Source organism: Cupressus sempervirens, chromosome 1 (assembly GCF_028749045.1).
Source record: "Cupressus sempervirens isolate cs-2001-9-10 chromosome 1, ASM2874904v1, whole genome shotgun sequence".
Classification (NCBI taxonomy): Eukaryota; Viridiplantae; Streptophyta; class Pinopsida; order Cupressales; family Cupressaceae; genus Cupressus; species Cupressus sempervirens.
Window position 1 is genome coordinate 770,863,376 of NC_143118.1, and position 144,179 is coordinate 771,007,554.

Here is a 144,179-nt window from a genome sequence, read left to right on the forward strand (position 1 = left end):
CCATGCATATAGGAATAAAAGTCAATAAAATTGGCCTCTACCTCCATAGGACCCCCTTCTCCACCGGGTCACAAATGCCTCAAAACCAACTACAACAAACAATTAACTACCCAAAAAGAATCCATAGTCCATGCATATAGGAATGCAAAATCAAAATGAAATAACCTCAGCCTCTACAAGAACCATGGAAGAAGAAGAAGCAAACCAATAGTGCTAGGAAGGGTCATGCCCCCTTCCTGGCAAGTTGAACAGTCCCCTTCATTGGGTCAGGAATAGCCCCAAACTAGCTACAACAAACAACTGGACACCAAAGCAAACAAAACCAATGTACATGCATACATGAATGAAAAGTCCAAACAAAATGTCATCTACCTCTATAGGAGCCATGGAAGAAGAAGCAAACCAATTTTACCATACCTCCTCTTGGCAAGTTGAACACTCCCCTTCTCCACCAAGTTAGTCATAGCCCCCAAACCATTCATAAAAAGCCTCAAAAAGGATGACAAGAATAGTTGTCAAACTACTAAAACTACCCCATACAAGTTGTAAGTAGCCTACCAATTAATCACAATTTCAACTCTACATAAGAGTAAGAAGAAACCACATTCATTTCCAACAATCATGCCATAACTCGCCACACTTCCAATTACCAAGGAAAAACTCAAAAATAAACAAAGCCCCAATTAACATAAGGCTTCCGCCACTCCCTCACAAGAGGGACACCAACACCTTGAACCTACACAAGAAAAGAACCCCTACTACTAACATGAACATGCCATATCTGCCCAATCAGAAAACAAAGTGACATGAAATACAACACCATTCAACATATTCCAAACATCCCAAGTAACAAAGAGACATTGTTGACCACAAGAAGGCACAAGTAGATTAGGGTCTACAGCCTAAACAATCTTCCAAAAAAATGCCCAAACTATTAGGTTGTGCACAAACCATATACTATGCAAACCTCAAACATATATGAAACATGTAATACCACCATTAGCATCCCCTCCAAAGACAAATACAAGAAGCCCTCAACCAAAGTCCAGTGAAAGCGGGGAGAACCTATATTGGAGAACGTCGCCATGAGGATAGTTGGACTGCAACCACGATCAACAATGCCAAGCATGGGCACAATAATATCCATGAACATGAGAAATAGATCATCAAATAAATGTGTAACACCCATGCTTAAGAAGGCACAACACAAACCCTTCTTTATACATTGTAGGCTCCCCATCATTGGGACATAGTCCAACACGAGTAGAAACAAGCAAACCACAAAAAGAGAAGATGAACACCCCAACTGGGATTTGGCAACAAAAGTGACCTTCAATCAAGAGAACCAACTTCCTTAACATGCTCATGCTATGTAGAAAGCCCAAAACACCAACAAAAGTAGTTCCATCACCAAACTTTTGAAAATAAAAATCAATAAAAAAGCAAATAGGAGCAACAATACTCGGAAAACCAATTGTCTTCACAACAAACAACTAACAAAAGTCTGCAAATCATGGTCAATAAACAAAACAAAACAAAACAATAGGGGCCAAAAACACCCAACACACTCTACATGCATCCATAACTAGAGGCAACACCAATGAAACATCGACCAACCTAGAAGCGTCTAGATCATCCTCATCATTTGCAGCCTCCCCTCCCTCAAGCTCATAATTGAATTTCTTCCCACTCATTTCTACCCACTCATCATTGTCAATCGTAAAAATACAAACTCCAACATTTGAATTTCCTCCAACTCATTGTTGCCAAAATTTGAATTTCCTCCCCTCATCATTGTCAATCGAGAATATTAATCTAATACAACCTCAAGCATTTGAATTTCCTCCTTGCTCATCATTATCAATCATGAATATTGATCTAATATAAGCTCAAGCATTTTGATCATTGCAAACTTTTGTCGAAAATGAAAAGTATTTTCTATAAATTATAGAGAAAATTAAGTGAAAGGCATACCAATGTTGATCGTGTTAAGTGATATGTTATATATCATCATACAACTTTCAAAAAAAACTATAGAAGATAGTGTAGTTGGGGCTTTGTGTTTGCTCCATATCTCGAGGTTGAGCAAAAAACTATACAAGATAGTGTAGTTGGGGCTTTGTGTTTGCTCCATATCTCAAGGTTGATCCTCTTCTGCTCGATAGGTTTATTGAGCCATTTATAGGAGGGGGACTCACCTTGTCTTGAGGTGTGGAGTGGATTTCCCCTCTAAAAATATATATTTCAAAAGGAAAAGAACTTTTTTAAATTTAAAAAAAAAATACACTATAAGGAGTGAGAAATCCACGCATGATAACTTTTTTAAGAAAACATTTCAAATTTTCACTTTACGCAAGAGAAGAAATTAAGTATGGTCACTTGACTACATTTGATGCTTCAGCCGTATGAACTTTCGTAGGGTGATCTTGTATCCCCCGGCTCTTTTTTGTGAATTGTAACGTAGTATATTATTTATTAATATAAAAGAACTATTCATCAAAAAAAATAAGAAACCAAATAAGAAACCAAACCCTAACGGGTATGAGATTAATCTCCCCAATTAACATAGAGTAAAAACATGCTTCCTCTACACATATCTTAGAAAACTCATTTAAGTAAACATAATCACCGTAAATATCAATATGATAGCCCAATTATGCTTTGAAGGAACACAGAAATGTTCCCAAAATATATGATAAAATAACAGTACTTTGTATCCAATTTTTGATTTCACTATGATAGACTTCACCGATTAATTTGCTATTGTCTCCTAGCCCTTGATGGCTGAAATCCACATTTTTCTCGTCACATGAATGATTTATACTCCATAAAAACTTCTCCAGATAATTCTGCTACTCGTAAAAATAAATCCTTAGTTCCCCTAACATTGGAAGTAAATCAACTAAGATACTCAGCTTAGCCTATGCTTGAAGGAAATTAAAATTTTAGGTTCGCTTTTGCAAGTGAATGGCAACTTGAATCTATTAGTCCAATCCTTCGCATAAAACTTCTGAATATAAATACAAAATTAAAACCCCAAAGGACTTAGTACGAATAGGCATGATGTTTAAGGCACATGAACTCTGTGAACTCCATAGAATAGAATAAGCAAAATGGGGGTTTGTGTCTTGTTAAGCAATAAATAAGATTATTAAGAAAGCAATCTTCTTATAGACTCAAGAGACTTTCAAAATGAAAGTCGCATAAACCCAAATGGGTGTCGGTGCCTCCCTTCGTGCTCGACTAAAAATGACGAAAGGCTTCGTGGGCTAAATTGTAGAGTTACTCTTCCAGTTAAAAATAAAATCCAGTTGCTTCTTGATAAGGCTTTCAAAATTAGGGTCTCATAAATCAAATTGATGTCTCCCATGGTTCTAATCCAAGGAAACCATCCTTACCTTCCAATTTGGTATTTCCCTTGGTGCTGACCCAAAAAACTCCTTTAAAGAAAAATCAACTTGAGCTCTATTGCAGACTTTTCTATTTCATTGGATTAAATGTTTTTTGATTGAAATAAAATCCAACAAATTCAAATTCATAAACTGAAGATGCCACTAAATCTAGAAGACATCTATTGAGAACCGAAACCTATATGCATAATCCATATATATGCACACAAGATCTTTACAAAACGGAGACAATACTCAGAGAAACAATGTTTTCTATCTCTATACATGGAGCACTCTCCATCTATATTTACTATACATTATTTTCATCACATCGGTTCACTGCTTGCTTTTTGTTTACTGAATCGTACTTTCTACCTAGTTTATTCTTGCTTTGAAGATTTGGCAAAGATCTTGAAGTACTTAAATTAACGCCCTTTTTCTCTGTTGCTGCTTGATACAACACTTTAACCACATTCTGAAATCGACGCCGAAAAGTTGGCATTCTTGAAAGAGAAGTAGCAATTCCCTGCAACCTGTAGTCCCACAAAGAAGCCAGTCTCAGAAATTGAATCACGATTACGAAGCTTAAAAACAACCCATATGAAATTTATACTGAAATTGGCAAGGTGAATCGTTGCAAAAATGCTTTGGTTTGAAGTACTTTTGAAGAGTGTAACTTGAATGGAGTAGAAATTCTTCTAAGCTGCCATTACATAGCAGTATTTGGCACAATGGCACACACATTTTAAAATCATAACTTCGTCAATAAGATCTTAAACAAAAAAATATCATTTAAAAAACTGAGAACTTACTCTTATTATACAGTCGTAGATCTTGTAAACAAGTAAAAACACTTTTGATAAGGCTTGCAAACATTTTGGCCTAAGGATGTTAAAATCATCTCATCTCATAAATCATGAGATAGTGCAAGAAGTTGTATTCGAATTCTCTGTTATAAGAACTCGTATTCAAATTCTCTGTTATAAGAACGTACAGAGATTTCTTCGATCCGGATTCACTGCCATTAAGTTCTTTTAATTATACGTTGCATTTTACCCTGTTGTTTTTATCCCATTTCACCAATTAATAAATTAAGAAAAAAATAAACCGCTAAAATATATATATTTAATATACTAATGGTCAACAAAAGCAATAAACCTTCTAAAATTCACAACTAATTAATAATGAAAGATTCCAGATAATAATAATATTTTTATTTAAAGTTCACAAATTGGAAATCATTACTTGACGTTCTGAACATTTTTTGTCTATAAGTAATATCTTCAATTAATTGGTATCTGGTGGAGTGTAAGTGGATATGTGATTTTTCTATGGTAATTTTCCAGGGATATGCAGCAAGATTCGGTTATTTGGAGTAGATTTGAACTTTATACAGCTATGAATAGTTTTCATAACTTTGCTTTTTGTTTTTGGGCAGTCATGCTATTATCCTTTTGTTATGCTTAGTCGTTGTAGCTTATTTCTTCGCAGTCTTCCTAACTGCCCCTTATCTTTTGCAATTTTGCTCTGTTCAATACCAAAAAAAGTTTTTTTTAAAAAACCTTCAGTTAAATCTGCCCTATCCATAGGATCAGTCGAGAGAAAAAATTAATAGAAAAGAGAGATCTAAGGCTCCAGTAAATCAGTTTAAATTTAATTTTGATGAAGCGTAGAAGGCAATCCGGGAGTGGCGGGAGAAAGCTTGGTCATCGGGGCAATGTGAGGTGCTAATATGATAGGTGGATCCATGCATATAGGCTCTAAAACCAATAATGAAGCAGAGTGGGAGGTTCTCCTCGCACACATTAAAGCAACATTTGTGACAGAGTTAAAGAAGCCTGGGAGGAGATTCTAAAATTGTATTAGTGCAGTTAAGAGAAGACTCAGCCTGAATTGTAGATTCTGATCATACATTGAGTTAGTTAGGACAATGAAATTTAGTTTTATTATTGTATTCAAGAATAAAATGCTGTGACAATACTGTTTAGTGAATCAAGAGGTTTTCTAAAATGTTTTTACATCTATAGAAATGTAAACACCGCTACTCTTTCATTTTATTTTATTTTAATTCAATTCATGGCAACTACCAACTCAATCAATCAAGCGTCTCCGATCTAGCTTAGAAAGTGCCGACTTTGTAACTTCTCTGATCATTTTAATGTGACCACTCAAATGTTTACTCTAGAAAGTGGTAAGCTCCCAATATCAGGGTCAAGGTCGTCCCTAGACCCAATCCTAAACCTCACGGGTTCATCACTAATGATAAGCTCCCAGTATCAGGGTTGAGATCATCCCTAGACCCAAACCTAAACCTCAAGGCTTGCATATCCCCTTTTATCTCAAAGAATTCCAGCCTCCCTTCCTAAGAGCTACAAGCATATACAGGAATGTTTAACAAACAATTCATGAACTATGCGAAGAAACAAAAAGGAATATGGGACAAGTTTATCTTCATTTACATAACCCAATAATACAACAGAATCAACGAAAACCCAACAAAGGTCCGAAGTCAACTACCGCTGAAAGTGCTTGAGCCTCTGAAACGCTCACATTGCCGTCCCAGGATATAATCCTAGTTCTTAACAACTCATGAAGCTACTTTGAGAATTCTTCACACTTTGTGTAAACCCCTTCTCTTCCTCTAAGAAACAATGTGCAATACGCAGAGCTAATGCTCAAGCAAACCCCAACTTACTAGAGCAAAGATGAGACACTACAAAAGTTGGTGCTCCAGAACTGAGACACCCAAGATAAACTTAGAACTGGATATATTCATAGCTTCAAGGCAATCTCAACTTAAAAGTGTTTTTACTTCTAGCCCTTAGGCATGCTCCCATTATATAGACCTGAGTTTCATCCACCTTGCCATTTATTCTAGTTAACCTATGCTCAACCAAATCTGAGTCCATTTTACTCATAATCTGCAGTTATCTTGTTTTATTTTCCAGACCTGCTCCTTCAATTCTTTGATTTCAAAAAACATTGCCTCTCTATCTGATGGAAAACAATAAAGCTTGAAGGGCTTGCAATTACTGGTACAGGGGAACTAGAGGATGCCAACTATTTTCTTCTCATACTCCCTAAGTTTTGCTAAAACTTGGATGTATTTTTGTTGCAACTTATTATGATCATTTTGCAATTGTTTATTGTCGCCTCACTTCATAGAGCAGCGTTGGAAACTAGGGATAAACCGTCACAGACAGGAATCTCTGATATTTCTTTATTTCCACATCTCCCTTAAGTTTTTCAATGCTATTGACAACATTTGGCTTGCATGTATTGAGAGTCAAGGTCCAAAGGGTCTTGTTTACTCCCTGCGGGATTTATTGTTTTACACAGAAAGTAAACATGTATATTCAAACAAGAACATAAATAACATAATACTTACGAAAAACACAATGTGCATAGTATTGGCAGAATAATATACTTTTATTCCATGTCATGTTGTACCATAACGTAACATACTCTGTGTCAGTTTACATGTATAAAGCACCCCAACAGTTGGTTGACCATACTAACTATCAGCTCCAATAAATACCCAAGAACCAATCATAATTACATCACCATGACTATTCCTACTAACTAAACTGCGGCTAACATCAGCACACCACCAACACCCACCCCCACCCTATCCTGCCCCCCCAAAAAAAGGTCGTCTTCCACACCAAAAAATAAAAATGTTTCATTGTTACATGAAGCAAATCTACAATCAAGAAGGGTGAGAGGCCGTCCCTGGAGTGGTGGAGGACGTTGGGGACTGGAGATCTCGATCTGCTAGTGTGTTTTTCCCGTGCTACCTTTATCAACATGAGCGCATTCATCAAATCCTTCTTTGTGCTCTCCAGTGCCATTGAGTTAGCTACCAGCTGCTCCTTCCTCACCAGGGTTAACTTATCCTAAGCTAGCTCTTTTCCAACTCACCAACTCTCGCCTACAAAGCCATCTCTCATCCATGTGGCAAAGTATTCTCCTCTTTTGGCTTCCGGGTGACCAAGGTGGCCCATTAGAGCTGAAGGAATATATACCAAAATGTATGCTCCATGTTGTAGAGAACGTCCATCATACCTACCTACCCATCTCAAATTTGTGGTCTATCCCATTCCCCCAACATCTTGTAGTCTCCATGTGGGGCCATCCATGAGCTATGAGGTGCTCTATGAAATACCTCTCACAATCCTCCTATGATAGGGCCTATGTCCAACTACCAGTGAGGTCTGCTACGCCATGTATTGTTGCAGCCATCCCCTCAAACTCTATCAGGAATAGTTGGATGGATACAAATGCATCTTGACTGTCATGTCTAAACACCCAAATGAGATCTTCCTCGTAAATGGCCTCTAGCACAATGTCTCTTGTCACCCTTGCCTCTTGTAGGGAGGTGTTAACCTACTAAGTGCTCCCTTCCTCGATCCCAATCATCTCTCCCTATACTACCAATGGTTCCTCCTTTGTTTGTCTTTGCTCATCACTATGTCACACCATCAACAATGTCAGTGACGGTGGTGGGATGTCACTGACCCCCAACCCAAACCTCTCCAAGAGATTGTCCATCTCAGTCTCATTGTTCATCCCCTCAGGCATTTGTACTATGTCCCTACCCAACATGTATCCCCCCTCTAGATCTCTTGCATCCTTGTGTAACATGGAGGTTTCCTCCTCTCCTCTTTGTCTACTCCTTTGGTCTTCATACCTAGACCTTCCGTTGTAGGTCTACCAGAGTGGCATTCTCAATGCCTCATGAGGTCACAAAGTGAAGGGTGGTGGGCCCCACTCTCCATTCCCTCAAATCGACCTCCCTGTGCATGAAATGTGCTTGACGTCCCCACTCTTCGTTCCCTCAAATCGACCTCCCTATGCATGAAATGTGTTTGACTGTTAGCCGACTGGATGGTTTCGGCGGTATTTTGTATTCTGTAGCCCACGGTCCGGCGATGTTTCTGTAGCCAACAGTCCGGCGGTGTTCCTGTAGCCGACGGTCTGCCGATGTTCTGTAGCCAACGGTCTGGCGGTGTTCTTGTAGCCGACGGTCCGGCGGTAAATAGTTTTTAACGGATAGAATAATTGTGGCCGACGGACTCCTTCGGGAAGGTTCGGCAATAGTATTTATATCCCGTTTGGGATCATTGTAAAGAATCATTAATCTACTATTGCGAATATAATTCTGCTATTCTGCTATTATTGTCTGTATGTGTTGACTTCTTTACCTGTACGGTAAACATTTGGCGCCGTTGCCTTATGAATCTGGAAGGTGGGAGGAATGAAGATTAATGCCAAATCAGCTTAACAAGGATCGGAATAAGGTGAAGGGAAAAGATGGAATCCGTATTGCGCAAGAGAATTTAATTCTAGCACAGCAAGCCGAACGCCGACGAAGATTTCAAAGGATTGCCAACGGAAACCGAAGTGCGGAGGAATTGTTGGAGGAGACTCGGCAGCGGGTGGAATTGGTGGAAGAAGCACGGGAGGAGTTCTTGAATTTGTGTTCGCCGAGGGAAGAAAATTCAGACGGGAGAGCATCAACTCGCACGGCTCGCGGTGCCGACGGAGCACGAGCGTGGAGTGACCTCTTCGTCCAGGATAGACTTCCGCGAGAAACAATTTCGGAGGATCCTCCGTCTTCACCAAGGGTTGCAGCTGTCGACACCTCCGGTGTGGGAGTGCAGACTGCCGGTGTGGGAGTACAGACTGCCGGTGTGGGAGTACAGACTGCCGGTGTGGGAGTGCCGACCACTGTAGGAGTGCAAACCTCCAGAGTTATGGCGGGACCCAAAGAAAAATTACCAAAATTTGAGGGCGATGGTACAGTCGACCCCCTCCGACATTGTAAGACATGTGAGACGATCTGGCGGGCAAATGGAATCACAGATGCCGACGAATGGGCCAGGCAATTTCCGGCAACCCTACGGGGTGTCGCGATTGATTGGTTTTCGGATATGGATCCGCAGAAGCTGGATACATGGGATAACATTAAAAAGGAGTTTTTGGCGGAATTTAAACTCTTACGGGATGATAATGAAATCGTAGCAAAAATTTTCAATACCAAGCAAGGGAAGCACGAAACTGTCCGTGTCTACGCCAGGAGATTGAAAGACTTAATAAACAAAATGGAAAGCAAGCCAGCGGACGGGTTGCAGAAAAGGTGGTTTGTGGACGGCCTACGCTCGAAGTTGCGGAGGAAAATGAAAATTGTGCCACCGTCATCATATGTGGACGCATATAACAGAGCACTGGACCTTGAAAGTGAGCAGAAGACAAAGAAGAAGAAAACTAGCTCCTCTGATTCTGATGACGACGAGCCTGTCGGAGATGATAGTAGCGACGACGAAGGCAGCAACAAGAAGGTTCGTGCCCTACAGAAGGATATGGTTCGCATGATGAAGGAATTTAAAAACATGCAGAAGGAGCCCAAAGGCAGTGAGCTGTGGTGCACAGAGTGTAAGACAGACGGCCATACTAAAGGATCGTGTCCAAAGAACCAATTCTGTGACATTTGTTAGATCATGGGCCATTCGACAAAGGAGTGCCCCTTTAACATGAAGACAAGAGGACCTCCGTAGGTGTTTCACACACAGGAGGCTTCCCCGTCGGGTAGTAGCGGAAACACGAATACCGCCGGTGCTACATCTGGAGGATACAGGAATAATAGCAGAGGGCAAAATAACAACAATGCAACCAATAACAATAATGGAAGCCGAAGTCGAACCCAGTATGATGCAAACGGACGGCCGATCGTTCAATGCCAAGCATGTAATTTGTGGGGTCATTTTGCATGGGATTGTACAGCGGCAAACACACCGAAATTATTATGCAGATGGTGCGGACCCGACGATCACGAAGATTCCAAGTGTCCAAAGGCTGGAGTAAACTTGATCGCTGTTGGCACGGATATAGAGGAGGTTCTGGGAATTACACGGAGGCAAACAGAGGCAAAGAGAAAAGTGGGGGAAGCGCAGGCGGAAATTGCAAAGGCATCGTCGGCGGGGACATCTCAGTTGAAGGATATTACCGGCACCTTGGCAAGGAACTTTGCAGAACAAAACATTGTACGACAGATCCTACAAACGGAGATACCGGTCAAGATAAGTGACCTCTTTCTCACAATGCCCCAGTTACGAACGGCCATTCTGAATCATACACCGTTTTCGAAAGCAACGGAGGACACAGGAAGGGACAGTAGGGAAGCGACGGCAACAGACCCAATGCTGCTGGCACTCACCTCCGGACGGCATCCAGCGATCGTCGAGATGGGGATTTTGGGAAATGTTTTGACAGAGACAATTGTTGACGGAGGGTCCGGCATGAATGTGTTGCCGGAGGATACTTGGAAGAAGTTGGGAAAGCCGACGCTGTGGCCACCTGCATTCCATTTGCTCACGGCAAACCAACATGGAATCAAACCATTGGGAATTCTGAAAGTGCAACCGGTAACAATTGGTACGCAACCATTTTTATTGGATTTTGTGGTCATTCCATTAAAAAGAAAAGGCTATGATGCTATTCTGGGACGGGATTGGTTGGTGCAAAAAAAAGTACAACATGATTGGAAACGCAATACCCTATCAATGGAGCGCGGAGGCAAAAGATTCATAATTGACCTGCATACGCAAATGGTCGGCGAGGAGGCAGCATTGTCAGATTCTAACAGTGAAGGCGAAAGTGATGACGAAGGACAGAGGAGAATGGAACCGGATGAAGGAGGAGTATTGAGACTTGACGGAGGATCGAATGACGATGACCTGGACTCGGTTAATGGCCTTTACCACTGGCAGATAGAAGACTACGAACTCTTTCCGAGTTGCAATATGCTAAGGGTCGACGAAGATGAGAAAAAGGAGGAAAATGAATGTCCGAAGGAATGCAGGGAAGTCGAAGAACGAAAAGTTGCCATGGCTGAAGCTGAGGGGAAGAACATCCAGTCTGAACACAGAAAAACGAAAAATTCCACTGTCCGGTACCTGGTGAATGGACCGCGCGAAAAGAAAAGGTTACACCGCAACGTAAAATTAGTGGAAGGGCACCGAAAGCAAGGAAATAATCCAGTTGCGCGACGACCGCAGGCACAGTGGGCGACGAGGTTGGCACAGAACAAATGTAAGGCGTACGACAGTCAAAATGAAATCAAAGTGGAAAAGTTTAAGGGCAGTTGGATTGGACCATATCAGATTCGAAAGGTCGGCGACAATGGAGCAATCAGATTATCAACTTTGGACGGGCAGAAAGTACCTCCGTCAGTCAACAAATCCAAATTTAAAATATATGGTGCCGAGAAGACTCCGTCGCTGTCACAAGATGGCCAGCTGACTCCGTCATCGTTGCAAAATGGCGACGCCGGGAGACAAAACGGAGGTACCTTTGTTATTTGATTTCTTTTAGGAAAAAAAATAAAAAAATTAAAAAAAACATTTCAAAATGAAAAAAATAAAAAATAAAAAAATTTGAAAAAAAAAATTGAAAAAAAAAAAAAAAGAAAATAAATAAATAAATTGAAAGGCCCCGCGGGAAAGTCAGACCCCGCGGGCAGCACCTGCCGGAGGCCCCGTGGGCAAGTCAGATCCCGCGGGCAACACCTACCGGAGGTCCCGCGGACACACCAAACGAAGGCCCGGACAAACCAAACGGAGGCCCCGCGGGTGGACAAATGCCCCGCGGGCAGAGTCTGTCCACGGGTGGACCAAAGCCCCTCGGGCAATCTGTCCACGGGCTTCAAATTTCCTTGTCCGCGGAGTTCGGAATGTAGCACGTGAATAAAACGAAGGCAGAACAGGAGGAGAATGAAGTTTAGTTTGCACGGATGTAAAAGACTCTATCCGCGGAAGCAGCTTAAGCTGCGGAGTTCCTTTCCTGACCGCGGGTTTGGCTTTGCGACATTTTTCTTTTCCCATAACACCAAGGAAGCTGATCGACAAGGTTGGAAATCCTGCAGTTCCTTGATGCATAGTTTCCGCTACCACTTGCTGCTCCGTTTTCACTATATTGCATATTCTTTTCCTCCCCCGCGGGGTGAGACCTTTTGTAACGGGCAGAGGAGGCAAAACTATAATTAAAAAAAACAAAAAAAAAATGACAAAATCAAGTTGTTCAGAATGAGTGACAGATGATGCCAAAGGGAAGGGGACACATCCGTGGTTGCCAGAAAGAGTGCAGAATTGGCAGATAATGACAGAAATGGTGTGTTCCGTGCATTTTTTTGTGGGTTTCAAAGTGCTAATTTGGTCTTGGCGGCAAGGGGCGCTGCCCCAGGACCCCGCGGGGGCGCTACCCCTCGACCCCGCCGGGGGCGTTGCCCCCTAGACCCCCAGTCGTGGCGGATATCAGTCGTGGGAGTTTGACCAGTTGAGAAGAGTTGAAGTTGCTGCAGGCATGGACTTTCTGTGTACCAGAGGCAGTGGGAGCAGGTGTTGGCTGTAAGGCTGTCTTGGTGGATGCGTAGAGAGCTCGGGAGGAGCTGATCATCCAATTGGAGGCAGTGCAGCGACACTTGGCTCAGGGTACCAAGGAATTGAAAACAGAGAAAGTAGCACAGGTGGCTATCAAGGTCAGCTTGAGGAGATAGTGTTGTGTTAGCAGAGGCTATAGGCACGGGACGAAGGTGACAGTGATGTGTGGGAAGCAGATTTCTCTTGTTGTAGTCACTCTGTAAATGTATTTTTTGCTAATTTATTGTCAGTCGTCAGGAGACGACTTTTCTTTTTGGGGGGGATGGTGTTAGCCGACTGGATGGTTTCGGCGATATTTTGTATTCTATAGCCCACGGTCCGGCGATGTTTCTGTAGCCAACGGTCCAGCGGTGTTCCTGTAGCAGACGGTCCGCCGATGTTCTGTAGCCGACGGTCTGGCGGTGTTCTTGTAGCCGACGGTCCGGCGGTAAATAGTTTGTAACGGATAGAATAATTGTGGCCAACGGACTCCTTCGGGAAGGTTCAGCAGTAGTATTTATATCCCGTTTGGGATCATTGTAAAGAATCATTAATCTACTATTGCGAATATAATTCTGCTATTCTGCTATTATTGTCTGTATGTGTTGACTTCTTTCCCTGTACGGTAAACATTGACATTCCCCCTTTGTTGGGACGAAGTGTGCCATGAGTGGAAGTTGTGCTTGAGTGAGCACAAATTTGGATAGTATAATGTCACACACTCTTTTGTGCCCTACTCTGCCACCACTGCATGAGCCTCCCTAGTATTAGCACAGCTCTCTCTAGTACTAGTACAAACCTCTCTCGTACTGTGTTGATGAAAGTTTTGTATCACTTACATAACATATTAGTAATTAAATATTTGATACGAAATATCAAACATACAATTCCTCTCTTGAAAAGTTATTGCTCATGGGATATGAGAATAACTCCAATGTTCATTACTCTTGTGGATACTTGCTCAGTTTTATCAATGTGATTTGTTGATAATCACGTAGGCGGCCTTACGCTATTCATTCAAGGATAACTTGGGTTTTGGTGGGATGATGGAGATGATGGTTCAGTGTGAATGCTAGATGTTGATGATGGTGATAGTGATGGTGGTGGAGGGTGAGTGGTTCTTACGACAGGTATCTAACTTTCTTTTCCTAAATTCTAAGTCCTAAATTACTTTCTATCCTACGCCTCCTCCTATGGATGGAAGACTAGCAAATGGGACTAGGACCGAACCTAATGAAAGTTAACCAGTGGCCTCACTTCCACAAGTGCAATAATTTAAAGGAAAAATAAACTAGTTTGCCACACAAGGCTTCCCAACAAGCCACTAGGATGCTAGTGGTCTAGTATTGATCCCTATCAAACATCTATTACTGCTACCATACTAGTATCCATCTACTTCACTCCTACTTAGCAACTTGAAATGAAATTTTGCTTCAAACAACTTGAAAAGAAATCTACTCTAACTTTTTGGAAGTAGAAACCATGCAATAATACCAAAGGCCCTTACTCACCATGGAAGTCACAAAAATGAGAAAGGAATAGCGAATTTTGGTATTATCTTATGCAACAATTTTCTCTGACCCCTTACAAATGAGAGCAAATGGCCTTTTTATAAATGCCAAAATTACAACCGACAGTAGAGATCAAAAGCAAAACCGACGATCCAGATTGAATTCTAGAAACCTTAATTAGGGTTGCCACCCCATCAGCCAATAAGAAGACGCCACCTCGTCAATGGACCAATGAAAAAAGTGCAATAGTAGCAACCAATGAGAAGGCACCAAAATGGCGGCCAATCAAAAATAAACACTTGTCCTATTCTAGAAGAAATAAAAATTGCCACTTGGGCTTACATTAAATGATCTTCTAATATGACTCTCCCCTTTTCTTTCATTCTTTCAGCCAAGGCAATGAACCTAGCTAGCCTTTCATTGACTTCTTCTATAGGAGGACAAGGTGTGTGCTTTATCTTGAGCTCTGCCGATTTCATCATATTGTTTGCTGCTTGTAGTGTCTTCTCATGATCTTTCTCATACTCCTTTGCGAATCCAATGAAAGCATTTAAGGAGGAAAGGGTGTTCAAATGTTTCTTCTTGATAGCAACCTTTCTAGCTCATCTAGTCTTGATCCGAGTCTCATCTCATTGATATCCTCTTCTCTGATGCCTTCAAAATCAAGTGCCACCCCAACTTCGCTCATCATGGTTGAAATAGAAGTGTCGATGCTTGGGCTGTGATGTTCAACTGCCTTCTGTATCTTCTTTGCCAAGGGCAATTGTCCTCCCTTTAGTCTGTCCTTTACCCATATCAAGTCTACTATACTGATATTGTTGTCGGTTATTAGCTTCATTTTCGAGAAGAAAGGTGTTTTGAGCATCATATCCTCTTTGTCTTTCTTAGTGTTTGTCCCCTTAGGATTCTTGCTTGTACTAACATCCTCCATCTCGTCGCCCTATTATGGGATGGTAAAGTGGTGGACAATTAGACAAGCAGAACCAAAGGAGGCAATCCTTAGACTAGAACCCCTTTCAACTCTAAATGATTAAAAGTCACCTCTACAAATAGCCGGATCTTGACTCTTCTGGAATTTAGGATAAGACTTGAGAATTTCAAATCCTTTTGCAAATCAAAAATTTAAACACTTGAAACTGTCCACCATTTGTCCACAAAAATCAGACTTTCCTCATGTATCTCCTCCCAAATAAAGTCGCCTAAGTCTAATGTGAAAAATACAGTCCCCAAATGGAGAAAATCATACCTCCATCATAAATTGCCTAGGGCATATGAATCAGATCTGCCCTAAGAAAATGGCAAGAATGTAAAATTCTGCCCTCAACCTAATTCGTCCAAGCAAGAAGGTGCTCTCTTAACAAAAAAATCGCCATATATGGGAGAAATCAGTCTGCCCTAGCAGAAATCGCCTAACAACGGAGGAGAAGTCTGCTCTCTCAAAATCTTCTAACAATGAAGATTCTGTCCCAAGAGGAAAATCACCAAAGGAAGGAGAAAATCTGCCTTGCAAAATTGCCAAAACAAGAAGAAAATCTGCCCTTGCAAAATCACTCACACCATGGAGAGGAAAAAAATGAAAAGTGAGGAGAAAAGAGGAAAGGGGTTTCCTCTTATACCCAACTTGCCACTCCCTCCTAGCTGGCCGACTAGGACCTTGGGAGCAAGAAAAATAATAATTAATGCACAATTATGGCCCCCAATTAAATGCTTAGCTAAATATTAACTTTGCCAAAATGAAAATTGCCTTTTAAATTTGCCAATTAGATCTAAATTGCAAAAAGAAATTAAATAATGCCTTGGAGATGTTAAATACTTCCATTTAATGAGGATTTAGTAATTAATATATCATTAAAATCGGATTTTGGCTAGCCAAAAGCCATTTCTCAATATTAAATTACTAATTTTATTAAAGGCTAAAAGGTTTTCAAGGTGATTTTAATCCATTAAAGGCAATTTGTGCAATTTTTTATCCAAATCGATTTTGCTATGCCATTTAAATTTTTTTGACAAAAATAAAATCATTTCTAGAACCTAAAACCGATTTTGCAATTTGACTTCGTCTCCCCAAAATTAATTTTTTCACCAAAGAAAAATTTAAGATTTTCCAAAACTCAAGCCTAACAAAATTTCCCTTTTGAAAATAATCTAAGTTCACACAGTTTTCAAAAGAAATCGTTTAAGTACAATTTTGCAATTTTATCCTACTTAGTGTTGCCTCTTGAAATTTTGTCCAGCCTAAGGATGAAATTGGTTGCTCTAGAAAATCTAGTTGAAACTGGGTGAAAATAAACCTAGCCCTCTCCCCATCTAGCCTGAAGGTGTCTAAGACTCAAAATTCTCAAAAATTCAAAATTGTTGGACAATCCAAAAATTTGCTAAGGCAATTAAAAAAAGGGGGGTCCCCAAAAATTTTTGGGGCGATGGTGTGAGAACCTCACAACATACTGGTATGGTCACCCTAGTACTCATACAATCCTCTCTGGTATTGGTGCAGTCTTCTCTGGTACCAATACAAAACTATCTAGTACAGTCCTCCTCGGTATTGGTATAGAACTAGTGTAGTTCTCTCTAGTACTAGTATATGTTGGCAATTTGGCTAAGTAGATAAGTTGGAGTTGTCATTTATGGCAACATATATCTAGTATTAAGAAGGTTGATCTTGAAGATAAAGATTCACTAGTTAGACTTAGAAAATTCTCTAAGTATCAGTTAGTTTCTCCGACACAATAGATACAATTTTGATATGCACAATTGACAAAGGCATTATTGGCACATGCACAGTTAGGTAACAGTACAAAGTGTTAGGATGATGTATGTCAAAGCGCAAGTCAATACGGTCAATATGAAAGAAGATATAATAGTTTTACTAGTTGTGGCAGTATACAGACAAAACAGAGCATGACAAGAAATGGTTAATTGGGAGTTAAGGAATTATTTTGTTTACGAAATAATTACTTGACCAATTAGGAACACCACCCTATTGTGACGTAAGGAATTATTTTGATTAGAAAATAATTACTTGACCAATTAGGGACGTCATTCTAAATGTTAACCCTACCAGGGCAAGAATTAATTTTGTATTTTGCCAAGTGTGTGAAAGCTTGAAGGCCGACTAAACAATGTTTTGTCAATTACAAAGGTATAAAAGAAGATTGCAATATGCAAAGTTAGGTGTGCTTCTAAGGAAGACTATGCGATCTTTATGTAATGCGAATTCTAATGTATGATCAGAGGATTGCGAGTTTTGTGAAGAGCAACAAGTGTTATATCAGATATTGAAGATATCAACAGCAAGCAAAAAGATTTTTGTATCAAGGAATTACATTGTATATTGCATATTAGAGCAGTGGGCTCTTCTTGCATACATTCTATATTTTTATATAACAACTCCTAATAGGGTTGAGACTTCTAACAAGGCCCAAGTCCTCTAACAAGGACCGAGACACTATAGGCATGCAGTAGACTCCTAATAGGGTCAATATCTTTAGCCAGCTACTTTTGATTAGTGGATCATTTTGTGAGTACCATCCCCACAGGGATTTTCCCTTGGCCAGGGTTTCCCTAATTAACAAAATATGGTGTTATGAGTTCTCTTATTGCATGGTTATGCTTATTGTTCAATATAATTAGTTTTCTTTCATATGCAAGTTATAAAGCAATTAATAATATCCAATTTTGGCCATAAGTTCGTAGAATAGTGACCCCCTCTCAATATTCCCTATTTCTAACAATTGATATCAGAGCACATTTACTTAGAAGAGGCTTAACAGCTTGAGTAAGATCCCTATGGATATGAATCAGCTATAGAAGAACCTAGAAGAAGCACTTGAGTAAATTGATATTCTCACTGAAGAAAGAGATAACTTGAAAGAAAGACACAAAGATGCAAAAGACTACATTGGGAAATTGAAATATAAGATTGATCATCTCAAATCCAAAAAGGAACCTAAAGATCCAATAAAAGATGTTGATGAAGTATCAAGATTGATGAAAGGAAATGAGATTCTGAAACATGAGTTGAAGATCACTAACTAAATATATATTTGAAGAAAGATAATAGCAAAATTGAGTTAGATCTGAAATCTAAAAATACAGGTTGATACCATCTTACAAAAGTGACATTTGAACTTGAATCCATCAAGTTAGAACATGCAAACTTGAGAAATACAACACTATTGTGAAAGGAGAGTTAACACAAACTAAGCAACAATTAGAGAAGCTATATTCCAGTAGTGAGAAATTTGATGAGCAACTATATTTTTAGAGACCCTCCTATGATAAGACTGGTCTTGGATATTTTATTGCAGAAAAGTCAACCAAGAAATCTAAAACAAGAAAGGAACCAAATCCGGTTGTTGAGCATCTTGAACATAAGAAAGATAACCAGAATAAGATTGAATCAAGTCAATCTAAAGTTGCATCAAAAGAAGTCGAGCGAGAAAATCAACTTGAGAAAATTGATGAACCTAAGCAAGCTGAATCACCCAAGGAAGTGAGGTATGAATTAAAAGGTAGATGTTTTGCATGTAATGAAATTGGACATATGAAAAGGGACTGTACAGGTAAGTCATTAAAACCTATTTCTATTTTCTATTGTTACAATTGTCATGGTTTAGGTCATAAAGCAATTGATTGTAAGAAACCTAAATTTGATAGTAATAGTAGCAATAGTTGAATGTTTAGAAGTACAAACCCTGGAGGAGAAAGAAGGAAATAATGGACCAAGGAGCAGCATTTTGTGTTACAAATGTAACAACTTTGGACATATTGCCATAAATTGCAGAGCACCTGTTAACCAATCTGGACCTAATCAAAGAAACTGTGCACCAATATGTCATCTATGCAATAATTTTGGTCATATAGCAAGATTTTGCAAAATGGATATGAGGAACATCAATAGGAATCTGAATTTTAGAAGGAACAACAACAGAAATAACAAGAGAAATGATAGCAGCAATAACAGTCAGAAGGATGAGTTAAGAGAGCATGTGAAAGAATTCAAAGAAGTATTCATTAAAGCAAAAGATCCATCAAGCTCGCATATAGTATTGAAAGAACAGTCATTTGATGTACCTGAAGGAAGACTGAAGTCAGCAATTATTTGTGATCCATTCTATTTGAATTGACCATCTTTTATAATTGAATTAGCACCAGGTGTTTATTATTGAAGGCATGGAGATTAAAACTACAAGCGAATTGTCCTTTGTAATTATTTTTTGGAATTTTGTATACAATTTAAATGTCAAATAAGTGGACACGGTCATTTAGCATTTTAAATTTGATCATTGCAGATATTGTGAAATATTAAATCATTTCCGTATCTGTGTCCAGTTTGTCTCCCTAAAAGAGGAGTTAAAGCTCAATCTGGACTAATTTAAGATTGCATAATATTTGGTCTGTCGCATCTTGATTATTTAATTGTTGGCAATATAAGTGCTTAAGAACTTTATGAAGTACATAAAAATTCACTGAAGTTGACTCTATTGCCCAAATGAACAGAGGCACTGGTCTTTTTATTATTGAAGTCAGAAATTCTATAACTTCCTTCCTACAAGCATCAAATCAATTATTTACAAATATCTTACAATCCATTCAATTCAAACACTCAACATCCAATTTTGATTGAGTTCGAGGACCTTGCCAGCCAAAGAACTCCAAAGCTTTAATTCGCTTTAGAAAAACTTTGAACCAAGTGATCAAGTTCGAGGAGGTCTACCTGCCTAGGTGTAGTTGTTTACCGTATGGGGTAAATCGAATTAATGCATACAGACAATGAAACAAGAATATGTAACAGTAGTACTCCTTTTATTATTCACATATGCCAAAGACATTACATTATGCTCATGATGATGATTACAATGATCCCAGAGGGTGTCTATATACTTTCCAAAGAACCTTCCCGAAGGCCCGTCAGCTACATAACAAGAACCTTCTCGAAGGGCCCGTCGGCTACATGACAATTACCGACGAAAATGTTTTCCTTCTCTCTCAACAAACAAGGTGTCATGTTGTAGTCTTTATGAAATGTTCAACCTTGAAAGTCCAACAATAGACACAAGAAGGAATTTTCAAATGTAAACAATCCATTAATATCCAACAGCTTCAAAAACCAGATTGCAACTCTTGAACATTGTAGAAGGGATTCAAATGACCTTGTTAGGGCTCCCACAGATGAAGAAAATGCTCATACTTCATTCAATGTTTTGAAGCATCTTTATGTAAGGTTCATTTCTCAATTTTCTGATTTTGTTGGCAACACACGTGATTGACTTGCAAAGGTGTCTAGTCATGCCTCATTTGATCACTTAAATCTGATTTGATAGGCCTAGTTGTCTTCACATGACTAGATGGCATGAAGACGAGGCTTCCCATGTGCCCTTTCTCCTTATAACACCTAAGGATGAAGAAAAAAGGGGTCAAGTCTCACTTGTATCTATCAAAACAAAGACAAGAGAAAGCAAATGCAGAGCTAGCAAAGAACAAGTATTCATGGGAAGTGTTAAGGTTTCTAATTTTGATTATAAGTAGAGGTATTTTAATACTGTAATGATTGGGTGTCTTCCAAATATGTAATAAATGCTTGTAACTATTGTAATCTGTTTGATTAATGAAAAATCGAGCCCTAGTTGAATGCCTCCTTGAATTTTTTGTTGCATTTCTCATGAATGTTGTCCAACATCTTGATCTTGGCCTGATGTTTGTAAAATCCTTGCAATTATATTATTATTAGAGTAGATTATATGGTATCCTTTTAACATACTAAGTAAATCCATTATAATGCCCAAGGATATTAGACAAATGTAAAATCCCTGCAATGATATTATATGTCATCCTTTCAACATACCAAGGAAATCCATTTGGACTCTCAAGGATTACTATGTAGATTCACTTGATACTCAACAAATATATGTTAATTTTTTTAATGTTTATGCAGAGCCTAGCTTGCATATGCCTTACCAATGGTATTGTCTTATGTAATCTTAATTGAGGTATCATCTTGGTTGTTGAATATTTATGTAGATCCCCTATGCATTTCCACTCGTATTGTCTTATGTAGTATCTTGATTAAGGTGTCATCTTGTTTTTAGTTATTATATGTTTTGAGTGACTTCAAAGACTCTATTGCCCAACAAGATATAGCCACCAAGTCCGTCCCTTGTTTTCTCTCCCTTTCATAGACCTCAACACAAAATACAAATCAAATTAACGTCTTTTTAATTCCTTTAGTTCAATACATTATGCTACCATATTTGAATACAAATAACATCATAAGGGGTTATTATAGAATGCATCCTTAGAAACTTATCTATTTATAAGATGCTTAACCTTACACTTACAAACTAGCTCATAGGTGTACTGACCCCAATACTGGGATACATTGTGCATTGTGTATATTTTGAATTAAGTTAGTTTTCACATTTTGGGTTATCAAACCAACATCTTAGGAAATTCCCCCTTAGTCTTGCAGAGGAAGAAGTGTCTTTAATGGGGTTGCCAATGGGGTTTCAAGTAGAATGTCTTGAAGAAGTTGCTTGCAAACGGGGTTGCAAGCAAAGTGGGTTTAACCATGGAGGAAACTCTGTAGTTAAGCACGCTCAAGCTGGAGTGGTAATGGGATGGGTGACATTCAGGAAGTCTGGTGCTTCACCTCTATGAGCACCACCTAGATCCAATGAGTGCTAAGTGTTCCATTTATTCTCATGAGAGATGGATTCATGTGTGAATCACTACTCATGAAACATAGGTCAATGAAATTGACTCAAAAACTACACAGTTAAATCCTGATAGCAATGTCACAATAAGTGTCCTACCCACTTTAAGCATTGGTCTTTAGCTTCCCAACTTGAATACAGGTTTGTGGTGATCTTCTTGGGTTTCACGTTTCACGCCCTTGGCACCATTGCCAAAGTTATGAGTTTGTAAGTTTATCTTGAGAACCTTGGAAACCTATACAGGTTTGCAGTTGTTTATTTTCTTTGGGTACGTTTGGCACCCCATCAACTTACGCGGACAAATTGGCATTGTTGTTGGGGATATTAATTTGTAAGATTATCATGAGAACCTCGGCACCTTAGAAAAGTTCATAGCTATTTATTTCTTTGAGGTAATTTTGGCACCTTGTCAAACTTCAGCTTACTAATTAGTGTTGTTCTCGAGGATATGAACTTGTAAGCTTATTGTGAGAACCTCGGTGACTTTAAAAATTTGTAGCTATCTATTTTTTTAATGTTTGGCACCACCATCAACTTACGCGAACAAATTCGTGTTGTTACCAAGGAGAAAACACATACTTGTTTGATATATGATGTGTTTTCTGCTAGAAAGTATCACTGTCTCTTCCAAGTGAATAGAGGTGACTCTGTTTCATCCAACCAAGAAATCAGCGAATAAGTCCAAAGTCTCTATGATGGACGAAAGGAAGCCCATGTGCCAGCAAGAAAATGAAGCTTCGACAAAAGATATCCATCAGATGAAGCTCAAAATAAAATGGTAAGTCATTCAACTCTACGATTAGTTCTACAATTAGAAATTATTTGTGTATGGATGTTAGAAATCAAAACCTGTACAGTTTTGGTGATTCAAGTAGCATAAAATCAGAAAATATTGATTACCAATCTACCCCTTCTTCCACCATTTCCTATGATGATAATGATGAAGTACATAAATTGTTAGATCAGCTTAGGAAGCGCTAAAACAAATGGCAATTGTTGAGAAAAGAGGGTGTGTGAAAGTGAATATGCTTCTTAATAAGAGAAATATGGACTTACACTATACTAGACAAAATGTTGGTGTGAGTTATCTAGATAAAGCCACATATGACACCAGTCAATACCCCTTTCCTTTCATGAAATCAATCAATGAACATAACAAATTTTTGTGTCACTCTAAGAACAACTACTTCTTGAAAATATTAGGTTGTAAGAAGGCCTAACTTTGTCCTCAAGAATCCAAAAACTCTCTTATTAAATCGAGATGAGGATCTTCCTTATCAGGAAGATTGTTCTCAGTATTATAAAAAAGGAAATGATCAGTATATTGCAGAAAGATGTGGCTCCTTGTGTGGAGAAAGTGAATACAGTGAGTATGATGCAGCTGATTTGGATTCTCAAGATTTGAATAGTGCTGATGAAGAATAGTATGAGTTGGAAGCTCATTGCATGGAAAATTTTAATTAACTCACCTAAAAATCCTGCATTCAATGATATCATTTGAAGATGGAATCAAGGAAGTACAGTCCATTGTCACTTGTTCTGCTAAAAAGATTGGGATAATCCCTATCATTTCTTTAAACACACTTTACAAACAAAAGATCATGTGTTCAGTTGATTATGAAATATTCACAACAGCCACGGTCAAAAGTCAAATGCACAAACTTGATGGATACACTATCCATTAACGGGATGCACATGTTGAGGCATTTTCAATTTGGAGATGGGGACATGGTGAGATCTTTTGTTAAGTCCTATAAGAGAGCAAGCATGTGATCTAATAGTTTTTTTTAGCATAACTATAATGACTACAAGTACCCTTCCCTTCACCAAATACAAACCTTTCCTAAATATGGGACAAAAATTTCCACTTGCCTTTAATGATGGATGAATTCACTGTATTTCTAAGTAAAAGTAATAGTCGAACATTAATCAGATACCCTATAGATGTTATGAAGAGCATTGTTTCTTCTTGGGACCATCTTGTGGCTGCATCTGAAGAAGAGTTTGCATTGCATGATGACCCTGTTGTTGCTTGGTGGACAAAGATGAATCAACTTAGGTAGTTGATTACGCACAACACATATGGATGGATGAATTCAATTGTGAACAAAGATTTGCCTCGTTGTTTGATATTTTGTCTATCGTCCCATTTCCTGATTTTGCAGTTGTTGGCTGTTTGCATGACGACAGTGCAGGTGCAGCTGTTCATGACAAAGAAAAAGAAAGAAAAAAAAGTATAGGTACAGTTGGTGATATTCATTATAAGGATTTTGCATTCGATGCAATGGAGAGCCTCTTCTTTTCGTGTGCAACTTGCAATCTTCCTAATGCATAGTGCACTTCAAAAGGGCCATTTGAGATTGTTGTTTATCGGTTGGATATGGAAGGATTCAAGGATACATGTGTTTTTATAGATCTGATTTTGTGCAGCACAACAGATTCCAAGGGTGAATATGAAACAGAGATATAATTTGAAGTGTAGTTCTTCACAAAATGTGTCTCATAATTCGGATGATTGTACCAATGAAGGTTGCATCAGCATAGCTGACTCGAAAGCATGTCAACTCTTTGTTGTCCCTGTGGTAAGTGGAATTGAATATGAGGCTCTTCTTTCACATGAAGATGTAGCTTCTTCTTGTGGTGGGGACAATAGTGTGCCTGAGTTTTTCACTTGGCCGCGACATATAGTTCATAGTATAGACATGCAACAACATGTGTTTCATAAGGAAGATCAACATTTTGCTCAGCTTGATAGTGTGCCAAATTTTGAGTTCGATTATTTTGGGAAAGATTTTCCTCAATCTAATCAACAATGTAATCAGGCACATTGTATTCGATATGAATTGGAGACATTCTCTTTTAGTCTCAAGTCACTCATGGAGATCAGAAAATATGGTAACAATGTGCTCATGTGTGAGGAGAATTCATATTTTAAATTTTATTTTCCATGTAAAAATTGGAGACATTCTCTTTTTGTTTTAATTCACCTATTGAGGTCAGAAAATATGGTAACAATGTGTTCATGTGTAAGGGGGAGGGATTCACTTTCTCCAAGGAGTGTCCTTTCTCTAGGTGTTGACCCGCTTCACAAATTTTTGCGCCCGCTACTAGACACATACTTGGTATGTTGTAAAATACATCCAACACCTACTACTTATGGTTGCTCTGCAATGTTCATGCTATATATGCATTTTTTTCTTCAATGTGTACAAGGGATTCATAAGTTGCCATATGCATACATGGCCTCATTTGATCCAGCTAGGTAAGAATGATGGTATTGGTTTAAGGCAGATCAGGTACAGTCTTGTCTTTGATAGAGGCAATCATATACAACAATTTGTTCATGGCCATGTGCCATGGGTAGATTGTAGGGTCTGACTTGCAATAAAAAGCTAAGTCTTGTTTGCAGCCATACCATCAAAGTTAAAGGCCCTCATGTCATTGGTTGTAGGGTGTTTATCCTTGCAAGTATTGTGTATTGTCTTGTCCTTATAGTCTTGGTGTCTTTTGTACACTCCCTTTTTCCAGGATGGTATTGGTTTAAAGCAGATCAGGTACAGGCTTGTCTTTGATAGAGGCAAACATATACAACAATTTGTTCATGGCCATGTGCCATGGGTAGATTGTAGGGTCCGACTTGCAATAAAGTGCTAAGTCTTGTTTGCAGCCATACCATCAAAGTTAAAGGGCCTCATGTCATTGGTTGTAGGATGTTTATCCTTGCAAGTATTGTGTATTGTCGTGTACTTATAGTCTTGGTGTCTTTTGTACACTCCCTTTTTCCAAATTTTGGTTTCCTCGGCCCTTGTGTCATTGGTTGTAGGGTGCTTCTCCTTGCTAGTATTGTCTTGTCTTGTACTTGTAGTCTTGTTGTCTTTTGTGAGATAGTTCCACTCCCTTTTTCCAATTTTTGGTTTTCTCCCAAAGCTCTAGGTTCTCGCTATGCTTCCAAGAGACACGTCCCCAACTAGAGCCAATGTTTGCACTTCAAATTTTGTATGTCTAGTCGTCCTAATTTTGTGCTTCATAAGTAATCCACCTTTTAAAATATCCCGTGATTTTGCTCCCACGTTTCTACCCATAACAGAGGCTTGTGTTCGTTTGTGTCTCTTGCCTATCACTCCTGGCAGGTGCTAGACTAAGTCGCTCTCCCTCACTGTTGTTGTGCTCAAGCCTCTCTGTGTCGCATTGTTGTTTGTGTTTGTGTTCTTGTTTTTCCCTCACCACATCTCCTTTGCACGGCAGTTGCTTCCTACCCACACTTTTGTCTTCTTTGTAGAGTGTGGGTTTCTTGGTTGCTCAAGCTCTTCTGTCTTTTGCTCATTGGTGATTGTATGGTCTTTTATTGTTGCAGCTATGGAGTGGTGTGTTTCTGTTGGTGTCTTCCAGTTATTTGTTCGGCTCTAGTGTGCTCTCTTCAGTGTGCATTGCTCACCTACCCACTCGGGTCTATTCCTTTGTCTGATGTGTGTGTGGTGCTACTCTCATTGTTTGTTACTCTCGTTGTTTCCTTTGTAGCCAAATTTTTGTGCTTGCTTCTGGTCGCACATTGCTCAAGGTTGGAGCCATGTTTATTGAAGCAAGCAAGATTCTCTACGGCCGATCTTGGTACATAATTCCTCTCTCGTGCCCAAGATTTTGTTACAACAATTACGGCCTAGTGTATAACTGTCTAGTGTCACCATCTCCTGTGTTGACACCAGCATTTGTGACTTTTGCAGCTGCTTTGCTATTGTTGATGTTCATTGATTTTTCCTTCGGCTTTCTAGTTTACTTGCGTTGGTTCTCTGTTGTTGAGCTAACAGGTGTCTATAGCTACATTAAACTCTCTGTAGTAAGGTCTACAACAGTATGTGTAACTCTCTATGGTGGTCTCACCATGGCTTTGAACCTTCCAAGCACACCGGTTACTTACCAACAACTGGTGGACCAGATTGTTAGACTTGAAGCAGAAAATTCACAACTAAACGACACAGTCCTCTCCTTGTCCACTACTGTTGCAGACTTGAAACATCAATTTGGAGGCTTCTCCTCCACTATCGACAACACCTCGGTCGATCTTAGTTGTTGATTGCCACTAGTAAAGAGCAAGTTCAGGACTTTCGAGACCAACATGTTGAACTTGTGGGCAAACAATCCTCCTTGGATTTCAAAACCGAAGAACAATTAATATCTTGGCCATCCATTTGCAAAAATCCAATTTTTGTTCCACTTTCTAGTGTCGAGAAGTTTGTTCAAACCAAAATGGCCGACAAAAGGGTTAGGTGTTCTCACGTCCTCTCTTTAGTCTCTCTAGTAGAGTTATGCGAGTTATCCTATCAGGGGAGTCTCGTAGGGTAGCAATTGTGGATAGAGACTCGTACAAGATATTTAGTTATCGGGCTTGGCTTTACAGGCAGTTGGGAGCCAGTTGGGTGCAGTTCCTTGATTTTAGGAGGTATCCCTACATTTTAGGAGGATGTGGCAGTTTCAAGATGTGAGGTTCCATGAGACCATTCCATGGTTTTAGTTTCAGAATGACAGGGTGTGTTTCCTAGTTTCTAGGAGCATCCCTAGATTATAGGGAAGGGACTACCAGTTGACCCATCTCGTCCAGTATTAGTCATAGACAGGTCACATGGTCACTTTCACGTTTATTTGGTTAGTTTGTGCTTTCAGAGGCAAAATGGGGAATAATTTAATATATATAACTATTTCCTAAGTTAGCATATAAATTATTTATAATAAGGCTATTTATATAGCCATTTTGGAATAATAAGGGGACATGGCTTCATTTGGTCAGATGTTCCCTTGTGTTATAGCTCGTTGGAAAGGTCTTGAATTATTATAAACTATTTTCACTATTTGGAGACATTTTGGCACTTTGAGTTATGACATTTTAATAAAGTAATGTTTTTCCTATAGCCAAAATGCCTTTATTCGGGAAAATGTTATTTTATTATAAAGTGCAAAGTGTAATTCTCATTTAGGGTTCAATTTGTACTTGGAAGGACTTATAAGTAAATAAAAACCTAATTGTTGATCATCTTTTGACATTTGAAACTTGTGAGATTGGAAATTACTCTAGTGGAGCGATTCAGAGGCTTGGAACGAAAACCCTAAGTCCAGAGTGTTGGGACGCAAACCTCAACAAGGATTTGGTGATTCAGTATTGAAGTTGGAATGTACTATTATATATGGCAAGGATCGACATTCTCAATAGCACCATTTATCAGAAGGAAACATCACATTCAGCTAGGCGACCAACCTATTCCAGCTTGGGCATTTCTTGTAGAGGCAGCTCAAGCTTGTATTGTGGGTGCCATTCCTTATTAGCAGCCATGTTTTGCAGTTTGAAGATCATACAAGGGTTTCTGACGAAAAACTCTCCATCTTTTGTGATTGTAAAATCCTTCTATAGCCGGTGTTAGGTTCATTGTAGACAATAGCAAATTTATTTGATATATTTATTTCTTTGAATGCAAAAATCTGAATATTATGCCTGGTCCGATTTGAATCATTTCCAAATTGTTAAGTGTTTTCAATATATGAATGTTGCTCATCATTCTTAGTTCGAAGTTATTTGTTATTTTTCATTTACTTGCATATATCTTCAAAAACACCTAAAAACTTCAAAACGAGAAAAATCCAAAAAGAAATCAGAATTCTTTCAAGTCTATTTAGATGTACAAAATACTAGTCAAAGTCCCAAATTTTGAAACGAACATCAATTTCCAAGGTCGCCGAGATTGTGGATCTTTCAGTGGTATCAAAGCTTTGAACTTGCTAGCCTGTGAATTTTATTGGCACTTCTATGCATCTGGGTAGAGCTGAGATGAACAAATTTTACACACACAGGAGAGCTCAATTCGAGCAAGGGTTTGGAATTGAACAAGAAACTATTATTGCAGATGAATAGAGAGGTGCCAAACAGAACCAAACTGAGGAGGAAGAGAGAGAGTTGAGGCAAACTCTTGTCACTACACAACCAGGATAGTCGAGACACTCGGAAGGATACACGATAAATTTGAGCAAATGGAGTTAGATAAACAAGGAGGCAGACAGGGATGGAATAGATCCATTTTAGTTGCAGGGAATCAACATAGTCATAGATCCCATGTATCAGTCAAGAGCTCCCTTCATTCCCCTAGGTGAGAAAACACCATATACCTACCATGGATAGACCTTTGCTTCCATAGTTTTTACCAGGTGAACGGACAGCACGAGTAGATCCACCCAACGTGGGATTCTAGGAGTCAATTATGGCAGCTACAGCTAAGTGGAGAGCTTTACCCCAGAGGTTAGGGATATTTTTCCTCTTGCCCAGTATTGTGCACAACACAGAGATATTGCCAACTTCAAAGGAGAAAAGGGCTATAGACCAAAGTAGAACAATGATCTCAGTAGAGCTATTGAGAAGATTACATTGGCTACTTATGATGGCACTAATGGTTCGGGTGCAAAAGATGAACATTTATTTATCCTTGAGGCCCATGCCTGAGAGAGAGGCTATATAGTTTGTTGTCTTGCATTTAGGCAAGGTTGCTTATGACTGGTGGCACCATGGATTAGTTACCCAGGATCACGCCATGGTCCATTCCTATGCAAATTTCACCACACGTCTCATTACAAGATTTGATTGCAAAGATATAGAGCTAAACTATAGGGAGCTAGCACATCTTAGACAATCAGGGCATGTAGAGACTTATAGTAATGAGTTCCAACGTATTGTAGTCATGGTACCTGATATGCCAAAGAGGCATAGTGATGCTTTTTAAAGAGGGATTGTAGGACAGGCTTAAGGGGTTCCTACAAGCATTCAGGCCAGATAAGAAGCCATTAAGGGATTCTAGGACAACACAGAAGGCCAACACTTCCCAAGGTAGAGGTGGACCACCACCTCAACCTCCGAGGATGGACCAAGAGACAAGGAATGATTTGAGAAGGAAAAAGCTATCCTTCTCCTGTAAGGAGTCATGGCAGCCTAGACACTGTTGCCTTGGAAAAGGAAAAGTTCACTTGATTGAGCTGACATCCGAGATGGGAGATGAGGAGATTCTTGACACTGACATTGAGGATAGTTCAAAAGAGATTGAGCAGGAACATCTGTAGTTAGAGTTAGACACTTTTGAGCCCTTCGCATCAGCTAATGGCTACTCTATCCAGTTATCCCAAATTTCATGCCTTTCATTTGAAAGGAACACTTTAGGGCCAGCAGGTTATGAGCTTGGTAGACACAGGCGCCGAACACAATTTTATTAATCAGAAATTAGTGGGTAGGCATGGCTTGTAGTATGAGGTGTTTGCTAGTTTTGAGGTGAAGCTTGCAGATGTCACAGTATTCGGCTGTACTAGGAGGATTCCTCAGCTTAGCATTCAGATGGGGGATTATACCTTGACAAATGATTTCTATGTACTTCCACTGGAGGATTATGATGTGGTTTTGGGTATGCAGTGGTTACAGAGTATTGGATGGTACATTATTGACCACCGCCATATGCAATTAGAGTTCCTTTCAAGAGGGAAGAAGACTATCTTGAGGGCAACATAAGATGGACATAGGGAGGTGTCTTCTCACAGGATGGAGACTATCATTAAAAATGATGACGCGATTTGGGCTACACATTGTTATGTGAAGCCCAAGACACCTACACCTCGGGATGGCAGGGCATTTCATGTTGATATACAGTCAGTGATGGATCGGCATGGTCGAGTGTTTGGTGATATACCCTCGGTTGTACCTCCTAATAGAGGATTTGAGCATGGGATAGAGATGGAGGATGGAGCTAAGCCAATAATCACCACTCCATATCGTCATCCTAGAGCATACAAGGATGAGACTGAGAAGACCATTCATGAGTTGTTAGATATGGAAATAATTTACCCTAGCTCTAGTCCTTTTGCTTCTTCTATGGTACTGGTTAAGAAGAAAGATGGGACTATGCGAATGTGTATAGATTATAGGGCCTTGAACAAGAAGATGATAAGAAATAGATATCCCATTCCACGCATTGATAAGTTGTTGGATGAGCTTCATAGAGCTATCTACTTCTCTAAGATTGATCTTCATTCAAGCTATCATCAGATACATGTGAAGGATGAGGATGTACATAAGACTGCATTTCATTTTCATTATGGGCATTATGAGTTCTTGGTGATGCCTTTTGGTCTCACAAATACAATGGCCACTTTCCAATCCTGTATGAACCACATCTTCAACAAGCAGTTGTGGAAATCGTTTCTAGTGTTTTTCGATGATATCTTGATTTATAGTTGTACTTGGGAGGATCATCTCAGACACCTAGAAGAGGTACTTAGCATCATGGAGAGTCAGTCTCTATTTGCTAAGCTGTCCAAATGTGAGTTTGGACTCAGTGAGATTTTATTTTTGGGCCATGTGATCAGTACTGATGGAGTGAAGGTGCATGACGAGAAAATCCAAGCAATTCAGGATTGGCCTTATCTCAAGAACATTATTGAGTTACGTGGATTCCTTAGTTTATGTGCATATTATTGAAGATTCGTGAGGGGATTCTCTGAGTTAGCAGCACCCTTGACGTATCTCAAGAAGGGAGCCTTTAGGTGGACAGAGCAAGAACAGGAAGTCTTTGACAGACTCAAGGAAGTTATGAGTACATGTTTGGTTTTAGTACTCCATAATTTCTAGCAATCTTTTGTACTTGAGTGTGATGCTTTAGATGAGGGTATAGGGGTTGATTTGATGCAAAATAGACATCCCATTGCCTATGAGTGTCGGAAGCTACGTGATAATGAGAGGTTGTATTCTACGTATGATAAGGAAATGTTGGCTATTGTGCACACATTAGTCAAATTCAAAGAGTATCACGTTGGCAACAAATTCATGGTAAGAACTGACAAAAATAGTTTGAAATATTTCCTTGATCAAAAAGAGCTCAATGATTGTCAACAAAAGTGGGTAAGCAAGGTTCAAGCCTATGATTTTGACATAGAATTTATAAAGGGGAGAAGAATACAGTTCCTGATGTACTTTCTAGGAAACAATCACTTGCTGCCCTATGTTCATTGAGTGAAACTTCAGCAGATTGGAAGGCTCAACTTTTAGTTGAGTATTCCAAAAAATCAGCATGCTTGTGAGATCATGGATGGATTGATACAGGATAATAAATAAAGAGTGATTGATGATGTAATCTACTACAAAAACAGAGTCTACCTTGTTCTTGAATCATAGTTAAAGAGATAGATTTTGCATGTCCTCCATGATACTCCTATAGTAGGGCACCCTGGTTATGATAAGACATAGAGCGTTACAGGAGAGATTCTCTTGAAAGAGTCTCAAGGATGATGTCTTGCGCCATGTTCATGAATCCGTGACTTGCCAATAGAAAAAGACAAAGCATACTTTCCCAGTTGGCTTACTGCAGCCCTTGCCTATATCGGAACAGAATTGGATGGGACTCTCTATGGACTTCATTACAGCACAACATCCCAAGTAGTTGAGCTATTATTCAGGGAGGTTTTTAGACGACCATAGTGAGTGATAGGGAGAACAGATTCTTGAATTCCTTTTGGCAAGAACTTTTCAAGCTCGCGGGTATAGAGTTGACACCTAGTACCAGCGACCACCATCAGAGGGATGGGCAGACAGAAATAGTTAATAAGTGAATTGAGGGGTATCTGCATAACTAAATGTGACCGCAGCAGAAGGCATGGGTGTGTTGGTTGTATTTGGGCAAATATTGTTATAATACTGTGCACCACATGTCCATCTATATGTCTTCTTTCACAGCTCTTTATGGCTACGATGCATTATCTTTTGTTGATCTAGTTTTGAGTGACAGCAAAACTCCTTTGGCACAAGATTGGTTACATAAGAACCAAGATATCATGAGTACTCTCAAGGAGAATTTACAACATGCACAGAATCAACAGAAGATGTACATTGATTGGCATAAGACCAAGAGGGTATTTGAGGTGGATGACATGGTTTTCCTACACTTACAGCCCTACCGACATAACACCCTTAATGGGGGAGAACTGAGAAGCTCAAACCTCACTTCTAAGGACCTTATAGAGTTCTCAGGCAAGTTGAGGTTGAGTTACCACGTGATAGTAGCATTCATAATGTGTTTCATGTATCATGCCTGAAGAAGGCACTAGGGCAGCATAATATAGCATCACCCGATTTACCTCCCTTGGATGAGTAAGGTAAGTTGACTTTGGTTCCTTAGGAGATTCTTGAGGTGAGGGAACGATAGTTGAGAAGCAGGGTGATTTGAGAGCATTTGGTACGATGGAGAGCTCTACCCATAAAGGATACCACTTGGGAAGGTGAATCCATTTTGCAGCACCCAGCATTATAGTTGCTTGTGGGTAAGCATCTCAAAGAAGGGAGGACTGTCATGTCCCCTCTTTAGTCTGACTAGCAAAGTTATGTGAGTTAGCCTATCATGGGGGTCTCGTAGGCTAGAAGTTGTGGATAGAGACTCATACAAGATATTCAGTGACCGGACTTGGCTTTACAGGCAGTTGAGAGCCAATTGGGTGTAGTTCCTTGATTTTAAGGGGTATCCCTATATTTTAGGAGGATGTAGCAGTTTCCAGATGTGAGGTTCCACAGGACCATTCCATGTTTTTAGTTTCAGGATGACATGGTGTGTTCCCTAGTTTCTAGAAGCATCCATAGATTATAGGGAAGGGATTACCAGTTCACCCATCTCATCCAAAATCAGTCATCGATAGGTCACATGGTCATTTTCATGTTTATTTGGTTGGTTTGGGCTTTTAGAGGCAAAATGGGGAATATTTCAAATATTTCCTAAGTTAGCATTTAAATAATTTATAATAAAGCTAGTTATATAGCCATCTCAAAAATAAGGGGAAGAAGGCTTCATTTGGTCAGATGTGCCCTCGTATTATAACTTGTTGGACAAGTCTTGAATTATTATAAACTATTTTCACTATCTGGAGACTTTTTGGCACTTTGAGTTATGACATTTTAATAACGTAATGTTTTTCCTATAGCCAAGACACCTTTATTTGGGAAAATGTTATTTTATTATAAAGTGCAAAGTGTAATTCTCATTTAGGGTTTGATTTGCACTTGGGAGGAGTTGTAAGGAGATGAAGACCTAATTGCTGATCATCTTTTGACAGTTGAAATTTGTGAGATTGGATCTAGTAGAGCGATTCAAAAGCTTGGGATGAAAACCTGAAGTCTAGAGTGTTGGAACACAAACCTCAACAAGGATTTGGTGATTCAGTATTGGAGTTGGAAAGTACTATTCTCTATGGCAAGTATTGACATTCTTCATAGCACCATTTATCAGAAAGAAACATCACATTCAGCTAGGCGGCCAGCCTATTCCAGCTTGAGCATTTCTTCCTGAGGCAACTCGGGCTTGTGTTGTGGGCGTCGTTCCTTATTAGCAACCACATTTTGCAATTTGGAGATCATATAGGGGTTGGTGACAACAAGCTCTCCATCTTTTGTGATTGTTAAACCCTTCTATAGCTGGCATCAAGTTCATTGTAGACAGCAAAAAATCCATTTGATATATTTATTTCTTTGAATGCAAAAATCCAAATACTACGCCTTGCATGATTTGAATCATTTCCAAATTGTTAAGTGTTTTCAATATATGAATGTTGATTTGAATCATTTCCAAATTGTTAAATGTTTTCAATATATGAATGTTGCTCATCATTCTTAGTTCGAAGTTATTTGTTATTTGTCATTTACTTGCATATATCTTCAAAAACACCTAAAAACTTGAAAACGAGAAAAAACCAAAAAGAAATCAGAATTCTATAAAGTTTATTCAAAAGTACAAAATGCCTGTCAAAGTCTCGAATTTTGAAACAAACATCAATTTCTAAGTGCAGGTGTGCCCATGAGCTGAACTTGTGTGTTAGTGGCCTCCCTCCTTTCTCCTCTAGCCCTCTTCCAGTTGGCTATTCTTTCATCAGTGACCAACTAGGTATTACGAATATTACTCTCAATAGGGCATGGCTAGGACAAGATGGCACTCTCTCCCTCAGGTTTCTCACACTGCCTAACTGGTTGCGAGTTCTTTGGGTGAGGAAGTTTTTCCCTCTTCCCACTAAGATCTACCTTGATGAGGGTCTCACTAGATCCCAGGTTGCAGTGTTGAGGCATTCTCGAGGGCTTATAGTAAAGGCTAGGTGCAAGGGGAAGTGGGCAATTATCAGGGATCTCAAAGCAGTTATTAGGGACACCTCCCTTGGGTGGGATTCGAGGGTGGCCGCCAAGGCCAAACAATGGTCTCAGTAGTAGTTGGGCATGGAAAAACCACACAACGGTTCCCTCAATGTCAACTATTGGAATGGAAACGAATCTTTATGGTCCATGTCAAGCTTTTTTGAGGATGCTCTTAGCTAAGAAGACATTCTCCTTGTTACAAAGACTCATGAAAACCCTATTCATCTGTCATGTCCCTTTATTTATAAGATTTAATAATAAATAAATAAATAATAATAAATTATGATATTATATAATATGAATATATTGGAAAAATAGAATAAATTAATAATCAATTAAAATATATTAATTATTGAAATATAAATAAGCTATATTCTATAAAGCTCAAGATTGAATAGATTTAAAGAAATATTCTATAGTCAACTATAAATAAATAAATGGTCATGTATTCATATGATCATATATGATAAAGTATTAATATTATAATTTAAATAAAATATGCGTATCAAAGCATAATAAGAACAAATACATATTAAAAGAACTAAAGTGTCTGGCCGAGTAGAGTCATGATTCATCAGTCACAAAAATACATATAAGAAAATCATCACAGCAAACATTGCCGGGGATCAAAAACAAAAACTTCACGACCACCAGTACCATCGAGCAAAATACATAAGGAAGCCATCTGCGATAAGAATTGCTAGCACCAACACATGGAAGAAGGAAGGCATCGAATAGAAAAGGAAGCATGATATGAAGGTCTTATAATATAAGACTTCATACCAAATGATTAATTCCAGAAATGGGTGATACTACAGTCAACGCAAGAACTATTAATGCTGTGTCAGGATAATAGGCAGTCATCAAATATAGAAGATCATAGAAAAATAGAACAGTGATATAAGACATAAAGGGAGTTTGCAATAATAAGTTTATTATGTTGGAATGAATAGAAATAAGCAGGACACATAGTAGCATATAAACAATCCATCTTTGACAGAAATGATGAGCATATTTTCAAGAGCAATGCCAACAGTATATGGTCTGCACCAGGTAATAGACAAGGAATATAAATTCAACCAGTGATAAAGAAGCACTTACACCGATAGAAAGATTTATTACAAGAATCGAATGCAATCTCCTGGACTGAGAAGTCTGCAGTCATATGCATGTAGACTGGGACATCCAATCACCATTTTCGTATTCACAGTGGCATCATAGACAATCTTGGCAAATATCTGAGATAACAGATCAGGCAAAACCATGACCAAGGTATTATCTATCACATGTACCGATAGACTAAAGGAAGCTCTATGTAAGTCACGTCATAACTGATCCTTTGATAGGAAGCATCAAAGAATAGGAATTAAATCATAAGTAAAATATTATATGTGAGACTATGCGATATTCAAGATAATCAATAATGCTAATCTTGTATTAAGGGAAGAGAAATGAAAGATTTTTACTAGCAAATGATCAATTATACCAAGAATGACCAACGAATAAAAGAGCTATTATAACTACCACACCAGCCAGTGAATAATATAACAGGTGCAACATTGATATAACAATATGGAGAATCATTCGAATAAGATGAGATCAGATATAAAGAAGTGAAATATTGGAATATTTATATATCCAAACATATGAGCACATATGGATAATATTTAATGCTCTACAAAAAGGGATCATAGACAATTATTATAATTGGTACAAATCTTATAGAAAATTAAAGTTACTGTCAATCACAGTAGACAACAGATGATATTATTTTCAATTAAGAGCACTAGTAAAATATATTATATAGAGAGAGGATGGTAATCATTACATAGATTGCAACAACAGAAATCTAAAGATGAACTCAGCATTTTCCTAATTCAGAACAATATTAATAGTCATTTCTAAGGGCACACTATTACCATGATTGGAAATTTCAGAGAAATGGGACAGATCTCATATGGGACATTACATCATCCTCTCCTAGGTATTTTTGCGTACCAGTGCTTGTCAACTTTTCATGATGAGGACAGCTGCTTTGGTAGGGTCAGGAGTTCTAGTGGTGTTTCTTGCCTAATCAATGATCGCCAACATTGGTAGCCCATTTTGACATTTCTGCCAGATTCACGCAGATACGAATTTGTTTAGGGACGTCATGCCTTAGGGGCATCTACATGATTGTTTGCTACTTCCCACCAGCCTCCTTGTACTACACAGTTTATAGCACAAACAATGGAAATTTGTTTGAGGATCTACAAGAGAACATCACTAGATTCTATGCCATGGAAGATATCATTTGGGAATTTTAATGCACGAACCAGTAATCTTCAGACACCCCTCTACAATTGCAAGTTGGACTTCGATTGTACTACTAAGTCTGATCTAGACACACTGGATTTGCATGGTTTTTCGAGGGACAATCAGGGACCTCTTACCAAATACGAGCATCGTCTGCTATAGTTATGTGAGTCTTCGGACTTAGTGATCCTACAAATACTTTCTTGCTGTTTGAGGCTCTGACCTCTTCACCTATTGGCCCCACTGCAGCAGCATGAGAGTAGTTGACTACGCAATCTCTTGTGTCCCCCTTATCCTCCTCGTAGCCACTTCACCATCTCCCATCACCCTTTGGCCAATCATGCTCTCCTCAGCCTCACCCTTCACGCCTCTTCCCTCACGCTTTTGCCCCCCTACTCCTCTACTCTATGCTCTTTCACTAGCCTCCTCTCCCACCCATACCTCCTTTCGCTTCAATGAGGGTGATAGTGACCTCTTTCTCCTTCACCCAAGGCGTCTCCTCCCCCAGGACCTCTTCACTATTGATGCCCCCCACATGTTTGATTCGCTTACTACTGCCTTATGGGAGTTGGAGCTTCTCTCCATCCCCTGTGCACCTCCCCCCTCTCTTGTTGCCCTTCATGTAGGCACCCGTGCCCCATTAACCAGTGGTTTGACAAGTACTGCAAGTCCTTCCACCACTTGGTTTGCTCTGCCTTCTCTGCTTGCTCCCCCTCCTTTGCTCGGCTGAGACTTAATTGTCATCACTTTCTTTGCCACAAGATACGGTTTTTTTACCCTGTTGCACTGTAGATCCCTCTACACCTTGTTTCCATAATCCCTGAAGATTTTCTAGCATACCATGTCCCCTCGGCATCCCCCCCACCCTCAACCATTGTTCCCTCATCTCCCACACCTCCACCCTTTAAAAGATCCCTAGACAGGCCCCCTCCATCTCAATCCCCTGCCTCACTATTACCTTTTCACGTTCACCAACATTTGTGGGGCAATCAGATACATGAACAATAGCAAGACCACAAATGAGGAAGGGTTCTAGAGGTCCTATCTTATGGTGTTTTTAATAGAGTGGTTTGCAATAGGTTTCCTAATTCTTGGTCGTGGCATTCATCTATCCAATACATAAGACTGGGTCAATCTCTGACCATTAGGCATACGTTTTCCAAGTTGTACGCCACCATGTTGAACAATATCTTACATAGTTACATTGGCCTAGAGGACGTAGGGACGAGAGAACAAGTTTCTGGGACAAGGGGACAAAGGGGCCTCGATTTGGGGACAAGACCACTATTGCTAGTTTAGTTTTACATTGCATTGAACATTAAACAATGAGAAATAAAAGAGATCTAACTTCTAACTTCTATCAAATAAATTAAATAATCAAAGATTGAAGATTCAAATTCAAAAGTCATATATATCTACTATCAATTTAGCAAAAGTATTAGTATCATTATCTCATCAATCATTCAATGGCATCATAAAGTTAATTACATCAAGTAGCATCATCCATGATATGATCACAATGTTCAATGTTTCAAACTTTACATATCCAAATCTCAATATAAAATCAAGTACAAAATACAAAATCAAAAGACAAAATGTCAAGTACTAAAGGCCCAAGGGCCACCAAAATGTACTAGAGGCTGCCTAGAGGCCTCTAATCATCCATGTCAAGCTGAGGCTCAAGGTCAACAAACTCATCATCCGAACTCTTAGCCTCTTCAAGGGTAAGAGCAGCAAGAGGAACACCAACCAACCCTACATCAGAAGTATCTGCACCGTCATCAACTTGTAATGGCTCCTCTGACTCTACATCCCATTGTGTTGTAGGACTCTCCTTGTACACACATGTCTTGTTCTCTTTGATACACAAGGCACAATGTACAACCACTAGCTTCTCTGCTTTCTCAAAGGTAAGTTTGTTCCTCTTAAGAGAGTGGATGAGTCTATAAGTACAACAGTTCCTCTCAGAAGCTAAATGAACTAGATACCTAAGATAGCAATCAAATGACTAGTATAAGAATCAAAAAATTAAAATTCATAACTAAAAGTAAAAGTGAAATTGAAGCTAAACAGTAAAACATTCTAAAGTTGAAGAACAAGAAACCAAAGACAGGAGACGGATCGCTGGTGTGGTAGTTGTTGATTTGGGCCCATAATTATTCCACCACAAAATAGGATCCTCTTGGACCATTGTTTTAATGTTGGCCTTTGCTCTAGCTGGATAGCCCCTAAGAGTAGCAAATTTGGTCCACTCAATGCGAACCTTCCCTGTTGTTGCAATGTCATACATCCTACCAATGCACTTGAAGAATCTTTCCTTCACTTGAAATTCAGATTTTAAAATCAGTAAATTAAAAAATTGAATATCCATAAGTACAAGTGTACTAACTTCTAACTTTCAAGTGCAAGTGTACTAAATTGATAATAGATTACCTCATCATTATTCAGTGGTGTAACCCTCCCAGACCTGGGCATGTTCCACTTCGGATTCAATGCATAAGTAGCCATGTGTAAGGGAGTGTTGAGGTTGTCTCGTGTACGCTATATAAGAGGCCAAATGTGCTCAGTGTAAAATGCTAAACTGGGGTCCCTCTCTTGCACAACTGCCCTCATCTAGCCAAAAATAGCATCAATGCACTCATACAACTCTCCAAGGGTAGCTTCATCCCCATCCCCATATTTGATGACTTGGAAAACTAGAGTGATGATAGAGACAATATATTTTGCATCACTCCAAAATACATCTCTTTACTATATCCTTCACCCTTATCCCTTGCTTTGTCCTGAACCCATCCCATCTATTCCACTCATTCGTCATAACCATGAGTTGCAATGGCTCCTGCACCTCATTCATTCTCTCCAAAAGAATGAAGTAGAATGCATATCAAGTCTTAATTGGTTTCAGGAACTTGTTCCTTGAAAAGCTCTTGAAAAAGGCATATGATGTGTGGTGATTGCAAATAAGCATCTGCACATCTCTAGCATCACTCACTACTCCCTTAATCTAGGCAATTTTCCCCATGTCCTTTAGTACAATGTTCATGGCATGCACACAACATGGAGTCCACCAAGTATGTTTGTAAGTTGCCTCAATAAATTTCCCTGCAACTCTACACATAGGTATTGCATTTGTCACTACTTGGACAACATTTTGTGGACCACATTTGTCACTACTTCGACCACAGTTCCTAATGTTCGTCCACCCATCCATGATGATAATGCAACCATACTCCACCGAAACTAGTCTTAAGTTCTCCTTCTCTATAGCAATCTTGGCATATTCTTTGTCCAAGACTGTACTCCGCAATTTGTGCTCACCTGGTGGCACAAATGATGGTCCTCCTCCCCTTGCCACTAGCTACATCATCTCCTTATAATAAGGAGATCGTGTCACATGAAAAGGTATGCCATTGAAAGAAAAAAATCTACCAATGGCATCTTCTATCTCCTCTCTCAAGCGGGCATTTAAAAAATCAGCGATGGGGTTACTTTCAGATGACACCTTTCTTTTCCCCTTGTTGGATTGTGCTTCAGTCATAGCACTAGATGCAGAAGGACCCGAGGCTGCCCCTCCAAATGATGTAGCTCACTGTTGTGGTCTAGGAGTAGAAAAACATAGATACCCCTGCTCATAAGCCTAATGAAGACTTTGAACTTGTTGCCTACCAATCAAGGTGGTAGGTACCTCAACTCCTAAGTCATTTGGAACCATAGTAACGAGAATCACCCAAAAATCGCGTGAATCGCCGATTTGGTGATTCGATTTGGGCTTCCAATTTTTGTTTAATCATTGAACCAAATCAGCGATTTCATCGCCATGAATCACACGAATCGTTGATTTCACAATTCATCCAAAAAAATTGCCTACATGAATCACAGAAAATTGGCCTAGACACCTTGATAAAAAGTCAAGTCATCTTTTTTAATGTTTTTTTGCCTTTCCTCTTTGTTTTAACCCTAAAGGGCCTTCTAATTGTTTAGCATGAATAGAAGAGAGGGAAAGTGACAGAGAAGAAGAGAAAAGAAAAACCACAGGTTCAAAAACCAGCAAGAAGGAATAGCACCAAAGAGCTCAAAAATCCATTTGGGGAGGCCATAAGATTGCATTGGGAGCTCAGTATGTAGGACTGCAAGAGAAGTATGCCAATATTAGGGAGATCATTGATAGGAGATGGAAGAATCAGCTCCACCGACCCATCCATGCAGCAGCTTATTATCTGAATCCAACATTTTGTTTCCGTCCTAACTTCAAGGCGAATGTGGAGATTCTGACTGGCCTATATACAGTGATCCATAAGTTGAGTAGTGATGAGGATAGTGTAGCTGCAACCATCGAGCTAGACAAATTCAATAATAAAGAAAGGCCAATTTTCTCTAGCAGGATAGCCATAGATGCTCAGACAATAATATAGCTAGGTCAAAAAATATATATTCTTGAATCTTCAATTTATGGCTTATAAGTTGTGCATTTCAATTTTTTATTTTGTAATTTTAAAGTTGTAAATGAGACTAATTATTTTTGTTCTCTCATTTTAGATAGATGGTGGCAAATGTTTGGGCCCACAACCCCTACACTTTAGAATATTGTCATTTGTATTCTGAGTCAACCAAGCAATGCTTCTGAATGTGAGCGTAGTTGATCCATGTTTGAGCATATCCACTCGAAGAGGAGAAATAGGTTGTTTGTGCAGAGGTTGAATGATCTTGTCTTTGTTACTTACAACCTCCATCTTAGGATCAAAGAGATTTTGGGCATTGACTCCTCTCCAATCAGCATTGACTCCTCTCCAATCATTATGGAGGAGATTGATCCTAAATCAGAGTGGCTCACTGAGGCTGTGGCTCCAGTCTTCATTGAGGCAAACCATGAGTGGGTTGGCCAAGTAGATAGAGAGGTTGAGGCTATGGTCATGGCAGAGGAGGAGGCTAGAGCACGTTCAGGCACTGGTAGATACACGCGCGCATGCACAGACACGGGCCATAGTGATGGTGTTCGTGAGCCCATCTTACATGCAAGGGCTATGGCTCAGCAGTCCTCTTGGACCCACCTTAGACGCCTTTGTAGAAGGCAGGCATGATACTCACAGGTTGAGGCTGAGGCTACGGCCAAGGTTGAGGATGATGACGAGAATGATGATAAGGCTTGAGCTAGAGCCTTGTTTTTAAATTTTGTTTACAAATATTGTTAGACATATGTTTCATGAATCTTCATCTTACATACATTTATGATTTGATGTCTTATGGATCTTTATCATACATACATTCTATGATTTGACTCATTATGATCCTATGATTTCTATTTACTTCAACTGCAATTCACATTTTATGTGTAATGTATGTGATGGATTTATCATTTATGTTCCTTGTCTATGTATGTGAGATTCTTTATGATGATGTTATAGTGTGTTTAAGTTATATTCAATAAAGGGTGCATAAAAGAAGTTTTCAATTGTTAAAATCTCTAAATTTCAAGGGTTTTTTAAATTTGTCGATTCGTGGCTGATTTGATTTGGTTTCATGGCCAATTCACGCTTTGATTTGACCTTGCCAATTTTGATCCGATTGTGATTCCCGTTACTTTGTCTGGAACACCTCGAAGCTTGGTGAACTCAAATTTGTAATGCAAATTTTTCGCTTTCATCAAGAACTTGCATACACCTACACCTTTTCCTATCCAAAAGAGGAAATGTACAATCACTCTAGTGATGCTCCCAAACCATTTTGTCCCACGAATGTTGTTGTTCAAATTCCTTGTACCACCACCTATAGTTGTTTGTACAATTATCCTTTTTGCAAATTGTGCAAGAGGAGATTAAGGTCATAGTTACTGAAAGATCCCTAATCCTAGTGACCTTGGAAATTGATGTTTGTTTCAAAATTCAAGACTTTGACTAGAATTTTGCACCTCTGAATAGACTTTATAAAATGTGTGATTTCTTTTTGGTTTTTCCTCATCTTCAAGTTTTTAGGTGTTTTTGAAGATATATGCAAGTAAATGACAAATAACAAATAACTTCAAACTAAGAATGATGAGCAACATTCAAATATTGGAAACACTTAACAATTTGGAAAATGATTCAAATCGTACCTAGCATAATATTCAGATTTTTGCAGTCAAAGAAATAAATATATCAAATGGATTGGTGTTATCTACAATAAACCTAATGCCAATTGTAGACGGGTTTTACAATCACAAAAGATGGAGAGCTTGTTGTCACAAACACCTATATGGTCTCCAAACTACACAACGTGGCTGCAAATAAGGAATGACGCCCACAATACAAGTCAGAGCTGCCTCTGAAAGCAACGCCCACGCTGGAATAGGCTAGCCGCCTAGCTAAATGTGATGTTCCTTCTAATAAATGGTGCTATGAAGAATGTCAATCCTTGCACAGAGAATAGTACTTTCCAACTCCAATACTGAATCACCAAATCCTTGTTGAGGCTTGCATACCAACACTCCAAACTTGGGGTTTTCATCCCAAGCCTCTAAATCACTCCATTAGAGCAATTTCCAATATCACAAGTTTTAAATGTCAAAAGATGATCAACAATTAGGTCTTCATCTCTTTATAACTCCTCCCAAGTGCAAATCGAACCCTAAATGAGAATTACAATTTCTACTTTATAATAAAATAACATTTTCTGAAATAAAGGCGTCCAAGCTATAGGAAAAACATTACTTTATTAAAATGTCATTACTCAAAGTGCCAAAAAGTCCCTAGATAGTGAAAATAGTTTACAATAATTCATGACCTTTCCAATGAGCTACAACACAAGGGTACATCTGACCAATCGAAGCCATATTCCCCTTATTACTCCAAAATGGCTATTTAAATAGCCTCATTATAAAAAAATTAAATGCTAACTTAGAAAATATTTAAATATATTGAAATATTCCCCATTTTGCCTCTGAAAGCGCAAACCAACCAAATAAATGTGAAACTGGCCATGTCACCTATCTATGACTGATATCGGACAAGATGAGTCAACTGGCAGTCCCTTCCCTATAATCTAGGAATGCTCCTAGAAACTAGGGAAAACACCATGTTATCCTAAAATTGAAACCATGGAATGGTCCCATGGAACCTCACATCTAGAAACTGCCACATCCTCCTAAAATGTAGGGATACCCCCTAAAATCAAGGAACTGCACCCAATTGGCTCCCAATTGCCAGTAAAGCCACACCCGATCGTTAAATATCTTGTATGAGTCTCTATCCACAACTGCTAGCCTATGAGACCCCCATGATACGCTAACTCACATAACTTTTCTAGTCAGACTAAAGAGGCGGCATGATAGTTCTCCCTTTTCGAAGATGCTTGCCCACAAGCAACTATAATGTTGGGTGCTACAAAATGTATTCACCCTCCCAAGTGGTATCCTCTATGGGTAGACCTCTCTAGCGTACCAAATACTACTGAATCACCTTGCTTCTCAATCGTCATTCCCTCACCTCAAGAATCTCCTCAGGAACCAAAGTCAACTTATCTTCCTCATCCAAGGGAGGTAAATCGGGTGATGCTATAATATGCTGCCCTAGTGCCTTCTTTAGGCACCTTATGTGGAACACATTATGAATCCTAATATCATGTGGTAACTCAACCTCATAAGAAACCTCTCCACCTCGCCTAAGAACTTTGTAAGGTCTGTAAAAATGAGGTTTGAGTTTCTCAACTCCCCCTCCCCATTTAAGGGTGCTCTGTCGGTAGGGTTGTAACCGTAGGAAAATCATGTCATCCACCTCAAATACCCTCTTGGTCCTATGTCGATCAGCATACATCTTCAGCTGATTATGTGCATGTTGTAAGTTCTCCCTGAGAGAACTCATGATATCCTAGTTCTCCTGTAACCAATCCTGTGCCAAAGGAACTTTATTGCCACTCAAAGCCAGATCAACAAAAGATAATGCATCGTAGCCATAAAGAGCTATGAAAGGAGACGTATCAATGGACATGTGGTGCATAGTATTATAACAATACTCGCCCTAATACAACCAACACACTCATGCCTTCTGCTGCCCCGACACAGTGTGACGTAGATACCCCTCAGTCCACTTATTATCTTTGTTTGCCCATCCGTCTGAGGATGGTTGCTAGTACTAGGTGTCAACTCCATGCCCGCAAGCCTAAAAATTTCTTGCTAAAAGGAACTCAAGATTCTGTTGTCCCTATCACTCACTATGGTCTTAGAGAGACCATAGAGTTTGAACACCTCCCTGAAGAATAGCTTGGCTACTTGGGATGTTGTAAAATCAACTGCAATCAGAAAGAAGTGGGTATATCTAGTCAACCTATCCACCAGAACGTAAATACAATCTTTCCCCTACACTGGAGGAAGGCTTGTAATAAAGTCCATAAAGAGTCCCGTCCACTTCTGTTCTGGTATAGGCAAGGGCTGCAGCAAACTAGCTAGGAAAGTATGCTCTATCTTGTTCTGCTGGCAAGTCATACATTCACGAACATGGCGTAAGACATCATCATTGAGACCCTTCCAAGAGAATCTCTCCCAAACCGCTCTATATGTCTCAACATAACCAAGGTGTCCTGTTGTAGGAGTATCATGGAGGACATTCAAAATTTGTCCTTTTAACTATGATTCAAGAACAACGTACTATGTTTTTGTAGTAGATGACATCATCAATCACCCTGTATTTATGATCATATACCAATCCATCCATACAAGCATGCTGATTTTTGGAAAACTCAACCAAAAGTTGAACCTTCCAATCTGTTGAACTCTCACTCAATGAACATAGGGCAGCAAGTGATGGTTTCCTAAAAAATGCATCAACGACAGTATTCTTCTTCCCCTTAATAAATTTATGTCAAAATCATAGGCTTGAATCTTGCTTACCCACTTTTTCTAATGATCATTGAGCTCTTTTTGATAAAGTAAATATTTCAGACTATTGTGGTCAGTTCCTACCACAAATTTGTTGCCAATAAGCTATTGTTTGAATTTGACTAATGCATGCATAATAGTCAACATTTTCTTATCATAAGTAGAATACAAGCTCTCATTATCACACAGCTTCCTACTATCATAGGCAATGGGATGTTTGTTTAGCATGAAAACAACCCTTATACCCTCACCTTAAGCATCACACTCAAGTACAAAAGGCTGTGAAAAATTAGGGAGTGCTAAAATTGGACATGCACTCATAACCTCCTCGAGTCTGTCAAAGACTCCCTATGCCTGCTTTGTCCATCTAAAGGCTCGCTTCTTAGTGAGATCTGTCAAGGGTGTTGTTAACTAAGAGAATCCCCTAGTGAACCTCCGATAATACGCACATAAAACTAAGGAATCCATGTAACTCACTAATGTTCCTGAGATAAGGCCAATCACGAATTATCTAGATTTTCTCCTCATGCACCTTCAATCCATCAGTATTGATCACATGGTCCGAATATAAAATCTCACTGAGTCGAAACTCAAATTTGGGCAGTTTAGCAAATAGTATTGACCCTCCATGATGCTAAGTTCCTCCTCTAGGTGTCTAAGATGATCCTCCCAAGTACAACTATAAATCAAGATATCATTGAAAAACACTAGAACCGGTTTCCTCAACTGCTTGTTGAAGATATGGTTCATACAGGACTGGAAAGTGGCCAGTGCATTTGTGAGACCAAAAGACATCACCAAGAACTCATAATGCCCATAGTGACAGCGGAATGCATTCTTATGTACTTCATCATCCCGCAAACATATCTTATGATAGCCTAAATGAAGATCAATCTTAGAGAAGTAGATAGCTCTATGAAACTCATCCAACAACTCATCAATGCATGGAATGGAATATCTATTTTTTATCGTCTTCTTGTTCAAGGCCCTATAATCTATACACATCCGCAGAGTCCCATCCTTCTTCTTAACCAATATCACATAAGAAGCAAAAGGACAAGAGCTAGGGTGAATGAACCCCATGTCTAACAACTCATGAATGTTCTTCTCAATCTCATCCTTGCATGCTCTAGGATGACGATGTAGAGTGGTGATTATTGGCTTAGCTCCATCGTCCATCTCTATCATATGCTCAAATCCTCTATAAAAGGGTACACCTGAGGGTATATCACCAAACACTCGACCATGTTGATCCATCACTAACTGTATACCAACATGAAATGCCATGCCATCCTGAGGTGTAGGTGTCATGGGCTTCACATAACAATATGTAGCCCAAATCACGTCATCATGTCTAATGATAGTCTACATCCTACAAGAAGACACCTCCTTGGGTCCACCATCTGATGCCGGCCTAAAGATAGTCCTCTTCCCTTCGAAAAGGAACTCTAACTGCATACGACAGTGGTCAATAATGTACCGTCCAATACCCTATAACCACTGCATGCCCAAAACCACATCATAATCCTCCAACGGAAGTACATAGAAATCATCTATCAAGGTATAATCCCCAATCTAAATGCTAAGCTAAGGAATCCTCCTAGTACAGCCCAATACTGCACCATCTGCAACCTTCATCCCAAAACCAACAAACGTCATACTGCAAGCCACGCCTATCCACTAATTTCTTATCAATAAAATTGTGCATGTCGCCTGTGTCTACCAAGCTCATAACCCACTGGCCCTAAAGTGTTCCTTTCAAACAAAAGGCGTAAAATCTGAGATAACTAGATAGAGTAGCCATAGTCACTTTAACTGATGCCATGGGCTCATAAGTATCTAACTCCAACTGCGGATACTCCTGCTCAATCTCCACCGGACTATCCTCAATATCAGTGTCAAGAATCCCCTCATCTCCCATCTCGGATGTCACCTCAATCAAGTAAACTTTGCCTTTACCAAGGTAACGATGTCCGAACTTCCATGGGTCCTTATAGGAGAAGCATAGATTTCTCATCTCCTAGTCCATCCTGGGAGGTTGAGGTGATGGTCCACGTCTACCCTGGGAAGTGTTGGCCTTTTGTGAATGCCGAGAATCCCTGAATGGCTTCTTATCTGTCTGATAAGTAGGGGTAGTGTCCAGTCTCAATGTAACATCAATGGCATCCTTAAAAGTGGTCAGCTTGAAAGCACGTCCCAATTCCTTAAGCCTATCTTGCAGTCCGTCAATAAATAATATTACGCTACACTTTGAGGCATATCAGGTACCATAACAGCAATACGCTAGAACTCATTACATATGCCTCCGCAAGTCCAGTCTGTCTAAGTTGCGCCAACTCCCTATAGTAGAGTTTTGTGTCCTTATGGTTAAACCGGTTAATGAGACGCTCAGTGAACTCTACATAGAAGTGAACCATGGCGTGATCTTGAGTGACCAATCCATGGTGCCACCAATCATATGCAATCTTGTCTAAATGCAAGACCACAAACTAAATAGCATCACGCTTAGGTATGGGCCTCAAAGGTAGATATATGTCCAACTTGTGCACCCAAGCTCATGCACTCATGCCACTAGTACCATCATATGTATCCAATGTGATCTTCCCAGTAGCTCTACTACAGTCTTTGTTATGTTGTGGCTTATGGCCCCTATGTCCCCTAAACCTGACAACTTCTCTTTGTTGTGCACAATACTAGAAAAGAGGAAAAGCGTCTGTAATGTCCTCTTCTAATTGTATTTTGAAGATTAGGGGACAATTGGATTGGATACTTAATATTTGCAATGTTTGATACCACTTTTAGCTTATTGTGCCAATATGATATAAATAATGATGATATTTAGAATATTGTATATATATATATATATTTATTTATTTATTTATCTATTTATTTATTTATTTATTTATATGGATTATATCAATGTATCGAATATTTGTTCCAGATCAATTGTGCAAGTTGATGGGAGTATGGTGAGGGCTAATACTTTATATGTTCTCAAACACCATTATTGGTTCATATCTATTCCTACAGCTGAATATATTAAAGTATTCAAACCCTGACACTGATTTTACTGCATTCAATCTCTGTTGTTGCTGAGGCGGATTTTCGTGACATTTTGAAAAATTTTGTTTGATGTTTGTCCTTCCTATATTATTGAATCTATTCCCCAATACGTAGCAAGAAATGATTATATTATATGTTTCAATATTCCTCTTGTGTATTTGATAACCAAAAGGGTGCGATGCAATATTCCTCGTATGCGACTAATACCATAGAGGATGTCTACCCAAGAAAATTAGAAGAATTGTTCGATGTCTTTGCCCTGAGATGTTCTGTCTGCGAGAGGTTATTTGATCCCTATCTTGCTTGTAATTACTATTCTTCCTCGTGCCTTCTCAGTTTTTAATGATTCCTTCCAACACTCATGGTAGGTAGATTGAATCTCCAACTATTGACAACTTGGACGCAACTCCTTGTTATTGCAATTTATGTCTTCTATAATGGATGTGGCCTCCAATACTTCCACGCAGGCCTGAAACTCTTCACACCCCCTTTTTGCAGTAAATTCAATCGTTCCCATTTTTATACGTCTTGTCCATTCAAAATATTGAGAGGCATTACAAGAGTCAGCTTACTTGTATCTATTAATCACATCATTTTGTATTTAGTGCTTTTAGACAATATTAAGAATGCATTGCCTTGAATGACCGATGGAAGTAATATGGTATATATAATTGTTTAATTCAAATCATTGGTTATTTGGTATATACTTTTCACTTTGCTATTTATCTTTCAAATAATGTCGTTATCATCTTATAATTATTATGATATTAACTATATCATATTCATAATAGATTTATTTCGGTTTAAATTAATATTTATTATTATTTAATTAGTTAATCTATAGATTTACTCATTTATTTATTTAATTATAATTACTATATTATTATATTAATAATAAAGTTTATTTTATATTATTAACATGGCTTGAATTACATTTAATTTAATTTAAATTCTATTTAATTTTATTTAACTTTACTAATTACTTATTTAATAATATTTTATTATTTTATTATTATTGGAAATGGGGACATGACAATCCGCCCTTCCTCAAATTGCTTGTCCTCAAGCAATGCATTTATTTATTTATTTATTTTTAAAATTATTTTTTTATTATTTTATTTTATTTTTTTATTTTAAGTTTTTTGTGATTTGATCATAATCCTATGACAACAATTTCAATTTTTGGATTAGATAGTTATAATATAAATTCAAAGATCTCAAAATTCAATTTAAGAATTACTAAGAACGAGAAAGAACTTATCTTTATGTATCGAAGCATTATTAGTTGCTTGCTCCATGATGACTCCTAATGAATAATCCATATAAACCGTGGGAAAGACTTTATCTCTTCCGAGGTCTCTAGGGATATTTCTTTCAGATTGCCCCTCTCTATTTAATCCTTCGGAGAGACTTTATCTCTTCCTAAGGCCTCTTATGGATATTCCTTTAGGATTATCCCTCTCTACAATCCTTAGGAGAGACTTTATCTCACCCTAAGGTCTCAACAGGTATCCCTTTAGGAATACCCCTCTTTATAATACTTAGGTGAGACTTTATCTCATACCAAGATCTCTATAACTATTTCTTTGTAATGGGGTGCCTTAGCAATTCTCCCATAACCACAGTGTAGTAGGGTGCCCTGCTAGCAATTCTCCATTTACTATCACTATGATAGGGTGCCCTTAATGGTTCTCCCTCAACTAATTCTGCAATAGGGTGCTCTAGTGGTTCTCCCTGAATTACAGAGCAATAGGGTGTCCTTACCATAGTTCTCCCTAACATACCACTGCAATAGGGTTCCCTAGCTATTCTCCCTTAATTGCACTCTTAGGAAGGTGCTAACAACAAGGTGTCACGAGCAGTTCTCCCTTAATTTCCACTCTTTCCTTTTATTTAAATTGAATTTTAAAGTTCTATTAATAATCATAAAAATATGTACATATATGTATTGTTTGATATTTACATTTCCTAAGTTGAACCTCCTCAAAGCTTCAATGATTTGATATTTCCATATCCTCTCTTGATCACCGTTTGTACTTTTGTTTGAAGTCTCTTCATTAATTATTTCATGCGTTGCTTCAAAATTTTATGGAGTTGACTTTTCTTATCACACTTATGTCCAAGTTCCCAAGGGCCTCTACATCTAAAACATATGCCTTTCTTCAATGTATCCTCTGTTTGCTTTTGGGCTTCCTTGCTCAGGCATTGGTGTCCTCTGCTCCATTTCACTTTGCAGAAATAACATTCTTTCTCTTTTTGGTCTTTGCTTGAGTCTTCATTTCTATGTTCTGCCTTTGTCGGGAAATTCTTAGATCTTTCCTTTGATGAATTTGATTCTACCATTTTTGCTTTTCTAATGGCTTCTTCCAGGTTTTGTGGTTCATGCGGTTTGACAAAATGCCTTGTGGAGTCTATTAATCCTTCTATAAATATATGAGTAAGTCTCTTTTGGGAAACGTCTGGAACCATAACTGACAACTCTTGAAATTTGTGAGCATCATTTTCCACTGTTTCAGTTTGTTTGAGTTGAGTTAGTTCTTGGAAATACCATTTGATGTCCTTATCATCAAATCTATTCATGACCTTTTGGGAGCATTCTTCATAGGATTTTACATCTTTATGTCCCAATGAGATACATGGGTCCACCAATCATGTGCTGCTCCCTCTAGATGCACTATAGCAAATTGCAATGCATCTTCTTCCGTCATGGGATTTAGAATTAAAAATGTGTTTAATTTTTCTAACCATTAGCACGGTGTCATCTTTTCTGAGCCATCAAAATGTGGAAGCTTTATTTTGTTAATTTTATGTTTGATTTCTTCATTTACAGCCCTTCTAGACGTTTCCCTTTGTTTATCATCACAAAATTCTCTTAAAGATATCACTTCTCTAATGTTAGGTTCTAGAGCAGCATATGCCCTCACAATATTTTTTGTACTAGTTAGGGGTTGCTCGACTCCTTCCTCCTTTCTTAGATTCACTCTCCTAGGTAGGAATGTAGGTTGAGGCAGGTTGGAGCTTGAAGTTACATTGTTATTTTCAGAATGGACTGAATTAGTTTCTCTCCTTATGTTAGGTTGAGTTCTCAAATTATTGATCGAGTTTCCCATGTTTTGTAATGCTTGCAAGAGGGCCTAGTTTGACTTCTCCATTTGATTCAATACAGTTTGGTTGGTTTGGAGGGTTTGCTCCATATATGTTCTCACTTCATTTGCTAAGTCGTTCATTGTAGTTTTATTTGTTCTCCTTTCATAAGTTTCCATAAGCCTTAACTCACAGGATAGCAGGATTATGCTCTAATACCACTATAATGTCCTCTTCTAATAGTATTTTTAAGATTATGGGACAATTGGATTGGATACTTAATACTTGCAATATTTGATACCACTTTTAGCTTATATATATATATTCACCCTTTTGGTTATTAGATACACAAGAGGAATATTGAAACATATAATATAATCGTTTCTTGCTACGTATTGGGGAATAGATTCAATAATATAGGAAGGACAAACATCAAACAAAAATTTTCAAAATTTCATGATAATCTGCCTCACCAACAATAGAGATTGAATGTAGTAAAATCAGAGTCAGGATTTGAATACTTTAATATATATAGCTGTAGGAATAGATATGAACCAATAATGGTGTTTGAGAACATATAAAGTATTGGCCCTCACCATACTCCCATCAACTTGCACAATTGATCCTGAACAAATATTCCATACATTGATATAATCCATATATCTATATATATACTCCCATCAACGTCCACAATTGATCCTGAAGAAATATTCCATACAATGTACATTGATATAATCCATATATATACTTCCATCAACTTGCACAATTGATCCTGAACAAATATTCCATCTCTATATAGATATATGGATTATATCAATGTATGGAATATTGGTTCAGGATTAATTGTGCAAGTTGATGGGAGTATGGTGAGATATGGAATATTTGTTCAGGATCAATTGTGCAAGTTGATGGGAGTATGGTGAGGGCCAATACTTTATATGTTCTCAAACATCATTACTGGTTCATATCTATTCCTACAGCTATATATATTAAAGTATTCAAATCCTGACACTGATTTTACTACATTCAATCTCTGTTGTTGGTGAGGCAGATTATTGTGACATTTTGAAAAATTTTGTTTGATGTTTGTCCTTCCTATATTATTGAATCTATTCCCCAATACGTAGCAAGAAATGATTATATTATATGTTTCAATATTCCTCTTGTGTATCTGATAACCAAAAGGGCGTGCTGCAATATTGCTCGTATGCGACTAGTACCATAGAGGATGTCTGCTCAAGAAAATCAGAAGAATTGTTCAATGTCTTTGCCCTGAAACGTTTTGTCCGCCACAGGTTATTTGATCCCTATCTTGCTTGTAATTACTATTCTTCCTCGTGCCTTCTCAATTTTTAATGATTCCTTCCTCCCAACACTCATGGTAGATAGATTGAATCTCCAGCTATTGACAACTTGGACACAGCTCCTTGTAATTGCAATTTATGTCTTCTATAATGGATGTGGCCTCCAATACTTCCACGCAGCCCTGAAACTCTTCACGCCCCCTTTTTTCTGTAAATCAATCGCTTCCATTTTTATGTCTTCTCCATTTGAAATATTGAGAAGCATTACAAGAGTCGCATTAGTTGTATCTATTAATCGCATCATTTTGTATTTAGTGCTTTTGGACAATATTAAGAATGCATTGCCTTGAATGATCGATGGAAGTAATATGGTATTTAAAAATTGTTTAATTCAAATCATTGGTTATTTGGTGTATACTTTTCACTTTGCTATTTATCTTTCAAATAATGTTGTTATTATCTTATAATTATTATGATATTAACTATATCATATTCATAATAGATTTATTTCGATTTGAATTAATATTTATTATTATTTACTTATTTAGTCTATAGATTTACTCATTTATTTATTTAATTATAATTACTATATTATTATATTAATAGTATAGTTAATTTTATATTATTAACATGGCTTGAATTACATTTAATTTAATTAAAATTCTATTTAATTTTATTTAACTTTACTCTTATTACTGATTTAATAATATTTTCTTATTTAATTATTATTGGAAATGGGGACATGACAGCGTCCCTAACCTCTAGAGGCAGGGCTCTCCACTCATCTATGGTTGCCACAACTGAATCTTGGAATCCCACCTCGGATGGTTCTACCTGTGTCAGTTTCTCACTTGATACAAACTGCAGAAATAGGGGTCTATCCCTAACTGGTGTACAAGGACATGCCTAATTGTTGGAATAAACTAAGCTCCCAACTGATGTGTGGAATCTATGACTATGCTAACTTCATGCGACTGAAGCTGATCTGCTCCGCCTCTGTCTCTCATGCCTGCCTCCATGTCTATCCAACTCCATCCGTCCCAAGGTACCATGTAACCTTTCCAAGGTCTGAACTATCCCAGGCTGTGTAGTGATGAGATTTTGCATTATCTCCCTCTCTTCCTCCTCCATTTAGTTTTGTCTGGCACCTCTCTGTTCATCTACCATAATAGTTTCTTGTTCAATTTCAAACCATTGCTCGACTTGAGCTCTCTTGTGTGTGTAAAATTTGTTTATCTCAGCTCTACCTGGATGCATAGAAGTATCGATAAAATTCACAGGCTGACAAGATCAAAGCTCTGATATCATTGAAAGATCCCCAATCCCGGTGACCTTGGAAATTGATGTTTGTTTCAAAATTCGAGACTTTGACCAGAATTTTGTACCTCTGAATAGACTTTATAGAATTCTAATTTCTTTTTGGTTTTTCCTCGTTTTCAAGTTTTTAGGTTATGAAAGTAAATGACAAATAACAAATAACTTCGAACTAGGAATGATGAGCAACATTCATATGTTGAAACACTTAACAATTTGGAAATGATTCAAATCGTACCAAGCATAATATTCAGATTTTTCCATTCAAAGAAATAAATATATCAAATGGATTTGTTGTTGTCTGCAATAAACCTAACGCCAATTGTAGAAGGGTTTTACAATCACAAAAGATGGAGAGCTCATTGTCACAAACCCCTGCATGATCTCCAAACTCCAAAACATGGCTGCTAATAAGGAATGGCACCCACAATACAAGTTCGAGTTGTCTCTCGAAGAAACGCACAAGTTGGAATAGGCTGGCCGCCTAGCTAAATGTGATGTTCCTTCTAATAAATGGTGCTATGAAGAAGGTCGATCCTTGCCACAAAGAATAGTACCTTCCAACTCCAATACTGAATCACCAAATTCTTGTTGAGGTTTGCGTCCCAATACTCCAGACTTAGGATTTTCATCCCAATCCTCTGAATCACTCCACTAGAGTAATTTCCAATCTCACAAGTTTCAAATGTCAAAAGATAGTCCACAATTAGGTCGTCATGTCCTTATAACTCCTACCAAGTACAAATCGAACGCTAAATGAGAATTACATTTGCACTTTATAATAAAATAACATTTTCCCAAATAAAGGCATCCAAGCTATAGGAAACATTACTTTATTAAAATGTCATAACTCAAAGCACCAAAAAGTCTCCGAATAGTGAAAATAGTTTATTATATTCAAGACCTTTCCACTGAGCTATAACAAAAGGGCACATCTGACCAAACGAAGCCATGTTCCCCTTATTACTCTGAAATGGCTATATAAATAGCCTTATTATAAATTATTTAAATGCCAACTTATGAAATATTTAAATATATTAGAAATATTCCCCATTTTGCCTCTAAAATCCCAAACCAACCAAATAAACATGAAACTGACCATGTCACATGTCTGTAACTGATACCGGACGAGATGGGTCAACTGGCAATCCCTTCCCTATAATTTAGGGATGCTCCTAGAAACTAGGGAACACACCCTATCATCCTGAAACTAAAACTATGGAATGGTCCCATGGAACCTCAAATCTGGAAACTGCCACATCCTCCTAAAATGTAGGGATACCCCCTAAAGTCAAGGAACTGCACACAACTGGCTCCCAACTACCTATAAAGTCAAGCCTGGTCACTAAATATCCTATATGGATCTCTATCGACAACTACTAGCCTATGAGACCCCATGATAGGCTAACTCACATAACTTTGCTAGTCAAACTAAAGTGGGGACATGACAGTTACCCCTAGCCCACTTTGCGAACTGAGTGGAGGGGAAATTTGTAGCCAGTGGACCAGGTGGCCAATTATTTGTTGATTGTGAATCTGTTTCCTCATTCTCTTCATCACGTTCAGCCTCAAGGTTATAATCTTCTTGGCTACTATGAGAATGGGCCTCTAAATCCATCTCATCATCACTATGATTTGACCCACTTGAGTCATGATCTTGGGAACTCATTTTCACACTGCATTTCACAAAATGAAAAAAATATATATATAAAATAAATATATGCTTTCAGCTATGCCCTTCAAAAACACAATTTCTTTAATTAAATTTAAACAACAAAAATTTGGAAATGAAAAATCTCTTAAACAAGCTGAAAAATCTTCCTTCTCCTCTTCTTCTTGCTCTTTCTTACTCCTCTTTGCCTTCCACACACTCTCTTCACTCAAATAATCACACCCTTCTATGAGCTTTTCACTCTGCTTGATGCTGTTGCAAAATTTGGAAAACCATGAAATGAATAGAAAATTGAAAAAACAAGAGATTTAATGGGATTTCAACCCCCAAATGGGCCCCACATACCCTAGGGTTAGCAAACAATAAAAACAATATAATAAAACCTTTTGAAATAAATAAAAATTGCACTTTTTAATGTTCCCATCCCCGTCCCCCTATCTTTAGTGGGGACGCGGGGATGTCCCCCTGCCGATGGCGAATTGGTGGCATCGTTGGGGATGTGAGAACACCATCCCCTATCCTCGATGTGTGCCCATCTCAAGTGCGGCGGGCAAAGATGTTGAGGGCGTGTCCCCATGTTACTATGATATCTTGATAGCTCAACCGCCAACATTGTAGGGCCAAATGGCAGGCTGGTTTCCGAGCAAAGTACCAGACCATGGATCACATTCTCACTTCACAGACTAATATTTAGAAGGCTCAACACTACTCAATGAAATCCTACTACTAGTTTTAGACTTCCACAAAGCATTTGATTCTATGCCTAGGACGCGCCTCTTCTAGAGGCTTAGGAAGATCGGGATTTTGGAGGTCCTTCTAACGATTATTATGAGATTATATGTGTGGTGGGAAGATTTAGAACCCCTGAGGGGTTTTCAGACAACATTTGGAGCACCATCAAGGTGAAGCGGGGATGTCCTCACTCCCCCCCTCTTTTTGGTATCTACATTAATGAGTAAGAGACCTTCTTCATGACTTCTTGCTCCTCAGTGATGGTTGTCTTTTACACCAAGTTCTAATCTATATGGTCCACTTAGCATCCTCCCCTGAAGGACTCTAGCGGCTCCTTAATGGTTGGCTTCCTTTTGTGCTTCGTGGCAGTTAGTCGTGAACTTGGGCAAGACCCGCGATATGATCTTCAATTGTTTGAAGACCTCACATCCCCACTCCTACTTTCAAGGGGAGAAGATTGAGATCACTTCCTCCTATTCTTGGGGGTTAAGTTATCAGGGCCCTGCTTCAGCCCAAGACCTTCTATGAACCCTATGTGAACAAGAGGCTCTCCCTTGCCATATTAGAGAGACGGTGATTCAGACATCACTTTCAGGATACCACGACCAAGATGTCTCTCTTGGACTCTTTGGTCAGATCGACTGTCCTCTATGGCTCCATTGTGTGGGGGTCTTCTTTCCTTGAGTCGGGTTGGGCTTCGATCGAGCAGGTTCCAACCCTTCTTCTTTGACATATTATTAGGTGTCACCAATCCACCCCCCTCAATATCATCTTAGCCAAGTTTGGGGCCCATCCCTTTAGGCTTCGCACCATCTTTGATCTGGTCTGGTTTCTCCACTAGTTGCATGCTTTTGCTGACTCCTCTGAGGGCCACTATAGATTTCCTACTTGGCCTACTGCTCTTCCGAGATGATTGCAAGCTCCAACTCTACGAGTAGGGCTCACAATTTGTTCGCACAGACTTCTGCTCTTCTGGGTTCAATTGGGATCTCGATGCTCTTCTGGGTTCGGTTGGGATCTCGATGGACTATCTTCCCCCCTTTTAGTTCTCTCTGGATGCCCCTGCTCACCTCTTGCCCTCTCCGTGGGAATTGAACAAGAGGGCATCAAGACTAACATCTATAGACAATATATTATCACAACTTGGAGCAACCCTTTGGGGTGTCTTCGGCCAAGGATGGATTTCTATGCGAAACACTTTATGGATATCCAAGATTGGATCATTGCATGCCCTTGGTACATCACTTGTCGCTGAACTAATGCCCTCCACATCTTACTAGGCTCTTAGAGTAGGCTCCCATCAACTACAGATTCAGACCGACCATCAGATTGACAAGGAGGAGAGGGTTTATCATCTCTGTCAGCTTGGGGAGGTGGAAATTGAGATCCACTTTATTTTCCACTGCCCTATCTTTTATGAGATCAAAGGGAGGTTCTACTGCATTTTCAGAGAGTGCACATCCCTGTCCTCCTTTTTCAGGTCTACGAATCAACATTGTTTGGAACTTTATCTTCAAGAGACCCTACCACTTCAAAATCACATCTTGCAACCTCAGTCTTCTTCAGTGTAGTCTACCGACCAGCTCATCACCTCTATTTTTCGTTCCCGATACCCTGTCCTAGGGTACAAAGCAACCCCACTGCTACTCTTTGATTCACACCAAGACTGCTACTCTTTGATTCACACCAAGTCTGTGAGACCTCGCAAAGGCTATACCTGACAACATCACCTAACCCTAACTCCCAGTGGTTCTTCGAGGCGGCTCGGGCCCATTCTCGTTCTAGGCAGCACCCCTGAGTTCTTCACTACTTCTTAACTGTGAGGAGTAGTGGTAGTTAGGTGGTTTGTCCTTCTTGATTGTTGCTCTTTTTCCTTCTTGTCTTGTCTTCATTCAGGCACTATTTGGTGCTCCTACTACTAGCGGTTTCTTCTCTATGTACTTTCCAGTCCCTTAGAACCTCGTGGTCTCTTGTTGGACATTAATAGGTTTATCTTATTTTATCTTATCTGCTTGTGGTTCATCAATGATAATCAATCCGAGAAATCTTATATGGACTACCTTGTACATGATATGTCTTGTTCCTTGCTTTGGCTCTGTTTCCATGCCCTTATGAAAGACCCCTAGTTGCAAAAATCTCAAAACAATTGGCTTAGGATTTTACATTTTCTTCATATGTCACCTACCTTCCTCAATAACCACTATTTTACATTTTGGAATTTAACTACGTCCAATTGTTTCATTCTCGGCCATTTGAGGTTCTTTCATTTTTAGCACTCGCATGTAGCCTTCATTTCTCCCTCTCAAATCCTGAAGCACAGTTCCTCCCCTTCAACAAGAAGGAAAATGAAACCACCTAAGTATTCAATGAAGGGATAGGTTCATGAACTACTAAGTTCACTGGAAGACTATGCATACATGTTGAAGTGCACCTAGAGAAAACCTACTTAGGACTTGGTAAACAAAATAGCCTATAACCCATACTTCCTACCTGTACTATGAAATTTATGAAATGGTAAGCAGAGTTGAGTAGGGGAAGAGGTTTTCCATCATTCTTTTTTTCTGTAAGTTGAGGCATGAAAAAGCATCTTTAATATCTGAAAAAAAGGCAAGTTAAGATTAATTTATATAGATCGTCTTTTACGTCGTAGGCGATTACCAAACTAGAATTTTCAATTACTTGACTTATTTTTCAAATTTTGTACTCTATAGTTTCACCTCATGATAATGAGGTAGAACAAACCAAGCATTGCCTATCCACTGATGCCCAAAGTATTTACCAAGAGAAGGCATATATTTAGAAACAAATGAACAAAAGAATGGCATGAGGCATTGCAAAGGACAAAAGAATGACATGATACATTGTAAAGGACAAAAGAATGGCATGATACATTGTGAAGGACAAAAGAATGACTAGAAAGGAAAATTTAAAATCAGCCAGAAAAAGAATCACTCCAGCACAACTCGCTAGACCTCATTCAAACTTGGCTCCAATCCACGAACATAAAAGGTGTCAAAAATAACCCAGAGAAGGATTACAGTATGTTTAAAAGAGTGTGCCATTGTGAGGGAATCAAAACATTCCATCAAATGAGAACCCCAAGTCACCCATTCATTACATTGCAACATAAAAATATAACATATAAAACTATAAATCAAGAGCTTCTCTACAAAACTCCTGGAATAACAAGCAACAAAAGAAAAAGTTGTGTTCACATGGATCTAAAATTTCAGCAATATGTCATAATCTATTTGAGAAAAAGATGCAATTAAGCATCACAAAGACAACTAAAACAAGAAACTTAGAAAACATAATTCATAAAGTACACAAACACTAATTATACAATCGACTACCAAGATTGTGCCTGCTGCACATCTAATGGTTGACAATTTCTTGAAGAAAACGGGATGTTAGCCACTTCTGCTGGATGAGCAGCCGCAGAAGGCCATATAATCTCCCTGGCCAGAGAGTGAAGTTACTGCTAGAGAAAACTATGATAAATAAATCAACATGAGGGCTTTCATTATTCAAAGACTCATTTTCCAATGATATTTTACATAAAGTTTCTTGAAAAGTGCAATATGATTTTTTATTCCCTTTAAAGGTCCCATCTATTGCCTGTTTTCCTATCTTAATTAAAGAATCATTTAAGAAATCAACCTCCATACCTTCTGCTCAATCCCTCCAATTCAGCCTTCTTCACCTCATCCCTGGGTGGAATCCCGCCATTTATCCATGTCTCCATGCGTTCAGGACTATTACTCACAAGTACTAGTTTGCTCAAGTAGAGGGCCTCGCTGTCTTCAAGCTTGGATGATTGAATTTGTGCTTTCATGATCATCAATGGGTGAAAGAACCACTCAACCACTCGATCATCAGCTCTATCGGACTTTGTCAACTCTGCACCATCAGCTGCAAAAATACAGACTGTGAAGCTCAAGTTCTCAGTACAAAAAAATTGATTCAAAGCTACCCTACTGTACCAATCAATTTGTCTACACAGGGAGTAGAATTCCATACAGAGTAGGAAGTCAAGGGAATCAAAATTCGCAGGGTGAAGAAGAGTCTGTAGAATGCTGTACGCCAAAAGACCAACACTTAGAATTCGAGACTTCCCAGTGGAGATCCACTCCTCAATGTCTGAAAGCCTTATCACACCTCCTTGCACCAGAGCTCTTCCATAAAACTCACAGGAATGAAAAAGTCGATCCCATATCTGCCAAAATTCAGTTTTAAAGATCTTTCAGCACTGAGCTTCTAACCATAAGGTTACAATTTCAGGGATATTGATACTTATTTATGAACCTGCACAGAGTTAAATCGTTGAAATGTCTTCTTCAATGACTTTGTTCGCTCAGGAATGCGTTTATGGGGAACTGAGTTGACTTCCCTAACAGCACTGTCTGTTCTCTGTTTATCAGTTAAGCAGCATTTTTGTGCAGGTCCAGAGGAAGATTTTTTTTTGCGGCGGTACTCAGGCCTGGCTGCCAACAGCATAAAACCAATGTATAAACTCAAACTTGTTTAAGGTTGGTAATGTGTGTTAATTGAATTGTTCATTTGAAAAGGATAGGAATCAGCTTCAACTTACATTATAAGCCGGTCATTCTTTTAGGCATTAAAAAGTAGGCATAAATATGGAGGTGCAGATATTCAAAAGTACCTTGGAAAACAAGATCCTTCCCTCATGTGTAGCAAGTCATTGCTATATTCATCGAACATTGCTATTGCAGACACAATATAGTTTGATCCCAGTTGAATTGAACCTTCCTAAACATTAGACTAGATGATAAATTAGACAGCACAGAATATGGAAAACCATAGATCGTAACAAGAATGGAAAAATAAATTTTAAAATACTGGACTATGATTGACAAGCAATATGAAGTAACAGAAAAATTAGAAAAAGGTGTGTGAGATGAATTGCATGTACCTGATACACGACTACAGCACCATAAAGGCCAATACAAAAACTTGAAAAAAATGCAGCTAAAACAGCTCCAACAACTGCCAATGGCCAAAGAAGGATGGCAAGGCTGGCAAACGGTAAGCAGGCAGTATCATAAAACAGTCCTTCTCTTCCTATAAAATCTTGAACTAATCGGAACCATCCTTTCAAAAGCATGTAAGGAGCCTTCCATATTGCAATCAATGTAATAATTGGCACATCCAAAAGAATTCCCAATAAACCAGCCAATACACAACCTGGCAGTTGTAACAAGCTTCAAACAGTTTACAATGGATGATCAGTGAAGCACATCTACACATATCCCTAAAATAATCTAACAAATAACAGGATGGAATAATAAATAGAGAGAACTTAATCAGAACATTCAGTCATCATTTACTATGTCCAAAGCTCCACTTTCTATTTGCATTGCACCCAATTCAATCTATACTCACAAATACCATTACACACTTTCCATAATGATTCCTGGCACAATTCTTATAGGTTCATTTCTCAGATAAAACAGAAAACACATGGCAGAAATATCCCTCTGAGGGACCCAAACCATTCAATACTAAATCCTCTGAAATAAAGTGATCATAGCTGCATAGGTTATTAGCATTCTCACAAAGAAGGCATTATTCTTCAAAAGGTTAACTATTGTTCTGTAATATTGGAGCATTACAAAGCCAGGGATTAATTCGCTATGAATAATGCAGATGTATGTAATGATTTTGATTCGGTTAAATTCTTTTAGAATTTACTCATTGTTATAATGTAATAAATGAGTCTTAAGAGTTTTGTTTTGTAAATTTGATACTAAAATTTTGTCTTCCTTGAAAAGCAAGATATTCACTCTTGAGGAAGGTTGTTTAACTAACTCCATTATTTTTTAAGAATACACCAATTTGATAAAGATGACCTTTTTTAAAGGTATTGAAATAAATAGAAGAGAAACAAAAATGAAAAAGAAATAAGTAAAATGTTCATCCAGCCTTCTACAATAATGATAAAATCTAAACATTGTTCTTTATATTTTATTTTATCATAATGCTAGATTTTTTAATATTAATTTTGCATTTAAGCTTTTAACTAAATCTAGTGTTATTTTTTTTTGACAATCTCTAATTCTAGGTGAGACGTAAATTAAAGGAAAATAAATGCCAAAAGTGTCGTGAAATGTCAATATGATAGGCCATCAAATCCCAGGCCTAGATAAAATTAGGCAGGATTAGGATTCAACCTCTCTCAAAGCTTTTAAGGAAATTCTTGAATATCAAGAGTGCGCCGCAATTTAATCCAAGGGAAATCAATCGGAGGTATAGACACTTGGATCTTGGTTGGGCACGTACAATTAAATTTATTGAGATGAAACTACCTATACCAAAATCAACATGGAAAACACTATCCATTGAACAAGGCTAGAGATAACCCCTTCCGTATACATTCATAAATTTATTGTGGAAGGGATAAATTTGCATTCATAGTAGATAATTGTCACATCTCCATAGAAGGCAGGGGCAATTGGGAAGAGATAGGAGCACTTATGGGTGGGTTTAAACACTATCACTATGGCACGGAGGGGTCATGTGTAACAATTAATGTGGACAAGTATAAGCAGGTGGGAGCTTTAGTATAGGGTGTAGACATCAAAAAAGTGAGTTGAAAGAGGCTGGTGTGAAAACAAGTACACAGCCCTTAAAGCATAAAGGAGAGAGGGAAGTGTGATAGGAAAAAGGCATACAAGCCCAGAGAGAGAGAGAGAGAGAGAGAGAGAGAGAATTTGATCCTCTCCTCTAATGCATGTCCTTCCAAGTATCTTGTATTCTACATTGATTTCTATGTAGCAACAAGGGAGCCAATATTTCTATCAAGACATTTGTAAATGATGGTTCTTGCTCTTTTGAATCGACGAGAGCATAGAGAAGTTAGACAAAAGACAATGACATAGACAAACCAAGGTGATGTTCATTGCAGATAAAAGGGTCTACCTCTAATGTTCAAAATATTCTAGTACGCATGGATAGAAAATATAACAAACCAATCTTGAATATTCAATAAAATCAATTGATACATAAGGCTTCAAGTTAAGATTATTCACTCTAGCAACAAATAACTATGGTTTCAGTGATCATAGTGTGGTTGCTACATAACTTGCAATAGATGAATGGATGTTGATTCCATTGGTGAAAAATGGGAATGGAAAGCTTGGTTTTCTGATTTAATGGTCAATGCATGCTCGTCCTTATGCAAGAGCCTTGTTCTAAGAAAATTTTCCAAAATTTGAGTGGACCCAAAAAGCATAATCAATTCCTTGTACACAGCTAATGAACACGAACAGCAACAGTACTCCTTTATTCACATATGCCAACAGGTTACATGCAAAGCCAAAAATAATGCATATAGATAAAAGAACAGAATAGCAGATAGGAATAGCAAAACTATATTCGCATATGCCAAGATATTACATTATGCTTATGATGCTATATCATCCGATGATTACAATGATCCCGAAGGGGGATATAAATACTATCCGAGGAACCTTCCCGAAGGTATCCGTCGGCAACATACATGTCGGCTACAATAATAGAACCTTCTCGATACATGTCGGCCTGATGGCATACATCCCATTACATTGACGGGTACATCCCGATACACCGTCGGGAACCTCCCGATACACCGTCCGGAATATCCTGATGACATTCCTAGCCAAGAACATGAAGATGGTAATGGCCATGGCTATGGATGTGAGCTACTAATGATGTTCCATATAGAGACTAGAGACGTTTCCAAGAGCAATTGCAAATATCATGAAAATACCATTGCCCATACTCTGTAATTTTTCAATCACACTCATTGACCCATGTTCGTACTGCCTCACTCGAACTCATCTCTCATGAGAATGAATGGAACGCTTAGCACTCACTGAATCTAGGTGATGCTCACAAAGGTGAAGCACCAAGACTTCCAAGTAAGTCTCCCATCCCAATACTACTCTAGATCAAGCGCACTTAACCATAGAGTTTCCTCTGAGGTTAAATTCACTTTCCTTGCAACCCCATTTGCAAACCTTCAGCACGTGTTGTGCTTTATTAACCATTCATTATAAAGCCCTTTAAGCTCAGCAATTGATAACAAGGAGATATTTTCCACAGCAAGTTAAATTGCAATATTGCTATCAAGATTCAAATGTGTAGTTTGACTCATTGACCCATGTTTCATTAGTCAATGAATAGTTCATAAGGCACAACACTTGTTGCAGGTTTTGCAAATGGGGTTGCAAACAAAGTGGTTTAACCTTGGAGGAAACTTTGTGATTAAGTGTGCTTGAGCTGATATAGTACTAGGATGGGTAACCTCCTTAGAAGTCGTTGTGCTTCACCTTTATGAGCATCACCTAAATGCAATGAATGTAAGTATTCCATTCATTCTCGTGAGAGATAGGTTTTAATGAACCACTACTCATGAAACATGGGTCAATAAATTGACTCAAAAACTGCACAATTGAATTCTGAGAGCTATATCACTATTATCAAATTGTTTGACTGAATGAGCGGAACTCGTAAAAGAAAATAAGATTTCAAAGTAAATCCCTACGTTCTAATCTCAAGGTTCATGATATAGTTAATATTAGGGAAAATAAAAGACAATGTTAACTGCGAATCTCACCCTACCCCTAGGTGACTTCCCAGAGGACACCTCTCAAAGCTGAAGGTTAACCCAAGAAAGGATTTTATATCAATTCAAAATATCTAAAAAATGGTTATCATTTTAGCCTTGCTACTTAGTGCAATAATGTTCTATCGCATCATAGAAGCCCAAACAAGCTAACAAACATGTTTGGAAAATATTGCTCCATAATTTCATAATAATATGCAGCTTATAGAGAAAACACATAATTATAACATCAGTAACTTTCAAAAGTTTCCATAGTGAGGGAGAAAAACTGAGTCTGCAAATTGGCACAAGATTCTGGCTTGCCTGTGCTTAAGTGGACGTGTGGGTTTGGCGGTGCGATCCCCAAAGAGACTTTCTTTTAGGGATTTGCACCATGTGTGTCTATGTCCTTTTTGTTTTTCCTTTTTCCTTTCATTTTCAACTTGATTTTAATGCACTCATGTGGCCTCTCTGTTTACCGTACAGGTAAAGAAAATGAACGCATACAGACAATGAATACGAACAACAGAATTATATTCGCAATAGTAGATGAATGATGCTTTACAATGATCCCAGACAGGATATAAATACTACCGCCGAACCTTCCCGAAGGAGTCCGTCGACCACAACATTACATCTGCTACAAACTATTTACTGACGACGTCGGCTACAGAATACAGAAACACTGCCGGACATCACCCCGTCGGCTACAGAATACAGAAACACCGTCCGACATCATTCCGTCGGCTACAGAATACAAAAACATTGCCGGAACCATCCAGTCAGCTAACACCATCCCCCCCAAAAAAATACTCATCTCCTGACGACTAACAAAATTAGGAAACAACTTACAGACCACAGAAGAAATACTAGAGAGAAGGGGGCGTCCCAGAAGTGTGCTGCTGGCGACGTAACTCATACACCTGCTCTGTCTTGATGCGGAGATCTGTCTGAATCTGAGAATTAACTTCGAAGGCCTCCTTTAGAAGAAGTGCCGCATCCATGGCCTGCGTCTGAGCGAACTGCATCTCATGCTTAGCCGCATCCTTATCTCGAACCACTGCCTCCATACCTTGCTTAGCCACATCTCTCTCCTGCACCGCTACTGCCAAATCTGCCAGTAGTGCTGCCCACTCTGTGGCCCATGCTGCCTGTTGGTCGGCCAAGTCGACAACTAGCTTCTGTCTAGCCTCAGTCTCAACTGCCAATGATCTCTCTGCTGTAACCCTGCCCACCTCCGCACGCCGACGACCATAGTAAACATCTTTGTATAGTCCCACAATCTCATGTGCCAACTTCATCATAGGGGTGTCACTGGGTCCCAACTCTGGCTCAGTGGCCCAATCTGCCAACATCTCAGTTGTCTCTATCGCCGGCCAGCCCCTTTCTACAAAGCAAGTCTGAAATCGCCGAGGACAAATCCCACAGATATACGCTCTGGTCAAGTGCCACTCCCTCCGCCGAGTCAGGGCCTGAATTGCCACATCGTGTCCCTTCTTCAATGCAGACTTCATAGTCCTAAGGTAATCCCGGCACCTGTCCTCATCCGACCCATAGTCCTCCTTTACGAAGGCCTCCAACGACCATTCCACCTCACTGTTTTCCTCCTCATCAGCGGGAGTCATGCCCACATCCGGTGTTGCCTTCTCTGCTGTTGGCGCAACCACGGCATGTGGCATTCCCTCCTCCTGGAGCTGAGGCTCTGGTACTGTTGGTGATGTTCCTGAATGCCTAGGAGATTGAATGGATGGACCCTGCTTCGCCGGAGTGAGTTGAAACTGCTGCCTCAGAAACTCACTAGCTCTATCCATCACCTCCGGTTGATCGAACTGCGCAAGCTTCATGTTCTTCTCCGGTACTGGTTGGGCTGACTCGCCCTCTGCTAAAAAAGATGATGAAACAGTGACCACTGCATCACAATCAATGACCTCCAACCGAACCTGCGGCTCAGACTCTGGCGGTGGCAACTGTGCTCTTGGTGGGACTGAGACGGTGACATTTGTTGGTACAACTGGAATCACCTCCGCTACAGCCGTCTGTAATGACTCGGTGACTGTCCGTGGGACAACATCCGTCACTGCCTATGGGACCACCTCCGTCACTGTCCGTGGGACATCTGCCTCTGCTGGAGGAGTCATAAGGACCGGGGTACAACGCTGACCAAACGCTGGAATGACTGTCGAAAAGGTAGTCAAGTGCGTCGAAGTTGACAGCTGAGGAGGGGTAAAGAATGTGGGCCCACTACCCGCTGCCTCACCATCAGCTTTCACCAAAGTGCTCACCTCTTCTTCCACGGACTCAGCCTCGTCACTCATCGAAGTGCCCTCCCATCCGCTATCTGTCTCCCCGGAAGCAGCCAATCCGCGGAGTACTTTCTTGTGACCCGATGCTGATCCTCCGGTATCTAAATGTCGCCAGTAGAATACGGGAGGCTCCCCGTCTGCCAACTTGCCCCTTGGAGGAGCCTCAAAGCCATCCATTGGAATTTGACTAGCTGTAGCCTCTAGAAACAACCCGATGGCATGGTGCGGCATAAAAAATGTTCGGTGCTAAAGCGTCATAAATTCCTCCATCCTGTTGGCAAGTACTGAGGCCCAATCATAAACCACTCCTTGCATGATACCATTCACAAAGACAATCTACGGCAATGCGATATCTGAGGCTCGGGTGGCGCTTGTCAACCTGCTCTTGATGACGTCCATGATACAACGCCAATGACCCTCCCGAATAAAGTCTCTGCGAAGCCCTCTGCACTTTGTCCCCTGGACCGCTGTCTCCCTTTCCACAGGTGTAAGGTCCCTGCACACTAGATCTATCCAATGCTCCTTTCGTTCCCGTGACAGTTTATGATTCTTGATTTCCACTTTCCTCCCATTGGGGCCAGGGATGCCGAAAACCCTAGTGAAATCCCTAGGTTTAAAAGATACTGTCATCTGATGCTGCTTGTACAGGAATGTACTCGTTCTGCTCGGAGCGTTATATGTCTTTATCATGGTGCGTAAAACTGATTCGACCAACCGGATAGAAAAGATGGGAAGCTGAATAGCCCAATGTACCTGTGCCCGCATCAAAATCTGTTTAATTTGGTCTGCCTAAGGGATCTCCTGCCACCACTTCTGGCATTCGCTTCCACTAAGACTCTCAAACTGGACGGTGAGATAAGTGAGTTCCTCCTTGGTCTTCTGTTTCTTGCTACTGGAACCGAAAGGGCTTGCAACTCAAATTCCCGATGCCAAAACTCTTGAATTCTTCTCCATACTAGCTGCCAACTGACTCTTCCACGGCTTCCGCTTGCCCGCGTGTAATTGCCAGAACCTCCTCTACATTTGTGCCGACAGCGATCAAGTTTACTCCAGACTTTGGACACTTGGAATCTTCGTGATCGCCGAGTCCGCACCATCTGCATAATAATTTTGGTGTGTTTGCCGCTGTACAATCCCACGCAAAATGACCTCACAAATTACATGCTCGGCATTGAACAATCAGTCGTCTGTTTGCATCATACTCGGTTCGACTTCGGCTCCCATTATTATTGTTATTGTTTGCATTGTTGTTATTTTGCCCTCTGTTATTATTCTTATATCCTCCGGATGTAGCACCGGCGGTATTCGTGTTTTCGCTACTACCCGACGGGAAAGCCTCCTGTGTGAGAAACACTTGCGGAGATCCTCTTATCTTCATGTTAAAAGGGCACTCCTTTGTCGAATGGCCCATGATCTGACAAATGTCACAGAATTGGTTCTTTGGACACGATCCTTTAGTATGCCCGTCTGTCTTACACTCCGTGCACCACAGCTCACTTCCTTTTGGCTCCTTCTGCATATTTTTAAACTCCATCATGCGAACCATATCCTTCTGTAGGACCCAAACTTTCTTGCTGCTGCCTTCATCGTCGCTGCTATCATCTCCGGCATGCTTGTCATCATCAAGATCAGATGAGCTAGTTTTCTTCTTCTTTGTCTTCTGTTCACTTTCGAGATCGAGTGCTCTGTTATACGCATCCACATATGACGACGGTGGCACAATTTTCATTTTCCTCCGCAATTCCGATCGTAGGCCGTCCACGAACCATCTTTTCTGCAATCCGTCCGTCGGCTTGCTTTCCATTTTGTTTATTAAGTCTTTTAATCTCCTAGCATAGACACGGACAATTTCGTGCTTCCCCTACTTGGTATTAAAAATTTCCGCTACGATTTCATTATCATCCCGCAAGAGTTTAAATTCCGCCAAGAACTCTTTTTTAATGTTATCCCAGGTATTCAGCTTTTGTGGATCGATATCCGAAAACCAATCAATCGCCACACCCCGTAGGGTTGCCAGAAATTGCCTCATCCAGTCATCTTCATCAGTTATGCCATTTGCCCTCCAGATCGTTTCACATGATTTTGCAATGTCGAATGGGATCGGCCGTACCATCGCCATTGAACTTCGGCAGTTTCTCTTTTGGTCCCGCCATCACAATTGGTTTCTGTAAACAGGCGTTGCTCAGTCCTACAACACTAGCGCTCTTCACTCCCACACCGACGATCTGTACTCCCACACCGGCAGTCTGCACTCTCACACCGACAGTCTATACTCCCACACCGGCAGACTGGTCTCCCACACCGGCAAAAAGGTCTCCCACACCAGAGGTCTACACTCCCACACCGGCGGACTGCTCTCCCACACTGGAGGTCTGCACTCCCACACCGGCGCACTGGTCTCCCACACCGGAGGTCTGCACTCCCACGCCGGCGGACTGGTCTCCCACACTGGAGGTCTGCACTCCCACGCCGGCGGTCTGCACTCCCACACCGTTGGACTGGTCTCCCACACTAGCGGACTACTCTCCCACACCGGCGGACTGCTCGGAGGTCTCGACAGCTACAAACCTTGGTGAAGAAGAAGGATCTTCTAAAGTTGTTTCCCATGAAAGTCTGTCCCGGACGAAGAGGTCACTCCATGCTCATGCTCCCTCGGCACTGCGAGCCGTGCGAGTTGATGCTCTTCCATCTGAATTTTCTTCCCTCGGCGAACACAAATTCAAGAACTCCTCCCGTGCTTCTTCCACCAATTCCACCCGCTGCCGAGCCTCCTCCAACAATTCCTCCGCGCTTCGGTTTCCGTCGGCAATCTTCTGAAATCTCCGTCAGCGTTCGACTTGCTGTGCTAGAATTAAATTCTCTTGCGCAATACGGATTCCATCTTTTCCCTTTGTCTTATTTCGATCCTTGTTAAGCTGATTTGGCATTAATCTTCATTCCTCCCACCTTCCAGATTCATAAGGCAACGGCGCCAAATGTTTACCATACAGGTAAAGAAAATGAACGCATACAGACAATGAATACGAACAGCAGAATTATATTCACAATAGTAGATGAATGATGCTTTACAATGATCCCAGACGAGATATAAATACTACCGCCGAACCTTCCCAAAGGAGTCCGTTGGCCACAACATTACATCCACTACAAACTATTTACTGACGACGTCGGCTACAGAATACAAAAACACCGCCAGACATCATCCCGTCAGCAACAGAATACAGAAACACCGCCGGACATCATTCCGTCGGCTACAGAATACAAAAACACCGCCGGAACCATCCAGTCGGCTAACACTCTCTTTCTTCTTTCCTTTATTCTTGCTCTTTGGTAGTTTCTTTCTCCCCGCCTTTGTACTTGTTTCAAGCTATCATTGGAGACCGGCCATTTAGGTTGTTTTCCATTTATGTGAAATAAGTTAGATGGCCATGGAGAACCCTAGAGGCACCCAGAAGAATACGATTGATGAGACAACCACTGTTAATACAGAGAACAATGACATAAATAATGATAAATGCTTGGAACCGACGAGTGGGAATGATTAAAAAAATCTTCAAACTCTTATGAGCAACCAGTCGCAGAAAAAGTTTTGCATTCAAGAGATAAACCATCATATAAGGCAGTTCTTACAGAGGACTCTGAAACTGTTTGTCCGCTCTTCGCTCTTAACAAAGTTTTGATGGAAAATTTGTGGTGACAGCAATGGAAGGCAGGGGAATATTGGGGGGAGCCTCCCAAAGGAAGTGGAGACTGTGGCAGAGTCGCCCATGCAAAAGCCGAAGAAGGAGGAGATGGTAAGGTCCCTCCTGATGCCTATAAATCTCTTCACCTTTCCCCAAATGAAGATATGAGGACTGCCATTAGAAATGAGAGAACAAGATCAAAAAATTGTTTCTATTTTCTTTGCTGCTATTTATTCCGATTTTTTACCTTAAAGAAGATTTTTTGACAAATGGCTTAATAATGTATGGGGTTCAAAATAAGGCATTCAAATTAGTTTTTGTAGAATGCTTCCGAAAGGTTTCTTTGTTATATTTTTTATAAATCAAGCCATGCAGGAGAATGTTTTGAAAGAACCTTTTGGAATGTGGGTAAAACCACTTTTAGGGCCCTCCCCTAGTCTGCTGATGGCAAATTTGAACAAGTCATGGCTAGGTCCCCTCCTCACTGGCTAGAGATTAAAAATTTCCAACCCGAGTTGTGGCCTTTTCTACCTCATATGCAAAAGAAGTTGGATCCGTTCTGCAAGTCGAGGAATCTAAGATTACCCTTCGACACCTTAATGCCAGGGTTCTCCTAGCCTTATCCCCTAAAGTGGATGTGCCTAAAAGGCTGGTGTTAAAGCTTGAAAAAATCTTTTTTTGAATGGAAACTTGACCTTTGAGGCAACCTTAATGCTTGTTTCTTTTGCAAGAATAATGGTCATAGTAAGAAGAATTGCCCTAATCTCAGCCCTTCTTCTGTCAATGCTAAGCCTTTTGATTGTAGTACCATTATCGTTGATCCTCCTGTTGAGTGCTCTAGTCCTGTTCCTACTGAGTGCTCTAGTACCCCTATGATTCAACCACCTTGTCAATCTAGCCCTGATATTCCTACCAACAATGCTTTTATTTCGCTCTCTAATCCTTTGTTTGAAGAAGATTATGAAGTCATTTCTCCCTCTGATAATGTTAATGCAGAGCCTAATAAATGGATTAATAATCAATGGTCGGCTCCCAAGAATACCCCCATCAATTTAGGTAGGAAAAATGCCCAACAGTTGGCTTTCAAATCTATTGATGACAAAGCAGCAAGGATGAATAAGGAAACAAAAACATCTATTGTACCTTCTAAGCATAGCAATCTTACTAAAGATCTGATTATTGTGAAGGGAAATGATAAATTGAAGGAACCTGTTAAAAATGTTCATCAAGTTAATTCTCAAAACATTGGGGATGATATTGAAATAGCTGAGGCCCTTCAAGAAGAAGATGATAAGAATTGAGAGAAGGATAATGATTCCAACAGTGAATGTGACACTGAATTGAATAAGGCTGAAGATCTAAACATGAACACAGACAATTCTAATGATGAAGGCTTTACTATAGTTGGGGCAAAAAAGAAAGAGAAGAAAAGGAAAATGTTGGATAGGAACTCACTATCTAAGAACAACAGCATGAATAGCAAGGCCAAACAAACCCTGAGTGCTTTAATAGACTTTGCGGTGTTCCTAAACCCCCAAACAAACCCTGATGATTAAATTTGCAAGTTGGAATGTCAGGGGTTTAGAAATGCCTAACAGAAAGTATGTAGTTAGGGATTGGAGAAATAAGTTACAGCACATTGATTTTGTGTTTTTACAAGAGATCAAAGTGGTTGGATATCATGCCTATACTATTATGAAATTTAGTTGGAATGAAACTAAGCACTTTTATTCTTCTCATGAGAATGGTAAAGGGGGTATGGGCATCCTGTGTCACCCTAAATGGGAAGAACTCATTCTGGATCATGGATTCTCCACTTGCAACAAGGCAATTTGGTTAACTTTATCCTTACAAGGAAAACTTGTTGGTATTTGTAATATTTATGCTGCCAATGATTATCAGGACAAAGAAAAACTTTGGGATTGAATGGCCATGACCTTACCTAAGGTCCACTAGATCATTGCAGGGGATTTTAATATGGTTGAGTATGGAGAAGACAAATTAGGAGGTGTTAAAAACTCATGGAAAGGCAATGAGTCCTTCAGCTTCTGGAACAAGGCTAAGAGAAGGCTCAATCTAAATAACCCTATTGATAATAGGAAAAGCTTCTTCTCTGATATATGGTATACTTGGACTAATAACCAGGCTGGCAGAAACAAGGTTTAATGTAGGCTTGATAGAGTCTATGCAAATACCTCTCTTTTTTCTTTCCCCTCTAGTCTTGGAATCTCTCCCATTCAAGTGTCCCCAACATCTATATCAGATCATTTCCCTATTTGTTTGGCAGTGGATATGGAAAGTTTGAGTAAGAATGGCTCTGACATTAGACCAAAACGTCCCTTCAAGTTAAATATTTCCCTTCTCAATGACTCTGAAACCTCTGAAGCTATTCAAATGGTACTCATATATCCAGATTGTGTAATAAGAATATAAGCTTCTGTAAAGTTCCAAAACAATACTCTTAAGATTTTTCACCGTAGTTGCTCAAATTTTTATGCAACTCTTAACATTATTACTTGCAGAGTAAAATTGGTATAATAAAGTGTCTGAATTATACAGACCAATATATAACAGTATCTTTGTCCTGAATTATTTCAGACAAGTATCAGATTATTAAAATTGTTTCTTATTAACCCTTTAATTCTGAACCATTGACCAATCAGCTATTCAACAATTGCACAGAATTGGAACATGAGTTTATTGGACACTGTAGTTATGAATAACATTTGCCAGTTAAATATATAAATGAACATGCACCTGTTAATGCCGTAGGAATTGATTTGAGGGTATCCACAACCAGATGTAGTCTGTCACATCAAAATCTATGCCTGGCACTTATTTTTTTCAATGATTCTCGGTTCCCTTGGCTGATTTTGAAACCTTTGCCTGACACTTGCTTTCAATGATTCTAGGTTCCCTTGGCTGACGTTGAAACCTTTGTCTGACACTAGTTTTCAATGACTCTCGGTTCTTTTGGCTTTGCAGTTCCTTTCGCTTTGCGGTTACCATGTTAGTTTAGATACTAACATTCCTTATTCTCATTTCATGCCTTCCCTTCAAGATGTACTGTCCTGTTCATTAACGCATCACAATCTTGAATTGATATCAGACGTTCTGCTTGAACAATACGTATCTAGTGGTTATCATGATCATACTTGTTCAACGATACCCGTCTGGCTACAATATATTTATGTCTTCCTTTCCACGTCCACAATATATCAAGGTAATGATTGTGTTTTTTCCTCCAACGGTGGTTTATCGAACTCCAATCTTCTTCCCAAACATCATTGACAAAATATGCAAGTTTGTCGTTACGGCTTCCAAATCCACTAGGCCAATAGAGCATTGACGAAAGGAGAATGAAATCTTCAATCTCTATTCAAATTCGAACATTCACCATCTTCTCCCTTGAAAAGCATTTGCTTCCTCTAACCAACAGAAATCAGGTATTGATTCTCGTAAGATGTCAACCGATTTGGTTGAATTAATATAAGTTATTATAAAACAAACTTGGTGTTGATTCCCGTAAGCTGTCAACCGATTTGGTTGAATTAATATAAGTTTATTATAAAATAAACTTGGTGTTGATTCCCGTAAGCTGTCAACTGATTTGGTTGAATTAATATAAGTTTATTATAAAATAAACTTAGTTTTATTGAATACTTTACCAAAAAAACTTAATATTAAAGCTTAATATTAATTAATTTATATTAGTTCAATAATTCGAAATAAATATAAAATAATTAATATTGAAATATTAATTTTGCCTTAATGACTTTCAAAGGGAAAGTTCTCCTGGAAGAACATTAGAAATCACCCCTTTCTCATATTGCTTGCCCACAAGCAATTGCAGATTAGGATGTTGTAATACTTGTTCGCTTTCCCATGTAGCATCATCTATTGGTAGATTTTTCCATTAAATTAGGTATTTTGTGATCGATCGGTTATGCAAGTGTTTTTCATGTGTGTCCAGAATTCTTTCAGGAATAATTTCCAATGTCCCTTTTGAGTTCAAAGGTGGTAAATCCTCTGTCACATTGACTTGGCTGCCGAGTGCTCGCCTGAGGCAAGAAACATGAAAAATGTTATGGATACGGTTGTCTTCTAGTAAACCCAACTCATAAGTAAATGCACCAATTTTGTGGACAATAGGATAAGGGCCATAGAAGCAAGGTTTTAAAATATCTTGACATTTGTCGTCGGTAGAAATTGTGTATCGGCATTTAAGCACAGCTTGTAAGTAGTCATTAGGTAGGCAATTTAGATTATTTTCTCTATACTGCAAATTCTTGTTGGAGTTCTCTGTTGTTCGTCATTTCGGAAGTGAAAGACCTTCCCTATTTGGTTAATCCAGTTTTGGTGGGATCTAACCCTCACCCTATTTCGTTGCCTGTAATACTTCGCTCTGATCTGGCAAATCAGAGCATCATCTTTCGACATATATTAATTGAAGGTTGTTTGTGTTTAAATCTCCATTCTTGTTTGGATTTATTTCATGAATTCGAATCTATAAGTTTTTGGTTGCAAGACTTAGTTTTCCCTCCGATCTGCACACCATTTGTCATCGTGGCTTAGCACAAATCGTCGTACATCTGCCCATCACCATTCCGTACGGCCATCTCCTTGTCTCCACCATACGACAGTCATTCTACTCACTCCCAATAATTGTATGACCCTCTCTAGCAACCGTACGGCCCTCTCTAGCCTGCGTATGGCCCACTCCTTCCTACTGTACAGCCCTATACCGTATGTCCAACCCCATACCCCTCTATCATACGGCTCACACTCCCTTGGAACTCACTGTACGACCATCACCCAACTACATTCCGTACGGCATCTAGAGCTCAACGTATGGACTTCCCATACACCATACGGCCTCTGTCTCTCCCCTCCCAACTTGGTGTGGCACATGTACAGACCTTCCTGCATTGTATGGCCATTTCAATTTTTGTCTCCCTCGATCTGAAATCTAAGTTGCAAATTGGTCAAATCCCCACGTGGAGGGAACATAGGGGAACAGGACATCATATCCTAAAGTTTTAGGATCTAGTTCCTGATTTGAATCTATGTTTTCCTTATCTTCACTATCTAATACTACTTCAATGTAATGAATTTTTCCTTTTCCCAAACATCTATGACCTGGTAACCATGATTCTTTACAATTGAAGCACAATTTTTTTCTTCTAAGTTCATCACGTGCCTCCTTTTCTAATTTGTTTCTAGGTGGTGTGTTGTTTGTAAAAGGTTTTTTATCAAAATCCGGCTTAAAGGGTGGCCCTTTGTTAAATATCTTTCCTTTAAAAGGGGGTTCTAGTTCTTTGGCCGTTTTTATGGTTCACTACAAGGAAGGAGGATTTAAAGACTTAACCCACCCTATGATACTATCAGATAATCCATCTATAAATATCATTGTTTTCTGCCTCTCAATGATTTCTGTTACTAATACTACTAGTTTTTCAAATTTAGAAATATATTGATCTACCGTACCTATTTGTCTAAGCAGAGTCAAATCTTTGAGATGGAGTTCAATATCCTTTGAATCAAACCTATCAATAAGCCTTTCTGTGAAAAGAGCATAAGTGTTAATCTAGTTATGTCCAAATGTAAGCTATGCATGATGCCACCATTCGTGGGCAATTCCCTCTGAATGTAAGGTTGCATATTTAATGGCTTCATCCTCCATCACTGGGTTTAATTGTAAATATGTGTCAAGTTTTTGCACCCAAGCTCTAGCAATGGTTTTACCTAACCCATCAAAATAAGGAAGGGACATTTTACCAATCTTCCTTTGTAATTCATTATTGTACCCCCTTTACTTATTCTTATGTTTCATCCTGACATCCAAATATTCTCTAAAAGTCATTGAGGATCTGAATTCATCACCTGCTTATATCCAATCCTGGTATGGTTCCTCTTGTAGTTCTCTAATGGAAGGCACTCTTTCAGGCTGCAAATTTCTAGAAGTGAAGGTTGGCATGAAGGGTCTTGCTAAACTTGAACTTTCGGGTTGTCCATTTACTGATTGGTTCTCTGTTCACCTATTCCCCTTACATTATTCTGATTCTGATTCCTATTATTGTTCATGAATTGTGCCATCAAATTTGCCATACGGTTTACATTGTTTTGCATATCTTGTTGGCTCCTGAGTAACGCAGTTATGAGATCCCTAGTATCATCTGTGTCTCCCACATTGTTTCCAAAAATTATTTCCTCGTCTGACTCAATATGACTATCTTCAATATCGACGGGTATAGAGGAACTAGATGATTCTAACAATCTGTGTTGTCTAACCCTGGTATTATGGAAATTATAATTTCCTTTTGGCATATGTGCTTTTGTACCCACAAGCTGCTAGGACTAAAAGCTCTAATACCATGTGAAGTTCCAGAATGATACACTCAAGATTTTTCACCATAGCTACTCAATTTTTTATGCAACTCGTAATGTTATTACTTGCAGAGTAAAATTGGCATAATAAAGTGTTTGAATTATACAGACCAATATATAACACTATCTCTATCCTGAATTATTTCAGACAAGTATCAGATTATAAAATTGTTTCTTATTAACCCTTTAATTCGCAACCATTGACCAATCGGCTATTCAATAACTGCACAAAAGGAACATGAGTTTATTGGACACTGTAGTTATGAATAACATTTGCCAGTTAAATATATAAATGAACATGCACCCATTAATGACATAGGAATTGATTTGAGGGTATCCACAACTAGATGTAGTCTGTGACATTGAAAGCTATGCCTAGCACTTATTTTTTTCAATGATTCTCGGTTCCCTTGGCTAATGTTGAAACCTTTGCCTAACACTTGTTTTCAATGATTCTTGGTTTCTTTGGTTGACGTTGAAACCTTTGTCTGACACTAGTTTCCAATGACTCTCGGTTCCTTTGGCTTTGCGGTTACCATGGTAGTTTAGATACTAAGATTGCTGATTCTCACTCCATGCTTTCCCTTCAAGATATACTGTCCTATTCATGATCACATCACAATCTTGAATTGATATCAGACGTTCTGCTTGAAAAATATATCCATTGGTTATCATGATCATACTTGTTCAAGGATACATGTCTGGCTACAATATATTTTTGCCTTCCTTTCCATGTCCGCAATATATCAAGGTAATGATCTTCCTCCAACAGTAGTTTATCGAACTTCGGTCTTCTTCCCAAACATCACCGATAAAATATGTAAGTTTGTCGTTACGGCTTCTGACTCCACTATGCCAATAAAGTATTGACGAAAGGAGAATGAAATCTTCAATCTCTATTCAAATTCAAACATTCACCATTTTTTCCCTTGAAAAGCATTTGCTTCCTCTATTTAACCAATGGAAATTAGGTGTTGATTCCCGTAAGTTGTCAACCGATTTGGTTGAATTAATATAAGTTTATTATAAAATAAACTTGGTGTTGATTCTCGTAAGCTGCCAACCGATTTGGTTGAATTAATATAAGTTTATTATAAAATAAACTTACTTTTATTGAATACTTTACTAAAAACTTAATATTCAAAGTTTAATATTAATTAATTTATATTAGTTCAATAATTTGAAATAAATATAAAATATTTATTATTGAAATATTAATTTTGCCTTAATAACTTTCAAAGGGAAAGTCCTCCTAGAGGAACATTACAGCTTCATTAATCAATGGAATTGTTTTATCGACATTTGAAGGAAATTATTTGAAATTGTGGGAAAAAAGAAGGCCAAGGATAGAAATAGGGAAGAATCAATCCTTCAATACAGGCTTAATAAAATGGAACTAAATCTTTAGTATCAAAGGGAAGATTACAACATTGCTCTATAGCTTGCTACCACTCAAATGTAACTCAGGAAAATTCAGAATTGTAGATTTCAAGGGCTAAAAATCAGAGCTAAGGCTAATTGGATTCATGAGGGGGGCTGGGGTTCTAAGTATTTTTTTAACTTGATTAGATCCAAGCGAAAAAGAGAACTCATTGAAGGCATTCAAGGAGACATGGGTTATACTAGTGACCCGTGTGAAGTTACTCAAGTCTTTTTTAAATACTACCAAAGCATATTTACCACTGAGTTTAATAGTAGGCAAGAGGAAAATTTTGCTAAATGCATGAAACTCATCCCAAATAAAGTTTCAGAGGAATGGAAGGAAACCTTGAATAAAGTCATAACTATTGATGAGATTAAAGCAGCTATTAAGGATATGGCCAATGATAAATCACTCGAGTTCGCTAGCCTTCCAATTGAATTTTACAAGAAGAATTTAGACTAGATTTCTTTGGAATTTTTCAATTTGTATAATGAAGCCTATAATAAAGGATCTTTGGGTAAAGACATCAATAGAGGACTCATTAAACTTATCCCCAAGAAAGATGATAAAACTGAAATTGGTAACTGGAGGCCTATTACACTTCTTAATCTATCTTAAAAATCCATTGCTAAATTATTAGCTAGAAGAATATTTGGACTTCTCAAGGAGGTGGTAACTGAGACTCGGACAGGATTTATCAAAGGGAGATATTCTTGAGAACTTGATAACAAGTTGGGAAGCCTTACACTGGGCCAAAGAGAGTGGACAAGAGGCTGCTATTGTTCTTCTGGATTTTGAAAAAGCTTATGACAGAATTGAGTGTCCATTTGTGTTGGGGATGCTCACAGCTTTTGGTTTTTCTCCATACTTTTGCAATTGGATTAAAGTTTTGTTCGACTCCTCTATTGTTCTTCACATCAATGGAAATCTCTCTGAACCTATTATCCTACAAAGATCCATCAGGCAGGGTTGCCCCATTTCACCCTCAATTTATGTTCTAGCTGCAGATGACCTCTTCTATATTCTCAAATCCTCCCCTTAAGAGCATTACACTTCCTAATCAGGATAAATTGCGGATGGTACAACTCTTTTCATTGAAATTAAAGAAGATAACTTTGATAATATGGTTATCAGACTCCAATTCTTCTGTTCAGCCTCGGGTGCCAAGATTGGCCCCCATAAATCTACTGTCATGGGGTTGAGTGATTCAAGTCCTGTTTGGTTTGATCAGAAAGGTCGATCATGGGCTGGTCCGAATAGTATAGTTAGATACTTAGGCATCCCTTTTGCCATTTACCCTTCAATCAAAGATATGTGGAATTGGATATATGCTAAGATTGAAAAGAAGCACCAAAAGTGGCAATCTCATTTACTATCATTAGCTGGAAGGGCAAAGATTGTTCAAAAGGTACTTTCATCACATTCAATATATTTTGCCTCTGCATGGCTATTCAACAATTATCAAATTGAGAAACTTGACAGAATTCCCAGAGATTTTCTCCGGTCTGATGGTAAGGTTAATAAGGAAAGGCATTCAGTTAGCTGGAAATGGTGTTGTATGCCTAGATCTTGGGGAGGTCTTGGGATGAGAGACCTTAAGACTCGTTGCATAGCACTTGCTTCTAAATGGATTCTCAACTCCATCTCTGGTAATGAACCTTGGAAGGTGCTAGTAAGAAATAATCTAGAGAAATTTGTTCCGGAAAAGGTAAAAGATGGAAAGATCTTCCCTTTGTTGATATTAACTCAGTAACTTTGATCTCAAAGTTTTTGGTTCTAATGTTTTTGCCTCCATTTGGAAAGCTTGGATACAAGTAAGAAGATTTTTATGTTTCAAAGGTGCACTAGATAGTCCTCCTTGTTTCTTTGTTATCGGTAGATCTATCTGGTGGGATATTGAACTCAATGGGAAGCCATTAGCTCTAACACAGCTGCTCTACAAAAATTTGGTATAATAAAGGCATTAAAGTTATTGATGATTCTTATTAACCATAGAATGGGGACTTGGGAAGAACTTAAGGTTAAATTTGATTTCCTAGTCACCCATAAGAAAACATATTCCATTCTTAAGAAAGTCGTAGGTGCTTTCTTCCCAGGCTAATTCATTGGCAGTACTGAGGTCTATAAAGGAATCAAATGGCAAGATGGCTATGCATTTTCAGATATCACTACTAAGAAGATTTACAATATGGTTAAAAAGGACCCATCTATTCTGAAAGCACTAAATAAACATTGGTCCATAAACTGAACGAAATCCAACTGGCAATTTATTCTTCATTTTTTTTGGCATCAAGCCTCAAAACCATGAAAAGTTTGTTTTCGTTGGATGCTGCTATTAAAAAAACTTGCTATTGCTGACAATCTCAGACTTTATAATGTCCCTCCAGTCATTTGTATGCACTGCTGAGCTCTTGAAACCTTTGAGCATGTTTTAAATTAGTGCAAATTTGAAATTTGCTATGCTGATTGGGTCTTCTTTCTTGGGCAGACCCATTGATTGGAATAAACCTTCCAACTTTTCTTGGATTGAAATCTTGGCTGGTTTTGTGAGTTCTTTTGATCTTAAATTCAATAAATTTTGTTTGTCTTTACTAATGAAGTCTTATTCTTCATTTGGAAAAAAAGGGACGAAGAAATTTTTCAAGGATCAAAGAGGGACCTTACTGGGTTTTCTGTAAAACTCACCTATCTACTTACCATGTCTCAGGTCTCAGCTGTCTTAGAGATACCAAAGAGCACATTCATGATTTTTCTGCATGAAGGTGCAATGCTGATCTACAAAGCAGATATCAAATCTTCCCATTACTTCAATACCTACAATGAAATGCTGGATGAAAAGGAACGTTTGGCATTGAAACAGTTCATGGCTAAAAAGAAGATCAATGTAGCTGAGAAGAATAAAGAGATCCTTGCAAGTAAACCTCCAGATGAGCATGATTGGGAAGCAATTGCTGCAGGACCTCCCCTTCAACCACCAGTGCAAGCTAAAGAAGCAGAATGCTCCAATAACATTATTGGAGCCTGGGGATTAAAGATGATTAATAGCTAGTTTCAGTTACATAGTTTTAAAACTTTGATTTTTTTTTTTTGTGGAAATATGTATAAATGAGACTTCTATATGCTACTGTCTATTGGTTACTGATGTTATAACAAAAGGATTACTTTCCGAGCTCTTTTGCTGAACTTGAAGTCATATTGTAGTTTTTTGTTTGATCTTTAATATAAAAGAAATAATATGCAGCTTAGACAGGGCAGTACACTTTATCGCAAATTTCACCAAAGAAGTCACAACAAGCTTCATCAGCATGTCAATAAAGCTCATTCTGTAAAGAAATGGCACTTGTCTTTTCTAAGACTATAATATGCCCAAGAAAAACTATGGGCAATGTCATAGGTGTTTGTTAGTGATCACAGTCTGAGTAAAGACAAGAATATGGCAATGGAACATGTGAAAGCTGGCCTAATGTTGAGGCAAACCTTTATCTTTTTTTATGCATTGTAATTTTAAATTTTTTTTAATGACTTTATTACTGGAGTTGTGATTATCTGCAATAGGCTTAGATATAGGTTGATAGTGTGCCTTTACAACACAGTTGATACCATTAGTATTCTTGAGTAAGATTTTGTCAGCTATAGAAGGCTTAGAAGCACTTCGAAAGGTTCAGTTGGCTCGTCTTTAGCCTACAAGATGGTTGTGTGTAAGCTTGCACAGACCTAATCATTTCGTTTGTCAATGGCAGATTGGCTCACGTGGTGTCTGTTTCAACATTTCCTTTTCTGTCTTTATTATGGTTGATATTGGTTTCCGTGTCTTAGAAGATAAAGAAGCAGATAGCATTTGTAGGAGTAACCTTCTGTCATCTATCAAGGCATTTGTACAGGTCTATTTGACTCTTCCTTGGTATGAAACCTTTCATAAACCTAATCATTTTGTTTGTCAATGATGGATTGTCCCTTGTGGTGTGTGTTTCACCATTCCCATTCTGCCTTCGCTGTGGTTGATAATGGTTTTCCATTGCTTAGAGATTAAAAAGGGTTCATAGAGGCTTTAGTAGGGGTCTCTTCGGAGTTCTTGGGTTTAGGTATACTAAAGTGTTTAGCCTTTGAGGTTTACGTGTGCAAAAATTTCCAACAGAGCAAGTTGTTTTGTATTTTGTTGAGGTGTGTGTGTAATCAGGATGGAGGGTCCATAAGATCAACACATTTGAGATTATAGAAGCTTTCTTAGGAGTCTCTTCGGAGTTCTTGTGTTTAGGTACAGTAAAGTGTTTAGCCTTTAAGGTTTACATGTGCAAAAATTCCTGACAAAGCAAGTTATTCTGTATTTCGCTGAGACGTGCATGTAATCAGGATGAAGAGTCCATGAGATCAACACATTTGAAATTTTAGTGAATCTTGATAATTTAGAATTGGGAGGTAACTCCATGAGTACCTAACCCTTTGCTCATAAAAGTAAATGCAATGGGCATCAAAACCAAAGAACCTCATCTGACAAGTTATTTGAGATGAACGCTATTGTTGGAATATTCAAATATGGAAAGAGTGCTTATGAGAGAGGGGGGTGAATCAGAAGTATCACACTTTAACCAATAAAACTTTTAGGTGGAAGTAAATTGCATGAATGTAAATACATCAAGTAAACATGAAACTAAGACATGCATCAACAACACATAACACTGGAATTTGGTAACCCAGAAACCCTCCGGGAATAAGAAGGTAAAACTGGGGTGGGGATGATACCCACAAAAATTACTGCAGCAATATTGTTCAACCAATTCTGATGGTCTGCCCTGTTAAAGGCCTACCCTATTATAGGTTTTACACTGTATTAATAGTAACCTGGTTAGAGGATTTACAAACACTTTACATAAAGTGTCACACTGTTAAAAGATTTAATCACCTATTTAAAGGATCTACGAAATAGCTGTTAAGCTAACCTATCACCATAGGATTTTCATTCTAATACAATTGCTAGAAAGTATTAGGTACAATGAACCTGATAGATTACAATCCTTGATTGCTGAAAGCAGGCACCTGTTCTGCTTTCTCTGATCTTGATCCTTTGTGATCTGATAACCCTTGCTCTGAAAATAGATTTCCTTGTGCACCCTTGTATATCCACTCATATATTTACAATGAAATTTCGTCTTCCTTATAAAGACATTTGAGAATTTAGGGTTAGGTATGGATCTACGATCCATATTCAATCTCTATTTTCCGCTTATTATTTGCACTTCTTCCATTGGTTGCATGCCTTCATCATTTTTCTTATTGGCTGCATGTAGATTGCATAGGATAGATAAAAGATTTGATCTTATCATTAAACCCTTCAAGATTTACCTTATGTCGGCTACAAAAACTGTTTGCATCATAGTTTGTGCAATTACAAACTCTTATGCTGATATTCTGAGTTACTCGGCACTTGCTGTTTCCTAATGCTCGGTACTTATAACAAACTGGCTTACTCGGCATCATCTGTGACTCGGCACTTTAAATATCACTCGGCACTTGTTTCATGCTCGGCACTTACACTTCACTCGGCACCTGATCTTCACTCGGCATCTAAAAACTACTTGGCACCTGAAGTCTTTCCTAACTCGACGTTTGTTGTGGCTCGGCATCCATGGTGTACTCGGCTCCAATATAGAAAGTATGTAAGTGTATTGGCACTCAAGTGTCAAAAACCATTATGAAGTTAACACGCTATATCTTATAGTAGTTACCTACAAAATATGGTGAAGTTGTTACCCGTCTCTTGTGCAGGGATTCTACATGAGGCAATAAACTCAGTTTCAATGGCGAGCAGTTAAATTCATGATTTTGTAAATTTGAATCCTCAGTTCTAATAATGTTTAATAAGAGTTCACATTTTTTATAGATGAGTTAAAGCTTAAACTGACTTCGCTCCCTTTAGAAGAAAATGAATTAAATGGAAAGCGTTTGCCGTATTTTTCTAGAAGTGTATTAGGTCTTAGTTTTGCATCTGGAGATATGACCAGGGGTTTTCTCACTGGTTCTTTCCCCCAGGTATGCTCCTCTGAACCAGTTTCAATGTATACTTTTTAATTAATAATAAAATGTATGCAAAAATATCCTTTCCACCCTTGAAGAAAATAAAGCATAGGCGTATATACTTCAAATTAGATCTTAAATGGCATAAAACAATATGCAACTGAAAAAGACTTCATACTCAATATCAATAGCTTTCCCATCTTTTGGTGGCTGATCGTGCAGTTCATCCATGAGAGAAAAGTAAGAATGGAAGCACACATCAGTGAAGTCCCGGACCACTGTGCAACTCCCTTTAACTGTGGTCAAGGTGCCATCCTAATTTTCCAAAACAGATTATTTAGCTCAAGTTAAAAAATTTATAATCATTTTAATAAATGCAAAGGAATAAATGTCAATTATCTGAAACCATAGAGGAGGGAAGAAAAGACAAAAATTGAAGTAGTGAAAAACTATATCCCGATTACAAAATGGTAAAGCCAAAATATACTTTGAAAAATTGATGCAAATGCCTCTCACAAATAATGGATAAAAATAAATGGAATTGTTCGTGAGGACTAGCAAGCATTGGCTTATAGAATTTAGGTGGGTTAAGCCTTTAAAAGAATTCCAAGAATGTTTCCGAGAAACTTTACCTATCGAGGAATTCAATTTTTGAAAATGAATCTACACAAGAAATTTGACAAACGAAGGATAATTGCAAAGCATACCACAATGGAGTGAATAAATTTATCTTCATGTCCCTCCCCAACAGCCTCAAACGTTGCCATGAGGGGTGCAACAAGGCCATACGCCAAGGCTACCAGAATACTCCCAACAACAACTGTTACTGGAACCAAAATTATAGGCACTACCAGAATTACTAATATAACAGTCTTCAAAATGGATCCGATTTTTTTGGTCCTGTATTCAACATGTGCAAACTCATAAAATAAGAAATAAGAAATGAGGCATTGGGGATAACTAAAGGGGGACAGAATAAGAAATTGAATTAAGTACCGAGCCAGAGAATAGTATGTCCAGAATGTATGTACAGGCCACAGTCCTACTGTAACAGCTGAATTTCCAACTACAATTATCAGAGCTGCTATTGTCCCATATATTACAACTGCATTACCAAGAACAAAAAAATATTTGGGTAAGTGTTAAAACCGTATGCAAAAGGTTGCAGATAATCTCACATTTCATAAAGTAAAAATTGATATCAAGCAATTTGTCAACAAAGTTTCAGTATCATACAAATGCCTGCTTTACTAGAAGATAATAATCTCGCATGTCATACGTACAACTCCAAATAGATAACAATTAAATTGCAAACCGAGTTTGTATAGCAGTCAAATTCATGTCTCGCAGTGAAATTATTTGGCTAAGATGCCTCGGGCAGTATTTATGTGCCTAACAACCACCAAAAATCTCAGATTAAAGCCCCTAAGAGAAATCACAGAGAGGATTTAAACTCACATCAAAGGGTTTAACACAAAGGGATGGCTGTAAATTGCTAAACAATTTATATACAAAGGTAGACCAACGAAAGGTAAATGACTTTCAAATTCTTGTCGAACAGTAAAGTTGAAACGCCTCACTGGGTTGTGAGAGTATATATGTGCGTAAAAAGTTCTGAGAAATGATTTCACATGGACACTCAATAAGATCAAATTTATGTTTGTTTAACGAATACAAAGAAATAAAACTAGCAGGGTTTATACCCTTTATAGAAGGGCATTCACATACAAATGCTAACAAATAAAAACAGGATTGACGTCAGTTTTTTCACGGCATTCAAATCCATGAACAGTTAGAAAAAAGGCTTATAATGTGACACAGAGCAAGTGTACAACGTAGAATCGAAAATTTTAAGTTCTTTAACAACACTCAACGAGATCAGACAGATTTCTACGCTGTTCGAAAAATTAATGCTGCAAAAAATTTACAATGTGGAACAATAATCTTAAGCTGTGTTCATTACTTACCTTTAAGAGCACCCGCAATGATAAGCAGGACGAAGATTAGCAAGGAAGAAAGTAGATTGCGGAAGCCATTTACAAAATCCATCTTTTCGTCTTCCAGCAAGTAGAACACATTTGAATGGATAATGGATTCAAGAGTTTTGTAGAAAACAAATCATAATAATTGATTATTGATTACTTCAAAACGTAGGTGGCAGTTACTCGTTATTGAGGTGGCAATCAGAGAAGCTGGTAAGGACATCTAGCTTCATTCTTTCTAAATTTATAAAGCTGACACCTTTCACATCATTAGTGGATATCCGTATGGTGTTAAAGAAATACGTCCCAATTCGACAAAAACATATATACATTTTTCCAAACATTATTAAAAAGCTATTCAATTTTTGAAGGTTTTACTCTATTTCATTTGTTAGTTCCTGGCGAAATCTATTGGATCTCTTCAATTTCTAAACTCAATTAATTTGTCTAATAAGATTTCAGAATTATTCTACATTAAAATTTATTATAAAATTTACATTTTCATTTTATTTAATGAAAGAACAAAATATCATTACACTGAAATCTTATTAGCTCATGATGAAAAAAGACAATGAAAAAATTCATTTTCCTTCAACAAAAATACAACTATTTTTTGAACACCTCTATTAATGCAAGCATTAATTGCAACTTTATCTCTATTAATCAATGCATTAATTTCAATCTTATCTTTTCCACATTTGTGACAAGTAGATAAACTTTTTAAAAGAAGATAATAGTTTTAATTGATGTTTATTTTTGTCATTTGTAAAATGTTATTCAAATATAGATATTTTAATCAAATATAACATTTTAACTCTTTTAAATTGTCAATTTTTAAAAATTATTTTTTATATACTTTAATTTTATATTTTTTTTAATTTTAATTTATATATAGTTTAAATTAGAATTTAATTATTTTTATTTTTACATATCTAAACAATGTTTTTAATAGATTTTCTTTTATTTTTTATTTTTATATATAACTTTATTAGATTATACATTTATTTAACATATATAATTTTTATTATATTGATATTTTTATAAGTGTGTTTGGTTTTTTTAAAGCATAAATATTATTTTTAAATTAAGTTATGTTTATTTATTTTTATGCATTAGTTAGGAAGTAAATTTAATACCTTTGTTTTTTATCCCTTCTTCGATACCCGTTTGAGTGCTTCCCACGCTATTTTATAAAGTCAATTAAATGTCAAAGTAATTGGTAAATTAGTAATTAGTCAATTAAATAGAAATTATGCTTTATTTATTTATTAAATTGGTTTTCAAAAAATTCTCATGCATGTATTTTATATTTACATTACTAAAAAAAAATACAAAGTTTGAAAAACTTGATTACGTCCACATCATGCAATAACTCTACTATAACAAAGTTCTCAAATTCTCACAGTTTCTAAGATTCTGAAGATTTCAAAATATTACATTAAATTGCATGTATAAAAAAATCTACTCGTGTGCATAAGTGTGATTTTAGTAATTAAAAAAAATCTTCAGATTTCTAAAATTTTCTTGTTATTTTCAATTTTGTTGCTATTTTTACTACTTTTGCTCTTTAGAACATTTAATTAAGCAAAACTTATACATATCTTTTGAAGGAAGCAATTGAAAGTATAATATTCATATTTATTTTTAATTCAACCCTATTTTATGGCTATTATTTTTTTGCACAATGCAAATTGAACAATCATAAATATATTCTTAGAAATTATAAAACTTCTAAACAAACATTTCATATCTCACAAATTCAACTTCATAGATCTCTAGACTACGACATATTTAATATCTTGAAATCATCAAATTCGGCAGGAACTTTGGCGCTTGCGCCTCTTTTTTTTAACAAAAGTTCATTTGCTAGGCTTTGGATGAAGGATAGCATCTAGGTCTAGAATTTGATACCCGTATTAGTCATTTTTGCACTTTTGAACCGTATACCCGTATTAGTCATTTTTGCACTTTTGAACCGTATACGACGTGCTAAAAATTTGTAAGATCTTATAAATTAATAGGCTAAATTTTTTGAGAATCGTTAATATGACAAGTAAATTTATTACTAAACCATCAATATTTGTTATACTCAACTTAGTATTTTATTTAATATCCATAAATATGATTTCATAATAATTATAATATATATGTATGATAAATATATATTATTTTACTTTCTATTTTGTATTTGGTAATGACTGAAGGGTTTCTTGCTAGGTTCTTCACTTCACGAGCCATTGAACCAGATTTTATATTAATAAATATATAATCAGTGGCATGCCACTTTTCGCTTTACACACACACACACATCTCTTGTTTCTTTCTATTAAATATATGTTTCTATTTTGTATTTTGATGATTGCATATTTATATTAATTTAGAAACTTGTTGAAATAGAATATAACGAATTTTAAAAAACTTGTTTTTAATAATTTACAATATTAGATATGTATTTTTATATTTTTTTAATAATACATTAACTTAGAAACTCGCTTCTTTTATTTGAGACGTTTGTATAGATTACTAATTTATAATTATATGTTATTCATAGAAATTTTACATATATTACTAATTAATATTTATTATTTTCTAAAATATTAAATATTTAAACTTAAAATGATCTATTAAATTGACACTCAACCATTTTCTTAAAACATAAAATGAAAGGTATGAAATAAATTTAGCTGTAATGAAAAAATCATATGACAGGCAGAGGCGACCGTCAAATTCCAGGCTTGATAGCATCTCTTGAGATATATTGAAAAGTTATCCATTCTTTTCTTTCAATGTCTTCTAAAGTTTTTCTTGCTTATTCACCTGCTTTCTTTCCTTCAAGGTTTTCAATAACTCTCTTTTCATATTTGTCACTATATTCTTAAGCTTCTAATTCTTTTTCATTAACTCTTTTATTGTTTCCTTAGATTTTGCAGACATGGATCTTTCGAATAGTTGATCAATGTAGTATTTGTTGAAAACAGATTGATACAAGTATGAATATGTGTTTTAATCATTATTTTGTCATTGATGTCAAACTTGCTACTTGTTGGTAAGACAATTGCTTAGACGATTTGAGTACTATCATTTGTTTAATTGATCAAGAGGATTTGATCAAATGAGGTAAGGTTGAGTTATGATATGGAAAAGGAGTACAAGGATTAGTTAATACAATGATTGTCATGTCCCCACTCTAGCTCAATCTAACAGAGACATGTGAGTCAGCTTATTATGGGGTCTTGTAGGCTAATAGGGTTGGATAGAGACCCAGTATGGTTATTCAGTGTTGGGGACTTGGTTTTCTGGTGGGTATTGATCAGTTGGGTGACGTTCCTTGTTTTTAGGAGGCAGTTCCGACATTTATGGGGTTCATTCCTACTTTTTAGGTGGTATGATCATGCCCAGGGCTGGGTTTCCATGAGATGACCCTTTGGGTTCAGTTTCAAAGGCATAGGGCTTGTTTCCTAAATTTTAGGAGCATCCCTAGATTTTAGGGATGAGACTGCCAGTGGATCCTTGATTTTTGACTTCAATCACAGACAAGTGATAGGATGATTTTATGGTTTGTGATGTCAGTTGGGCAGTTTATGGCTATTTGGGTTATATTTTTAATATTTCCTAAGTTAGCGTTTAATATTTAAATAAGGCTAAGTTAATAGCCATTTTGGAGTAATAAGGGAATTTTGGCCTCATCTGGATGCGTATCCCATGTTATGATAGCTCGTTGGAAAGGTCTTGAAATTCTCTAAATCTTCCTCTTTGGTCTCAGGGCAATTCGGTGAGCGAATTTATTACTATGGTGGAAAAGGTCATTTTCTAGTGACATGGTCACTTTAAAATAAGATTTAATTCATTTTTATAGCCAACGCCAATTGGGGGTCACTTTAGGGTTCAAATTGCTTTGCAAGGGGTTATAAGGAGATGGGCGTCATTTCTCATGATAATGCATTTTTTCAAACACTTCTTTTCAGATTTGCTCTACTTGAGCGATTTGCATTCTGGGACGCAAACCCCAAGGTAATTGTTGGCTAGGACATAACCCTTAGCAACATTGGGTATTGGTTTGTCAGTAGTTTCAACAGTATTCAGGAGGAAGGTAGACCCCACTTCAGCTTGGGCCTACAGTTTGTTTTTTTGGGCATGTTCTTTGGCGTATGGGAGGTGAATTCTAGCAGTCGTACACTGTCATTTCTTACAGCCATACTCTGTCATTTTTAGCACTTGGATACATAGAAAAATCGGTTACTCAACAGCAGATTTTTGCATCTTATCAACCCGTTTTCATCAGCCAGTTGTGGCGTTATTGTTAGAAGCAATGTACTGAATCTTTTATTTGGCTCTATAATTCAGAGATCTGCCTGGTACGATTTGTATCAACTCTGACTTTACTGCATATTGTTATTTATTTTCAGACTCTTTTCTTGCCATTTGCTACTTCTCATTTCTATGTGGAATAATCATCAAAAACACAAAAACAAACAAACTCTTCTGCATTTCTGTCTAGTTCTACAAGAAAACATTAATAAACAGGAAAAAACAAAAAAATAAAATAAATCTACAGCAGATTTGCAGCAGAGATCCATTAGGGATCTTTCAGTGGTATCAGAGCTTACATCCTGCCAGCCTGTAGGGTTTGTGAGAAATTGTCACAACAGATTTTGGCATCTGGGTATTGGATAAAAGTTTTTGATAAATCATTTCAACATCTGGGTAGTCACTAGTTGGTGGATTGAATACAAATCTATGCATCCTGGTGGAGAAATACACAGATTCTACGAGCGCAGGAGAAACCAGTGGCAAGCAGAGGTCGCCAGAGACACACAGATACTGGCTATGGGTGAGGCATAGGGTGCTGCTGGCAACGACATGCCTACAAAGGCAGCAGAAAGAGAGATGGTGCAGACCCTATTCACTACTCAGCCCAGGATCGCTCAGGCTCTAAACAGGTTACAAGATACCTTGGAGCATTTGGAGATGGGTGGACACAGAGGCGGGCAAAGTAGATCAATTTCAGTGGCTGGTAGTCAGCGCAGCCATCAGTCCCATTTTTCAGTTGGGAGCTCCCTTCATTCCAGTAGGAGGCATCGCCATCATACACCTACTACGAATAGGCCATTGCTTCCCCAATTCATACCAGGTGAACAACCAGCGTAGGTGGAACCACCAGAAGTGGGGTTTCAGGAGTCAGTTTTGATGGCCACAACTGAGTGGAGAGCTCTACCTCCTGAGGTTAGGGATGTCTTCCCTCTTCCCCAGTATTGTGCACAGCATAGAGATACAACCAGGTTCAGGGGAGATCGTGGTAATAGACTACCACAACAGCAGCATAATTATGACCTCAATAGAGCTACTAGGAAGATTACATTGGCCCCATATAATGGCTCAAGAGACACTAGTGCACGAGCTTGGGTCCACAAGCTAGACATATACCTTTTATTGAGGCCCATGCTTGAGCGTGAGGCTATTCAATTTGCTGTGTTGCATTTAGACGGGATTGCCTATGATTGGTGGCACCATGGATTGGTCACCCAGGATCACACCTTAGTTCACTCCTATGCTAAGTTCACCGAGCGACTCATTGCACGATTTGACCGTAAGGATACAAAACTTTATTATAGGGAGTTGGCTCACCTTAAACAAACTGGTCATGCAGAAGCCTATATTAATGAGTTCCAGCATATTGCAGTTATAGTATCGGATATGCCCCAGAAACATAGTGTGATGTTGTTCATTGAGGGTTTGCAAGATAGACTAAAAGGATTGGTACGTGCTTTCCAACCAGCTACTCTTAAGGAGGCTATTGATGTGACATTGAGATTGTATACTATTCCCACTTCTTATCAGGCAGATAAGAAACCATTTAGAGATTCACAGCCTGCATAGAAGGCCAATACGACATAGAACAAAGGAGGGACCTCATCTAAAACTCCTTGGATGAATCAGGAGACGAGGAATGAATTGAGGAGGAAAAAGTTGTGTTTTTCCTGCAAAGAACCATGGGAACTAGGACCGTTGCATGGGTAAAAGAAAGGTTCATTTGATTCAGGTGACTTCTGAGTTAGGAGATGAGGAGGTTCCTGATACTGATATTGAGGATAATACAGAGGATGTTGAGCATTTTCCAACACAATTGGAGTTAGACACCGCTGAGCCTGTGGCATCAGCTAAAGCAGCTATGGCTACCCTCTCCAGTTATCCTAAGTTTCATGCCTTCCGGTTGAAAGGTACACTTAAGGGTAAGCGGATCACCAGTTTGGTAGACACAGGTGCTACGCATAACTTTGTTGATCAAAAATTAGTTGAGAGGTGTGGCTTACAGTACGAGGAGTTTGGTGGTTTTGGAGTGAAGGTGGTTGATGGTGCCATTTTGGGTTGTACCAAGCGAATTCCACAACTTAGTATTCAGATGGGAGATTATACTTTAATTGATGAATTCTATGTGCTTCCCATAGAAGATTATGATGTGGTTTTGGGCATGTAGTGGTTACAGGGTATTGGGTGTTACATTATTGATCACCACCGTATGCAGTTAGAGTTTCTTTCTGGCGAGCAGAAGGTGATTTTGAGGGTAGCGTCAGATGGTGGACCCAGGGAGGTGACTTCTCACAGGATGGAGACCATCCTTAGGCATAATGATGTACTTTGGGCTACACACTGTTTGGTTAAATCCAAAACACCCATATCTCAGGATGGTCGTGTATTTCATGTGGACATTCAGTCAGTAGAGTGCCACCAGATAGAGGGTTTGAGCATGGTATAGAGTTGGAGGATGGAGCGAAGCCAGTGATTACTACCCCATACCGTCATCCTAGAGCCTATAAGGATGAAATTGAGAAGACTTTTCATGAGCTATTGGACATGGGTTTCATTCGACCTAGTTCTAGCCCCTTTGCTTCTTCTATAGTGCTTGTTAAGAAGAAGGATGGGACTCTACGGATGTGTGAGATTATGAAGGGATTGATAGTGGATGGCAAATACAGTGTGGTAGATGATATTATCTACTATAAAGATAGGGTTTACCTTGTTTCGGGTTCTTAGTTGAAGGAACAAATTTTGCATGCTCTCCATGATATTCCTACAACCAGACACCCAGGATATGGTAAGACTTACAGGGCGGTACGTGAGAGATTCTCTTGGAAGGGTCTCAAAGATGATGTTTTACACCATGTCCGTGAGTGTATGACTTGTCAGCAGAAAAAGTTGGAGCATACCTACCTAGCGGGATTATTGCAGCCCTTGCCTATATCGAAACAGAAGTGGATAGGGATCTTCATGAATTTCATTACAGTTCTTCCTTGGGTTCAGGGGAAAGATTGCATCTATGTTGTTGTGGATAGGCTAATGAAGTATGCCCGCTTCTTTCCCATTGCATTAGATTTTACAACATTACAGGTGGCTGAGTTGTTCTTCAGGGAGGTGTTTAGACTTCATGGTCTTCTCAAGACCATTGTGAGTGATAGGGACAGCAAATTCATGAGTTCCTTCTGGTAGGAACTTTTTACACTAGCTGGTACTTTGTTAACACCTAGTACTAGTTACCACTCTCAAACGGATGGACAGACAGAAATAGTTAACAAATGGGTTGAGGGATATTTGCATAACTATGTGTCAAGGCAGCAAAAAGCATGGGTGTGTTGGCTGCATTTGGGCGAGTATTGTTATAATACTGCGCATCATGTGTCCATTGGCATGACGCATTTCAAAGCTCTCTATGGATATGAGGCATTATCTTTCACTGATTTGGCATTTGGTGACAGTAGAGTTCCCTTGGCTCAGGATTGGTTACAAGAGAACCAAGATGTCATGAGATCTCTTAGGGAGAATTTGCAACAGGCCCAAAATCAGCAAAAGATGTACGCTGACAGGCACAGGATTGAGAGGGCATTTGAGGTGGATGATATGGTCTTTCTGTGTTTACAACCATATCGACAGAGCACCCTAAAAAGGGGGGGAGCTGAGAAGCTCAAACCACGTTTTTATGGTCCATACAGGATACTCAGGCGAGTGGGAGAGGTTGTATATGAGGTTGAGTTACCACATGGCAGCAAAGTTCATAATGTATTTCATGTATCTTGCCTAGAAAAGGCCCTTGGACAGCATATTATAGTTTCACCCGAATTACCTCCTATGGATGAGGAAGGTAAATTGATTTTGGTCCCTGATGAGATTCTTGAGGTGAGGGAACGGCGGCTAAGAAGCCAGGTGATTCAAGAGCATTTGGTTCAATGGAGAGATCTTCCCATAGAGGATGCCACCTGGGAGGGTGAGAGCATTTTACAGCATCTTGCATTACAGTTGCTTGTGGGAAAGCATCTCCGAGAGGGGAGGACTGTCATGTCCCCACTCTAGCTCAGTCTAACAGAGACATGTGAGTCAGCTTATTATGGGGTCTTGTAGGCTGACAGGGTTGGATAGAGACCCAGTATGGTTATTCAGTGTTGGGGACTTGGTTTTCTGGTGGGTATTGATCAGTTGGGTGACGTTCCTTGTTTTTAGGAGGCAGTTTCGAGATTTATGTGGTTCATTCCTACTTTTTAGGAGGTATGATCATGCCCAGGGTTGGGTTTCCATGAGATGACCCTTTGGGTTTAGTTTCAGAGGGATAGGGCTTGTTTCCTAAATTTTAGGAGCATCTCTAGATTTTAGGGATGAGACTGCCAATGGATCCTTGATTTCTGACTTCAGTCACAGACAGGTGACAGGATGATTTTATGGTTTGTGATGTCAGTTGAGCAGTTTATGGCTATTTGGATTATATTTTTAATATTTCCTAAGTTAGCATTTAATACTTAAATAAGGCTAAGTTAATAGCCATTTTGGAGTAATAAGGGAATTTTGGCCTCATCTAGATGCGTATCCCATGTTATGATAGCTTGTTGGAAAGGTCTTGAAATTCTCTAAATCTTCCTCTTTGGTCTCAGGGCAATTCAGTGAGCATATTTATTACTATGGTGGAAAAGGTCATTTTCTAGTGACATGGTCACTTTAAAATAAGATTTAATTCATTTTTAAAGCCAACGCCAATTGGGGGTCACTTTAGGGTTCGAATTGCTTTGTAAGGGGTTATAAGGAGATGGGCGCCATTTCTCATGATAATGCATATTTTTCAAACACTTCTTTTCAAATTTGCTCTACTTGAGCGATTTGCATTCTGGGACGCAAACCCTAGGGTAATTGTTGGCTGAGACGTAACCCTCAGCAGCATTGGGTATTGGTTTGTCAGTAGTTTCAATAGTATTCAGGAGGAAGGTAGACCCCACTTCAGCTTGGGCCTACAGTTTGTTTTGTTTGGCATGTTCTTTGGCGTATGGGAGGTGAATTCTAGCAGTCGTACACTGCCATTTCTTGTAGCCATACTCTGTCATTTGCAGCACTTGTATACATAGAAAATTTGGTTACTCAGCAGTAGATTCTTGCATCTTATCAACCCGTTTTCATCAACCAGTTGTGGCATTATTGTTAGAGGCAATGTACTAAATCTTTTATTTGGCTCTATAATTCAGAGATCTGCCTGGTACAATTTGTATCAACTCTGACTTTACTGCATATTGTTATTTATTTTCAGACTCTTTTCTTTCCATTTTCTACTTCTCATTTCTATGTGGAATAATCATCAAAAACACAAAAACAAACAAACTCTTTTGCATTTCCGTCTAGTTCTACAAGAAAACATTAATAAATAGGAAAAAACAAAAAGGTAAAATAAATCTACAGCAGATTTGCACCAGAGATCCATCAGGGATCTTTCAATGATATTGTAGTGTATTGATAATCTATTTAAGGTTGCAAAGGATGGACACACTAATTAAGTTCAAAAGAACAAGTTAAAAGAATTGTATCTGCCAAGCTTAACAATCCACACAATAGATGCTGAGAAAAGTTAGTATAAACCAAGCAGAAAATTAGTTGGAGCTGAGAAAAATCAATTTTAGTGTAAGCTAAGTGATACATTATAAGTTGAGTAAAGTTTAGTTGATGTCGAACACCAGTAAACTTTAGTTCGTGCCGAGTGTTTTGATAGTGGATGTTGAGCAATGCAGTATGTGTCAAGTAGCAGAAGCAAGTTAATGTCGAGTGTCAACATTATGAGAAAGATCGTGAATTCGATGAATCTGAGCTAACAAGTTTGATTTCTTGGATTGTGTGAACCATGTGGAAGATAAGCTTGATGAGCTGGTGGCACAGAATTCAAGATGAACCATTTTGAGGCAAATTCAAAGAGGATTGAAAGAGAAGTTTCTAGAAGGGAATGAAATGAAATGATGGGTAGATTCATTAAATCCTAACTAATCCAACCTAACCCTAAAATGGATGGAGGATGAAAGGCAAAAGATCTTAATTTACTATTTATAGAGATTTTTGGTTAGAAGCAAAGGTTGTCATGTGTGAGAACCTAAGGAAGACAAGGAGTGTAAGGTATTCACTTCATTCAGTGACCTAAGAGAAGAGTTTGCATTAGCAAGCAAAGTAAGAAGGCTTAAGGGCATGGATGCTTGAAGGGTGAACAAGTTGTCAGAGCTAAAGTGTGTGAAATTCAATAAAAATAGAGGACTGAAACATAGATCTGTAATCTGCAAAATGGAATTGTAAGTTGTTATCAAATCAAGTCTTACTATTGGTTTCTAATCATTGTATTAGTCTAGGGTAAATCTTTTAGATTAAGGTTGACCTAACAGTCATTTGTAAATCCTTTAACTAGGTGACACTCCAAGTGAATGATCTAAAGTCCTCTAACAAGGCTCACTCCTAACAAAGTGATTGAAATCCTTTAACTAGGTCACATTTAACAATGCGCATTGTAACCTTTAATAGGGTTGGTCTTTCAGAGGGCATAACTTTAGAAGAGTGAGAATGAGTAGCATATTATTGATGGTTTTTCCCAAATTGGGTTTCCACATTAAATCATTGTGTCAAATGTGTTATTCAATATGTTATATTTTATACTTACATTTCTGCAAAGTTGATTTGACAATAACCTACAAGTTTATGTAATTGTATGATCTAATGAATGCATGCATGATGAAAATGTTTTATGGATATGGATTCATTAAGTTGTGAAAAGTTTTATTTGTATATCTGGTATCTTCCCTAAGTTATGCCAACTAGGGTTGTAGTAGTCCAAAGAAAATGTTGGATGCTCTACACACCATCTATGGGGGTGGTGCAAATGTTTTAAGAGCCAAATCTAAATGTCTTAGAGGTAAGTTCGATGATATGAGAATGTAAGAAGGTGAGAATATTGCTCGATATTGTTCTAGGAAAAAGGATATTGTTAATGCAATAAGCGAATCTACTAGTACGATAGATGATGACACAGTACTAAGAAAAGTTTTGAGAACACTGGTACCTATTTATGCTATTAGAGTTTATGCAATACAAGAACTAAGATGCGTACTAAGTTCTAATCTAACTCTTAAAGCTCTAGTAGGTAGGCTTACTACTTTTGAGCTATTTAATTTTGATAATTTCAAACCTGAAAATGTTGAATCTACTTTCAAAATCAAGTTGTCATTGAAGGAAGCTAATGAGAAGAAGAAGAAAAAGGTAAAATATGTTTCTAGTGACAGTGATACAGATGAGGAGGATGTAGAACAACTTGAAAGTTACCTATCATGTGTTTCAATTGCAATGAGGTTGGTCATATTACTACTAGATGTCCAGAGAAGAAGAATTACAGAGATGGAGACAAGTACAAAAGTAGAAGAGATGAAGAGAACAAAGATTACAAAGACAAAGGCAAGAAGTCTTGCTACATTGCTAAAGAGGAAACAAAAGATGGATCTGATGATCATGATGATGAAGTGGTGTATGTTGTAATAAAGGATGAATCTGATGAGGATGAGGCAAACACACTAGTGTCTTGTGTGAACAAGAATGATAGATGGATCATTGACATTGGGTGTTCACATCACATGACTAGAGATAAAAGTAAGTTCATTACCTTCAATTATTATGATGGAAATAAGGTAAGGTTTGGTAATGATCCATCCTGTCTGATTGAAGAAAAAGGTTTTATCCAACTCATAGAAAAGATTTTATGTGACAATGTTTATTATGTTGAAGGACTTAACTATAATTTGTTGAGTGTGTCACAACTGAATAATTTATGTTGTAAAATTGAGTTTGAGAACAAAATTTCTAAGATATATGATACTGATAGAAAACTAATTTGAAAAGGTGATCAAACTAGAGGTAATCTATTCTACCTTGATATAGAGGATACTACTTATTTAGTTATAGAATTTGATGATGTGTGGCTATGACACAAGAGGTTATGTCATGTTAATTTTGATAAGTTGGTTAGCATCAGTAACGTGAGAAGAGTTAGAGGTTTTTCTAAGTTGAAGAAACCTAATAATATAATTTGCAAATAATCTCAGTTAGGCAAAATGACAAAGTCAAGTTTTAATAGTGAGACTCATACCTCTAAAGGAATATTAGAGATTGTTCATACTGACTTATGTGGGCCAATTGAAGTGTAAAGCTACAAAGAAGATAAGTAAATTACGTTATTTGTTCACGATTATTCTAGAATAATGATAGTTATGTTTCTGAAATAGAAATATGATGCTTTCCATATGTTTAAGTGATACTTAGCAAGAGTTGAGAAGGAAACAAGTAAAAGTATGAAATGCTTGAGATCTAACAAAGGAGGAGAATTTACATCAAATGAGTTTGAGATATTTTGTAATGACAAAGGAATCAAAAGATGGACATCTACTCCTAGGACCCCTTCACAAAATGGAAAGGTTAAAAGGAGGAACATATATCTAATGGATAATGTTAGGACACTCGTGATGGATAAAAATGTTGTTTTGAAATATTGGAGAGAAGTTGCAAGTACAACTGTCTATACCTTGAACTATGTACAAGTCAAGAAATGTACTCATTCAACACGTTTTGAACTATGGTATAGATACTCACCCAATGTAAAATATTTTAAGGTGTTTGAAAGCAAGTGTTATATTCTCAAGGATTTTAGAAATGATAAATTAGATGCAAAAAGTAAAGAAGGTATATTCCTTAGCTATTCCACAAGAAGTAAAACTTATAAGTGTTTAAATACTAACACTAACAAAGTTGTAGAAAGTGCAAATATGAAATTTGATGAATATATAGAAATACACAAGGCTGAACCTATGAAGGAACTATAAGAATACAAATCATTTGTATACTTTTTTTGAAGGTATGCATGTGGATGAAAATGTTGCAAATCAATAGCAAGTTTCAATGGCTACTGAATCACATACTATGAATGTTGAGTTGCATTCAAGAATTGAGCTATATTTAGGTGTCAAGTTACAGAATGAAGTTGAGACACATTCTGATTCTAAGATCAATGTACATAGTGATTCATAAGTTGAGAGACCGAATGAGGAAAATAGAGCAGAACCAAGATTGTCTAAGTATGTCAAGAGACATCACCCTACTGCACAGTTCATTGAAGATAAAGATGTTAGACCAATGATAAGGAACAAGTTGAGAAATGATACATTTTTTCTTAGCATGCAAGAACCTAAAAAATTAAAAGATGTCTTAGAAGATGTGGACTAGAGTAAAACCATGAAAGAAGAGATTGAAAAAATTGAGAAAAACAAGAAATGGACTCTAGTTCCTAGATCAGAAGATAAAAATGTGATTGACACCAATTAGGTATATAGAAACAGGTTAGATGAAAATGGTGAAGTCACAAGAAACAAGGCAAGATTAGTTTTTAAAGGATATGCACAAGAAAGGATAGACTATGTAGAAACATTTTCTTCTATTGAAAGATTGGAAGGAGAAAGAACTCTATTTGCTACCTTTGCATACAAAAGTTTCAAAGTTTATCAAATGGATGCTGAGTCTACATTTCTGAATGGTGTATTGGAGGAAGAGGTTTATATTAAACAGCTAGAAGGATTTTTTGATGCTAACAACAAGAACATGCTATGTATACTACACAAAGCTTTATATGGTTTGAAGAAAGCACCAAGAGCATGGTATGGAAGGCTTCATAATTATCTTGTGAAAAATGGATTTGAGAGGACTGATGATAACAAAAATCTATACTTGAAGACAAAGAAAGGAAAAGGTATTTTATTATTTGAAATTTTTATTTATTATATCATGTTTGGAGGTCAAGATACTTTATGTAAATCTTTTACAAATGAAATGAAGAAAGAATTTGAGATGTTTATGTTAGGAGAGATCAAGTTCTTCATGGGTTTGCACGTATATTAGATAAAATGTGGTATATATACCACTCAATCAAAGTATGTAAAGGAGATACTAAAAAGTTTTGGATTGGAAGATTCAAAGCCAGTAAACACACCTACGGTGACTAACCATTACTTGTCAAAGAATGATGATTCATCTAAGGTGAATCAAACATTATACAGTTCTATGATTGGAAAATTAATATATGCAGTACACAGTATACTTGATATTGCATTATTTTTTGGGATAGTTGCAAGATTCTTTACTAATCCCAAGGAAAATCATTTGATGGTTGTTAAGAGAATAATGAAATATTTGAAAGGAATAGAAGACTATGGTCTATACTATAAGAAAAATGAGAAATTTAAATTCAGAGCCTACACTGATGCTGATTGGGCTGAAAATATTGATGACAGAAAGAGCACCAACAAAGGAGTATTTTTCATAGGCAAATGGTTGGTTACATGCACTAGCAAGAAATAAAACTACATCTCTCAATCTACTATTGAGGTTGAATATGTTGCTACTTCAGTAAATTGTATAAACATTGTATGGATCAAACAACAACTCAAAGGTATGAAGGAGAAAATCACTAAACCTATGATACTTTATTGTGATAATACAAATGTTATAAATATATCAAAGAATCATGTGATGCATATAAATACTAAGCAGATTGCAATCAAGTATCATTATTTGTGAGGGTTAGTTCAAGATAAAGAGGTGAAGATAGAATATGCTAACACAAAAAATCAAATAGCTAATATCTTCACAAAATCATTACCTAAGGATGCTCATGAGTATCTAAGAAGTAAACTAGGGGTGATACCCATATCAAAGGCTATATAAAAAGCATGAGAAGTCCCTTGCATCAAATAAGTTGATTGACATATGTTACACATTGATGCATTGGATCCTACTTTAGGAGTTGCCTAAAGTAATCAAAGAGCTAGAGTTACAAATCAGTCACAAGCTAGGTGACAAAGGGAGAAAACTAAAAATATTCATATCTGCATACTAAGATGACAAGTCTTTGACATTGTTGTCAAAGAGGGAAAAATCTTGCTAAGGGAGAAATCCTGACTATTAAGGGAGGTACTATTGTCAAAGAGTTAGATGAATGAAAACATAGGAGATACATGGAATACCTAATAAGAGGGAGTTAAGGTTGAAGGAGATATAAGAAATTGATGTTGGAATTACAATAGGAAAGATAAAATTCTAAGAGGGGGGGGTGAATTAGTAGTTTAACTTTGGACCCATAAGACTTTCACTACACATCCATCTTATACATTCAATGAATAATATATAATGCATGTACATTTAAATCAAGTAAACACAAATAAATAATCACACATATATGACACCAAATATTATTACCCAGAAACCCTCCAAGTGAGAAGGTAAAACTGGGGTGGGGATGACACCCACAAATCTTCACTACTACAGCAATAAAGTGTATCCAATGAAGATTACAATGTTTTGACCATGAAACATGATCTACCCTATGAGAGGTCTACCCTATTAAAGGCTTACAAAGACTGTTAGGTCTCACCTTGTTAGAGGATTTTAACACCATGTTAAAGTGTGTCTGGTTAAATGACTTTAACTTACAACTAAGTAAGCAACCTATTAAAGGATTTCATAGAGCCTATTACGACTACTCTATTAAGAGATTTGACTAAAATCACCTGTTAGAATGTTTTAGCATCGATAACATATCACCTCTAAACAATGTTTTCTTGATCCTTCTTGATCAAATGTCTCTTTGTTGTATACTTTTCTCTATCCTCTATTCTACTCTAACTAATTTTGTAATGTGGTTTCATTTCATAACTTCTAAGTCACCATGAATGCTTTGTTTGCACATGTAAACTATCCTCTTCTCTGCTTCAACACTCTTAGAAAGTTTTGGGTTTCATCCTCCTTAAGAAGACTTTGGTGGCTTAGGGTTAGGTATGAATCTACAACTGAGATTCATCCATTTTGTTGCTTAATCCTTCCCATTTTATGATTGGTTGCATGTAATTACATAGGGAATCCAATTAGAGATTTGCCCTTATCTTCAAAATATCATAATTCATTCTTAAGTCAGCTCAAAAATGGTTTACATAGTTGTTTGTGCCATTAAAAACCAATATGTCAAAATTGTTTTACTTGACATCTAAAGTCTCTAATGCTCAACATACACTAATATTTTTGCTATGAATCGACACCTGTATTGCTTGGCATCCATTGTTTACTCGGCTCTTGAATCACTCAGCATGGTCTATCTTCTTGGCACATAGGTGGCTCGGCACTCATTATGACTCAACATGGTCTAATATTTACATGTTGTGCTCAATATGCATTACTTGTTCGGCATGAACTAAGCAAATATCTTAAGTGTGTTGACACTCACTTGTGAAAACCAATCTGAGATCAACAGTTGATCCAAAGAGAGTCATATGGATGAGTTGATTATTTTTTATTGATCAGAATAGAACTTTGTAACCTATTTAGAAGATGAAAAGTTGTTGATAAAGGGAGATATTTCAATACAAAAAAATTATTTTCTTTTTGGTATTTTGTTGGTTATACTAATTAAGTTTGGTTAGGTTGGTTTTCCATCTATACCAAAGAGGAAGATTATTGAAAATAGATTGATACAAGTATGAATATTTGTTTCAATCATTATTTTGTCACTGATGTCAAACCTGCTACTTGTTGGTAAGACAATTTCTTAAGTGATTTGAGTATTATCATTTGTTTGATCAATCAAGAGGATTTGATCAAATGAGGTAACAAAAGAACCCAAAGGAAAGGTTGAGTTATGATATGGAAAAGGAGTACAAGGATCAATTAAGACAGTAATTTTGTAGTGCATTGATAATCTACTTAAGGTTGCAAAGGATGTATACACTAATTAAGTTTAGAAGAATAAGTTAAAAGAATTGTGTCCATCAAGCTTAACAATTTGCATAGCAGGTGTCAAGCAAAGTTAGTATAAGTCGAGCATAAAATCAGTTGGAGTCGAGCAAAGTCAATTTCAATATAAGTCAAGTGATATTGTATAAGCTGAGTAAAGTTTAGTTGATGTCGAGCACTAATAAACTTTAATTTGTGCCAAGTGTTCTGATAGTAGATGTTGAGCAATGTAGTATGTGTTGAGTATCATAATCAAGTTTTTGAGCTGACTAGTTTGATTTCTTGGATTGTGTGAACTGTGTGGAAGATAAGCTTGATGAGATAGTGGCATAGAATTCAAGATGAATCATTTTGAGGTGAATTCAAAGAGGATTGCAGGAGAAGTTTCTAGAAGGGAATGAAATGAAATGAAGGGTAGATTCATTTAATCCTACCCAATCCAACCTAACCCTAAAATAGATGAAGGAGGATGAACGACAAAAGATCTTAATTTTCTATTTATATATATGGTTGGTCAGAAGTGAAGGTTGTCATGTGTGAGACCCTAAGGAAGACAAGGAGTCTAGGGTATTGCTTCGTTCAGTGACCTAAGAGAAGAGTCTACATTTGCAAGAAAAGCAAGAAGGCTTAAGGGTATGGATGCTTGAAGGGTGAACAAGTTGTCAAAGCTGGAGTGTGAAAGTCAAGTAGAATGGAGGACTAAAATAGAGATCTTTAATCTACAAAATGGAGTTGTAAGTTGTTATCAGATCAAGCCTTGCTATTACTTTCTAATCATTGTATCAATCTAGGGTAAATCCTTTGGATTAAGGTTGACCTAATAGTCATTTATAAATTAACTGGGTGACATTCCAAGTGAAAGATCTAAAGTCATCTAAAAAGGCTCACTCCTAATAGGGTGATTGAAATCCTTTAACTAGGTCACATTTAACAATGTGCATTGTAACCTTTAACAAGGTTAGCCTTTCATAGGGCATTAGTCTAGAAGAGTGAGAATGAGTAGCATGCTACTAGTGATTTTTTCCAAATTGGGTTTCCATGTTAAATCATTGTGTCAAATGTGTTATTGAAATAGATATGTTTCATGCTTACATTTCTGCAAAGTTGATTTGACAGTAACCTACAAGTTTATGTAATTGTATGATCTAATGGATGCATGTATGATTGAAATGTTTCATGGATATGGGTTTACTAAGATGTGAAAGTTTTATTTGTATATTTGGACCTTAGATAATTAATTCACCCCCCCCCCCCACCCCCACTCTCAGTTATTCTAAAGAACTCTAACAGTCTTGGCTTTCATTTAGCCTATTAGTGAATTATTTTCTTATGGCTATGGACTTTCCCATCTTTCTGCAGCTCTTCAATTATCTAATTAGCACTTTCAATTTTCTTTTTGTACCTAACTCTCCATGGTTGTGGATCTTTGCCTCAAGTTGTTAGATTTATTGTCAAGAGGACCAGAGATCTGATACCAATTGTTAAGATTCTTAAGTATTATGAGCAACAGGCATGGTGGGGTGGTGAAACAATAGTAGTAGTTAATGTAAAACTTCAACCACTAATCTAATAAACTAAAATATTAACTTTCAAATAGTAAAACATATAATCAATGCTAGTAAATAAAAGATAACAATATCAAACCACCACACAATCATCACACATAATACAATTATTTTGATATCATTGAAACCCTTATTAAGGGTGAAAATCACGATGGGAATAATACCCACATGCTCACTGCTAAAGTAGATGTATTGTTTTATTAGGAGCTTACAATTACCCTTTATGAGGGTTCACCCTGGTAGGAGTGATTTTTACCTTGTTAGAAATATAAAACATCAATCAAGATACCTTGTTAAAGGATTTCAAATAGTCTTTTTAAGAGCTTACAATGTTAGGAGATTAACAACATGAAATTGTCAAAGTTCACCCAATTCAAAGAGTTGTTTGTTGTAACTGTTAGGAAACAACTAAATCTTTGATTTGGATATGGTGTTGTTTGCCTATCATATTGTAATGACCCCTTTAATTCTTTGACCTGTTATTCAAAGTTTAGTATAATTTTAAGAAGTCATTCTAGTCAACACGCCTTAGATCCTTATTAATATTCAAAATGGAGGGATCAAGCAATATAATTTGATTAGTTTAATTGATTTATATAAAGTTTCACTCTATAGCACCAGGAAAACTACTCTCTTCGAGCTATGACTATCTGGAGACGATAGATTGACGGTGCAAAGAGCGTGTGAAATAAGCTACAAGCGGCTCCCTGGAAGATACTATCAAGTGCTTGAATTTACTCTGCCTCTCCCTCCACCCACTCCCTGTCTGAAGATGTCATAGTTCAAATGAGAACAAAGTTTCCTCGGCTATAGTTTGAAATACATTTTTTTAATGTAATATTTCAAATTATTGTTGAATATAATGTAGTAATATCCGTTATTCACACATTATTATAATATGGAATGTTCATCATTGTGTACATAAAAATATGCATCCATATACACAAATATATATATATATATATATATATATATATATATATATATATATATATATATATATAGTGACGTACATTTAAATGTTTGTATTAACCTAATTTCATGCTATGCATATTGATTAGGGTTGATATTATGAAAGGAAAAACTTATATATAATAATGTGCTACGTCAATCTCCAATTTGTAATGCTTGAGGCCATTATCAATATTCATAATTATATATATATATGATACCAATGTTTGCTTTTAACAAAAATTCCATCAAAGTTCGACGTCATACCTATTGCAAACGATGGATAGTCCATGGTATAGTGTTGGAATGATGACTTGTAGGCGGTGGACAATCACGGTATAGTGTTGGAATGACCAGATCTCTGTGCGTCGAGCAAGATGAGTTATGTTATTATGATTTTTCCTTCCATTTTGCTAGACTTCTGTATGGTATTATTTCATAACCTAACCCTAAAGTAATACATATATATGTTGTTGAATAGTCACGAAGGTACAGTCGTGTCTCAAGTTTGTTTTAACTTCCCTCATTTGTATAATTCAACGCATTGTAATTAAAGTGTTTTATTAATCATTTGTAAGTTGTAAGAATTAATAATAATTATTTTATTATGGTTTCTTTCAAAAGTGTTGATAATAATTAAATTATTGAACATAGATAATACTTGTAACAATAATGTTAATATATTAATGTAAAGTTTTAACATATAATAATATTTATATTATGAATGTTTATATGGAATTCGGACATTGTGGATCTATTATTTAATTACCACTTGTATGACATTTAATCAAAGTAATTCAAAAAATAATTTCATTTAAAGAAGCAAATTGATTATATTAATTTTGTAAATCCTTGAACTAAATACATAATATAGAAACATATTAATCCAGGTTCATCACAGATATCCAATTCACTTTCTTCACTTTCTTCATTATTCTCTACTTTTCTTTTCTTTGTAACCTAATCACAATTTTGATACACTTTGTTGATCTCTCTATTCACTTCTTTTTCATATTACAAACCTTCTTTAAGAACTATTTGCTTAGGCATAACTTTTTCCTCTTAATCCTGACCATTCGTTCAAATCTTAAGCTTCTCGCTCAAACACATTAAGCATTTCACATTTTTTGATGTCTCAATATGTTTTATCCTAACCGCATTGGCCTTCAACAAGATCTTTCCTATCCATTACTCGAGATGGTCATTTTGTTGAAATGTATTACCTTTCTCAATGTGCCACTTTAATACTTCATTGTGTTGATCCAACAATCTAATTGATGTCAACTCATCATCTCATAACCTTCACTCTTGATTACCAGATTATCCAATAGGATCACTCATACTATACCTTTCAATGATCTTAATTCCATTAACTATCTCCAATAACTAAAATGTGATTATCTCTCCTTAACAACTGTAATAATTCAAATGCTTTTCACCAGTCAACCAATTAAGTTGTGATCATAATTATGAAATAGGATAATCATGTATACATTATATACATGGTCACATCTCACAATTCTATTTCTACCTTAACCTTTGTGAGGGTGCTCTGTTGTAGCCACTGATCATCTTCTATCTTTGTTCTACTTTCATCAATTATATTTTGTCCTTCACCAATTGTGTTCGGACATAGTTGTCATTTAGATAGATGTCATAGTTGTCATCAATGACAACCATACATCATCATTATGCTTTACACAATTTTTTTATTATAATGCCAACATTGCCTTCTTTTATTCCAAATACAAAATGAGAAAGTACCTCTTTGGAATTAATCATCTTCCCAAAGTGTAAGGGAATGAACTAATCTATATGGTTGTTGACAAAGTACCAAATATTCTCTCTCTTTTTTAATATTTAAATTAGTTCAAGTAGTCAAAAATAATTAGAGAGAGCTGTTTTGGTTGCATAGATTGTCCAAGAAAATTATTAATGATAGGGACAAGTTCCTAAATTTGTTTTGGTGGGAATTATTCAAATTGAGTGTAGATCAACTCACTCATGGAACTAGTTGTCACCCACAAGTTGATAGAAAATGGATTTTTTTAACAAGTGGGCTGAAAGATACCTCAGGAATTATGTTTTACGATAGAAGAATGATTGAGTGAGATAATTATATTTGGTGATTTTTACATAATCATTATTATCGTGTCTTTTAAAATATCACCATTTATGTCATTGTGTGGGTATGAAGTTCTCACCATTTTAGATAATTGATCAATTCAGTCTTGGCTTTCATTTAACCTGTCAGTGAGTTCTCTTCTTACGGATATAGACATTTTCAGTTTTTCCTACAACTCTTGAATCATTCAATTAGCACTTTCAAGTTACTTCTCATACTTGTAACTCTCCATGAGTATGGATCTTTTTCTCAAGTTGTCAAACTTAATATCAAGAGAACTAGAGCTCTAATACTAATTATCATGATTCTTAAGTATAGAAAGGCGGGGGGGGGGGGGGGGGTGTGAATCAGTACTAATAGGTAATGTAAAACTTGAACAACTGATCTAATAGACTGAAATATTAACTTCCAAATAGTAAAACATATAATACATGCTAGTAAATATAGGATAATAGTATCAAACTACCATACAATCATCACACATAATTTAGTTATTTTGGTATCATATAAACCCTTGTTAAAGTGTGAAAACCATGGTGGGGATGATACCCACAAGCTCTCTATTTTAGTAAATGGGTTGCCATAGTAGGAGCTTACAATTATCCATTCTAAAGGTTCACTTTATCAAGAGTGATTTGTACCTTGTTAGAAGTAGAAAAGATCTATCAAGATCTACCCTATTAGAGAGTTTTAAAATATTTTGAGATTTTACCATGTTAAGGGATTAACAACATGAAATTGTTAGAGTTCATCTGATTCAAGGATATTCTTAGTGTAATTGTTAGGAAACAACTAAATCTTTGATCTCGATATGGCCTTGCTTTCTTGTCAAATCCAATTCACTTTCTTTACTTATGCCATTGTTATCTACTTTTCTCTGCTTTGTAACCTAATTGCAACTTTCATACATTATGTTGATCTCTTTATTCACTTATTTTTCTTATTACAAACCTTCTTTAAGGATTTTTTTAGTTAGGCATGATTTCTTCCTCTTAATCTTGACTATTCATGCAAGCCTTAATCTTTTTGCTAAAACACTTGAAGCATTTCACATATCTCAATGTCTCCATATATTTTATCCTGACTATGTTAGCCTTCAACAAGATCTTTCTTGTCAATTACTTAAGATAACCAATGCACTACTTTAATATTGTCTTATATTGATCCAACAATCTAACTAATATCAACTCATCATCTCATAACCTTCACTCTTGATTACCACAATATCCAATAGCAGAGCTCATACTATACCTTTCAATGATCTTGATCCCTTTGATTGTCTCTAAGAACTCAAATGTGTTTATTATTCCTTAACAACTGTAATAATCCAAATGATTTTCACTAGTCAACCAATCAGGTTGTGGTCATAACTATGAAATAGGATAATCATGTATATACTCTACACATGATTGCATCTTTTAACTCCATTTCTATCTCAACCACTATGAGGGTACTTTGCATGTTATCAATTATATTATAGCCACTAACCATCTTTTGACTTTTTTATACTTTCATTGATCATATTCCTTCATTCACCAATCATGTTTAAACTTAGTTTCCATCTAGATAGTTGGCATAGTTGTCATCAATGACAACCATGTATATCTTCATTATGTTCTACACTATCGTTCCATCATAATACCAACATTGCATCTGTTTATTCCAAATACAAAATGAGAAAGTACCTCCTTGGAATTAATTATACACTTTTCCAAACTGCAATGGAATGATTGAATATCATGTGGTTGTTGACAAGTCAACTAAATACTTTCTTTTTTGTTATTCTTTCTATGTTTAAAATAGTGCAAGTGGTAAAAAAATTAGTGATTTTTGTTTTGGTTGAACAAATTGTCCATGAAAATTAATCATGATAGGGACAAGTTCCTATGTTTGTTTTGCCAAGAATTATTCAAATTGAGTGTGCTTGAACTCACTCATGGAACTAGTTGTCACCCACAAGTTAATTAAAAATGAATATTATAAATAAGTGGGATCAATGGTGCCTCAAGAACTATCTTTTACAATAGAAGAATGGTTGAGTTAGATAATTATATTTTGATAATTTTGTATATAATTATTGTTATTGTGTCTTTCAAATTATCACCATTTTTTACATTGTGTGGGTATGAAGCTCTCAAATATTGTGATTAGAAGAGCATGTTGGCAGTTGGAGTTATTATTCAAGTAGAAGACATGTTGTATTAATGAAAAAAAAATTCACTGATGTCAAAATATGTTCTATGGTTGCTAACAAACTCATATTTTGTATATTGCAGGTCATTGATCAGTTTAGTTCATGCAGTGATTGAGAGTTTTGGATATGCTAGTTATATTTGTGTTGAAGAAGGAGTGTATACATTTTTTCTATGTTTGTTGTACTTTAAGTGATATTATGGTTAAGTTACAAATGATTTGGTGAATACTAGTAGTAGACTAGAGAGTAGAAAAGCATGTCAGAGATAATTGTAGTATTTTGGTTGTAGCTTAATGGAAAGGAGTACTTAATATTGGTGAACATAGAGGTTGCTAGACGAATTTTGTGTGTGCATGTATTCAAATTTGTGAATCATTTGGTATCTCTAAAAAGTTTGTCGATGTGTAATGTGCAGTATATTTCACTTGTAGTCAACTCAATCATTGTAGTGTGTTAATTACTATTGGAAAGTGTTAAATATATATTATAACATGTGGATCACTTTGTTTAATGTTTTTGTAATTTCTTGAGAATTTTTTTATGCCTTAGCATGGTCCTATGTATTTAATTATCCATTAGGGAAGCCATGTCAACCTGAATTAATTGACTATTTGTAATTGGTATCATTAAAAGTTATTTTCCTTAAATGGGATGTATAGAATGATAAGTATAGGTGTGAGCCTTGGTGTTGGATTATCAAAGAAGAGTTAAGATTCTACTAGATATTAGTGGAATCTATCATTCCTAGTGGACTTCAAAGGAACTATTTCAGCAAGTAAGTTGTAGATCAGTCAATTCATGTTTCTTGGATTTGTTATCTTAAAGTAAAGGTGAGTTGACATTTCATCCTTTGATTAGTGAGCTTGGGTAGTGGGTCTTTTGTTCTCATCAACTCCTAATAGGGTTTGAACCTTCTAACAAGGCTTCAATATCTCCTAATAGAGACCTATTTATTAACAAGGACAATTGCACTAGATGTATTGTATTTCACTCCTAAGAGACATATCCTTTCACAAGGAACTTATATATTAGTGCATCATTTTATGGGTGTCATCCTCACCATGGTTTTTCCCTCTTCACAAGGGTTTTCCTCAAGAAAAAAAAAATCGATGTGTTATCGTGTATGATTTCTTCTTATTGTGCATTTTTGTTTTAATGTCACTGATCAATTTTATATATTTGAAATTAATTATATTTATGCACAACCAATTTATCCCCACCCCCCTAGTTGTGAGGTGTGGAATTTACTTCTTAAAAATTGGTATCATAGCATCAAGTCCTCTTTGAGAAGGAATATTATCATCTTGAGGATATCTTCAATGACATATAGGAAGGAAAGTCATAAATTCGATGGACATTATAATGAAAGGTAGAAGAACAAGATGAAAACTCACTTAAATTGATTGTTGATTAATTACAAAGAATGAAATTGAGATAAAATAAAAGAGAAAGTTATCTTTATTAACAAATGAAGATGAGAAGGAATTTTAGTGTAATATGATTGCTAGAGAAGCCTTGGTCAGTGTATTATTTATAATACATGACTCACAAAAGTCAAATAAATGAATTCAATACATGAGATCTAGACAAAATTGGAAAAGCCAAGTGAAGCATATGAGTACATGAAGCAAGCACAGTTTTAGAACTGAAAAGTAATATTCGAGAATGCAAGAATGCAGGAAGATGAGACCATTAGAGCCCATGTTGAAAGAATCACAAAATTTGTGACAAGCATAATGAATACTGGAGGAACTATAACATAATAAGAAATAGTGCATAAAAATCTCAATTTCTTGAGTCCTTGACACCATCTTATGAAGAAAAAATCAATTCTATTGAGGAAGTGATTCCTCTCATCAAGGGATTCAATAGGGAGACACTAATTAGTAAGTTAAGAGATTTTGAAACCATTCAATTGGAAGATTCTTTACCTAAAGTTAAATATGCATTTAAACATAATGTACATAAAGATAAAATAATGTGAACAAAGAGTGCTAACACTAGTAGTAGAAACCTTGGAGATTATGCTAAGGATTAGGTAGAAATAGAGGAAGAAGAAAGAAAGTTGGATGACCTTAAAGCTTTGATCATGAAGAGAGAACAAAGAGGTAAGAGAAATTATCAAGGAAAACTACCTATAATTTGTTATTCATGTAAGAAGATTAGTCATTTTGCTTCTAGATATCCTACTAGAAAATCTAAAGTTAAACCCAAACCTTACAAGTCAAATTTCTAAGAAATTCTTTTATGTTAGGGATGATGAAATTGAGATCAAGGATTAAGTTTAAGGGCAGTGATATTGAAGATGAACTAGGAGCAATAAAAGATGAAAGTCTTGTTAAGGAATAAAATGATTTAATTTCACATGTAGAAAAGAAATCAGAACTAATTAGAAATAGTGGATACTCACATCATATGACATCTGAAAAAGATCTATTGATGAGTTGAAAAGGTATGATGGTGGTGTCATTAGATTTGGTGACAATACTCCTTGCCTGATAAAGGAAAATGTTCTCTTACTATTGATGGTAAAACTAATACAGATTATGTTCTATCTGTTGATCGTTTGAAGCATAATTGCTAAGTGTTGGACAACTAGTAGACAAGGGATATCACTTACAATTTAGAGATGAAAAATTTTCAATACAAGATCAACTAGGAATATCACTACAAATGGTGATAAGACCATAGATTAAAAAAATTCAATTAAGTCCTTTTGAAGTAAGAAGTTATGTTTCAAAAATTGATGACAACTGGTTATGGCATAAAAAATATTCATATAAGCATTGATAATATGGTGAGAATAAGTGATTCTAATGTGGTCAAAGATCTACCTAAGATTATGAAACATACTAACATGATGTGCAAGGAACGTGTAATGGAAAACAAAATAAGTAATAGTTTTTAGGGAAAGCCACTTATTGCTATAAGGTAGTTGTAATTGGTGTACAAAGGCTTATGTATTCCTACAAAGAAAAAAATGTACTATGGTGAGAGATATTCCATCTTTTTTTTAATGATTACAGTAGGATGATGTGGGTTGGTTTTCTAAGAGAAAAGAAAAATTTGATATGTTTAAGGTCTATAAAGATAAAGTAAAGAATGAATTTGAATTAAAGATAAAATATTTAAGGTCTTATAGAGGAGGAGAGTATACATCTAATAAGCTTGGTACATATTGTGAGAAACATGGTATTCATGAAAAGACTTCAACTCCTAAGACATTGCAATCAAATAGTTTAGTAGAAAGAATAAATAAAACTATTCTCATACAACAAGAATTATGTTTCTTGAAGGTAAGGTATAACATGTACATAGGAGAGAAGAAGTAAATACTACAGTATACATATTCAACATAGTTTAGATAAGGCATGGAACAAGTAAAACATCTTATGATATTTTCTTTTTTCATGTCCCTATAGTAAAGTACTTTAGATATTTGGAAGCATATGCTATATCAAAAGAGATGATGAGATTTCAAAATTTGATGCTAGAAGTGATGAGGGTATATTTCTTGTTTGTTATACTAAGAGTAGTAAAGATGATATATGTTATAATCAAAGACTAAAGAATATTGATGAAAGTGGAAATGTGAGAATTGATGAAAAATTTCAAGTGCAAAAGAGAACTTTAAAGTATGATTCATATAAGGAAGTTAATAAAATAAGCACAAGTCAAAGAGACCATCAAAATCAAAATGTAGAACAATAGAAATTCTTTGAGATAGAAATGAGATTCAAGTTTAGATTGAGTAGCCAATAGAAGTATAAAAAACACCAAGGTATGTAACTTTAAATCATCTTGAAGAAAAAATTATTAGAGATGCAAGTAGTGGAGTAATGACGAGTGCAAGAATGTGAAATGAACTATGTTTGATTTCACAAGTTCAACCTAAGAATGTTGATGAAGTATGAAAAGATGAAACATGCATCAATGTTATAAAGGAAGAGCTAGAGATGATTCCAAAGAATAATACATGGGAATTAGTCCCTAGGCCTAAAGAAAAAAATGTTATAGAAACTAAATTGGTATTCAGAAACAAAATGAATGAACATGGAGAAGTGGTAAGAAAAAAAGAAAGACTGGTATGTAAAGGTTATTCACAATAGAAAGGTATTGATTTTTGTTGGTGAATTTTTTATCCCTCTAAATTTTGCACTTGAAATGACCCTATAAGCCCATAAATGTAACAAAAAAAAATCACAATAGATAGGTGGGAGGCACAATTACACTAAACTCATCTTTGCATTTTAAAGGTACAACTCCCTCGTGTAAGATATACAATGAATGAAAAACCAATACACTAAGAAATGGAATGCACATGCATGTAAAGTGATTAAATAAACTACATTTGAAATAGAAATTAAATGTAAATGAAAAATAGTTCATTTACATAAAGTGTTGAAGTTGATGAAAGATCAACCCCACATCTCCCAAGAATCACTTGCATGCAAACACCTGTCACAAAAAGAAAGAAGAAAAAGCTTAGGAGGTTGGAATTCCCAGATCCACAGATGAGACATTCTTGATGAGAAAAAGGAGAAATTTCTATAATAAAAAGTGAATTAATAAATTACAAAGAGATCAATCCTTATAAAAGGAGATCAAAACCCTAACAGGTAAAACCTAGGTTGCATGATAATAGTTAATAAAAGAATTAATTATTACATGCCCAAAGTTTAGCGTAAGTAAACTAGAGATATTAAGTGACTTAATAATTAAATCAATATGATTTAATTAATAAGAAAATACTTTATTACTCTAACACCCCCCTCCCCCCCCCCCGCCCCCCCCTCCCTTTAAGATAAACTTAGGGAGTAGCTATAAACCTAGAAACTACTACTAAAAGGAAATTTGGGTCTTGACAACAAAGCTTGATGAGGTACCCAAGCACAACCAAATCTGTGAAAAGAGGAGAAATAGAGAAAACCACATGTTAAAAACCTACTGCAAAAAGGGATGGAAATAATGCTAAAAATGACTAGTGAAGGACTAAAGAAGCCTCCAAACTAGGGAATGTCCTAGAAGACAGGATCAAAAGATGATCATGAAGAACACCACTAAAGTATGAAGCTGCAAACACTACCAAACTTCTAACTTGAAGAACCTCCATTATATAGAACATGACCAGTTAGAGAAGACTATGTCTGAAGAGCTAATCAATTGAAGATGGAAGGTATCTTCATGCGTGATGATCCATTTTGAATGCCTTGACCTAAAATTTAAAATTTAGGCATAAGTTAGGGAATCATCCAAAATTTAGCAAACCTATGACCATCATTGTTATTAACATGTTTGAGGAGAAGAGTATTTAATCTAATGAACATAATTATTTAGAAGATTTCTTCATATAGGACAGAGGAACCTTCTTTTCTCCTTATTATGATCATCATAAGATGGAAGACTTACAGTGCCAAAGGGAACGTGAAACAAACTACAAGCAGTTCCCTAGAGGAATCTGTCATGTGCCTGAAATTACTCCGCCTCTCCCTCCACAAACTCCCTACCTTAAGATATCAGAATATGGACGAGAATAGACTCCTATGTACTATAATTGAAATACATTCCTAATGTTATCTTAATTCTTTAAGAATATATCTTAATATATTATACTAGCATTCCTTAAGTCAATATTTATTTATATGTCATATATTTATATCTATATTTGTGTATACACACACACACACACACACACACACACACATATGCATATATGCATATATGTATGTATGTATGTATATATGTGTCTGTATGTGTATATGTATATGTATATGTATATGTATATGTATATGTATATGTATATGTGTATATATATATATATGTATATGTATATGTGTATATATATACATATACATATACATATACATATACATATATATATATACGTATGCATATACATATGCATATGTATATATATGTATATGTATATGTATATGTATATGTATATATATACATATACATATACATATATATACATATACATATACATATATATATATATATATATATATATATGTATATACATATGTATATGCATACGTATATACATATGTATATGTATATGCATATATAATCATATATATGTATATGCATATATATATATATACATATATATATATGCATGTGTATATATATATATATATATGTATGTATGTATATATATATATGTGCATATACATATATATATGTATATGTATATGTATATATACATATACATATGTATATATATGTATGTATGTATGTATGTATGTATGTATATTAAAGATTTGTATCATATGTTTACTCATGATTGAATTTCCAATATAATTCAATGTTTATTCTTAGACTCATGTGAATTGCTTATTTAATTCATTAATCACCTTCTATTTAATTACATCTTTGAACAAGAATAGAATAGAATGAATTTAACATAATTTGTAACGTATGGAATTTCAAATATAATTCAATGCTTATACCTTAGTGTAAGAACTTATTATCCATCGCTTTCTATTAAATTTCATTGATCACTTTAATTTAACTATATCCATATCTTGACATATAGAATTGAACACATATATATTTATGCATACCCTAACTATGTTTGATAGCATACTGAAGGCAATAATGTTAGTCCTTTGGCATGGGGCAATGTAGGTACCTGACTTTACTTTGATGTAGGGAGTCTTTGAGATTGGGCACAAAGTTTGTTAGTACATTGGCGCAAAGATTGTCAGTACCTTGGCGCAGAGTTTGTCAGTAATGTACACAGACCTTTACGCATGCATGTATGTATGTATGTATGTATGTATGTATATGATTTGTATCATATGTTTACTCATGATTGAATTTCCAATATAATCAATGTTTATTCTTAGACTCATGTGAATTGCTTATTTAATTCATTAATCGTCTTCTATTTAATTACATCTTTGAACAAGAATAGAATTGAATGAATTTAACATAATTCGTAATGTATGGAATTTCAAATATAATTCAATGCTTATACCTTAGTGTAAGAACTTATTATCTATCGCTTTCTATTAAATTTGATTGATCACTTTAATTTGACTATATCCATATCCTAACGTATAGAATTGAACACATATATATTTATACATACCCTAACTATGTTTGATAGCATACTGCAGGCAATAATGTTAGTCATTTGGCATGGGGCAATGTAGGTACCCGACTGTACTTTGACGTAGGGACTATCTGAGATTGGGCGCAGAGTTTGTCAGTATTTGTACACGGATCTTTATGCACACGTGGAGTCATATAATATTTGTTCCTGTTCTTATTGCACTTTTTCTATTCGCTTTTCCCACTTTTCATATATCCTTTCGTAATTATTCTATTTTACTTTTTTGAATTCACCCTAACCCTAATAAATATGGCTTAGGGTTGACACGATTGAAAAGTCGTGTCCCAATATAGATTTGGTCATAGTTTTTTTTTTAATGTTATATTTTAATCAGATTTATGTTTAAGTATTGCTTTGAATATGGTTTATATTATACTTATTTGAAAGGTATTAAATAGTTTATGGTAAAGATATTGTAATATAATAAGAGTGATAGTGTTATAATTATTATTATTTGGTTTATTGTATTTGGATTAGCAAAAATGTTTGTAATGTCTTAATGAATGACCAACACCTTTTGTTCAGTGACCATTAGTTCACTCTTAATATTATTAATTATAATTTTTATGCTATTGACTGATATAATTCAATAGTAGTGCTATTACAATGATGTATTGAAGATATTAACTTAAATAATTAAACAGATACAACATATATTTGATAAAGAAAAAATACATTAATCTTGGCTCATGACATCACAGCCTCCAAAATAGGAGTAAAAGAATGTCTATATGGTAAATTATTTATCTCACTAAAATGCATAGGTATCCAGCTACTGCAATCGTCTAGTACATAGGATCAAATATTGAATACATAGCTCACTCTATTAAACCAAGAAAGAAATAAAACCAACATAAACCCCTATGATGGTGAGAGGTAAGACATAAACACTAAAATTGAATACAATATCTCCTGTAGGAAGAAGAACTAGGAACATCAAGAGTGCAAAAGAAGTACAAACACCTATAATGGCACGTGCCATCGACACATCATGAGGTTTATGTTGTGGAAGGAACACTCACTTGACAAAGGAAGATGGTGAATATAACTAACACGAAACCCCCCAAGGCACTTTGTAATGTAGCAAGAGTACAACAAAACATAAAGATTTGCAAGATCCCAAAATGTAATAAAGTGACACTTTATCTCAGTGCATTTGCAAAAATACTATGAAAGGATGTCAAGAAAGATCAAAAGAACACAAGGTTGATACAAGAGATAGTACAACCCATGAAAAATCATCTGAAGCAACAAACTAGATCCTTAAACCTGAAACAACCAAGATATCCACCCTAATGCAAAAAATCAAAAAATTGAATGGGATGTGCCTAGAGCGGAATTTGGAAAATAGAATGTCTCAAGATATGTCTCCCAGAGTGCAAAATAGAACCTCTAACTTTGACTGCATAAACTAGAAACCAAAAAAAAATCAAAAGTCCAAATAAATTGAACCATCATGACAGGCTTAGAATTAGCTTTTCGATGATATCTCATTTGTAAAAAAATGGAGTTTGGATGAGCAAGTTAAGGCCAAACAACCATAGCTAGGTCAAAAAAGAGCCAAAAGGGCAAAATAAAAAATCACCACCTCAAGACCCATGCCAAAATGTCTTAGGAAGCATGCCCACCAGTACCATAAATTATCTCGATAAGTGTGTCAATTTTGTAACAAAATGTCTCAAGAAGCATGCAAGATTCACACCAAAATTACATTGAGAAGCATGCTAGTTCCACACCAAAATTGCCTCAGGAAGCATACTAGTTCCATACCAAAAACCATCTTGATTTTTGTGCCAAAAAAAATCAATTTTTGTGCCAAAAATTCTTGATTTCTTTGTTAAAAAATCTTGATTTCTATACTGAAAAATCATAAAATCGTCGCCTTAGGAAACATACCCAATCTGGGAGCAATTTATTTTACCTCAAATTTCAACTGTGTCCAAATTGGACAAATTTTATATCAAAATAGGGTTTTTTGGGTGCTTTGAGCTCAATGGTGAGGTTTTTTTGGGCTCAAAGTGCACTGAAAAAAGATGATCCCCCAGATCCAATACAAAAAAAAATTGAAAAATGAAACCCTCTTAAAGAAAAATTACAAATCTAAAAGCCAAGCCAAACCTCTCATAAAGATAACAAGGGAATGAAGATCTGGAGCTCTAATACCATGTTGAAGTTGATGAAAGATCAACTCGACAACTCCCAAGAATCACTTACATGCAAGCACATGTCACAGAAAGAGAGAAGCAAAAGCTATCGAGGTTGGAATTTCTAGATCCACAAATGAGACATTCTTGATGAGAAAAAAGAGAAATTGCTATAATCAAAAGTGAATTAATAAATTACAAAGAGATCAATCCTTATAAAAGGAGATCAAACCCCTAATAGGTAAAACCTAGGTTGCATGATAATAATTAATAAAAGAATTAATTATTATGTGCCCAAAGTTTAGCTTAAGTAAACTAGAGATAATAAGTGACTTAATAATTAAATCAATATGATTTAATTAATAAGAAAATACTTTATTACTCTAACATAAACCATTCCATAGTATGAATAGGGGAAATAAACCTTAAAATGTTCATAGGTGTTACTCAAAGATAACACCTTAAAATGTTCATAGGTGTTACTCAAAGATAACAAAGCACATAACTTTATAAATTATCTGAAAAAAGTTCACATGAAGAATCAAAACAGAGGCTGAGAGAATGGTAGCATAGAATTTTGATATGCATTCATATGAAAAACCAAAAAAGAACATAGTCTTTTACATGGTAGATACAATCCAAAACTACTCCTTTCTACCCTTGTTCATTTTTGCTCACTTTTTTCTATTTACAAGAATTTCATTTATATAACACTTACCACTCATTTATGCGATGATGGTTACAAAAAGAAATGGAAACAATTCAATTTCCATTAGCAAGAAAAGTAACAATCTAGATTTAGTCTCATTCCACTTCTATATTTTCTTCATCTTCCACTCCTCCTTCATTCATATTCGCTTACAACAAGTTGAGGAGTTCCACCTTGGAGTCACAATTCTTTCTTCTTCTACTTTGACTAAGATAAAACTGGATTCAACATGATCTGTTTCTCCCTCCAACTCAAAAATGTCACTCTCATAATGAGTGTGACTAGATGCTTTTGAATCCCAACCAATAGTAAACATGTTGGGGATTATATCAAATTATTCCATTTCCTCTTTTGTAAGGCTAACCTAGAGCACAAGTCTATGTTCTTCAATTGTATCCCTTTGAAATAGGAATTCCTATCTTGGGAGTGTATATGCAAAATTGGGGTCCTTTGATCCTCACATGCACTTCAACATAGTCCTTACTTGCAAGATCATTCCAAAATAAACATTGGATTGTTTATCTAGAAGATCTAATAGAATGACCTGTTGCCTTCTAACTAGAAGGATTTTTCTTATTTGCTCTCAGATCAAGAAGTAGGCAGCCACACCTTTTAGTACGAAGGATTTTATGCAATTGTATAATCATGCAATGAATCTAAATGAGAAATGCAGTTCTAATCTAATAACAAATTAAGCAAATTAAGCTATATGATTGCATTTTAATCTATATGATATAAAAGCTAAGCATTGAAAAGCTATGAGAATAATTAAGCAAATGAGTATGCAATTTGGCCGAGATTCGATGCAATTCAAATTTTCAACCTTTGTAGTGAGGGATTAGAAGTCTCTTAAATAGAATTCCCAAAATCCATCAACTGTCAAGATAATTGGGATGAATGGTAGAAATTAGAAATGACATGCAGTTAGAATGGAAAGTTTCCTTATGAAAAGGAAGTTAACTAATTTCTTTTGAGTGGAATAAGGAATTAACTAATTTGTTCTCTTTTCTGATTTTAGTTAACTAAGAGTTTCCATTTCTGAACTAAAAAGAGAATATTGGAGAAGATATTTGATTTAAAGAAATAAAATATGAAGTCATAATTGAGTATTCTAAATTGAATATTTAAATTCAACAATTAGAATAAGAATATTTAATTAAATCAAATATATTTAATTCCTCATGTATATTAGCTAAAAGGGGTGAATTAAATTAAATTAAAGTATTAAGACTTATAATTAAATTAATTCAATTAAGAGATTAATTTACCCAATTCAATGAATATTCAAGAATTAATTAAAGTAAATGATTAAGACAGACTAATGATTTTTTGCATTTGACACTTAGGTTGAGTAGAGATTATCAGAATTAGAATTTTCTAGAGACATAGGACTTTAGGGTTAATCAAATAGACCAAAATTGGTTAATAAGGCAATGAGCTAGTTTTGGGTATTACATTTTGCCCCTCTTTGAATGGATGTGCAAGCACCTCGTTCAATTCAAAGAAAATCAGAAAGCATGATGCACAGATCAAGAAATGAGATTGATTCTACAATTTGATGATGCAAAAACCAATTGATAAGCTTTTAAAGATTATCTCCAGAACGGAGCTTAATCTTAAGGTATCCAAATAGAACACCTAGATACCTAAGATGAATAACCTTTTAACAATTATCTCCATAATGGAGCTTAATCTTAAGGGATCCAGATAGAACACCTTGATACCTAAGGTGAATAAGCTTTTAAAGATTATCTCCAAAACAAAGCTTAATCTTATGGGATCTAGATAGAACACCTAGATACCTAGATTGATCAGCTTTTAAAGATTATCTCCATAATGGAGCTTAATCTTAACGGATCTATATAGAACACCTAGATACCTAGATTGATTAGCTTTTAAAGATTATCTCCAAAATGGAGCTTAATCTTAAGGGATACAGATAGAACACCAAGATACCTAAGATGAATAAGCTTTTAAAGATTATCTCTAGAATGAAGCTTAATCTTAAGGGATCTAGATAGAACACCTAGATACTTAGATTGATCAGCTTTTAAAGATTATCTCCAGAATGGAGCTTAGTCTTAAGGGATCTAGATAGAACACCTAGATAGTTTAGCATAAAAGATAACAAGATCCAATCATGATTCATAGAATCATCCTCAGAATGAGGCTTGATCCTCAGGAGTTGGGGTTTAGACTATCCCAGTACTTGTCCATCGAACTCTGATAAGAACTAGTATAAGATGTGATCAACTGATGGCAAGGTGAAATAGATGACCAAGATGTCAAATAGAATGGGGACAACATGCCCTGAGTGATGACATGCCTTGAGTGATGAGGACATAAGATTCATAGTTGATTCAAATTCAGATTTAATGATGTAATCATCCTGCCCCCTTAGGAGCGAAATCAAAAGATGGCACACCAAAAATATGATATAAAGCAATGTAGCAAGAGATAAAAAAGAAATCATAGATTTAAAAGAATATAGAAGAGATTAGAATGATCAGAAGAAAATTTGGAATCAATTTGGATTGATTTTGAGGTCTAGAAGACCAAGTTTGACCAAAAGTTGACCAAATTTGACCATAGTTGACTTTTTCTAGATTTGTGATGAAATTTGGAGAAATTTTTAGTTGAAAAATTCAAAGATTTACAAAGTATCAGATAAATTTGGACTGCACAATTGTCTGATTGCATCGGTCCCAAAAATTTAAAATGCAATTTTGGGTTGTTTAAGTGTGTCAAATTTCAAATTTGATCCCAAAAATGGATTATGAGCAGTCAAATTAGCTAGGAGGGTGATTTTTGCACAAATAAAAGTACTTTGAAAAACTAGGTCAAAACCTATTTAAGGGCCCAAAGGGTCATTTTCAAGTGATATTTTTTTTTGTCTTTAGTGAAGAAGAGAGCTTTGAGGTGAAAATGGTGGTCCCGGGCATATGCATCAATTCAAGTGCTTTCGACGACACAGCCAGTCAGCGGACTATGGACCTTCGGTAAGTAGTCAATACTCTTGCTTCATATTTTGTTTTTTATTCATTTTGAGGCATTTTTAGTATGATTTAGGGGTTTTTAATTTTTGCTCTGTCGGTCTGTGTGTGAGGATCTCGTTCTTTGCGTGGGGCCAATCTTTCCTCACGCGAAGATTCACTAGCTCGGTGTTTCTTTACATGCCATTATGAGGTTTCTTGCAAGGGAGATACCCACATATTGTGTGAAGTGCGCATATTGTTGGGTGTTTTTCGCTTAATAGTTTATTGCTTCTCATGCGAAGACCCACTTTCTCACATGAAGATGTGAAATCTCACTCGAGAAAGTGCATGCTCGTGCAAAAAACTAGTGTCTTTTGCAACATGTAAGTTCATTTTGTTGTTGTTTCATCTTACTCTTCAAGCGAGAACTGATCGTTTGCCTATTGTCATTGGTTGTGTGTGCAAGTTATCTTCGATAACGTCAAATTCAGGTCCCACTACCTACCATACGGAGCTTTATTGCAGAGTCTCGATGATGCCGGCATGGCACATATAGACAGACTTGGGCTATCTCATCTATGCCAGATCCCAGCAGTGCTAGTGAATCATGGCTTACTGACTACATTGGTGGAGCATTTCCATTCTAAAATGAACACCTTCCACCTACCCCAGGGAGAGATGATTGTGACTCTTGAGGATATATATAGGATTCTATGCATACCCTTCCATGGGTTGATGGTAGTCTATGATATAGTACTGACAGCATGTATAGAGGCATTGCATTGCATCTTCCATTAGGATTTGATCATGGGTCAGGCCATCACATGGGACGAGCTTGTCAACACTTATGGCCCCACAAATAGATTAGCTTCAATTTTGGCGATCTTTATCTACTGTTTCTTGGTGCTAGATAGAGGGTAGCATGGAATGGAGTGCGGTTGGGGTCAGATGCTTGAGAGGATGTTGGATGTTCTAGAGAGGTATGGGTGGGGTCAGTGCATGCTTGCATACATGTTCCACGAGATGCATGAGATTCTATACCATGAGTGGAAGAGTATGGCCACTAGCATATATGTGCTACAAATTTGGGCATGGGAGCACCTACTAGTTACGAGGCCCATTTTTGAGGATGAGCGATAACCCATGGAGCCGTACATTTGCAGATATATGGACTAGCTTACCTAGACAGCTTTGGAGAAGACTGAGCAAGGGAGGGCACATCTTGATGACTTAGTATTCATCATATGATGGCCTTGGAGAGAGACAGAGGACTGGGATGACATAGCCTAGGAGCTCAGTCACATGTTTGTGTCATGGCCACTGATAGGCCACTTGACATAGATTATTGAGAGATTCCTTGTTACACGTGTGTGGGGTTAGTACAGGTAGCCACAGGAACTATCATAGGAGTACTGCTCCTATGCACACTTGGTGAGAGATATAGAGTGTGGATGGTCATAGAGGTTAGATCTAGGGAGGTCCATGATTAATTTACATAACTTAGTTGCAACACAGTGGGACTATCTGTCGGCAGTAGCAGATGTCAAGATGACACCTACCTATCAGACATATTTTGCTGGCAATCCCTTCCCATGATTTACAAATCCAGTAGGGATGACAGCTCATGGACCACAGGTACCCTAGTAGGTACCACCACTATAGGCACTAGAGTAGGGACCACAATAGGTTAGACACCAAGTTAGATAGGTGCAGATCCCCCCTCGATAGATGGGGGTAGATCTAGGTGCAGGAGGTAGTGGGACAGAGAAGAGTCAGCAGTGGAGACTCTGTGCTGACGAGCAGCAGACATTTGAGCAGTAGGTCGAGTGGTTGGATTAGGAGATGAAGGACTAGCCTATTGTTGGGCCTCACGATGCTTTGAGGAGAGCCAGAGAGCAGATGCGATAGGCCTCTCGATAGCAAGGAGAGCTGTAGATTTAGGTAGCCATGCGAGACACCTGTATAGCTGAGAAGGATCATGAAATCTGGAGGCTATGAGAGTAGCTAGAGACAACTAAGAGGAGGGTAGAGCAACTATAGGATGAGGTATAGTTATAAGCAATATGGGCGGCCTACTATTTTGCAACCTACTTCATAGTTGTGCTAGATGAGGCTCAGCAGGTGCCTTGATACTCATAGTATGCTCCAGAGTTAGGAGGTGCTCGATTGCCTACTAGGCTAGAGATGCCTCTACCTCCTCCTCCTCTAAAAGGTGAGGGAGCTTGGAGAGAGTTAGATTGATCTGTCTCTGAGTTTTTGATCTGGCTATGTATCGATTGGTGTGCTAGCACCATTTTGTATCATTTTTTATCGACATCACTTGAGTATCATCCTTTTTTTGTACTAATGTATTCTTTTGATACTGATATAGATATACGAGATTTTGAGTTGAGTATCATTTTCATTGTCATTGTATGTCTTTTAACTTGATGTACATGAGATATTTATGCTATGATTATGAAATGCAAATATGATTTGATGGATGAATGCATATTTAACTTGATTGGTAAATATAGTGTAGATGAGATGGATGATGAAATTGTATATGAAATGAAAATGTGAATGGACTGACATCTCATGTAGTGTTCCATATTTTTGCTTGATAGTAATAGGAATCCCATTGAGGAGCAAGAGAAAAAACCAAGGAATCAAATACTTGTACAGTCATGAAGAAACATGATACTTTGAAGATATCAACAATCACTCATCATGAAGGATGGAAGTAGAGTTGCAATCGAATCATGTACCTAGCCAAGTGAAATATGCAATCCAAACCTATTCTAGATTCAACACTAGGTCTGGTTACCAAGATTCTTCAATTTTCATCACTAAGCATATAACAAAACCCCATATGCCATAAAATTCCCACTGACATTACAATCATGGAAATATGAATAGGATATATTTTCTAGTTTTTTTAGGATTAAATGCAAGCATTCAAGACACAAGAAGCCAGAATGACCAGAAAATTTGTCCCTTTTGATGTAGCAAGTTAACATAAGCATATAAGCATAGACGGTAGGATGACCAAAATGTTGCTTTCATGTAGACACGCTAGACACATGGGAGATTCCTCTTATGCTGAAGTAAGTATAAAGTATTTTTTTCACAATGGCCCTTGCATCCATAACCTAAGACAAAAGTTTACCATATATACTCACAGTGACCTGTATGTTGACTTAGCAGGACGAGTATCAGTGTTTATTATAGCATAAAGAGTTCACTCCAACAAGCAAGGAGAAGAACCAACCTCACTAATTTAGCCATATAAAAGGAGTTGAGGTACACATGGCCATCCAACATGAGATGGAGGCTCTTATAGTAGACATCCCTCTTATATGGATGCTTCAGATTATTTAGAACTAGACCACAAATAGAAAGCAAAGAAAAGATCATGCCCTAGTCCTCCCTTCTCTAGTAAAAAAAGACATCATCGAGTTGCTCAAAGAGACATGATGAAGCAAAACCAAAACAAACAAAGAAAAGCTTACCATATCTCAAAAAAATCATCTTTTTTTTTTTGGTTCAATATTTCTATATATATAGGACTGATGTCAAGTGTCAATGTTCAGAACATGTTTGAAAGAAATATCTTCAGTAGGTAATGATAGTAGACAGGCATAGACAAAATGACTGGTGACTAAAGTTAAAGAGGAAGCTTCAGTATGAAGAACCTGAGTAGGACTAAGTGACAGTAGATAGACATAGTCAGGATGACTGGTGACTGATGCAAGAGAGATCTTCCATGAGGGGAATCTCGGCCATGATGCGAGTGACAGTAGGCAGACATAATTAGAACAACTAGTGACTATCACAAAATAGATTCTATAAGGAGAATCTCAACAAAGTGTGACACTAGTGAAGTAGGTAGACGCAGATAGAAAAACTAGTGACTGTCATGAAAGAGATTCTATGAGGAGAATCTCAACAAAGAGTGACACTAGCGACAGTAGGCAGGCGCAATTAGAACAACTAGTGACTGTCATGAAAGAGATTCTATGAGGAGAATCTCGGCAAAGAGTGACACTAGCGACAGTAGGCAAACACAATTAGAACAACTGGTGATTGTCATGAAAAAGATTCTATGAGAAGAATCTCAAAAAAAGAGTGTCATTAGCGACAGTAGGCAGATGCAATTAGAACAATTGGTGACTATCACGAAAGAGATTCGATGACCCTAAAGGGTAGTGCACCTGAGTTTTGACAAGATTCAATCCATGGATACATAAGTGAAAGTAGAAAACTAAAGAAGGAAAGAAATTATACACGAAGCCAAAAGATGCACTACGAGATATGGTAGTTGAACAAGAGGCGCTTGTTTACCAGGCTTTCACATTCTTGGCAAAACTTTCTTTTTTTTGCTACCATGACGCCTGTTTCTAGGTTTTCATCAGTGGCACTTTATTTTTCAATTTTTTTGTGATTTTCTTTTTAAATTATTTTTTTTGGTATTTTTGATTTTTTTCAAATGTTTTTGGTATTACCAAGGTGCCTATTGCTAGGTTTTCACCAAGATAATGATTTTTTTAGGACTTTTTACAATTTTTAGATTTTTTTTAAGATATTTAAATATATACAGAGAGCTTTTGAGATCAGATTAACTATAGAACCACTTTAGGTGGAGAGTATTGATGGGCTCCTTGAGCACCTCTCCCTCGGCTATAGAAAGCTGGTAAGCACTAGATCCAAACACTACAGTGACTATGTAAGGACTAAGCCAGTTTGGTTCGAACTTTCCTTTTTGGACCCATTGTTACTAATTCTTAGGGTTCTCTCAATAATGAAAGAGAGATAATCAGCTTGAAGATGATGAAGATGATCTTGGCAAGTGGTGTGCGATCATCTTCAATAATGAAGAGATAATCTCTATGTGGGTACATTATGAATGTCGTACACCACTTGTCGACATTCATAATGATCGCACACGACTTGCTGACATAATGTTGTTGATAAGCTTGAAGATGATCGCACACCACTTGCCGACATTCATCTAACAATACTAGCTCTTGAAGTTGAGATATTATGTAGTCATCATCAATAATGAGGCCCTTCATAGAGATTCTCAAAGTTGGAATCTAAACCTCAATTGGCAGCACAACATCTACTCCATAGACCAAAGCAAAGGGTTTTGTGTCCATTGGAGTTCTAATACTTGTTTTGTATGCCCATAAAGTTGGATTAACCTGAAGGTAGCAGTCCCTTCCAGACTTACTAATTGTGTGATGCAAGATCTTGAGGATGGCCTTGTTGGATGCCTCTATTTGGCCATTACCCTGGGGGTAATAGATAGAAGACTAGTGTTGTGTAATTCTAAACTTTTTGCATAACTCCTTAAGGTCTTTTTTTAAAAAAATTTCCTCCATTGTCAATAATAATGGAGAAAGGTACACCATACCTATATATGATGTAGTTTGTGATAAATAGAGCTACAGTTTTTCCATTTACTATTGAGAGAGGTACTACCTCTACCCACTTCATGAAGTAGTTGGTAGTTGTAGTAATGAACTTATGTCCATTAGAAGAAGATGGGTGAATCTAACCCACAAGATCAAAGGCCCATTTTTGAAATGGCCACAATGTGGTAGATAGAATTAGCTCCCTGGCTAGAGCATGAATCAGATTCCCATGGAGCTGGCACTATTTGTAGGACTTGGCATACTTGATTGCCTCTTGCTCCATATTCGGCCAATAGTAACCAGCTCTAATAAGTTTACGAGCTAGTGTTAAGTCGTTTGAGTGAGACCCGCAAATGCCCTCATGAATGTCAATTAATGTGCATTTGGACTCTTCAGATTCTAGACACTTAAGGAATGTTCCATCGAGACCTCTCCTAAACAAGTCATTAGCAATAATGACATACCATGAAGCATTACAGATAAGGTGAAATTTTTTATTCTAGTTTAGACCATTCAAAATAGTTTGGTCATGCAGATAGGAGTATATGTGATGGTAGTGGGACGAATCTTGTCCTACAATAGAACAGATCATTCTAGATTTAGGGGTATTGTAGGCATGGTAGAGTAACATTTCTACCAGAAATTCATGTCGAAGATCATTCTCTGGCATTTGTAACAAAGAAGATAGAGTATCCATGGCATCAACCGCTTTGTTGTCTACTCAAGGAATTTTCTGAAAAGTGATGTCAACAAAGTATTTCTTCATATCTTCAACCATGGATTTGTAAGGGGTTAATTTCTCATCCTTTGTCTGATACACATCATTAACCTAGTTGATTATACAAGGAAACATAATATTGTATGCCTTGGGGAGTGAATACCTCTGTGGTTTTATGAAGAGTAACCCAACACCGAATCCTTGTTGTGTGAAGGAACTGTCAAAGAACATCACCCATGTTTGGTGTGTGAATGTCAGAATTGATTCATTAAGAAAATTGATGTTCATCAGGAGAAGACTCTGCATAGGTGCATCTACTAGCTGATTCACAATCACTTGTCCCGTGATAGCTTTTCATTCAACATATTGAATGTCAAACTCACTTAGTATCATGACCCACTTAGCTAATCTCCTTGTTAGAGCTGCCTTACTAAGTAAGTACTTCAATGGATCAATTTTAGTCACCAATCATGTAGTGTGAGTGAGCATGTAGTGCCTCAACTTTTGGGAAGAAAACACAACCACCAAGCAAGCTTTCTCGATCATACTGTAATTCATCTCATTAGAGATCAATGTGCGACTTAGATAGGAAATAACTCTTTCCATGTTATCACTATCTTAGTGAGCGAGTAAGATATCCAAAGAAGTTTCTGTGGTAGAGATGTACAAAATCAATGGCTTCCCATAAATAGGAGGCATCAAGATTGGTGGATTAGCAACATTTTTTTTTATTTGTGTCAAGCTTTGCTCACAATGCTAACTCCAATTATATTTCACACCTTTATGTAGAGTCTTGGTGAAAGGTTGTGATCTATCCGCTAGTTGTGCGATGAATCTGCAAATAGATTGAAGTCTTCCTTGTAAGCCTCTCATATGACTGATATTACGGGTTGGAGGCATATCCATAATTGCTTAAACTTTCTCTAGATCCACCTTGATTTCTTTTGCAGACCCAATTTATCCCAATAGTCTTCCTGATGTGACGCCAAATGCACATTTCTTGGGATTAAGCCTTAGACTAAAATTTTCCATGCGATCTAGGATAGGTCCCAAATATTGAAGGTGAGCATTTTGTTTTGCACTCTTGACCAAGGTATCATCCACATAGTCCTCCATGGTCTTATGCATCATGTCATGAAAAATTTTAGTGACTGCTCTCTGATATGTAGCACCAACATTTTTCAAGCCAAATGGCATCATGTTTCAATAGAAGGTCCCCCATGCACAAGTAAATGTAGTCTTTTCCCAATCTTCTAGTGTAATTTTGATCTGATTATAACCAAAAAAATTGTCCATGAGTGAGTACATCTCATATCCTACTATCATGTCCACTATCATATCAATGTTAGGGAGTGGAAAATCATCCTTAGGACATGCTAAGTTCAGATCTTGAAAATCTGTACAAACTCTAATAGATTTGTCATGCTTGGAGACTGGAACAATGTTAGATATCCATTGAGCATAATCGATAGCACGGATGAAACCAGCTTTCATGGGCTTCTCCAATTCATTTTTGATGAGCAATGCTACATGAGGGTGCATTTTCCAAAGTTTTTGTTTAACTAGTTTAATGCCTGGTACAATAGACAAGTGATACATAATAAGATTAGGATCTAATCCTAGCATGTATGGATATGTCCATGCAAAGTTTATATTCTCTCAAAAGAAGGCAATGAATTCCTCTTTTTCCTCTGGGGACAATGACTCTACAAGATGTATCATGTGAGGATGTTCCTCTATTCCCAAGTTGATCTGTTGTGTTGGCTCTATCAATACTGATGGTCTTTCCTAAAAATGAATAGGAAGTGCATCAAATATCTCATCTATGGGTGCCTCAAAGAGGTTTTCACCCTTGGATATGTCTATTAGTTTTACTTTTTTAGAGTCTGACACTACTACAATGTGGTTTTTACCATTAGACCTTTTATTTTTTTCTTTTTGATTGTATGACTAAGATATTTGATGTCAGCTTCAGTCATGTTGACACTTTGTTCGTTGGTGGAAGACGTTACTAGTTTGACAACATTTAAGTAGAGAGCAAGAGCATAGTCATTATGGAATGTAGGGACTTCACTAGATAAATTGGGATTCCATTCTATAAGCTTAGGATATGTGAGTGAAAGACTAGTGGCATGTTCGATTGTGTTCATGGTATAATCATTAAATTCTTGGACAAGCAATTCAAGACCTAGAATAGCTTCATCCACAAGCATGTTCAAATGCCTTTGAGTACTAACATCATCAACTAAAGACTTGAGGACACTAGTTGGATCATACCCATTTGACCTAACCCTAAAAATTTCACCTAGTTGGTTTTCATAGACATGAACTTGATCGATGTCTTTATTTGTAGTTTCTTCTGAAATGGATTCAAATTCATAATCCTTAGAATTAGTGCTACATGGCGACAGACTGTAAAATTCTCTGACAATAATAAGGACATACTCTCCTTCATCATCTGGATTTTTGCATAGGTACTCAACACATAATGCCTAACCAGACTCTTCTCGTTCTGAATGGGCATTTTGTGAATCAGTATTGTCCTCAGAAGAATCGCTAGTACCATCCATAGTGTTGACATGTGGCACAAAGTCATCAAGTTTAGCAAAGAATTTAGCAAGATAGTGAGGAATAGGATAAGGATAAGGATCCTCATCATTGATATTATCTTCTTGAACATTAGACTTAGCTTGTGACTCATTTCTAGATGAACTCTCAGGTTCTGGTATGAATTTGTTAATCCCTAAATGGAAGGGAACCTTCTTAAAGCCTAGACTATATGTATTACTATATCTTTGAGCTATTGCTTTAACAAGATCAATTAGACCATTTTTGTTGCATCCAATAGGACTAGTTCCCTTATAGCCAAAGTGTTTCATGAGTCTAAGATCAGGGTCATATTTCACAGGAGTGATTTCACAAGCCTATTCTATGAGGTCAACCAGAGTCTCCTCTTTGTAAAGCTATACAAAAATGGCTCTGTTTTCACTTTTGTCCTCTAGTGGAACTATAGCTTTGACAAAAGTACCATTATACTTAGTTTGAGGTGTCTACACAAATGACCTCTTCATTTCATATGGTCTCTCATAATGACGGGGAGACTAAAGAAGAGATGTCAATGACAACATTGGCTCTATATGATATTCACCCATTGCAGTTTCTTTTAGCTAAAGTGACTGTCTGATTTGCTTCAATTTGTCATCATGATAGTCAGAAGATTCCCTATTAGCAAGTATAAAGTTTTCAATAACTTTTATCATATTATAGGTATAGCTAGTATTTGCAGGGATAGTAACTTCGAAGCTGTGAAATGGGAATTTGACGCATTGATGATAAGTGGATTGTACAACACGCATCTCATGTATCAACAGTCTTCCTAGAATAATATTATAAGCCAAGGGAATATCATGGACTTGACAAGTGACATCCCTTTCTACAAGACCAACACGAAGGGGCAACACCACAAGACGTAGAGACTTTCACTCAACTTCATCATACACTTTGATAGTGATCTTGCAATGAGGATCAATAGATTCCTTAGAATAGTTTAATTGTCTCAGCAAAGCAATAGATACAATGTTTAACCCAACTCCATTATCGATGAGTACCCAATGGACACATGTCTGATGTATCATGACCTCAATGTGTAGAAGTTGACTATTTGGTTGACTCAATGAATTATCATCCTCCTCAGAGAAGGACATATAGTAAGGTGAGATCAGATGACCTACCATAGATTGGAATCACTCAAGATCAAGATCTTGAGGGACATTTGCCTCAGTGGGCTTTGTCAAGAATCTACCTATGAGCAGGCAAGATTTTAAGCAGCTCAAATATTGTGATTTGAGCATTAGTTCATTTTAACTCATCAAGAACATTATAGCTGGTGGTTGCTGAATTTCTTGTAAGTTTTGCATCTTTGCCAAATGGACTAGCAAGGGTTTCATCTTTGTGTTGTTCAATATTAGGAGTAGAAGTCATAGGGCCTTTGAGTACCAACTTGGCACAAGAAAGTGTAACAACATTGGCATAGTATTGCAGAGATTCGTTGTCAGATGTGTGGAAAGTAGGGCCCCTCAAGACAAATGGTGTCTTGGGTTTATTGTTATCTTGCTTGCCCTTGATGGAAATAATGTCATAGTACTGAAAATCCATAGGTTAAACCATGTTGATCACATTGTCATCATTAGAGTATGTATAGTTGACCTTGTTGTTAGGTTTTGGTTTTGAGCTCTCTCCTTTTTCATAAGATGGGAAGGGATCCTTAAAAGCCTTGTGATTTGAGTTCTTGTTATGTTTGTCTATCACAATGTCACCATCATCAATTATGTCCTAGAATTTATGACGCAATATTATATAGTTGCTAGTTTTGTGTCCCTTATTTTGGTGGTATTCGCAAAATGTGGTTTTGTTCCACCATGGTGGCCATTATTACGGAACATAAGGATGAGAGTTGTCTAATGGTGAAATGAGCTTGTTTTGTAGCAAGGTCTTGTATACCATGTCTAAAGGTTCACCAAGAGGTGTATACTCCCATTTAGGGCATTTTCCCCATGAGTTCCTTAGTTTATTTTTGGATGTCTTGTTTTCAGGAGGAGGTTTCTCAACATTCTTCTGCATTGAGACTATTTGTGAGATTAAAGGATTCCTTAGCAAGTTTAGGAGTGATGTTGTCAACAACCCCATCATGTAAAACTTCTTAGTTCTTGTTGACGTACTTGGGTTTGTCCTTGGTAGAGGTGGATCCTTGTTTTATGTCCTTTTGAAGCGTAAGTTCACCCTTATTGACCATGAATTCCTGTATGCAGATAGCTTGTGTGACCATGTTCTTAAAGGTGCATGGACCTTGAAGTTGGACTCTATACCTAAAATTATGTAGGAGATTATTAGTGAAGATGTCAAGCTTTTCCATTTTAGGAATCTTGTGTGAATATTTGGTATAAAGGCGTCTCCATCTCTGAAGGAATGTGAGGAAAGGTTCCCCAACCCTCTACTTAAGATTACACAAATCTCAGATGTTAACAAGATGTAGGATGTTGTGAGAATACTACTGGACAAAAAAGTTGGCAGTTTCATCAAATGTTTTGATATCAAGAGGCAAGTATGAAAACCACTTCATAGCCTGACCACCTAGACTTCTTGGGAATAGACACATGAGATATCTTTGATTATGAATAAATTCCATAGACAAGGCCCCAAATTCCTGCAAATGATCTTGGGAATCAGTAGTTCCAAAGTATTTTTCATACTTAGGTAGCTCTACTCCTCTTGGGAAAGGAGGCATGCCTATACTCTTTTCAAATGGGAATGGACAAAGAGCCTCTAAGGTGTATGTTTTTGTAGGTGTGTCTTTATCATGCATCATCTAGGCTAGTTGATCTTGCATGATTTTCAATTGTTTTTTGAGTTTGGAAGTTTTAGTCTCCACTTCAAGCATGATGATAGTTTCCACATTGAAATGATGGGGTAGTTTAGCTCCCTCTTGGGAAAGTTTGAGAAACTATTTTTCTTTCTCTTCATTGAGCAGGATTTCCATGACGTTTTGGAAGTTTTTGTCTTTATGACACTTTACTATGTGTTCAGGAAGTATTTCCACCTCTTCCTCATCTTCATCAATGTAAGGGTCTTTCTCTTTGTCATTCCTAGGTTGATCTTGGTTTTTTTTGTGGTCACCATGTTCAAGTTTGTAATTAGGCATTGTAGGAATGTGTTCAGTTTCAGTATGTTGTGATTTGAAAGGTTTTTTGAAAAATAATTCAGATGAGTTGTTTGGAGATGTGGGACCTTTGTTAGTTTTAGGATCCTCTTGATACAAGGGGTTCTTGGTTTGTTTTAAGTTTATAGAGAACATTCTCTGGACTCAAAGTGATCTGCTAGGTGAAGGAAATCATGAAGATTCCTCACTAGATGAGTTGGACGCAGATTGTGTATAAAATGAAAGGTGTCCTCTGTGATGATTATGACCCCTAGCTCGACCTCGCCTAAGTCAAAGCGGATAAATCATGTTTCCACTTCTTGTTGCGATAGTCATATACAAGAACAAGAAGAAAAAAACCAAGACAAGGATCACACTAAAACATAGTCTCAAAAAGCAAGAGAAGAGTGTTGTATACTAATGTACGAGTAGTCTGAGTAAAGGCTAGAATACCCAAAGATTATGACTATCATGACATAGAGTATAACAAGCACTAAAGGACAAAAAAAAAGATAAATGAAAAATGAGACTAGTTAAAGTGTAGATCACAAGTCATTAGCCAAACAAGATGCCACTATTTAGGACTGTTCACAGACAGAAAAGAGGTAACCAGTTATAGGAATAGTTAGAGCATAGATAGCTCTAACAGACTAGTTTTGATAGTTTTGACTTAGGATTTTGTGCAAAGATTCTCTAGGAACTGTGCGAGAAAGTATACAAAAGTAGGCGAAGACTTGAAATAGCAATTTAAGCTTGTGCAAGGACATGCACTGGACTACATGAAAAAATGCAAATACTAGCAAGAAAAAAAAGATGCTAAGAATAAGATCATTTGCAAGATCTCATGTGAAGACTAGCATAGGCTCGTGCAAGAATCTGGACGGGGCCGTGCAAAGAAATGATGACTAAAAAGATACTCATGTGAAGGTTTGCAAACTATCTACATCTAATAATTTTGCTACATATTGTGAGAAACATGGTATTCATGGATAGACTTCAACTCCTAAGACATTGCAATTGAATAGTGTAGCGGAAAGAATAAATAAAAAGAATTATATTTCTTGAAGGTAAGGTATAACATGTACATAGGAGAGAAGAAGTAAATACTATAGTATACATATTCAACATAGTTTAGATAAGGCATGGAACAAGTAAAACATCTTATGATATTTTCTTTTTTCATGTACCTATAGTTAAGTACTTTAAATATTTGGAAGCATATGCTATATCAAAAGAGATGATGAGATTTCAAAATTTGATGCTAGAAGTGATGAGGGTATATTTCGTGTTTGTTATACTAAGAGTAGTAAAGATGATAGATGTTATAATCCAAGACTAAAGAATATTGATGAAAGTGGAAATGTGAGAATTGATGAAAGATTTTAGGTGTAAAAGAGAACTTTAGAGTATGATTCATATAAGGGAGTTAATAAAATAAGCACAAGTCAAAGACAACATCAAAATCAAAATGTAGAACAATAGAAATTCTTTGAGATAGAAATGAGATTCAAGTTTAGATTGAGTAGCCAAGAGAAGTATAAAAAACACCAAGGAGTGTAGCTTTAAATCATCCTGAAGAAAAAATTATAAGAGGTGCGAGTAGTGGAGTAATGACTAGTACAAGAATGTGAAATGAACTATGTTTGATTTCACAAGTTCAACCTAAGAATGTTGATGAAGTATGAAAAGATGAAACATGTGTCAATGTTATAAAGGAAGAGCTAGAGATAATTCCAAAGAATAATACATGGGAATTAGTCCCTAGGCCTAAAGAAAAAAATATTATAGAAACTAAATGGGTATTCAGAAACAAAATGAATGAACATGGAGAAGTCGTAAGAAAAAAAGAAAGACTGGTATGTAAAGGTTATTCACAATAGGAAGGTATTGATTTTTGTTGGTGAATATTTTATCCCTCTAAATTTTTCACTTGAAATGACCCTATAAGCCCATAAATGTAACAAAAAAAAATCACAATAGATAGGTGGGAGGCACAATTACACTAAACTCGTGTTTTAATTTTAGAGGTACAACTTCGTCGTATAAGATATACAATGAATGAAAAACCAATACACTAAGAAATGGAATGCACATGCATGTAAAGTGATTAAATAAACTACATTTGAAACATAAATTAAATGTAAATGAAAAATAGTTCATGTACATAAAGTGTTGAAGTTGATGAAAGATCAACCCCAAATCTCCCAAGAATCACCTACATGCAAACACCTATGAAAAAAAGAAAGAAGAAAAAGCTTAGGAGGTTGGAATTCCTAGATCCACGGATGAGACATTCTTGATGAGAAAAAAAAAGAAATTTCTATAATAAAAAGTGAATTAATACATTACAAAGAGATCAATCCTTACAAGAGGAGATCAAAACCCTAATAGGTAAAACCTAGGTTGCATGATAATAATTAATAAAAGAATTAATTATTATATGCCCAAAGTTTAGCATAAGTAAAGTAGAGATAATAAGTGACTTAATAATTAAATCAATATGATTTAATTAATAAGAAAATACTTTATTACTCTAACACCCCCCCTTAAGATAAACTTAGGGAGTAGCTAAAAGCCTAGAAACTACTACTAAAAGGAAATTTGGATTGTTTATCTGAAAGATCCAACAGAATGACCTGTTGCCTTCTAACTAGAAGGATTTTGCCTATTTGCTCTCAAACCGAGAAGTAGGCAACCAAACCTTTTAGTACAAAGGATGTTATGAAACTGTATGATTGTGCAATTAATCTAAATGAGAAATGCAGTTCTAAACTAATAACAAATAAAGCAAATTAAGCTATATGATTGCATTTTAATCTATATGATATAAAAGCTAAGCAATGAAAAGCTATGAGAATAATTAAGCAAATGAGTATGCAATTCGACAAAGATTCGATGCAATTCAAAATTTAAACCTCTATAATGAGGTATTGGAAGTCTCTTAAATACAATTCCCAAAATCCATCAATGGTCAAGATTAATCGGGATGAACAATTAAGATTAGAAATGGCATTCAGTTAGAATGGAAAGTTTCCTTATGGAATGAAAGTTAACTAATTTCTTTTAAGTGGAATAAGGAGTTAACTGATTTTAGTCAACTATGAGTTTCCATTTCTGAACTGAAGAGAGAATATTGGAGAAGATATTTGATTTAAAGAAATTAAATATGACCTCATAATTGAGTATTCTGAATTGAATAATTAAATTCAACAATTTGAATAAGAATATTTAATTAAATCAAATATATTTAATTCCTCATGTATATTAGCTAAAAGAGGTGAATTTAATTAAATTAAAGTATTAAGACTTATATTTCAAATAATTCAATTAAGAGGTTAATGTAGCCAATTCACTAAATATTCAAGAATTAATTAAAGTAAATGATTAATATAGATTAATGATTTTTTGCATTTGACACTTAGGTCGAGTAGAGATTATCAGAATCAGAATTGCCTAGTTACATAGGACTTTAGGGTTAATCAAATAGACCAGAATTGGTTAACATGGAAATAAGCCAATCTTGGGGTATTACAAGGAGAGGATAATTTTTTTCTAGTGTAACTTGCAAGATGATTATCAAATAACAAGGTGTCCAAAGAATAAATTTGTATTTTATTTTTAATAACTTCATTAACTTATTAATGAGGGTGTCACATGATAAATTTAAACTTTTTGCTTTGTCACTTCATGGAAAGACTTACTTTTCTCCAAGTTCAAACAAAATTGTTCCATTTAAAAGATACACTAGGATCACCTTATTAAATACAAGGTAACATCATGATGATCACACCTTGAAAATCCCACCTTTAAGAAAGTACTTACTTCCCTAAGTTTTAATGATTTAGTCATATGTTATTGACTTATGAAAGCAAGTAACTAGGTGAAAATCTCACTAGGGTGTGGTAACATGGGAATGTTGGAAGCATGGTCACAACTTGTAGGCTTTATGGAATTTATGATGAATAGACATCATAGGTTGTGACTTTGGAGAAGATAGTGATTGAGAAACTTTAGGACTTGCAAAGTGGGAAGTTTTGAAATGGACTGCCTAAGCCATGGCTAACACTAGCAAGGACAAGAACTAAAAAGGATGAAGGAAACCTAGAAATGAAGTGGAAAAAGTATTAGCATCATATCCATTGGGGGAAGAATTGAATTAGGGGATGACAAAAACACATGACACAAACTAAAATGAAACATGAAAAAAAGGAGTAGGTACAAAACTTAGAAAAGGGAAAGGTAGTTTATCCTCATGCAAAGCATATACCAGTTGTGAGAAAAATGACCCTTTTCTCCTAAGGGCCAATAATTATGCCATATGTTATGTAAAAGAAAACCACCAAACAATAATTTGGCATCCTTTGAATTACCAAGGTCAAACCAATTTATATGAAGGACCTTTAATTATTTACCTTCATTCTCTCCCAAAAGAAGCTATCTTGCGAATGAGTCAAGACTAATTATTTCTAGGAGGATAACACTTCTTTCCTTGGATGAAATAAGCTCTTGAAGACATGAAATTTGATAGGGACAACTAGGTTGACAAGAGTGTCCTAAGAACCCTTGTTAGAAACTCGATGAACCTTAAATATTTCCATACCTCTCTTTATTTTTCAGCATTAAGACTGATCACTAAATTGACCATTTTGCATTCTTTGAGCATGGGTTCAAGACACTCTAAAGAGGGATGAGATTCATCAATTTGTTCATTTACCAGTAGAAGCATTCCCAAAAAGAGAAATCCCTTCTCCGAGTCCTCCAATCTTCTTCTTATGGTTCCTACTTTGAAGTGGTTTTTTTGAGAGGGGGAGAAGCATGCAATTGATTTCCTAATATGGCTATAGGAAACCTCTTCCAAAGGATTGGGTTTGTATGATGCAAGATCCTTTAGGTAGCAGATTCTTTTTCTTTAAGCATTTTAGGAGTGAGGCAAATTGGTAATCCTCAGAAGGCTATAATTTTAGGATTTCATCTTTGGCTATGCTTTCTTTTAAGGAATTCCAACATAAATGAAGCATTTTATCATTTATACTATTGATCTTTTCCAGAAATCAATAAGCATTCTTGTAGAAATTTAGTTATGGTTAGGGTGAAGGGCAGTCCTAGAAGCAAAGTCACTAGCTAAAAAGAAGGATTGTGGGGAAGTAAAGTCTTTAAAAAGCCAAAGAAAATTGTCTTACCCAATAGAGTTGTCAGAAAATCTATTGGTGAAAATTTTATCACTTTGAATTTGTCTCTTCGAATGACCCTATTTGCTCATAAATATAAAAAAATAGTCACAACAAACAAACGGGAGGCACGATTACACCATGCTCATCTCTTAGCTTTAGAGGTGCAACTCCCTCGTATAGATATGAAATGAATGGAAAATGAGTATGCTTTTAACCAAAAAGAGAAGAAAGGAAATGAAGATGCATGCAAAGCAATAAAATAAACTACCTTTGAAACAAATAATGAATATAAATGAAACAAAGTTCATTTATATAAAGTATTCCATAATGTAAACAAGGGAAAAAAATCTTAAAATTTTCACAAGTATTATTCAAAGATATCATAGCACATAGCTTTATAAATTATATAAAAATAATAATTCACAAGAAGCATAGAAATAAAGGCCCGGAGAATGGAAACACAAAACTTTGATATGCATTCATATGAAAAATTGAAAAAGAACGTAGTCTTTTACTTAGAAGATAAAACTTAAAATTATGTCTTTCTTGCTTCATTCTTTCTCCCATATTTCTTCTATTTAACAAGAGTTTCCTTTATATAACACTAGCTAATCATTTCTAAAATTACAGTTGCAAAAAGAAATAGAAATAGTTCATTTTTTGTTATCAAGAAAAGTAGTAACCTAGATTAATTTCGGATCCACTTTTGTATTTTCTTCATCTTACACTCCTCCTTCTTTGTCCATGTTCGCTCTTAGCAAGTTGAGGAGGTCCACCATAAATTCTAAAGCTCTTTCTTCTTCTACTTTAGTCAACATAAAACCAAATTTAGTATGATCTCGTTCTCCCTCCAACACAAAAATGTCACTCTCATAATGGGTGTGACTAGTTCTCAAATGTCAAGCAGTAGTGAAAATGCTAGAGATGATATCAAATTGTTCCATTTCTACTTTTGTAAGGCCATGTTGGAGCACAGTTTCAAGTTATTCATTATTATATCCCTTTGGAATAGGAATTCCCATATTGACAAGAGAGAATCTATTGTTGGCATACCTCGTAATTTTATTTTCAAAGAACAAGATGGCCAGAGAATGGATTTGTACTTTATTTATAACAACTTCATTAGCTTATTAATGAGGGTGTTGCATGAGAAATTTAAACCTTGTACTTCACCACCTCATGAAAAGACTTATTTTTCACCAATTTCAAAACATATACCCCATTTTTCAAGATTGCCTTATTAAATGCAAGGTAACATGATGATGACCAAAGTTTGAAAAACTCATCATTGGACAAGTGCTTGCTTCCCAAATTTTTGAATATTTAGTCAGAATTTATCAACTTAAGAAAGTTGTCGACAAGGCGATAATGTCATGAGAATACTAGAGCATTGAAAGCATGGTCACAACTTGTAGCTGTAATCATCCAAAAATGGTCTAGTAAACTATAAGCCCCCTTATAAACATTTTTAATATCTATTCTACACTACAATGTGCACTCAATCAATTTTACATATTTATTTAACCATTTATTTGTGATCAAATCATCATTTGTTTGATCTTTTCCTAAGGTTTGACCACCTTATCCTAAGTCTTTATTCAATTAAGAGAACTTTCTCCCTTTTAATTAAATAAATCCCCTTTATCAGGTATGTGTGCACATAAAAGGAATTTCCTAGTTTAAAAAACAAAAAAAGTATTTTTGTCTACACATTGAATGCACACTTTTCAAGGTGAGTAGAAACTCTTTGGCCTCTTAATCCCCTCCATTTATATTTTTCCTCTTAAATACATCCATTGATTTTGCCTCTTGAGATTCTTGTGCACAAAATTCAACTTGAGATTGATTTTCCACTGTAGATGTTACCTCTTAATCTCTAACCATCCATTGCTCTTGAAAAGGAGACTTTCTCTCCTCACTCTCTCATATCTTAGATTCTCATGCTATTGTTATGTTTTTGCACTTTCATTTGAGTCTTAAGCACTTTTCACTCTTATTTAGTTTACTTTCCTATTAGCTTAGTACTTTCTTTCCAAATTATATTTAGCTTAGCAAATTTATCTTAATTAGGAGGATTGTAACTCTCATCTTGTTAGATTAGCTTTACTTTCTTTGTTCTTGTATTTCATCTTAGCTTGGTTTTACACTCTCATTCTATCTTACATTTTATTTCACTTGAAGTTCTTGGATACTAGCATTATTTCTCTTATCTTGGAATCCTCCATTCTATGGTGCACCTTGCAAGGGTCTCCTTTTGAGATTCATTTGAGAGCCACATTCACACTCTTTTAGATTCTTTCATGTTGTAAATATAAAGCTATAATCTATAATTAAAGGCTCATAATCAATGGTATCTCTTGGATAGAAGGGTTTATAGAAAAGTTTCACATTTTTGGCATAC

General features: G+C 36.8%; 1 protein-coding gene across 1 annotated transcript; it reads right to left on the minus strand.

The window, feature by feature from the left end:
• Positions 1 to 3,296: 3,296 nt before the first annotated feature.
• On the minus strand, positions 3,297 to 88,087 carry LOC149580160 (putative membrane protein At3g27390). Its single transcript, XM_089812971.1, has 10 exons — positions 87,898 to 88,087; positions 86,927 to 87,035; positions 86,638 to 86,830; positions 86,109 to 86,245; positions 62,451 to 62,739; positions 62,181 to 62,287; positions 61,823 to 61,997; positions 61,538 to 61,733; positions 61,186 to 61,429; positions 3,297 to 3,922 (listed from the first exon to the last, which is right to left on the minus strand). Exons 1-10 carry the CDS (start codon positions 87,977 to 87,979, stop codon positions 3,700 to 3,702), a joined length of 1,755 nt encoding a protein of 584 aa, XP_089669097.1. The 5' UTR covers positions 87,980 to 88,087; the 3' UTR covers positions 3,297 to 3,699.
• Between the last annotated feature and the right edge of the window lie 56,092 nt (positions 88,088 to 144,179).

What these genes read in the sequence shown, in the direction of transcription:
- LOC149580160 (XM_089812971.1), bottom strand. Translation starts at nt 87,979, where the DNA reads ATGGATTTTGTAAATGGCTTCCGCAATCTACTTTCTTCCTTGCTAATC. An exon ending in GTGCTGTAGTCGTGTATCAG is followed by an intron (nt 62,288 to 62,450) that starts GTACATGCAATT and finishes TCTAATGTTTAG; the next exon opens with GAAGGTTCAATTCAACTGGG. An exon ending in TTGGAGGGATTGAGCAGAAG is followed by an intron (nt 3,923 to 61,185) that starts GTATGGAGGTTG and finishes GTGGGACTACAG; the next exon opens with GTTGCAGGGAATTGCTACTT.